The 107,605-nt window shown below is 38.1% G+C and overlaps 8 protein-coding genes across 23 annotated transcripts; 2 read left to right on the forward strand and 6 right to left on the reverse strand.

Moving 5' to 3' along the window:
* Positions 1-8,029: 8,029 nt before the first annotated feature.
* On the forward strand, positions 8,030-12,991 carry LOC103708044 (protein TIC 20-I, chloroplastic-like). Of its 3 annotated transcripts, none has more exons than XM_008792796.4 (3): positions 8,030-8,171; positions 8,304-8,492; positions 12,129-12,991. In XM_008792796.4, the coding sequence occupies exons 2-3, from the start codon at positions 8,318-8,320 to the stop codon at positions 12,779-12,781; spliced, it is 828 nt and encodes a 275-aa protein (XP_008791018.3). In that variant the 5' UTR covers positions 8,030-8,171; positions 8,304-8,317; the 3' UTR covers positions 12,782-12,991. The 3 variants fall into 3 exon arrangements, with proteins under 3 accessions (XP_008791018.3, XP_008791019.3, XP_026660808.3); XM_008792797.4 differs by having other exon boundaries at positions 8,036-8,171; positions 8,286-8,492; XM_026805007.3 differs by having other exon boundaries at positions 8,042-8,171; positions 8,266-8,492.
* A 2,197-nt stretch (positions 12,992-15,188) lies between these two features.
* On the reverse strand, positions 15,189-31,042 carry LOC103708045 (protein MEI2-like 4). Of its 7 annotated transcripts, none has more exons than XM_008792798.5 (16): positions 30,413-31,042; positions 29,830-29,895; positions 29,617-29,716; positions 29,307-29,352; positions 28,175-28,528; positions 27,542-27,975; positions 27,226-27,384; positions 24,835-24,951; positions 24,598-24,749; positions 18,756-18,847; positions 18,199-18,642; positions 17,262-17,922; positions 17,035-17,119; positions 16,855-16,923; positions 16,338-16,517; positions 15,189-15,877 (listed from the first exon to the last, which is right to left on the reverse strand). In XM_008792798.5, exons 2-16 carry the CDS (start codon positions 29,850-29,852, stop codon positions 15,719-15,721), a joined length of 3,075 nt encoding a protein of 1,024 aa, XP_008791020.1. In that variant the 5' UTR covers positions 29,853-29,895; positions 30,413-31,042; the 3' UTR covers positions 15,189-15,718. The 7 variants fall into 7 exon arrangements, with proteins under 7 accessions (XP_008791020.1, XP_008791022.1, XP_038989368.1 ...); XM_008792800.5 differs by having other exon boundaries at positions 24,601-24,749; positions 30,413-31,040; XM_039133440.2 differs by having other exon boundaries at positions 29,830-29,865; positions 30,413-30,885.
* Positions 31,043-53,838: 22,796 nt separating this feature from the next.
* On the reverse strand, positions 53,839-57,129 carry LOC103708046 (Histone superfamily protein). 3 transcript variants are annotated; one of them, XM_008792802.6, is made up of 4 exons: positions 56,912-57,129; positions 56,755-56,826; positions 54,505-54,588; positions 53,839-54,209 (listed from the first exon to the last, which is right to left on the reverse strand). In XM_008792802.6, exons 1-4 carry the CDS (start codon positions 57,042-57,044, stop codon positions 54,082-54,084), a joined length of 417 nt encoding a protein of 138 aa, XP_008791024.4. In that variant the 5' UTR covers positions 57,045-57,129; the 3' UTR covers positions 53,839-54,081. The 3 variants fall into 3 exon arrangements, with proteins under 3 accessions (XP_008791024.4, XP_008791023.4, XP_008791025.4); XM_008792801.6 differs by having other exon boundaries at positions 54,505-54,585; positions 56,749-56,826; XM_008792803.6 differs by having other exon boundaries at positions 54,505-54,585; positions 56,912-57,118.
* Positions 57,130-63,891: 6,762 nt separating this feature from the next.
* LOC103708047 (trihelix transcription factor ASR3) lies at positions 63,892-70,269 on the forward strand. The gene is made up of 3 exons (XM_008792804.5): positions 63,892-65,132; positions 65,657-65,698; positions 67,579-70,269. Exons 1-3 carry the CDS (start codon positions 64,406-64,408, stop codon positions 67,863-67,865), a joined length of 1,056 nt encoding a protein of 351 aa, XP_008791026.1. The 5' UTR covers positions 63,892-64,405; the 3' UTR covers positions 67,866-70,269.
* On the reverse strand, positions 69,105-75,609 carry LOC103708049 (uncharacterized). The gene is made up of 2 exons (XM_008792806.6): positions 75,111-75,609; positions 69,105-70,173 (listed from the first exon to the last, which is right to left on the reverse strand). Exons 1-2 carry the CDS (start codon positions 75,498-75,500, stop codon positions 69,253-69,255), a joined length of 1,311 nt encoding a protein of 436 aa, XP_008791028.4. The 5' UTR covers positions 75,501-75,609; the 3' UTR covers positions 69,105-69,252.
* A 141-nt stretch (positions 75,610-75,750) lies between these two features.
* Positions 75,751-84,121, reverse strand: LOC103708050 (endoglucanase 12-like). Of its 2 annotated transcripts, XM_008792807.5 has the most exons (6): positions 82,494-84,121; positions 81,681-82,084; positions 80,644-80,951; positions 78,826-79,423; positions 78,153-78,325; positions 75,751-77,994 (listed from the first exon to the last, which is right to left on the reverse strand). In XM_008792807.5, the coding sequence occupies exons 2-6, from the start codon at positions 82,051-82,053 to the stop codon at positions 77,596-77,598; spliced, it is 1,851 nt and encodes a 616-aa protein (XP_008791029.4). In that variant the 5' UTR covers positions 82,054-82,084; positions 82,494-84,121; the 3' UTR covers positions 75,751-77,595. The 2 variants fall into 2 exon arrangements, with proteins under 2 accessions (XP_008791029.4, XP_089786120.1); XM_089929994.1 differs by lacking the exon at positions 82,494-84,121 and having other exon boundaries at positions 81,681-82,467.
* Positions 84,122-84,270: 149 nt separating this feature from the next.
* On the reverse strand, positions 84,271-91,699 carry LOC103708051 (vacuolar protein sorting-associated protein 60.1-like). Of its 2 annotated transcripts, XM_008792811.5 has the most exons (8): positions 91,532-91,674; positions 91,176-91,437; positions 90,112-90,263; positions 89,017-89,110; positions 88,857-88,928; positions 88,618-88,729; positions 88,306-88,463; positions 84,271-84,821 (listed from the first exon to the last, which is right to left on the reverse strand). In XM_008792811.5, exons 2-8 carry the CDS (start codon positions 91,242-91,244, stop codon positions 84,768-84,770), a joined length of 711 nt encoding a protein of 236 aa, XP_008791033.2. In that variant the 5' UTR covers positions 91,245-91,437; positions 91,532-91,674; the 3' UTR covers positions 84,271-84,767. The 2 variants fall into 2 exon arrangements, with proteins under 2 accessions (XP_008791033.2, XP_038989367.2); XM_039133439.3 differs by having other exon boundaries at positions 91,176-91,699.
* Positions 91,700-94,396: 2,697 nt separating this feature from the next.
* Positions 94,397-105,599, reverse strand: LOC103708052 (RING/U-box superfamily protein). 4 transcript variants are annotated; one of them, XR_005514759.2, is made up of 10 exons: positions 105,319-105,598; positions 104,725-104,771; positions 100,915-102,240; positions 100,630-100,718; positions 99,222-99,324; positions 99,042-99,146; positions 96,116-96,230; positions 95,646-95,825; positions 94,684-94,943; positions 94,397-94,595 (listed from the first exon to the last, which is right to left on the reverse strand). XR_005514759.2 is itself a non-coding variant. In XM_088719471.1 (10 exons), exons 1-10 carry the CDS (start codon positions 105,530-105,532, stop codon positions 94,789-94,791), a joined length of 2,241 nt encoding a protein of 746 aa, XP_088575597.1. In that variant the 5' UTR covers positions 105,533-105,598; the 3' UTR covers positions 94,397-94,788. The 4 variants fall into 4 exon arrangements, 2 of the variants coding, with proteins under 2 accessions (XP_088575597.1, XP_008791034.2); XM_088719471.1 differs by having other exon boundaries at positions 94,397-94,943; positions 100,915-102,065; positions 102,159-102,240; XR_015976949.1 differs by having other exon boundaries at positions 94,397-94,943; positions 99,042-99,108; positions 105,319-105,599.
* Between the last annotated feature and the right edge of the window lie 2,006 nt (positions 105,600-107,605).

Consider the following 107,605-nt stretch of genomic DNA (forward strand, 5'->3'; position numbering starts at 1 on the left):
AATATAGTTATATTTGTAATATTGGAGTTGGACATTGTATCCTAGGTGATCGTACTTTGAGCATGAGTGTTGTCATAACCCAGGATCTCACCTAAGAAGATTAGCCTAAAGGTATTATTTGGATATCTTGATTCTATATAAATATCCAAGATCTACCAGTGAATAACTAATGTGAGACTAAACATATGCTCATACGGATCCTCACGTACTCCCACCACGTACGATTAGCCCGTAGTCAGCCTCAACGAGCCCATGTTGTAGTGTCTCCTAGTCCCCATGGGTCATGGGCTGGATCCGTACTTTATGTGTTACAACCTAGGCTCTCACCCAAAAAGGTTAGTAGGAAGATTTTATTTTGGTTCATTGATTCTATATAGGTACCCAATATCTACCTAGCGAATAACTAACGTGGGACTAAACATATGCCCACACGGGTCTTCACAAGTTTGAAGTCTAGACTTTTCCTAACAATTTCAAAAGATTGCCTTGTAAGAGAAGAAGTAAAGAGAGAACCAAAAGGATGAGATTGGCTGATTACAATAAATATACGTGAACACAAATGCATATTCATGGGACCAGAACAAATGCCACTACTTTAGTGATCACTTTTAACATGCAGTTTTTAGTTCTAAAATAGTGTCCTGGAGGACTGAAGCAAACATTCAACCCCGTAGAGATCGTTTTTAAATGGCATGGCCCTCAAGCTGCATTTGGCTGAGAAATAAATTTTGAAGGATAAAAAAACTTATGTGGGTGTTGTTGGAGGGATAGGATTTATTCAATAGGACATGAGCTTTTTGGCATATGGTTAGAGGGATAAATACATGGAATGAGTAAAGAGAATAAAGTATGATAAATGTGTATCAAATTTCATGATAATTTGGATCTAGCACAAGGACAAAATTATCTTCCTACTTTTTTTGTATATTTGAAGAGTGGATAGGGGCAAAAAACTACTTGGATTGGTTCACTTCTTCCTCTTCCATGGCACAGGCCTATTTCACCAAAAAAAAAAGAGAACAAAAATATACCTTCGACCACCCATTTATCCCATACCATAATGTGAGCCTATTCCCCATGCCTCATTTGGGTGTTTGGCTGGATATCCTCCCACCTTGAGAAGATATCCCTGTTCATTCTCCATCCAAACATGCCCTTATGTATTTTGGATGATATTAATTGACCCATTTTGAGGCATACGCCAATATTATATCAATATATTTCATTGAATGAGATAGTTTATCCATAAACAACCAAGAATTTTCCATACTAATTTATCCACAAAAATAGCATATAATAATAGAAAGGATTTTTGCATGGATACCCTTCTAAATATCGAATTTTGCATGAATATCCTTTCAAAATTAATATTTACATATATACCCTCATAAAACTCTGTTATTGTATAAATGCCCCTGATATAACGGTTGTTCTAACGGTGTTAAGAAAAATCATATTTATATTAATTAAAAATAAAATAAAATTTGAAATTATGCTATTGTCTCTATCTTTTTTCCAATGATCGCGATCCCTTATAAATATTTCTGTTTGCCCGTCTACCCATTAAGGGTATTTTAGTTATTTTAATTTGGAACCGTTACTTTTTAACAGCGTTAGATAGCCTGAGTACATATGCAAAAACAAGAATAAAAAAAAGGTAGAATAGGAAAACAAGTATTTTAAGAGGGTATATATGCAAATATCAATTTTGAAAGGGTATTAATGCAAAATTTGATATTTAGAAGGGTATTTATGCAAAAAAATCCTAATAGAAAACATTCTTTTCTTTCTAATTATAAGGTAACGACTACAGGTTGCTCATGTTAGCTGAGAGAACAAAGTAAGAATCTCATAAAAAAACTGGCGATGGTCATGATATCCTTCCTCTGTTATGAGTAGCCTCACACAACATTGTATCTTGTGATGTTTCCAAGGATGTCCAAAGTTTTGCAACCAAACATGGAGGAGAGTTGAATGCACCTGGTAGCTAACAACCATTGGTGCCTTTTTGATCACTCCTTTTATTGCAAGTGCTAGGATATTGTTGGAAGTTGTAGGGAGAAAAAGGAAACTTTATTAATATTCGTTTGTCTAGTTTCAAATGTTGTGGATAGTTATGCAATTAAGATCTTGTTAGACTTGATATGGTCTAACTATAGTTCATGTTTTACAAAAACACCGGCTACAAGGCTCATTATAACCATCTAGAGATACAATTGGAGCCCTATGATGAGTAGGACCAATATTGAGAACTCCAAATGCTAGACTCAAGTGATCTCCCACTTCTCATAGCTGCAAAACCCTAAAGCTACTTCCTGTTGTATTTGTGGTTGGAGAGAAAAAAGTGGTTGGTTGTTGATTATCGAAGAATTCGGCATGAATTGGTATACTCTAACCTCAAGTTATGATCCTATACATTTCTATGATTTATCCTAGCAATACAGTTAGACTTATAGATCTAACGAAAGCCTAACAAAAATACGAGTTTTGTGCAAGCATCCTTATTGAAAGAATTTAGTTTGAGCACAAGAAAAGAAGAAATTCAAATATTTTTTTTCTTAGCTGTTAATGATGTATGCATCATGAATTGCAAATACAAGTAACAAATATTTAAAAAAATAGATAGAGTAAATGGCTGCTCAACATTTAATTGTGTTCCACTTAAATGGATTTAGATTGCATGGTTCCTTAAGTAGCCATTTGAGCATTTGAAAATTGAATCCTAGGGGCCTTGCAAGGAATATTAGATAAATCCATACAAACTGGTACATCTTATTATATAGTATATTAGGAAGTGAAAATAAATTAAAATCACTAGTTTTACCAAACTTATTGCTAGATCATAAATAAAGAGTCCAATAAATCAAAAAAACAAGGTGTCTTAATGGTTCTGGTAACCGACGCCAACTATCCTCCCACTGCTCATGTTCATCAGAATAGCTAGACCTTGTAACCACCTATCAGACCGATAATTATGCTCGATTGGCCTCAACCCATCTCTACCCTTCATTTGGCTTGTTCTATAATAGTTTGCTTTAGACATTTTCCTCTAATCGGCCTATGGCATGGTCATTTGCGATTCGAGATGTATTTGGACCGGTTCGGTCAGCTCCCCTTATGCCTCACTTGTCCATTTCGGTCTATCAAATCTCTCTTTTACCAACTATCCGTGTAACTAAATCAGCTTTAGATCTTAGCTCAAGGTTTAAGGTTCTTGTTTGGTCCTACTTAGAGCCGTCATGTATGCGATGACCCCATGAATATCATGATGTGGTGCAGACAATTACTGCCCATATCTACTTTATAAACACCAAAAAAACTGAGAGGGTAATTTGATCTTTATGATAAAATCTAAGCTCTCATAAAGTTCGATTCATATTAAATGTACATTATTTTCTTTACTTATTCTCTGTATTGATCTATTACTTCAACTAAATGCTAAAATATCCTTATTCTATGAAAGCAGTCCCATCCATTCAACATCAACAATCCAAGGGATATAACCCTTTCAAAATCAAATCCGCAACCAAACACCTGCTAAAGGAATATACTGTTTAATTTGTTAAATTGATGAGGTTCTTGAAACATATTGAAGCTCCTCACTGTTAGCATCCCACAAATGCCATGAAAATTCGAAATAATTTTCAGATTGCAGCGGAAAAACTATACGGGATCCGTTCATCGCATGAACATATTTTAAAACCATTCATTTATAGATAGATTAGAATTAAATTATTTTAAACTATTTTAAAATCATTAAGAAGATCAGATCTTCACCTTGTGCGGGTAGATGGTCTCCGCAAATCTGATTTACGTGGTATTTGATCAAGGCTCAGTGGAAGCCGCACACGCGTCCGGCCTCTACAGGTATCCACACGAAGTACTGACTCGATCGAAGCCTTTGGATCTCACCAGAATGCTAGCTCCCTTGCAGAGATGGCTATGGATGGCTGAAGTCCTCTCCTTTGAATCAACCTTTGATTGGCTTGAGAGGAAGAAGAAGAAGGATGGATTTAGGAAGAAGAAAACAAGACCCGCAGCCTTTCTCTTTTTCTTCCTTTTTGGAACCAAGATGAAGAAGGAAGAGGGCGTCCCAAGCTTTTCTTTTTCTTCTCTTGATTGTGGCTCAAAGGAGGAAGATGGAGGAGGGCGCTCACGGCTGGAATGAGGAGAAAAACCTTTCTTTTTTTTTTTTTGGCCGAAATTCCATGCTCCCTTTTAATTAGTTAAGAGATAAGGATGAGTTCCTATTTTTTAGGAACTCATCTTTATCTCTTCTTTTGGCTAACAAGGAGGGGCGTGCGCCCCTCCTCTTTCTCCCACGCACACCCCAAGGGGAGGGGCGTGGGCCCCTCCCTCAAGTTCATTTAAATCTGCTATTTAAATAAATTAAAGGGGGTTTTAATTTGGGTCCATTGCATGAGTCCAATCCTAGTCAAAATAGGATTTTTATGAACCCATTTCAATTTCCTCCAATTCCTAATCCAATTAGAATTTAATTGAGCCATGACTCTATTGAACTCTTCAATCCTAATCCAATTAGGAGTCATGAAATTAATTAGATTAAATTTAAAATTAATTAGGACTTAAGAAAATCCTAATCTAATCAGGACTTGTTCAATTTTCAGCCCTAAGACAATTTGGACTTTAGAAATCCTATTCCAAATAGGATCCTAATTTAATTTGAAATCCTAATCCAATTAGGACTCCAAAGATCCTACTCCAAGTAGGACTCATGATCAAGTCCAATTAATTAAATTCAATTAATTAAATTAAATTACAATCCGATTGCAATTATTCCTTCTTCTAGCCACTAACTCTTAGCGGGTTTTCATTTATCAATCTAATTGATTATTTGTGATTCCTAATCACATTCAACCATTGGATCGGTCAATACCTCTAATGTGTGTGACCCCATAGGTTCCATTCTGACTGGTAGTGAGATATATTATGATCTCTATCACAATATCATTGAAAACTCCTTTCAATGGGTTGAAACAATTCCAACTCAACTCACCAGGGATTATCGACCATCGAGATGATCCCTGTGAGTCTCACCATCCACCAGTGACACCTAGCAGTATGTAGTGGCCACCCAGCAGAATAGAATGATGAACCTCTAGGTGCAGCAATCGTATGATACGGTCCTTCTATCACGGATCCCTACAGACCAGAGGTCATGGATAACTCGTCAAACCCCGTCGTCTGTCATATGTCTAGATTTATTTGACTTAAGTTCGATAGTGAAAAACTCTTTCTCCACTTTATATTTCTGCCCTGGCCAAGGTCTTAGAACTCAGTCTAACAAATCACATAGGATCACTCCTCTTCTATCAAGGTCGATAGATTCCATGTAAGTGCATACCCTACTCCTACAGTGAACTTACTGCAGCCAATCTACACTACAAGGACCCATATAGCTAGAGACCATGTATACGTGTAGTCAAACTACAATAACCTCACTGTGAGTAGCCGAAGCACCGCAGGTCAAAGGACCAGTCATACTACTGCAACATCAAGCAAGTCACTGACGAGTGGATAGACATCCAAGTGACTTCTTGTCTTGGTCACGCTCAGTACCCTTGTTCTCTAACAAGCACCTGCACTATCACTTCAGTGTCCCTACACTGTGGACTCGAGTCTCGTCCATCCAGAAGAAAAGTGATCTGTGCACTGATCGGATCGATCACCATCCTCGTGATGATCCATTGATCAGGAGCATTTAGAAATTAATCACCAATGATACATGGCTCAAATTCTCAACTCTTGAGAATATGTATTATCATCTTATTAATTCCTTAGACGATTCATAGACACATAAACAATATGAATGAAAAAGATGCCCATTTATTATTCAATAATAATAAAGTCAAGTACAAATTTATGTCCTAGAATAAATAATGTGTCCGCCAGATTGGCTTCTAGGGCATACATCTAACAATCACATGGCTTCCATTTGTATGAGGTTGCTATAGAACTTATTTGCCTTTTTCTTTGGGAGTTTTTTAGTTGATCAGAAGATTTTGCACGGTTGATCCATTTCTTAAAGATGATGTGGTATCTTTCAAGTTCCATTGTATGTGCTCACAGATGCCTCAACTCAATAATTATTTTCAAAACCTGGTTTTTCCTGGTATTGCTGCAAGAAGATTAGTTTTGTGGTGATCTATGCCTTCTAACTACTTTCGAATATGATATGGACATTCATATGAATCCAGGTATTAAATTTTGGCAGGGGTGTGCAATTTCTTCCTCATACCAAGAAAATGATTTGCCTACTCTTTTTTTTTGAGTATTTCTTTGTTACCGCCCGATTGTTTGTGTTGGATGAAACTGCGTTTGTCTTAGGTCATAAAATTCAGAAAGAGAATACCAAGAATTTTTTTAGGATTGGTTAAGTATGACAGTTGTGACATAGATTTGGTAATTTGACTACCTAGTTTGCTTCTGCATGCAATTTATCTATTTCCACAATAGGCCATTCCACTAGATCCCTATAGTATGATCAGATAATCTAAAATAGATTAGCAAATGTGTTCCTTTTCTTCGTATTTTCTTCCTTTCTTCTGCATATATACTTGGGTTTATCTCTACAAATTGCAACTAACAACCTCTTCATGAAGGTCATTGTCTTCTTCTCATCATATCATAGATGTTTTCTAGAAGTTTTATGGTAACCTTTTAGTGTTAAGCTTATCATGCATGTGTGAGGGTTTAAACAAATGCCTTCGCTGCTGCTGCTTCTACTATTATTGTGGTTCAAATCTGGTCCGAGGGTGACCACGCTAGAGGAGTCAGAGGAGCTGCCGGAGTATGAAAGGAGAGGACAGGGGCCACCTCCTGCGCGGCGATATACCTGCACAAAACCTCACCGGTGGAGTTCCGGTGAGGCCCCTCCGACGCTCAAGTTAGAGTGGGATATATTTGGTCCAGCCCCTAAAGTCCTTTTGGCGTTACCTATTGAGATTTTTTATAGTCCCAGTAGGAGCGCTTAGGTGGCGGAGGTATGGCCCGTTCCCATCATGAGTGGGAGTGGCGCGCAGCCAGAGCTTGCTTGTGGCGCACGGTGTAGTCCGTTCTTGGTGACGGTAAGGCGTTGACAGATGTGGCAGGGCATGGTTGGGACAGCAGGACATGGTCCCTGATTGATATGTCGTGGCGTGGTCAGCAAACAAAACAGTGTGCGATGAGGCTGCTGCAGGGCATGACTACAGCATGTGGACGACGAGGTTGGCCTTCTGAGGTCGACTCGGCCTTCTGAGACTGGCCTCCTTAGCTCGGCCTTCTGAGGTTAGCTCGGCCTTCTGAGGTTGGCCTCCTTAGCTCAACCTTCTGAAGTTGGCCTTCTGAGCTCGACCTCCTGGAGTTGGCCTTCTGAACTCGGCCTTCTAGGGTTGGCCTCTTGAGCTCGGTTTGGCCAAAATTGGGTGACTTATGCCGAAAAATAGGATGATCCATTTTGCCCCCCATCAACTACTATAATATCTTTAAATATTAAAATACATGATCGGTCTTCAATATGAGAACAAATATTAAAATAAAGTGGATCTAAAACTTGAATAGGATCGTAACGAAAGAATTCTCATATATATTTGGTTGGTAAAAATTGGGCTCCAAAATAGAAATGGGTGGCTTTCACTTCAGCTATTCGGTTGGAAAAGGTGCTATTTCGGTGAAAAAGTAGAAATGCCTAGATTTTTTAAAATTTAATTCTAACTCTCTCCAGTAATCAAATCTTATTTCATCTATAAATTAGATGCATTGGGGCGCGGTACGGCTCTTTCGATTTTTATTCTAGACCTAATTTTGGTTCAATTATGAACTGCCGTTATCCAGTGGCATGTTCGAACCGCTCCAGGTTCGACCGAAACGGCCGGTTTTTTAGAAACATATAAAACGGTCCGATTTGGGGAAAGCAACTAGGGCTCGATTTCTTCATCGTTTGAAAGCCTTGGGGCTCTGGACGTCCCGTTGCCTCCTCGCCTGCCTCGAAGAAGTCTTCTCCGACGCCGGCGGCGGCGTGATCGGAGGGCGGCCGGCGGGCATCGATTAGCCACCGGCCATCCCTCTCTCTTCTGCTTTTCTCTCTTTCTCTCTTCCCGTCCCTCGATTCTTCGCAGGCACCGAAGGCTCCCCTGCCTCTCTCTTCAGTGCTAGCGAGGCTCTGAGAGGTCTCAGCTTCTAACCCTGCAGAAAATTATATATTCATTATTTATGTATGCTGGACCCAAATTTTTATCTTGATTGCAAGTTTTTTTTATTCAGAATCTCTAAAAGTTTCACAGGAATATTTTCTTTTCTAGAGTGTTGGGACAACATGCTTCTCAGTAATTGTGTGGCTTCTGGAAGCCCAGCCATGAAACCAGGGCCCTGCAATATTAAGCGTAATCCTTCTTGGGTATATGCCTCTCCTGTTCGTGCTTCTGCAGCATGTCCAAAATTCAGAAGTCTATCTACAGCTTATCGAGAAAGAAAGCCTTTATCCTTAGGAGGTATGTCCAAGTCCCCGTCTCACATCAAATTTTTGTTGCCTGTAGTTGGTGTATAATCTTTATTAAGAGCAATGTCCGCAAAATTAACCTCTAAAATGGTTCCCTTGGGATGCATATTGTAACCATGACCATACAAATCTGAACAGAAAGAATAAGAAGAAGAAGGAAGAAAGAAAGATCATAACATTCACACCTTGTCCCAGTTATGAGGGATTGGTTTTACAAATCCTCTCTCTTCATACTTAGGCTATGACTCATGTTATTCCAAGCTTTTTCATGTTGTTTTTCTGACTCTTGCCATTGCTTGCTTAGGTGTTCCCTCATTACTAAGGCCCTGTTTGGTAACGCTTTTGAAGAGCCAGGAAGTGCTCTTTGGCGCTCCAAATTTGAGCTATTTGGTGGTGTTTAGTAAAATAAATTTAAAGTGCTTTCTAGCTCCTTAAAAAGCTGAAAAATGTCTATTTAGGAGAAGCTCCAATTTGGAGCTTCTTCCTAAAAGCACTACTTGACTGATGTCAGGAAGCTGTTTTTCATTTAATAAAATTTTCGTAGCAACTAAAATACCCATGCTGACATATTATTATATTATATTATATTGTATTGTATTGTATTTATTATTATATTATACTATATTATATAATATTTTATCATATCCTATCATATTATTATACTATACTATATAATATTATATTACCTTATGTTACTCTATTATTTACATTGTAATAATATTATATTGTAAATTATATTACATTATTATAATAATATTATATTATAACAAATTATACTACATAATAATATTTAATATGTAATAATATATAATATAATATTATATATACAACTATGCAATATCTTTTATTGTTATTTTATCATACTAAAATCACTTTCTCATATTGGTTGTCAAACAAATGTATAAGCTCCATAGCATTTTAGAAATGTAGTTACCAAATAGTAAGTATCTTTTTTTAAAAGCTCTACTTTCAAAAACTCTACTATCAATAGCAATCCCAAACAAAGCTTAAATCCTCAGGTGAAAATTAGATTGTCTCTCCTTCTTGGTCCCTCCTCAAATCTTAACTATGCAAGCCCAAATCATTCCAATTGTTTCCCCATTGCTTGTTATTTCGCGCAACTCCTACAGCTCTATTCATATAGAGTACCCCAATATGACATCATTGTTACCTAAATATTTTGGTTTCTAGGATATTTGGAGTCTTAGCACCTTTAGGCACTTTGGTACGGCACAATATTGCATCTCTCCTTGGCATCTTGAAATGGTGTCATACTTGCGTTACTCAGAGATAGAGGTTTTAACATTTTTTTTTGAGAATCATATCACTTGAAGTCTTTTGTATAACTATGGCACTTCAAGTCTCACTATTACATGTTAATGCACCACCTACTTACTACATAGGTGTGCTACTTTTTTCTTTGTTTTTATTTATGTAATAGGTGCTACTTTTTGAATATAACCACCATCTAGTAGTTAGTGATATATGTACGCACATATCTAAATGCATATGCATGTAGGAGTCACTGAACCGGTACAGTGACCTATATAGGTCAGCTAATAGTACGGTATGGTACGAGTCCATACCGTGCCAGAGTTACCGAATTGGGGAGAGGAAGGAGAGTGGGGAAGAGAAAGGGATGTAGAGGGAGAGAGGGGAGAGGAAGGAGTGTGATGGGGGGGGGGGGAGGGAGAGGTGGAGTGTGTGTGAGAGAGAGAGAGACAAAGAGGAAAGGCAGAGGCATAGCCATCATAGCACCGCTGCCGCTAACAGAGGCAAAGGGGGTGTAGTGCTGAGGGCAACAATCAATGAGAAGGCTAGGCGGATGATCTTGATGCCGGATTATCGACGGGTTATCATGGCAATGGCCGCTGGGACCAAGAACTAGAATGTCGCCGTGACAGCATCATCCTTAACTCCAATGAGCAGGCAAAGACAAAACAAGAGAGGAGGGGAGGGCTTACCTTGAGCGACGTTCGACAAAGAGGCCCTCACGAGGTGGAGAGAGCGGCCGAGAGAGCAAACAAGTCTCTCAAAGCTTTGTTCAAATGGATGGACCGATAGAGTGATTTTATAGCCTGAATCGACCTGCATGACCGAACTATCCCGGGTCGGTGTCGGTTGATACGGGCCGAACTGCGTGGTTCGTTCAATTCAACATTCTTTGTATGCATTTACCTATTATACATCCACAAGCACACCTGTTGTATGTCATGTAAGCAAGTATCTCTATCTTAGTATTTTTAGAGGTTGAAGTGGCATACATTTTGGGACAACAAGCACTAGAATACTAGTCACAGTTCTTTGTGTCTTGGAAACACAAGAATTTTAAGTTTTCACAATAGGATGCACCACCATCAGATAAAATAAATAAAAAATAAAGGATATTGAAAATGAGTTGTTATAGTCAATCCCTTTTAGTACAGCCTTTTGATCATATACATCAAGTATTTTAAGTGGTAAAAAAGAGGATCTCCTTGTCTAGCCCTGATTGATTTAGAACCTTTTAAGGAATGTATTAACAAGTATAAGGGGAAAGGCTGAAGATATGCAAATTCTAAGTCATCTTTTAATAATTTATGCTAGAAATCCATCTCATTCATGATAAAAAAACAAGATTTGTTCTTATTAAACACTGCCTCAAGAAACTAAGATTTTTCACCCTTGGCTTGGCTTTTGATAAATTGATGGCCAATGGAAACCAACCAATATAAAGCACCTATTGATAAAAGCACTTTTGTTTAAGTTGATCGAATACTTCCTCATTCAAGGGCAAGTGCGCTATTAATTCCTTTGTCAAATCCAAAAGCATGCTTGAAGTCTTAAAGTCAGTTAGTCGTATGCTTCATTGCTCCGTCTTAGCGTTGAGTGGCAAAAATTCTCTTTATTCACTTCAATAACATGTTGGTTATATGGAATACTTGAGGTCACTTGTACTCACGTTAGAACTATATGAATTGCCGTTTTCACCAACAAAAAAAAAAAAAAAAAAAAAAAAAAACTTGAGGTCACTTTTGTGATCATCCTAAAAGTTTGCTAAGAATATGCAAGAGAGCGTCCAAGCTAGGGGCTTTATTTAGTAGCATCCTAAAAACAATCTCCCTATGGGCCTATTCGGGAAAATCCTGCTGGATCTAGTGGGATCTGGCATGATGGTCTAGAGAGAGAGAGAGCACATGTGCAAGGAGGGGGCCATGGAGGGTAAGGGAGGTATGTGGTCGTGGGACACACCTGGCAGGCTTTTTTCACAAAAAAAAAAAAAAGTCCTTGATCTATCAGGTTCTGTCCCTCTCCCTTCTCCTGCTCCCTCACTTCCTTGCCCCTGCACTATCCCTCTCCACCTATCCTGCCAGGTCTCGCAGGATTTCGCGAAACATGACCTATATGTTTTGTTGTGGGTAGATGAGGTTATATTTGATTAGAAAATACATGCATTTCCTAACCCAATACTAACATCCAATGTGGAAAAAATTCACATGTAAAAGTTGAGCTATCATCACAAGATAACAAGCTGCAAGTTTGCTTGAAGTCTTATCTGATAGTTGATATGATGTGGGTGAACTGGTAAGATGAGTTTCGCACTGATGGTGATTTTCTGGTCTTTTGTTGGTTTAATTTCACGTGACAGGAGGCTCCACTCTACACCTTTCTGGGGCATCAACTTCCTTTCTGAGAGGAGACCATGGTTGCATTGCACAGATAATGCCTTTGTTGGACAGGCACAGGAAGGTGTTGCCTAGAAGCTTAGTGGTCTCTAAAGCATCCAAGAGTTTCTTTAGCTATCCGCAAATGATCACTAAGCCCAAATGGTGGTGGAGGACCTTAGCTTGTATTCCATATCTCCTGCCTCTCCACTATGTATGGTTTTATGCTGATACGACATACCAACTACACAACTTCCTTGAAGACTTTGACTTCCTAACAAACCCCTTCCTTGATACCATAGCACTATTGCCCAACTGGTTCATGATGGTGGTTCTGTATATAGCTTATCTTGGTGTGGTGAAGAGGAAGGAGTGGCCACATTTCATGCGGTTTCACATTACAATGGCAATGCTCCTTGACACCGCCCTTCAGGCCTTGGCTATTGCATGTAGTTGGATGCCAAATGCTATATTCCGTGGTAAGCTTGCAATCTATTTCTGGGTTGCGGTTGCATTTGTGCAGATGTACGTGGTGCTTGAATGTATGAGATGCGCACTTGCAGGCCAGTATGCGGATGTCCCATTTATGTCTGATGCAGCATATTTTCATACAGACTTGCTTTTGTTTGGATTATAGGCAGTTTCTTCCTTCTGTTTTCTTTCTTGTCTCCAGACAGTAATAGTGGAATGATGTTATCAGGAAAAAAAAAAAGGGTAATGATACAGTGAGACTTGAGTATCAGGAGAAATTAGGATTGAATGAGCTCTATAAGGGGTGTTTCCAACTTGTAAGCCTGATTGGGTCCAAAGAATTGATAGGAATATTTTGTTGATGTGCTTATTTGTTTATTTCGTATATTGAGGAACTTGAATAATTGAATGAATGTATTTGCTGCATTAAATTCTTGCCCTAGCTGCATTAAAAGAATAACATGTTATCGTCAGGTTTATTATTGTCGACATGCCTCAGTTACCACTGAAGAAAACGTTAGAGCAACTCCATGGCTTGTTCTTGATTCCTTTACAGGCCTCTTTCGTTAATAATACAGAATTTTAATCAATCAGCCTGTGTCTTAAAATGAGAACGCTCAGAGGTTCAGTTGAAACTTAGCATTCATTTCTTTCAGATAGTATTGGAATGACCTATCATATGCACCGGGTTAAGACATCATTTTTTTTAATGGGTAAGAGGAACGCATCTTGAAATCTGCTTATTAGTATTGATTAAATATTTGAAGTTTATTATGTTTGGTGGCTAATGTTTTAAGGGGCAAAGGTAGAAATCGAATGTGTTATGTTCAAGTATAAACTAGTACGATTGCTTATGGTTGAAGGTAAATTAGTCATGGCAGCATCATATCTTTTTTTTTGTCTTATCCGAAGTCATGGGGGGACTGGTTCTCCACAGAACATGAACTAGTCTCGGCAGAGAGCATGCCGGTACTGCTTGGGTGCAGAACTTGAACTAATCTCGGCAGATGACTTGCCGGGACTGCTTTAATGCAGCATATGAACTAATCTCAGTGCAGCCATGTCTGGACTAGTTGAAAGTTGAAACTCATATAAGAATTAAATTCACATAAAAAAGTTTTTGACAATTATAAACTTGTCTCCGCAGCATGCCGGGCACTGGTTGAGAATTAGATTATTTCTTAAAATATGTACTAGTGAGGACCAGTTGAAATTTGCCCTAACTACTTGTCAAAAAAAAGGTCCCAGTTCGAAGTAGAGGAAGAAAGGGAGAAAGAAGGGGGCACAATTACTGTAAGTTTCTTAAATTTTTTTTATACATCTTTATTTTCTGGCTCAGTAGTTTTCGTTTTTTACCACACTTCTTTGAGAATTTCGGTTATATTCGTGGGTGGTGTTAGGGTTTTGAAAGGAATGAATATTTTGTTCTTATTTGTTGATGTCATCTAGCACTTGTCAAAAATAGAGATAAATAAATAAGACCTTATGCATATTTTGTTATTATTTATGTATGTCATGTCTCCTCATCTCGTTCAACATCCGGGTGCATGTTCATTGCTCATTCAATTTCTCAGTTTACAACTAAGTTCTGTTTTATATACCTACACCACCCGTTTCCAAATTCTTTATATGATTCTGTGAACCAGGCAGCTTATAGATGACATCCTCAGGATACAATTCAGAATCTGATAGCACTGCTAAATTTTGAATGATATATCACAATTCTAGGCACTTAGCTTTTTTGAGACTTATTGTTCCAAACATGCATCTTGAAGGCCATAATAAGGCCATAAAACAGAAACTAACATCATTTGAAGTAGTTATAAGATCTGTTAGTTTTGGAATTGCCATTCCCTTGGGATAGCGGATAGATGTCTTTCTGTGATTGTCAATCTAGGGATTGCTTTATCTAAATTGAAATCCATCATCTTCAAAAATAAGATCTTTGGTAGGTTCATACTTGGTATGCCATCTGGAATTCAATATATCATCAACCTTGATGCCACATAAGCCACATATTTGAATCTGTAGACAGCCATATTTTTTTAGGTCAGGGCCCTTGCACCTGCAGACAACCAGTGACCGTTGGTTGATTCCATTTCTCCATTTTTGAGGGATCTAACTCGGCAAATTCGTGCCCCGCAAAAAGCAGAGGCAAACGACTTCACTGACCAAGAACTACGAGATCGCCCCTTTTATTCTGGGGTGACGGAGGGATCGTACCATTCGAACCTTTTTTTTTTTCATGCTTTTCTTGAAAGTTCATAGAAAGCAGCAATCATTAGGATTTCCCTAATGCTTCCTTCCTTCCCGAAAGGAAGAACGTGAAATTCTGTCAACATACTTGATGCGAGTTGAGATTCTAGGCACCTACCTGCTTCCACAATCATGATATCCATCAATTCATTTAGTTTTCTCCTCTCCCAAACTTTCCAGCTGCTGCATGCGAGCTGTTTTTACCCCATTTATAGAAGAGTAAATTTCTCATATTCACAGCTAAAAAGTTAAAATATCAAAGCAGTAATGTAAAACATTGATGATGAAAAGCGCATCCAGCAAAAAATCTCCAGCACTTCAAAAATTCGTGCTTTATAGATGTATATGTGAGAAAACAAACATACAGGCCTCAAATGACATGCCAGGTGGCCTCCACAGACACTCAACCCAGCTCCAAAAAACACAGAACCCTACACATGGCGGGGTTCTCAGACCCAAAAATGCAAGCAAAATCAAAATAAGAAAGGAAAGAAAATGCAGAGAAGGCCCTCTCAAACCGCTATTGCTGAGAAAATTCTGTTGTCCTCGCTTTCTTGAAACTCCTGTACACTGTTTATTCGTGTTACGGCCATCCAAAATCTTAAACTCTCCCTGCACTTCGCCTTTCTGTCTTCAGTTACTGAATATATAATCCAAGGAAAATTGGGAGTCCCTCTCTCAGTGATGCAGGAATCCACAGCACCCAAGGGTGAACAACCATGTTACAGAAGTTACCACTACAAATACTGGACACGACAAAGCGAACAAAAATAAAGGAAAATTGGAGATGAGATCATGTTTACAGGTTTGGTTCTTAAGGTTAGTGGCCCCTGGATAGTGGCTTGGGTCACTCCAAGTCCTTGGTCGAACCTGGAGAGCCCGCTCCGTTGCAAGAAGCTTCTCCGTTTGCGGAGGTTGATGGGCTTCCCTGATGGTTCTCTTCATTACCAGCAGCCCTTGATCTGCCAGACCTGGACCGGATGTTGACCCCCATAGGGAAGGGCTCCTGCAAAAGGAAAGCCTTCAGGACTCAAAGCTTCATACACAACAAAAATCCCGGTATCAAGAGAAGATCAGGAAAGCAGAAGTAGTTTTAAGCAATTACGATCCCCCAGTGAGGTGGGGTTAGTTCATGATGGCTTGCTGATTGAACATTATTAAGCACCCAAAGGGCAATGGAATGCTACAGAACTATCAAAATAAAATATGAAATCGAAGATACATCAGGCAGATGACCCAAGAGGTTATCATTGGTAGGAGGCACTAGAATTTAAAATCCAACTAATATTTGTCCCCAATAAATAATTAAAACACAATAATTTATGGACCACCAATTTGATGAATTTGTTCACAAAATGCAACTTATTGAGAGGGCTACAGATGGGCGTAATGGATGTATTACGGAAAAACTATAGAATGAAAATCTAAAAACTGAATCTAGTAAAATATGGAATGATGACTAGTACCTGATCCCCTGCATTAGGACCATCTGAATGGAAGAGAATAGGACGGCAGCGTTTGTCCTCATTCATAAGACTTGAGTTCTGGAAATGAGCAATAAGAGCTGCTTTCCCTTGGATTCTGGCATATGCAAGTGATGCCACCTTTTCGCTGTTGAACTTCTCCCATTTCTTACCATTAAATGTCTGCAGAGAATTCACCAATTTGCTTAACGTTTTTTTCTGGGGTATACATGTGAATGATGTGCTAGTGCTACACCGAAGCTAGCATGCTTATGTCAAAAAATATAGAATCATGTACACAAAAGGAGTATTAGTATCATGCTAAAAGCTAAGCAGACAATTCAATGCCAAAAGAATACAAAAACATGTCCACAGCAACCTAAAACAAAAATCATATGAAACAAGAGTAATATTTAAACATGCTTAAAAATATGATCCCAGCATTAGTGGGTATATGACCAGAAACATAGGATTCAATCTTATTGTTTTCTTCAATATGACGAGTTGCAGTTAACCAAACCTGATAAAATGGAATTATATGCTGAGGATCAATCATGTTGATAAAAGCATAGCCCACATTGCACTTGTTCTGGAAAGGAAAAGGAGATGAAAATACAATTAAATGCATGAATAATGGAAAGTGAATATCCACATAGCAAGTAATGACAAGGATTCTGTTTACTAAAAATGTTTTAGTTACCTTAAAGTCAATTGGCAAATAGATAAAATCATAAGTTCCTCGATGATGTTCATCAATAGCAGCCAAAAGCATCTTAGATGTGTACCTGTTAACCAGGTTCAAAACAGTTCCAGAATTCAAGGAATAGAAAATTAACAGAAGATATTCACAATTATATTGCTGAAAGAATGTTAGAAAAGAGTGCTAGAGACAAGATTAAAGGAAGACAACAGGCCTGGTCCACATACTTGTTAGGAATGTTTTTAATCATAAGTGTTGTTCGAGAGTCTTCTCCACGCACAATGCGTTCGATATCAAGTTCATATTGCTTTTTGTTATCCCCCTGATTGGCACTTGCTTCACTTCTTCGACTCCTGATACGATCATTAGGAGCATCAAATGAAGCAGGCACAGGGATCATGGCATTCCTTCCATGAAACATGTGACACCTTTGCTGGGGAGAAGGAATGCCAACATGTGCAGGAGAAAGAGAAGGATCCATGCAGTTTCCACTAGCATGAGGAAAGATGTTTCGAGAAGCAAGTTCCAGCGTGTGCAACTGAGGGCTGCCAGAAAACCCCATACTTCCAAGAGATCCTGGATGAAAAGCAGGTACATCTGTGGAATCCCCTACATAGCCATGTCGCCTATCCCATAGAGATGGATTGATGGCAGGTGCTGAACCAACATGATGGTGGTGTAAAGGTAGAACAGTGTTCAGCATATGAGATGGTGCTCTTTGAAGTCCGTGCATTTGAGTTGGGGGATGAGCAGGTATGTTGTTCACGAATGATGGTGAATTGGACCATAGCATGGGACCAGGCGGATGATGGTGGAATGCATTTGAATTATTCCAAACATACTGATGTCCATGAAGAGGGCAGCTTCCATTTCCAGAAACTCCATATGCTGCAAACCAATGGAAGTATTATTAATAAACCAGCCAGAAATAAAAAGAAAGAGATACCAAAAAATGTAAAATTACAAAAAAAGCAATGACAGGCAAGAAGTTCAAGAAATTAGAAAGCTTTCTCTTTTTATCATCTCAAACCATCACATATCTTTTGTCTGACCAGAAAATAGATTAGTCAGACTGACATTATGCTCTAGTAGGTAAAAATCATTCCTTCACAAATAAAGCTCAGAATTTTACTAGTCTGAAGAAATAAATGCTTTTTCACTTACCACTTTCATTACGACCAAAGGAATGGCTGCTAAAACTTCCAGAGCCTACTTGGTGAATATGTCTGTTATCAATTCCATCAGCAGGCCCAGAGTTGACATTGACCCCCATGGATGACATGGTATTTGAGGAGCTGTATGGGATTCCATTGGTTAATCCATTGTGATACTCTGGAAGTGAATGAGGATGGAAACCTGGCAAATTTTGAAATCCGAAGCTCATCTGACCCAATGGTTGGCTGAGCTCACCATGGATGGATTGATTGCTGCGATTACCTACTGAAGCTATTCTAACAGGGGAGGATAGACTCTGAGGTACACTAGAGGATATCCCATGAAATGTAGATTCCACAAATGGACTAATTGGTGCCCGGATTGCAGAATGTAGGCCCTGGCTGCCTCCATTTTCAAGGCCATTTGATGTAATTGCACCAAGCGCGATGGATCCTGAAGAAACAGACAGGTAAGCTGGGCTTTGCAAATTATAACCTAAATCAGAAAAGAAAATGGCAGGAGGGCATGCCATTAGCGAACAGGTAAACAGGTGCCAAATTCCATACCAAAGCATCCTGAAGGAGAGTTATTAGGGCTGCCCTGCCTGCCTCCACTCAGCTCTTCCTGCTCCAACTCCGGAGATAACTGCTGCATTAAGCTGCTTAAACAAAGAAAAAATAATGAATATCCCCAAAGAAATACAAATTTAAACTTCAAACAAATGAATTAACAAACAAAACAATAACAGAGGAATAAATGTTACTTGAGAGCTATAAAAGCCCAAAAGACAAACAGAAGTCACCAACTGCAGTTGTTATAGAAAAAGGAAAATCAAGCCCCCAACAACATACTGCAGCATAACGCTCCAAGAGGAGCAAATGATGACAGAAGTAGTACTGGGGGTACAATCGAGCCAAGCTGAGTCGAGTAGCAAGAGGCTTGAGGTCAACTCAATTCAAAATACTCGGGCGCGAAACTCAACTCGAGATCGATCAAGCCTTAATATCTAAGCTCAAACTCGTCTCGATAAAAAAAAAGCAATACTTAAGATTGACTCAACTCGAATACCAACCAAGCCATACTCGAGCTCAAATTCGAGCTTTGGTCATAATTAAAGAATATGCTTAAAACAAAATATAACATAATATGATACCATAAATATTAAATAAATAATAGATATTATAAATAAAATATAATATTATTAAATATATATTACTTGATTAGGCTTGCGAGTTTTCAAGTCGAGTATTTTGCTACTTGAGCTTAACTTCAAAAATTGTTCGAGCTACTCAAGCTTGATAATACTCAAGTCGAGTCGAGCATATACCTGAGTCAAGCTCATGAGCTACTCGGCTCATTAAATTATCCAGTAATGGTCGAGATGTTGTAGATGCAAGCAATACAAGATAGATTTTGTCCTCAATACAAAAGCGGACCGGTTATTAAAAATATTCCATATTCAGAGTATATCAAAGAAAACTTATATTATGTAATGTTCATACCACAGCTTCATCATAATAGCATTAGCATGGATATAAAAAACCATTGGAAGAGGAATGTAAAATTGATATCATATCATTCCAATGCAAAATCGACACTAGTATGCATGACGAGAATGCTAAAACTCTATATATCGATACGTACCAGCCATACCAACCTGTACCAATGTGTGCCAAGGATACTATGATAACCATACTAGTGCATACTGACGGTTTTTTGTTCTTTTTTATGTCAGTTTAGGTACGTACCACTGATCCCCGATACCAAGTTGTCCCGTTAAAAAAAATGGTACAAGGTTTGATACCGGCATTTAGAACCTTGATGGTTGATGCTTTGATACATCAATGCTAAACAAGAAAAGAACTTGGCAAGGAATTGGTTTGGGATGCTAAAAAATAATCAATTTAAACCATCAATTTATAATTGAAAATTGCTTCAATACTCCACAGGTTTCCTAATCTAAATCAAGCCAAGCCCCCATGGAGTAATCTCATCCTGCATAGTATTTTTGTCATGAAACCAACTTGCAATACTAAAAACTTTCTTGAACAGAAACTTCCATTTTTTAAATATGCAAATCTTCCATCATTCCAAAATATCATGCTTTTCAAGGCATAAATTCTTACTATTCTATATTTAGCTCATTGCACCAGTTTTTTACATGTACTTTATTATTGTTCATCAAACCATTTTATTCTTTTAATAAATCTTAATCTTCAAAGCAATGATTCACATCCCAAGGAAACTGGCATGTCCTGCTACTAACATACCACTGCAATGAGAGAATGGTATAAGACTGATGTTTGAGAGAAGTTCCGTTCCCCGTTGCTTAGCAACTCATTTATACGCTATTTCGACTCATCATGAACATCTTTCTATTCGACTTATGCGTAGCCGGAACTGAAAGAGTGAGCTTTTATGTATAGTTCAAAGAGAAGCTGCGATAGGCATGGGACACTAGTTCTCTCTCGAGACATAGACACTTGAACAATTGCATATCAACATCTAGGATAGCATGGAACACCGAGACAATCTTTATTTTTATTTTCATTCTTGTTGTCAATGACCATCTTGGTCCATCCCGACCTATCTCAATATCATACTAACCCGTGACTAGACTGCAGCCTTGATACCAAGATTTTCCAGATTTTATGTTTGATTGCATGTAACAAAGCAAACAAAGGATGGTTGTACAAAGCCCATAAGTTGCACTTTACAAGAAGTTTACACCCTCGTATTAGGCCAAACTAATGGAAAGCATGACAATCATTTGAGAATATACATGCCTGCCCAAGGGTCTTGCGTTACTCATGTTTTTATTTGAAAACCTTGATACCAAGATTTTCCAGGTTTTATGTTTGGTTGCTTGTAACAAAGCAAACAGAGGACGGTTGTACAAAACCCATAAGTTGCACTTTACAAGAAGTTTACATCCTTGTATTAGCCAAAACTCAAGGAAAGCATGACAATCATTGAGAATATACGTCTGCCCAAGGGTCTTGCATTACCCATGTTTTCATTGATGGAACTTTATTCTCCTACCATATTCTTGTATTAGTAAGGAAAAATACATTATGCCATGTCATGGCCGATGCTTTAGAAGCATAGGTGTTGAAACCAAGAGGTCCAAGACTCAGATCAGGTCTGCATTAAGGTCAGAATTAAATTATTAAAGATGTCCACTTCAGGTTGGATAATTTCTCTATCAGCAGTTACAAACTTCCTACATCAATAGATGATGCAGAATAATGTATATGATCAGGCTCATAAAAAATTTAGAACCATATCTGTGATCAAATCAAGGTATACATTGATGAAACTCCACAGTGGACTTGATCAGAATTTTCTTGCTGTAATTAAGCTAACAATCTTCTAAGTAGAGGTGCAAACAAGCCACAAGATAAGTTGAGTACAAAACCATTTACACTTGGCAAGCTTGACAGGAGCTTGAGAACAGCTGTTCAAGCTTCGCTAACTCATTAACTGAAAGAGCTCATTATTAAGCCGAGCCCCAAGCTTCTATATATTATTTAAAAAAACCAAAATGTTTAGGCTTGATTCAGTTATAAATGATGACCGAGCATGGCTAGTTTCCTAATCAAGCAAACTCAATCAGGCCAAGCCCAAGATCTTCATGAACAGCTTGATTTATTTTCAGCCTAACCTTGAGGATGATACCTCATCCCAAACAGTCAAAAATTCAGCAAGAAAAAGAAGAATTGAGCGAGAAAGGTATGGATTAACAGTAATAACGTGCCCTTCTTGCCCTACTATCCTGTTCTACAGGCACAGATCAGCCTAGAGAAACAACAGTGACAGCATCATGTCCCCAATTTCTTGGCAGGAGAACATGCATTGAATTATTTCTCCCCATCTTATCACAACCGTTCATTTTTCAACTAAAGTTGGCATGCTCTCATAAAGTGCGCAGCCACTTATGTACTTTGCAGTTAGTAATCTTCAAAGCTTAGATTTGAAGCATCAATACTTAAATTATGGATAATACCAAGTCTACCATGATACCTAGGATGAAAAAAATGCTCATTGTTCATTTAACAATGCTTAAGAAAAGCCAACAACTTAATAGCTAGTTGATTAGCGCCCTATGTCACATGGAAGTGATCTCTTTTTTGAGAATCACATGAAAGCGATATCATATTTGATATACTGCATTGCCAACTATGGAGGATTTGCACATGCAAGAACTACTTTTCATCCCTTAGAACCACTTTTCATCTCTTGGGCCAGTACACATAATATTAGTTGGCCAGTATAGGTCAGCTTTTTGATCTTGATGCATAAGCCCTTACAACCAGCAAAAACCAAAAAGAGCCCTTAAAAGTTGCAAACCTGAAGTACAGAACTATTAAATCTAGAAGGCCAAAAGTCTAACAAAACGCCAGTCTCAATTTAGTGTACTTAGAGGCAAATAAGTATGCCTTGCACGAATCATCAAAAACCAAGCACAAAGAAGTGAGTCCAAGCTTGGGACTAGGACTGAGCAGCAGCAGTGTAAACTTCAGTTCTTCTAGTGTATGTCTAGCTTCAATAATCAATATTGATTGAGTTCATTACAAGCATATAAATGGCAGGCCTTAAATAGGAGGGAATTAATGCACTTTAGAAGGTTTTCAATCTAGATACTCTTTGAATGCATAAATAATTAGTTCAAATAATCTTTAATGATATTAAGTCATGGTATTTCTCTATAAAAAGGAAAACAATAATGGAGGTTAAGTATGCCTCATATCATATTGTCTACGACAAGCTGATCTTGATGGTAAAAAATTGCAGAAGTGTAAAGCCCATATCTAAAACAGTCAGGCGCTGCAACAGACTACCTGCTGGTCCGATTAGCATCGGACCTAAACCGCTCTCTTTACAGCAGGCCTTAGCTTGGTATATCATACAATCTTGGAGCCCCTATAAATCAATGGGTCATAATTGGTTTTAATAAATCTACCTAAAAAATTGATTGGCCATTCAAGATGTTTAAGTCAACAAGGTGTATGAAGTATGCTATCATACAATTTGCAATGGATTTCATTTCCTTTTACAAACCGTATGTCCATAAATCTCTTTAGTACAATATCTCTAAATCACTCTAGAAAATTGGCCACCTTGTAAATCACTCAAGAGCAAAATCCTAGTCCTCTGACGCACAGACAGACCCACAAGCATGGGTTCAAGATACTCTGCCACTGCATATGGAGAGATAATTGTGGTCATCAGATCTCAATCTGATCAGTGCAGTGCTTTCTAAACATGGGATACATTTTGGCTCGTAACTGAAATCATTGCTATGCAACATCTACTGTCGTGATTTATTAAAAAAAAATGGAAGTTATTAAATGTCTCATATATATCTTATCAAGCTTAACTGAGCCAAACACCGGGTACCAATCCTCTGCTCAAGCTCTGCTTGACTATAAAATGACCAATCCTTACTAAGACTAGCACTAGCTATTAGCAATCAACTTCTTCACTTGATAATCAGACTAGGATCTAGTACTTCAAATAAGTGCAAACTAAAATTTAACAGGAAGAATTACTTGAGCATATGAATATATGATCTAAAGGGCTCCCAAGATTTTGGAATGGTTCCATAAGCCTTACCCACGTTGCTCAAACTCAAGCAAATCCTAAATACTATGGTCAAGTGCATAAATAGATTTTCATTTATACTGGTATAAGTTTAACCAATGAAGAATCCAAAACTTAAATCTACATATAGCAAGTTCAGGAAGTTATAGAATAAAACAGCAGAGGACGAATTTCTGGTGCACAATTGTTGCAACCATATGAATTGGTATTGAGCTGCTGGATATATATTCTAAAGTTCAGAATCAATTAACAACCAAAACTCAGAACACCACTGGATTTCAGTGAAACAGTAGATTTGATTGATGGATAGTCTAAGAGATTAATAAGCGAGTATTCGAACAGGGAATATCTGCCCCATAACCATAACCATCGAGTCTATTCCCAACCACTTGGAAGGGTAATGATAGTTTATTTGATTACATTCAAAGATACCTTGTTAAAGGATAGCAAAGGCAAAACTGTCACAAATAAAATACCAAGAATTGTTCATGCAAAAATAGCTTCTAACATTCAAAACCTCGTCCTGAAAGCTAACATTCGATAACTGTAATTAACACCACATTTAAACATACACTAACAGCCTTACGAAACCATATAACCAATTATGATTTAAGCAGTTTGTCATAGTAGTATCAAAAACCATCTTTTGATTATCATCTTTCAAAAATAAAAAGACAGTAAGAGGAACAACAAAGTACATTATAGACTTCGTTTAATATATAATATGCATTTTTTGAGTGTAATATCGAAACAGGAGCATCTCTAGAAGGATGGGAAAAACAAGTGAGTTTGCTCGGATAATACCACCGTCTTGCACCTCCAGGGCGGCTAGGCTCAAGCTTAATTTTCTTTCCCGCAATATCACTCCTGTTTAGAGCACGAAGAGCAGCTTCAGCAGCTCTAACATCATAGAACTCTATGAATTTATGATGGCGCTTGTGTGGAGTTTCACGGATCTGCAAACAAAGCTAAGTATTAATTTAAATCTCATCTAAATAACACATCAAGGAAGATTCGCATCAGGTCTGAAATCAATGTAACCTCTTTGATTTCACCATAAACACCAAATATCTGACGAAGATCATCATTTGAAACAGAGGAATCAAGGTTGAATACCACGAGTGTTCCCTGGTTAATATCTTTCTCTGAAGGGTTGTCCTAATAAAAAAGTAGTGCAACATCAGGACATGAACACAGAAAATTCCCAGGCATGCATGAATAGGTGAGGGGAAAAGAATCAAAAATGGAGAGGTATCTCATCTTACAAAATGAAATGTTGCAGAACAATAAAGAGTTAATGCACGATTGTACATGTTTAACTAGCATGTGCGAACAAGATCATCAATATCAAGGTGTATAAAAACATCTTTGTTGCTTAGTGCAGTTCCATATATGTTTTGTTTGCATGCTAAGTACAGTTTCTATATTTCTTTTGTTGGACACTTACCATCATAATTAAGGTACAGAAAGCTATACGACAGGAACAACATACCAACCATGACAGACGAAGGATATAAGACCTGCCTAATTACAGAATTGATATTACTTTGACACAGCCTCCACTTGTGCAAGGATTTAAAACCAGTCCAGTCCTTTACTGCACTATGGCATCATAAGTTATCATAAGTTAGGGTTGCCGAGGCATGAGAGTGGGTAATATGCCAGCTAGAAAGTCATTCTGCACTCAAGCATGGAGAAAGGAAATCACCTCAAGACTTTACAGAGAGATGTTTAGCAAAGACCACTACATCCCAATCATGAGAGAGATTTATTATATGGAAACTCTTTCTCAGTAGATTTCTGTTTAATGGTGCCATCTGGACATCATTAAATAATCCTCTAGCACTCATAAATAATATTAGTCTTCTAAATACATCTTCAAATCATGTATGTCAAAGCCCAGTCGATACAACTGGTCGAATGGCCAAATTTATATTCTGAAATATGATGGTTCAGGAAAGTACCTGCATGATGCTGGATACGCCCAAAATTTTCAAATATAGGCATCAGTAAACATAAAATAGAAAAGGGTCGCTGCCACCATGATCAGGTTTTCCAGGGTGTGCATTCATAACACAGAAACTCGTATATAAGATTGTCATTAGTCAAAGGTTTTCATTCAGGGTACAAGGAAGGGTTGGGCCCTTACTTTTCACACGTCTGAATTTTTCTTCAGGCAACATGGAATACCTTTTACGAGGAACATAGAGAGAGCTTAACCAAAAATAGGCCAGCTCATTTCCATATGCAAGCAGGAAAGAGTAAAGGAAACAGCAACGGAAACAAGGAGGTCAAGTGTCACGTTATTTGATAAAACTTGGAGACAATGTGGATGGTCACAGTGTCATGCAAAATATTGCAGTACATGATATGAATAGGGAGACAAGTGATATAGCCATGTTACCTGGACAATCCAATTGTGAATTTCCTGAAATGTCTACTTTTGGCATTTCATATATCAAGACTACAATAACATTTCCCATGTATTTTATTAGTTTAACAAATGCAGGACCAAAGATCAAATGCTCAGAATACTTGGATACTCCTTGACAATCCATACTTTATGATAGCATCATCATCTTTACATCCCTAGTAAGGACTTGTAGCAAAACATGTAAAGTTTAGACACTACTACTAATTTTCATAAGATGTGTCAATGCTGGTCCAAGGGATTAGTTATTTTACCACAGTTTTTTAATCATCACCAGATTACTCTGCGCTTAACTACCGAAAGCACAGCTCAGTCAAAAATCATAAAAATGTTGTTGTCAAGCCACCACCAGCCTTTACTTGATCTAAAGTTCCTAAGTCCAATGGCGGGAGTAGCACTAAAAGTAGGAGCGCAGTCCATGTGCGCATAGTAATCAGCTACAGTTTACAGTGTTGAAATGGCACCTAGTGCAGCCCAGGAAAAAGAGACTGGAAAAGCTTGGCTATCTCATTTGCCATAGCAAGCAGACAAGGTGATATCACAGGCTCCTATCAGCAACAAAACACGCCCCTTGAGGCATGTTGTGTGAGCCAGGAGTTATGTAAATGAAGCAGTGCCATAAGAATGATGGCAAGAGGAGGAAGTTTGCAGAAAATGAGGAAATGGATACAAACTGCAAACTTTCTTTGTATTTTAATATTCAATTACAACTCGCATAAATTTGGACAATTTGACTTAGTTATTTTGGTACCATGTTTAAGGTTGGACACCTCAAGGATCGTTACCTTTCCTGTATGTCCCCATAAATAGCTAGTTAGATCAACACTGATATTTCATATACAGGCACTTAACACGTATCTAGGAAAAGTTCAATTTGTATTCAATGTATATATCACAAACAAAAGACTAATTTTTAAGAAAATACATAGAATGATACTGCTTCCTCAAAATCATATAATGCAAAACTTCCAGTGAATTGCTATGCATACAGGACCACTTACCTTTGGAATAGAGAAGTGTATGTCAAGCTTCCGGCGTCTCAATGGCTTGTTTTGAAGAGCTCTCATAGCATTTCTTGCTGACCTTATATCATAGTAGGATATCATTACAAAACCACGATGTTTGCAGGCCGTATAAAGTGTACGTATGTCCCCATATTGCTGAGTAAATACCAAGCAGACTGATGAGGATACAAGAAAGCTAGGAAAAGATGTTCCCCGATATATGGAAGCCACTTAATTAACAGAACCCTGACAGAGGGGGGAGAGGAGGGGGGAGGGGGGGGAGGTGGGGGGAGAGAGAGAGAGAGAGAGGCACCTCAAAAAGAGCCCTTAACTCGGCATCTTCAACGTTGCTATTGATGTTTCTAACAAAAAGAGTTCTTGAGGGATGTTCACCATAAGGGTGTTCACCAGCAAATGGGCCATTTAGTCCCCCTTGCTGACCATTCAGGGCTCCCCCACCAAAAAGTTCAGAAGTTTTGTTGCCATTAATATTGTCATCGGCTTCAAGTTCCATACCCCCGCCACTGCAAAATATATCATCATCCATGTCATCACCATTGCTGGGTCGACCAATATAACCAAGATCATCAATAACACCAGCCAGCAGATCATCATCATCAGGAAGTAGGTTTCCAATAGTTTGGGCTTCAATTTCTTCCATTGATTCAAAAGGTTCATCATCCCCAAAGTTGGAATTTGCCGTATCAACAGACTGGCCTATAGGAATGTTGTTTGACGACAACCTCACTGCACAACCATAATGCAAAGAAAAATTAACGTCACGATAACATAATCACCTGAAATTAATTCTACAGCCCAGTAAATATAGGTCTCTCAGAACGTAGGTCTCTGAGAACATGTGGCAATCTTAATTCAGGAGGACATAGGTCTCTGAGATGGCAGCAGCTTGTAGATGTAATTTTAAAAGAGGGAGGGAAAGACGCACATTTTTTGTCAAGCATGTCTGACAAAGAACTTGAGAAAAGCCCATTCTCATAGTGGGTCCCATTTAAACTAACTCTGCTCCCTTGCGCAATTAACGATGAAGATTGGACCAAGAGATCAGATCGGGGTCCAGAATCATGGCTTGCAGTCCTCCAAGGAGTCATTGTTATGTTAACTGACCTGTCTGGTCCCATCTGATGATGCTCAAGACCAAACTTAGCTTTCTGATCTTCAAAAAGATCAGGATGTGGAAGTTCTAAGTGTTCCACAGAGTTTGCCGTCGCTGCATGAAGCTTCTCGATTGGAGAAGAGGAAGCTGACTTACTTCCAGGCATAAATCGCATTCCCTCTGTTCCTGCAGAAAATTAAGCAAACCACTTTTACATTAGTTTTAAACCCTTGGGCTAAAATGGAAAATGTATAAAAGCAAAACGGCATTCAAACACAACGTATCAAGATACAGAAAACACGCCCCCACATGTAATCAATCTCCAACTTATTCCTGCCAAATTGCATCCAGAAACACTCTCCAGCAATGTGTTATCAAATTGAATTCCAGACCCAATTTGGTTGACAAGTTAGTCTATGGTGTAGCTAAATTGGAAATGGATACATCCATCCAAGACACAATATCCAACGCAACTCCCCCTTACTTTTTTCTCTCCAAAAGCCCCAAGTCCAGCTTTCTTTTGATAGTTCACATGCTAATTGATGGCAAGGGAGAGAAAAATTAAATTCCAATAAGAATTAAATGATCGCTTGAAAGCCACAACAGTGAACAGAATGGTCCCTAGAGAATGAGCTGTAAAGAGATGGGAAAAAAAAAACTAAAAGATCGAATAGCCAAAAAGTTCTCCAGGTACGTGAGAAGCTAAAACAGGAATCTTAGGACTTACTAGAACTACCAGACCAGTTCCGGGAGATAATTCACGAAAAATGGTAAAAGGAAGTTTGGAGTACTCAGGAATTAAAACTAAAATGATTCACCAATAGGTCCAATACACATAAGAGTGCAGTCGGTAGGATCACAGGTAATGGCCCAGAATCGCCCGAACGAAGGCATAGCTGGACCGAGGATGGCTCACCTAGAAAAGAACAATTAAACCATTCTAGAATGAAGTATTCGTACTCACCAAGATGATCAGGCAGAGACTCAGGTTTCCAAAATCCAACTTGTCGCTGCGTACATGAAAAAGATTGGTAAAAGGACAAACATAAATTATAAACTAAAAAACAATCACCTGGAGGACTGTTTGCCACTTTTTTAAAAAAAATAAATAACCAATGAGTTTATCCAAAATGTACAGAACAAAAATGAAGTGCCCAATTAAAGAGCAAGTAAGATAAAAAAAATAATAATAATAATAACAATTTTGCAGTAATTCCTGTAATGCACCTAGCCACCTAGGAATCGGAAGAGGGAGATATTGTAGCAATTCACACCTCAGTAGGAAAGCGGAGTTCGTCGGAAAAGAAGGAAGATGAATCTGGAGGCAGGCAAAATGGGGACAGGCGCCTCTGATCCATGACGCTAGATGGCATCCTGCAGCTCCCAAACCATAGACCCGCACAAAATTCAAACTTTCGAACGCTACCCTTCCTTTTTATCCAAAAAAACCCTAACCTTCCTCAAATGATGCACCTGTCTTTCCCTACCTGCCCCCAGCAGATGCACCCATTTGGAGCTCAGCTCTGCGGTAAAATTCGAATCAGATCGAGCAACTGCAATGCAAGGAAACAGCACTAAATTCTCTGTTATATCATTTATTAATATGAAACAAACAGTAAAAGAGGACAAAAAGAAAAGATCAGTGAAAATTTTGGTGGCTCCTCTCTACTCGTTTCAAAATTTTGAGGGGGAACTGAACATTGTAACCAGAAAAAGGTTTTGATTGTTTTTTTTTTTTTTGGCGCTGACGAGATCTCAAACCACAACGCCCAAAAAATTATTTTTTTTAAAAAAAAATATCGAATTCAGTTCTGATCGCAAGAAAAACTTAAATGTAAGAAACTAGCTAAAAAATTCAGAGAAAAAGGAGGAGGATCCGAGGAAGGCTAAGATATCTACAGTGAATTCAACTTCCCAAAAACCAGAATTCAAACTCGAATCGCAACTCCAACCTCAAAATCCAGTCTTTCGCCCACGGATCGGAAAAAAGATCTCGCCGTACCCCCAATAATTCTAGCTAAAAAACCCAGAAAACGACCCAAAAACCTTGTTAAAAAGGGGAATCCTCACCAGATCGCTCTCCTGTCCTCCTTCGCTCGCCCAAAAACCTCTAAAACCAGCACGTAACAAGCCCAAGGAGGCGGAATTTAAAAGAATCCATCGGCCACGGAATGAATTACGCCATACGGCAAGGAGGCGTCGGAGGAGAAGAAGGGGATTCCGCGAAGGGATCGCCTCGGCATCCGTGCCGTGCGCGAGCGTCCACCCCTCTTTTCCCCTCCAATGCAAGCAAGAAGAACTCCCACCCCACCCCCCTCGCCCGGCCCCCGCCGCAATAGAATATTATATTCCCCTGTCTTTTTTCTTTCTCTACATATCCGGAGACACTGCTCCTCCGCCGCGAGGCCCGCAGATTCCAAGCGTGTCCGTGACGCCGCCAGAATCTATGGCGGCCTCCGGCGCCAACCACCGAGCTCCGATCTCTCGCCGGCGACGAGAGAAAAGAAAGAGAGGATGGGTGGAGGGTTAGTCTATTTCACGTTGGAGAAAGAGAGAGAGGGAGAGAGAAAGAGGGGGGGGGGGGGGGGGGGGGGGGGGGGTGTTGGGATGGAGGGGGTGAGTAGCGGTGAGAGGGGGGGCGGAGGAGCGGATCGCGGTCTTATGAACTCCAGGCGTGGAGTAGCTTCCGATGCCAAACGGAAAGGGGGAGGGGTGGCGAACGTAAAAGAAAGCGCGGGTACATAACGGCGACGGACGCCGTCATCTACCTAACGGCGCTGCCGTCGGGGTCGGAAGCGCGTCGGATCGACACGTCCCAGCCGGTGATTTAGCCCCTCATCCCAAGATGACGATACTACCCTTACCAAAACCCATAATGACCAATTCCACCATAAGATTCCAATTTCCAACGGCGCGGTCTCCGCATCCGACTCCCCAGCTAATGTTCTTCGTCCAATATTCAAGGGTATTTTCGTCAAATCGGAGGGACCAAGGGGGAGACCCGAAAGACGCGGCCCCCACGAGAAACAGCTCGGAGTGCCACGTGGCTGGATGTCATCTGCCGAGAGACTGTTCTCTGTAACGGATCTAACATATATTTTGTTGGTAACGCGGCGAACCACGGTGCGATCAACATGTGCCTTGATCATACGGTCCAGATAAATTGCTAATTTTTTATATAATAAATCTCGGATTAGGTCACGGGTAGATATCGGAGACTCGGAGGAATCAAATAATTTCGATCCGGGAGATCGACGTATTCCAAATAAATACTAAATAAATGGGGCAAATACACAAGCCGCATTCTGTGGGCCCCGCTTTTTTAGCGTAGTTAACGTGACTTTTAAATGGTGCTTGCTGTTCGGTGACATACAGAGGATCCGTCTTGGTGGCGTGTGCGTACGATACACGGAGCCACGTGTATGGCGGTAGGGGATGAGGTGAGGATAGGGCTATCATTAAGTAAGGGGCCAAAATGGGGAAGGTGCAGTGATCTTTCCTGATGGCCGTCTGATGGGAATCTGACAGCTGGTGATTGCCCTCATGTTATCTCCGGTACCGTCATTGGTGGACGGTGTACGATAGTTGTTGAGAGGGATTGATTCACAATGGAACTGGTGGAGCATCGAAGGGGACCAGCCCATCTTCGGCTGGCCAAAGCCTTATCTCTCCACCTTTAGGGATCAAAACTAAAAGAATGATTTTTTTTTTCCTGAAATGGACGGACACATCTAAAAAAAATAATAAATAATAAATTTTAAAGTGCTCCTGGCATCTCACTTTCTCCCACCTATAGGACACCTCCGAAGTGGTTGGCCACGTACGAGGCTACCCAATCCGTAGCTTCGTTAACTTCTTTATAAACATGCTTGGTCTGAAAAGCCACATCGCCGCTAACCATGACATGGATATATCAAAGTAAGGAGTGACACACACCTATACTGTCCGTGCCTTCCTAGATCTAACCGATAATCGTGGTCGAATCATCTTCAAGTAAGACTGCTCTAGCCCGCAACATGTGTCGAGCATGGTCCAAAGGTTTTTTGCTTCGATGCATGGAAGAATGCATTGGATTTGGATGTTAGACGGCTTTTAATTAATTGTTTATAGTGGGGAGTTTCCATCTGGCTAGCTAAAACTACCCTAAATTATATTCCATCAAATTGCGCTGAATGGAGTTTGGTTGAGTTGTTTGGTGCCATGGGTTGATAGGCTCATGGTTTTTGCGTGCCGTTCCTTAAATTATAGTGGGATTAGATGGCAATGGCTATGGACATTCATCGATTCTTTCTTATCATTTTCGGCAAAAAAAGCCCGGTAAGCTTTCTTTGGCTATTTTGATTTTGTAATGCAACGATGCTTGCAAAGTGCATTATAAATTAATAATTTTACAGTTATTCTGCATATAGTTGGCATTCGATGTGTTCAATTGTTAAAGATGTTGTATATATGCGTACATGCATGCATATATTGAAAGTAGTTGTTGCCTGCTTGACATTTGCCATTTGTCACTAATATAGTTTATATCGTGAGAATGTAATAAGGTTGCGATCTCATCGAACATCATTGATTCTATTGCTACCTTCAAGCTATAATTAGAGTGGCAAATCAAAGCTACATTAGGGAAAGCGTTATATCTATAATGAAGAGTTTATCTTTCTAAAAATTGGTACATACCTATAATAACTAGTTTATGTTTTAATAATTGGTACATGATGTGTGATCAAATACTTGCAGAGCTATAACTATAAGTATCGTAAATATGCGCTGGTAAAGTCTATTTGCCAAGGTGACATCAAGAATAAAATGCCAACAAACATGAGAATACTACCAAAGTATTTTTGATTGGAAGTATATCAATAGTGGGAATCAATGGACAAGGTGTGCATCAACTCGTAGCCTCCATAGCGTTCGCTTTTAGTAGTTTTCATGAACATTTTTCTGTTTGCATCGTCGTATGTATCGGACCGATCAAAAAATATTATGATGAATGGCTAGCCAAATTGATTGATGCAAGATTAATTTTTATGATTTGATTCATGGTCCGTTCTATAGCACAGGAGGTGAATAACTCACAAATTATAGCTACAGGTGGGCGATGCACTTATGGTTTGACAGCCTTAGAGACGGAGCTCAGAGCAGCATGGAAGGGCATATCCTATACTAAGAAGAAATTGGAGACAGAGCGCATCATCCTTAAGGGAGATTCGGCCATGGTGATCGATTGGATACGGGAGGAGGAGAGTAGGACGGACGCCCTCTTATTGATGACATTTGACGGATGGTGCGAGATTGCAGGAAGTTTCAAGCAGTACAGGTGTATAGGAAGACGAATAGAGTTGCTGACTGGATCGCCTCTTATGATAGCGCAGGACATCGGAAGGTCCTCTGGATGCATCAGGGGACCTCTCCTCCATAGTTATGCCATCTTGTAGCTCTTGATTTTGCTGGTTGCATCTACACCAGATTAGGATGAGCAGACGTTGTATCAAAAAAAAAAAAAAAAATCTACAAAGTTAGTCTAGCATATGGCTCACACTTTTCTGGAAGTACTGAGGTTAAATTGCTTGATCAAACACAATCTAAAATGAATTACATCAAGATAAATTATAGTGGCATAATCTCATTATGCTTGCAGAAAAAATAGGTGATCCGCTTGTACTGCATGGTGCTTGTCATTTTCTCCCTTTACGTGTAAAGATGTACAAGTTGTCATAGCTAAAAAAGGTGTACAGAAGCTGCATTTTAAAAAAGATAGTCAAATTTTATGGAAATGACATGATGACTTTTTGGGTATCTCTCTAGTTGAAATCAATGAGCCTTAAGAGCTACCCATAGATATCATCTAGTCTTCATCAATGTTCATATAGTAAATCTGAACAAGTTATATACATCTCAATATTACCATAATCAAAAACAAAAAAGATCAAATTAATAGCCATTGCTAATTTCAAATTGCTACAATAGTCATTATTGGTACACATGACAAGTACCATGACAAGTACTAGATTATATAACTAGGAGCAATTCGGCAAAATTGTTATATGATAATTGTTAAAAAAAATTGCCTAAAAACTATTATATTTTTATTTTATAGAAGTATTATCAAAAAATTATTTACTAGAATAAAATTAAAAGATTGAAAAGAGCTTGCTAGGATTGAGCCGTGTGATATACACAGCTCTAAGAACGTAATTCACCTTCTACGTGCATGTCTGCAACGATCTCATCCCAAAGGTACAACAATCCGGCTCAACTCAATACTCCTCTAACGAGCGCGATCGCTGTGGAAGCTTGACCTGATTGACTCCTTCAGATATCCAGAAAATGAAAAAAAAAGATAAAAAGTAGAAAGTTGGAGAGTGAAAGAACCCTCTATGTGTAAAAAAACTCTCGAAAGACAAAGTACCAGTGAAAGAGAGATAGATTGGATTAAGCGATCTCGTCCTCAAGGTACAACAACCCGGCTCAACCCCGATGCTCCTCTAACGAGCACGATCGCTGTGGAAGTTTGTCCGACCGACTCCTTCAGATGCTCAGAAAATAAAAGAAATAGAAGAAGAGCTCTCTGTGTGTGGAAAAAATTCTCGAAAATAAGAGTACCAGTGAAAAAGAGAGGGATTGGATTAATTATGATTAATCCCAGCAGAGTCTATTTAAGAACTCTATCCAGAAGAGACGTGATGGTTCCGAATATACATAATATTTTGGAAACAATCTCTTTTTCAGAAGCCAACGTTCTCTTTCTGAAAGAGACGTATCATAAAAAGATATTTTAAAACATTTATAACAACTAAAGTTTAGGAGATAAAAAATTAATTTTTTTATTAAAATTTTAATAATGTTGTAATAGCTATTGTTAAATTTTTTTTTCATTATATGGTGAATCTAGAAAATCACAATACTCGATACATCGATTCTCATGAGTCGATTTAGGTTACGTTATTGAGATCATATATACATGTCCATGAGCGAAACAATTCTAACTCACTTATATCTTGCCTACCATCCATCCCTTCTTAATACAATTGCATTACAAACTAAAATATTTTGAATAAATATATTTTTTAAAATTCAAAACATCATGGATTTCACCCTACATGCTTTTCTTTCCCAATTTTTTTTTTTTCTCTTTCTCAAAAAAGACTGTGGTCCTAAAACAAGGTTAAAGAAGCAAGGTGGCCCCGTTTGTTTCACAGCTGATAAAAGCGTCACTTCTTCCTCCGAGCCTTTTTTCCACTGAACCCGCCAATCCCTTCAAATCTCTCTCTCTCAGGTGGCGTCAGCTTTGCCACTTGAATTTTTTAAACCTGTACCCACTCTTTCTTCCCATGCTTATGTTTCCGTGGTCGGTTTTAGACAAAGCTGTCACCCTAGCAACTAACAACCACGCGAATCTCAGCCGTCCAATCGGCGATCCGTAGCTTCTCTTTCCAAATCGTCCTTCTGATCCATACGCGCCGAATGGGTCTCCCTGGAGGTGAACGGTTGCTTATTCTCACGGGGCAGTGGACAGGATACACACTGGCGCTCCGTACCGTAGCGCCAGACACGTGACCGAAAGTCCAACGGCTTGATTCCGCTGGGCCCCACAGGACGGACAGAGTGGATAGAGTGACCTTATTTGCGGGCCCTACCAAGGAGAACTCGAAAGTAACGGCGGCTTCACGGAGTTAGTGCCCACAATTTCTGCTTCTGCTTAATAAAACTCGCCAACTCTATTTAAAATATTAGAGAAATTTTATTCATTTTTTTAAAAAAACTTTAGCTCTCACGGATTTATTTCTCTATTCCTGTTGATTTGATATTCCCAACCAAATAGAATTTCAGATTTTTTTTAAATATCATAAAGTAGAAAAAAAAATATAAAACTCTGTAGTATATCCTTTAATATTTTGTCGGTCAAAACCTAATTCAAGAGGCAACTTAGAATTGCCCGAATTTTATGGCGCAAATCTATAAGAATGATCAAGTATAGTTTATCAACATACCGGTCAGTAAATACTTTATTTGGTTCTCAAATAACTCCAAACAAATTTGAATAAAATTTTATCAAAATAGCTTCATTAAAATAGTTTAGTTAAATTGCTTTTTGAGCACATCACTAAAGCTTCAATAGCAAGTGTTACTTTTGGGACACAAAAAAAAAAAAAACTTAAAAACATACCAAAATTAATAGTATCATAAAATATTTGTAGTCAAATATCATTGCAACAAGTACAAACAGATGTTAAATCCAAGAGCAAAGTCAAAATACGCAACAGGAAGAAGCAAGCAAATAAATCAAACCAAAAATGTTTTTTGTGAAACAGCATCATCAGCTTGTAATTGCGCAATTATTCTTTCCCCATGTATTTTTCTCTGGAAATTTGCGGTCACCAAACTCGCTGATTGATTGACAGCAACACAAGATGCTTCCAATGGAGCACCACTCGATTTCAAAACTGTCAACTCTGTTGAGTACAAAACCCCTCCTAAATAAAGAAAAAATAACACTCACATCCAATCTTTTTTAAAAAAATCTACCTTTACCCTTTTAAATTTATTTTTATTTAATACTTCAATCTATAACCTAACATAATATTAGTCAAATCTTTAATTTTAAATATAATCTAAATACCATATAAAAATAATTAAAAAAAATTTAGATGATATAATAACCATCTAAAAATATAAAAAATATATGCAATCTTCTTTCACCTATAGCGTCATGTTAGTGTAGATTTTACAAGATTTTGGATCTAAATATAATAACACTTACATCCAATAATTCAAAAAAATCTATATTTATCCTTTTAAATTTTTTTATTCAAAACTTTAATCTATAACTTAACATAATATTAGTCAAATCTTTAATTTTAAATAAGATCCAAATACCATATATAAAATAGTTAAAATAATTTAAAAAATATATAACAACCATCTAAAAATATAAGAAATGTATGCATCCTTCTTTCTATCCAGAAATAATTTTAATTTTTTATATAAAATAAATAGTTTCACGGATATCGTCATGTTAGCATTGATTTTACAAGCTTTTGAATCTAAATATAATAATATAAATTTAGAAAAAAAATTCTAATTTATTATTAAAATTAAGTATTTTCCACCATGGCCTAGACTCCAAAAGAGATTAAGATGTAGTAAAATACTTATTTATATGTCGTGGGGTGGGGTATTAAATAAAAATCTATGCAGTCCCACACTACGCTCGTGTCCCTCATGAATAGAATTAAAGGCCAGTTTGGCTTTTTCACTTTTCCAGAACCCTGCTCAGGTCTTCAGTTCCCGCTCGGTGATTGGGAATCCGTAGATTTTTTTATTTTAAGGCTTGTCACGTCCGTCCAATCACGTAGATGGACGTGTACCATCGGCTTTTTCCATTGGTGGGTCCCAAAGGCCCGGAAGTCTAGACCCATGTAGAGAGTGACCGCGCTCAGCTACCATTCGATTTCGCCAAAAGGATTTTTTTTTATTTTTATTATTTTATTTTTTTTGCTAATACGAAAAGGGGAAGGGGAGGAAGGAACAAGCCCACCCAAACGTAGCAGTCCCTACTGGGCCCCACTCCGCCAGGAGAATGTTCGATGCGGGCAGAAATGACCGTGTGTTGGGCACTCCGGCCAGTTTTACTCATACCCTCCCCACCCATGGGCTCGGCTCGATTACCCCTATAGGCTCCGACATGAATATCACGTGTGAGTACGTCACACCTGGTACCACCGAGGCTACTAGCAGAGCGATACGCCCTTCCAGACTCCGTGTCTAAGTAGGGAGCATTCGGTCTCCACAATTTAATCGCCAAACGGATTTTTTTATTTTTATTTTATTTTATTTTTCACCGGGCAATAAATCTGAATACGGCCAACAAAATTTTAAAAAAAAATTTATATATATATATATATAAAGCAAACACTTGGCCATTCTAGAAAAAACATTCAAAGTGATAAGCTGCTTAGAAGGCAATCTAGTCAGCAATATTGTTCACCTTTCGATAGATATGAGTGATCCAGAAGAAGTTATATTTTCTCAAAAGCCTGCACATGTCATGGAAACGCTTTCTCTTTGAAAAGATCTTAGAGCCGTTTCTTTCTAGCTTTCTCTTTGAAAAGTCTTTGAGCCGCTTCTTCCTAGCTTTCTACGTGAAAAGTAACAAAAGTTGCTTAGAAAAATTGCCCTTATGTTGGATTTGGATTAACTGGAATAAGATGTTATTTGCTGCAAAGGCTATTCTTATCCATTACGTCAAAAAAAATAATGGACGATGATGAAAGAGACTTTTAGGTCTGATATTAAGTTTTGTTTCTCAATATACTATTAATTTATAAAATGAGCAATAAATTGTAAGTGGTCGTTATTTTTGATACTGTTCTTTTTTTTAGAGTATCATTGTTTTTGTTATACAGTAATAACATAACTTAAACACTTACCATTGCTTATAATTCTATTAATTATCTACTATCGGATGTGAGCTCTCCAGTAATGTACAAGGCTCACTTCTAATGATCCACTTAGTGTGCAGTGTATGTGGTAAAAAAGAGATTATCAAATAATTTGCAAAGCACTGTTTGAAGGTTCTGTCCTGCATATACTAAATTTTATTTTTTTATAATTATACATGTACATATTAAATTCTAATTTTTGAATTATATAATATATATAAATTTTTTAGGACTCGTTTGGTTTACAGAAGGAAGAGAGAGAAAACTATTGTCAATAAAAAAATGCTCCATATTTGATTGTAGTTTTCAAATAAGAAAAATAGAAAATTAGCTTTTTCATAAAAATAAGATTGCCATATTTTATATTAAAAAAATATAGAATGTCGAAAAAAACACTTTCCCTTGGGTAAAGTCTTTTCTTTATTAAGTTTCATAATATGTATTTTATACAACTCTGTAAAAAAAAAAGAAGATAATCAAATATAAACTATTATTGTATATACCATTTTTTTTATTGTCAACCAAACATGCAAAAACTACTTTTTCTAGCATCAATTTTTGAGAAAAAAATATTTCAATGAGAAAAATTCATCCCGCAAATAAAAAAGATTTTTTGCTCCCAAAATTGATATTTACATATACATATGTAAATATATATATATCCTAATAAAAATTAATAGTTTCAAATTAAAATGACTAAAATATCCTTAATGGGGTAGATGGGCAAAAAGCCAAAAAGAAATATTTACAAAGCAATCGCGATGAAGGACAAAAAAGAAATTGCAAATTTTTATTTTATTTTTAATTAAAATAAATATGGTTTTGATTAATAGTGTTGGAAAAACCGTTATATTAGGGGTATTTGTATTAAAAATAGTATTTTATGAGAGTACAGAAATAAATATAAATTTTAAGAGAATAGTCACTTAAATTTGAATTTTTACAACGATATTTGTGCAAAAAAAAACTCTAATAAGATAGTTCTTTCGTAAAAAATGCGAAGCTATCTCTTAAATTTATATTATTAATTGAGAATAGGTTGTATCTTCCATGCAGATGCTGAATTCTCCTTCTTTCAGGTGATTCGACCGTTGGATCATCCACTACTTGCTCCCAGATGTATGCAAGCGGATGAACATGGGTGCGTGATCCAACGGTGGATTTGCACGAATGAAGGGGAGTGCGTGAAAGATACAACCATCACAAGACGCAATTCCGACCGTCGGATCACTAAGAGCTCGGAAGAAACGAGTTTCCCACCTCAGGTTAGTAACGCAACGAGAGCATGATACGTTGACCTCAAAAGCCGTGCTATGTCACAAATAAGAATCATTTCGGTCTATTTGCTCCGGAGATTAAACGGTGAATAGGTACGGCAACTTTGGGACCACACATTAAATTTTTCTTTGCGTGGTCCCCGCAACATTGGCGGGTGCAGATTCGAGTAAAAGCAGGCGCTTACATATAATAAACGGTAGTTTTGCGTGTCTTTTGAGGGTATCTTTGAAAACTTACTACCCATGCACATACCATTACTTATTTTATTGGCATTTTTTGGCGAATAAAATTTGTAACTTTATCAATCAATCAATGCATTACATATTTATACAGTATTACTACCAATAATTTACGAGATTAACATTCAGCTTATGTACATGAATTGTTGGACTTCCACATTGACTTGTTGGATTGAGTAGGAATACCATGGGTAATCTCTAACTTTTTCCAAAGTTATGGAATGTATTATAATTGTCTATCATAAAAAAAATCACATATATATATATATGTATATTGCAAAAATGCAGGCATGTTATTTTTGACGGACACAGATCTTCACATACTCTTCTCGTTTAAGTCTGGACGTCCTTGTCAAATTAAGGATTCAAATCCATTCAAATCTAATCACAAGCACCACGATCGGTCTGTAATCAGCCCTAATGAATCCGTGCTGCAGTGTCCTCTAGTATACATAGGTTATGGGCTAAGTTCACTCCGATATCATTTTATAACAATCGAGGACCTTATCCAAAAAGACTAGTTGAAAGGTATTATTTGGATTTTTTTGATCTTGTATAAGTATTTAAGATATATCTAGCGAATAACCGATATGAGACTAAACATATCTCTGCAAGAGATCCTCACATTTAGTGTCCATGATAAAAATGCATTAAATCTCTTTTTGATAAATGCCATTATTCCCTCTCAAGCTTGGGTTTCTCTTAACTTGAGTAGGAGAAAAGGAAAAGAAAAAGCTCATCATCTCTTTTCCTTTTTTATTTTTTTTGTTAAATCATAGGAAGATATCTTTCCAATGTCCAGAATGGCAAACTATCAAAAGGAAGAGCAGTAAACCTTTAATTGTCGTTGCAAAATTCCACACGTGCGAGGGCAGCACACGTTTCCGTCAGAAGAAACGGCCGGATTGGATGGTAACAAACGGGGCTGTGGTTAAGCAGGACACGTGTTGATTTGCGGGCCGCGCTTTACATTTCGGTTGCTGTTCGATGGCGTGTTCCGGTGGAAACAAAAGAGTGGCCTCGTGCGGCGACACGCGGAGCGGAAAAAGGACGAGAAGATAAGGCTAAGGTTGCGACCGTCTGATCGAGCTGGCCTCCAGCGCTGGAACAGTGAACGTACACCGTATCTTCCGGATGTCTCTGGTGGCAGAAAATTTCAGTTAAGCTAGAAATCAAGTCCAAGGTATTCTACAGAAAATCAAGTCCTAAATACTGTGCAATGACTGCAATAAATCTAACATGATGGAGAGCTTTGGAAGGGTCGGATGAGAAGCAAAAAGTAATATTCTAATAATTAATTGGTTAGGATTTTTTTTTTTTCTCTTTTCGATTCAATTGAGGGGGTGAGGCAAAGCCTCAAAACAAAATCAAAATATGAAGAAAGCACAACCAATGGTTTCAACTTAAAGATTATAAGCAAAGAAATTACCGAGTTTTCTTTGAAATCTTGATTTCCATGCAGTTCTTCATTTGCCGAGCAATTTGCAGAATAGTTTCCTACTCTAAGCATATGAGTAGCTTTGGAGGCTTGCAAAAAACAGTTTCTAGCCATTAGATATCTTCGAGAACAGAATTGTTGTTGAAATAAAAAATTATGTGGAGCAAAATTGTTTAGGTATAATATGAAAATTGTTTTAGAGCTCGTCGTTTGTTGTTAATAAAAAATACTAGTCAATAACAGAAAAAAAATATTGCTTTTATTTGTTGGAAAACTATTTAGGATATTGATTAAGTACAGAGAGAGAGTTTTCGTATCTTCGCAGCTCAATATCTAACCACCAAGAGAATCATATCAATTTTCACAAGATACACTAATATACTTGGTATGAAAGCTTTTCCTATGCATAAAATCAGGGAGCATTGCTCTTATTTTCTTTGATCATTATCGATGAATCATTTTCCCTACCTTCAAAAAAATAAAATTTACTATTTTCTGGAACTGCGAGTAGTAAATGGTAAATAACCATAGCATTTCCATCATATAATGACCATTATAATGAAATAATTTTTAGACGGCAGTCGCTAGTTAAATTACACTACCATTATGTCCAACGTAGCAAACTCCTTGGAAATTATCCACATTTAGACAATGACACGAAAATCCACTATCAATTTTCTAAATTGTTTCTTTCAAAGAAAGAACACATTTATGTCGTACCAAACCAAACTATTGACCAAAATTTAATATATGGGAAGAAATTCAGCGAGCAACTACACATGCAGCTTTCTTTTCACACAATTTTGTTCTTAATAATCTCCTCCTTATAATCTAGGATAGATTAAATATACAAGCTCCATTAATATATTCTTATGGATACTATAGCACACAGATTTCTAGGTAAAATCAAATGAATTCTCAATGAATTTAACTAAGTCATACTTCATATAAATCATTTTAATAACTTTTTGTACTTTTTAATCATATATTTCATTTTTGCCTTGCTTGCAATTTTCTTTATATTTTATGTACATTCTGATAGATTTCCCTTCATTGTCCCAATCATATAACAACATATCATTTATTTTAAATGCATAATAGCAGCCAACAACCAAATTAGTATTTAAATACAGACATCTACACCTGTACTGCACCTAAATAATTGTTAAATATACCATATGAAAGGTACCTGATTGTTCTATTATTGTTGTACTAGGGGCATTATGAGAAAATAATTATAAATTACAGAGGCAGCTAACCAAAGATGCTTTACAACCCAATCAATGGGTGCATGTAGCTTGAAATGGGCCAGCAACATGATTCACAAGCTCCATAGAAAGTTCATAATCCAACCAATCCATTTAGGTCAACAAAATTGCAACAAATGCAATGGGATTATCTGGGGAATTTAATTGATATATAATTCTGGAAGACAGTGATGGCCATGGGCCCTACTATGCAAATGGAACCTGTCCAAATTAAATACTGCAGTTTTGGATATGTGTCACTGTGTTGGTGGGACACCAAGTCCTTATCCAAAATTTAGCACCACCTAGTGAGTGGGGCCATTTCGAGAACAGAAGTCGTACAACATTGGCCACCAGGGCATGAATCCATAGCTTGTTGATCCCACAAGGGCCATTTTGTGCAAAACCACCAAGAACTCGGTGCAGCCTGATATTCTCTAAACAAAGATGCAATCATTGCCCCAAATTCTATAATTTAGTTGCAAATTTACAATGCAACAGGTTATTTTTTTTATGACAGTAGGCATCTTCACTAGATCATAAGCAAACATAGCATTTTAAGATGCTCGAAATCGTTCGTAATTTTTATAATGAAATGCACAACCTTGACATCATCTCGGAAGAGAAAAAGAAAAAAAAGATGAGAACTATATAACTGATAATCAACACGAAATCATGGAAACACTTTGAATTGGATTTCGATGTCCTTTTTTTCGAAAGTTGACAGGGTAGACTGGTGCTATTGAAATTGAAAATAATGTAGCATCTAATTAGTTGTCAAAAAATGAATGTGGCATTGGTTTGCATCTTGCTTTCAATCATATATATCCATATGGCTCATCAATCATCTTAAGGTGGAGAAAGAGAGAGAGAGAGAGTGGGGCAATGGAGTTGGTGGTGGGTTATTGAAAGGGATGGATAATGTGACCTGGAAAGCGAATGTTGGCCGATTGTGGGTCCCATGAAGGGAATGGGACAATAACAAAACCTAACACTGCACAAATTTAGAGATGGCCTAAGTTGAAACCAATCAACTCTCTTGAGGTTGCCACTTGGCACCATCCCGTCTCTCAGTTTGGGCACCTAACAGGCCTCATTTTGGACGGGGCACACCACTGAAATATGTATTCACTTGGAAAAAACCATTCCACCCAGTGGAGATATTTGGTATGCATGGGAATATATTGCATGACATCTCAAACTACACATATGGTTTGCTCTCTCCATCTCTCTCTATCTCTCTCTCTGGGTGACAACAAATAGTTAGATGTGAAGTGGGACATCTAAATTAAATCTAGGTTTTTGACTAAAGAATGCTTTGTAATATTATATTTCAACACATTGCATGAGTGATAAAATGATTTTGAAGGAAAAAAAGAAAAATGATTAGGTAGGTAGCACAAGAATCTGGCATGAAGAGTTACATAACAAGTGTGTAGTTTATTTACTGCTCTTCATTCTACTAACCTCAACATTAGGAGAGAAGGGAGCATTCGGAGTGCAACACATATCTGCTAGGACAACAATGTTCTTGAGGTCATAATCTTTTCATGCTGCTTCATGATCCATAATATTGCAATACCATATCGTCATACTCCTTCCGGTGAAGCCTTCGTCATAGAAACAGTTAGAATAGCAATTTTATAGGAGAAGAGGCTATTAAGAACTTGACAAACAACCTTATTTTTAAGAGAACGATGTATAAAATACAGGTGTTGACAATTTAGTTTTCCATGCAATCTCAATGTTGGAACGACGATTGTCAATAATTTTTTGGTTAATGTGGTATATACACTATGAGAAAACATAACCATTGTAATATATCATAAAGAGGTTTGCTAAATAAAGTACAAAATGTAAAATATATCTCATTTTCATTAGTATTTTGAAATATTACGTAAAATTTTAGTTATAGAGTTGCTATGAATGATCCTTGGCATACCTTCACATGTGGAGGTTCTGTGTCCTCCTCATGGTGGCATTCCTTTTGGACATATTACAAATTTTGATTGGCCATATAAAGATGGCAGGATTCCATTTTCATGTGAAAACAACCACCCTAGCTGAATTTGGTGAGGAGAGTATTTGTGCAGTTAATATGAGAGTATTGCACAAGCTGATTGTAAGAATTTCTTCCAATTGAGTCTTTTAGATGATCCACATTCAAGAAATGAAGAAGCGAAGATAAGGGAGGATGCAGATCATATCAAAAAAAATGCATCATGATTATGTTAAATCTATCTTCTGAAAGATAGATTATGTCAAATCTAAGTACTACACGATCTTAAGATAATGAATTCTTGTAACACTGTTTTAAGCTCTGCATTTTAATAAAAAATGATTTTAGTGTTGGATAGAAAGGAAATGATTTAAGAATACATACTGCCTTTCGACAAAGCCTGTGGGTCTCATAGCATGTAAGTGTAATTGGAGATCTAAAACATCGATTAATGAAGCTACATCTTCTGCTTTTCACACACTTTGCCTAGATTTAAATTGCACATTGGCAACATTAAATCATATAAAAAAGGTAAGAAACAAAAACTTGGAAGCAAAACACATCCATAATGTATACACAACGTGACCAGAGCTCCCTCACTTTCCTCTCTAATCTCATTTCCAAGACACAACAGAGAGAGAAAAATGACTTGGTATATATCTAAACTTTTTTCCTCATCAAAAGAGCTACGTATATAGACGAGTGAAAGGTAGATCACCAAATTCAAAAGCTCTGCTCCTTCTTCCTCTTCTCTTTATAGGAGTCAGTGACCTACCACCTTTTATCCCTTTTGAGGACTACATTTGTATACGTGCCTATATAACAAATAAATGATAAAAGATTTTGCAAGAGAAACAAAGTCACAGAAGGAGAGTGAGGACCAGTCTAGAATCCTATTCTTTGCTTTTAATGATGGAGATAATGGCTACTCCTTTTATTCCTTCACCCAACCCAATCAATCCCCTTTAGTTTTTTTAAAGGCCAACCTACCTACCAACTGACCAAGCCTTCAGCGTTACACAAGTTTATGGGATGATTAAATTAACCATGATCTCACCTCCCTCCCTGTTTTAATACTGACTGACTGCGTAAAGCATCATTTGTGCATTTTTAAATCTTCCATCAATCATTAGTTTAGGCTTGAGTCTTGTGATGGCAATTGATTATATATTAGACATTATTTTTTTATCTACTTGATAGCTATAATATTACGACAGCCATCTCATTGGTTATACGAGTCTCTGCTTGTGATGGCTTTAGTCTTGTGATGGCAATTGATGATATACTTGAGATTAATTTTTTATCTACTTGATAGCTATACATTTAGTTATACGTTACTCCGTTGCTAGTGCTGAGCATGTGCAGAAAAATCATGGATGTTTGTAATCCTATCAAACAAATGCATAGTTGTTTTTAATCGATCCACGCTTACATATAAAGTAATCTAAATATAATTTAATAAAAGATATATATATATAATCATGACATCTATACAGATGGAAGGTTAGTATTACAGAGAAGTGAAGAATAGCTGGCACTGTAACAATAGAGATGTTGATATGCTGATATTTTATAAATATACAAAACACTAATTCAAAGTAATATTATTTTTGAATTATGATCTTGTCAAATGTGAAACATCAACTTCTTATTAGTTTCATTTCCTTTTCTATTATAATAATAGTTAGCGTGATAATCACTATTTTATTCCAATTAACTCAAAGTTCTGATCAAGCAAATAATAGTTGTTATATTCGTTATGTTTGGGTGTGCGATTTTTCTCTCTTTTCTTTTCTTTTGTTTTTTTTCGCTTTAGTTGGACAGCATGCACTTTAAATTTCCTGTTTATGAATAAGTAGGATTCCACTGTGCCTGCCGTCTCCTTATCATAGTCTTCTGAAAAGAAAAAAAATCAAGAAAGATAAATCCAAATGGTTGTTACTTCCAAATAACAGTGTTATAGAAAGTACATGCTTCCATCTTAAAATCATGTACTAATTCCATACTTCCACCTTAAAATCATGCCCTTGCCCTTTGGCTCCCTTCATGTTCCCTTCATAGAACAATCTAGGAATTACTAAAGTACTATCAACAAGCATGCACATGCAGCACGTGAGACGCTGTTGGCCAACGCAATCCTGTTCGAAAGTGACTCGGCTACAATGATCGACTAGATCCAAAGGTGTAATGGTGATATTGGTGGCCGTCACTTCTTGCTCTAGAATATTTGGGGCATGGCAAGCGGTGGCATTACCTTCCGGATCAAGCATGTCTATAGAAAGGCTAATAGAGCTGTAGATTGGTTGGCTTTTTTTGTGACTAATCACTCTGGGGTTCTCTAGACTTATGAGGGAGAGCTACCTAGAATGCTCCGTGACTTGTTATATTTTAACTTTTATTTATAATAGGCTTGTACGGGTTGTTTGGTGTGGCAAAAAAAAAAGAAGCACTGCCTGGTAAATTAAGAAGTCCCTGGTTGTATGTTCAGAGCATGAGAATATTTAAGAGACAACTTGCCCATTTAAATTAGAGGTGATTGTCCTTAATGTTATCTTACTAAGATAGATGGAACCAAGCTGAAATAGAGCTATGGAAACTACTAACTAGACTGAACATGTAAGTACTTAGATTTTGGAACCCATATTTATATATATTTTTGATTCATCCATGTAATTTAAATCGTCCAATCCGATGAACATTTAGTAATGAACTTGCTGCATGAGTTGTGTCATATTTTGCTAGCATATTTAGGGCTTAACTTTTTTAGGGATCCGGAGTGTGATGAAAAATCTCAAGGTTGCTAGATCGACATTTTTCTCGCATGCTTGATTTGAAGCATGCAATCAAAATATTTTCGTCTTTCCATGCTATACATATAATAATCCTTTTATTATCATGTCCGAGTACAAATTATGACATGCTATGATCCGGAGTATGAGAAGGCCATACGTAGAAAACAACAAGTCCACAATATTAGGTTCTTATATTATTTCAGTGGTTACAAGGCCAAGAATTCAACATCATACTGAATGCCTGGAGCCTTTCCAAATGGATAAATGAAGAGAGACCAAGAAATCAATAGAGTTCCACATAATTGTTAATAAGTGAACTTAACGCCTAGTTTTGCTGGCCAACAACAATTAGGTTTGAAATGTCCAACTAGCCCACATCATGCAATTATCCTTAATCAATTCCAGTCAGTAAATTTTTCAGGAATCAAGTCCGCCCGCTTGCCTACATAACTAGTATGGGGAAGTGTCCGCAATTAAATAGGAAACATGAGATGCTAAAAGATTTCAACCGAGGGTTAATTTGTACAATTGGGCATAGGATAGGACAAACAAACATCATCCACCCATTTCTTTCAAAAGAGTAGGAACCACAAGTGATTTTTCTCTCTTTTGTCCCATCATATTGACTCTTCTCTTCGTTCACGTCATCGCCCGCAAACGCTGATGGAGACAATGTCAATTATTTTATTTTTTAAATTCTAATATGCAGCCACGTCCAAAAGTCATTGTACAATAATTTTTTTTGGATAAGAATCTAATAATAACAAAGACTTTGAGACGGTCATAAATTCTAATTACAGATTAAAAGGACAACCTCGACCAATGTGGTTACTTATTAAAACTCTAGAACTCTTATTTTTTCTTTTGTCTTTCCCTTTTCTTTCAAAAACCGTGTTTCCAATGTAAGAGCTACCATATGAAGTTTGGTTTTCCCTCTTGAAAAAAAAAACAAGAGTGTCAATCAATTGTGCATGAATTATCCCTAAGATATTTTAGCATTGAGGAAAGAGTGTATGATGACTTTATTGATTGGTAAAATATTTGTATCTTTCCCTCTTCTAAAAGGAAGCTCCTACATAAGTAGTAAGCAAATCTAGACATAATTCCCAATAAATTGAACACAAACCTAGCGATTTCATATGTAGCATGGCGATCGGTTGAAATCACCCGGAATACTATAAAAATGAGAATATGGATATAAAATTGCTAGTTTAGTTTTTAAATTTTTTTTTCCAAAAAAATATAAATTTCCAAGTCATTTCTTAATTTGAATGTACAACTCTATCAATAACCAAAATCATCCATTTGGACATAAAATCAATTAGGTCATTAGTTTGGTACTCTTTTATTTCCATTTCCATTCAAGTTGAACGCCATTGAGTTAGACCTACCAAAAAGAAAAATGAGGGCCCACTTAATCTAACAAATATTATTCAGCATCCAAAAGAAGATAGCATGGAATGTGTCGTGAAGGGAAAAAACAATATAGTTTAACCCTTATGATCGAAGTTGTCACCTCCTTAAATTCCCGTGCTAAAGAATTTACATGAGCTGGTTTCCTCCAATGTTCTATTAATTTTAGATTCATATCCTAAAAATTAATTCAAAAAGTTTGGTTTTAATCTGCATGTAGCTACAAAATTCACTTAGAAAAATTTCTATCTTTTGTCAGACTACCACAAAACATGGTATATATTAGATTATCCTCATTTGCTTTAACATTAATTGAAAATGTTACAAAAACTTGTAAATTGAAATCATTTAAGAATCATGACTTGTCATGCTTATAATATTTTTTTTTACCAAATGTGTAATATTAAGTTGCAGGTATAAATATTGCTTGGCCATATTTTATGTGTCCTCATTTGCTGTAACATTAATTGAAAATGTTACAAAAACTTGTAAATTGAAATCACTTTACGAATCATGACTTGTCATGCTTATCATATTTTTTTTACCAAATGTGTAATATTAAGTTGCAGGTATAAATATTGTTTGGTCATATTTTATATATGTGAGAGAGGAAGCTCCCCTCCCTTTCCTATGAACATATGCTATCCTTCATTGGATGTGCGATTTTTTTTATTAAAAAAAACACGAGCTGTCATTTCTGGATTTGTTAAGTTTTCCTAAATTGAAGGAAATAATTAATTTGTTTAATAAAAATCATTTTACCTATATTAACTCCAAGGCTAACAATGGAAAAATTCAAAGTACTCTAAGAGTTCTATTTAATTTTAGAGATAAGCTCATAACCTCTCCTCCTTGCAATGCACCCCACCCTCCCCTAAAAAAAAAATTTAAAAAAATATCAGGCATAGGCAATCCTCCAGATCATCTCATAGCTAAGAAGCACAACCTTGCCTCCAAGAATGGGTTACATATATCCCAAGTAGCATAGTTAACTAGTGCTAACCTTGTGCAAATGTTATGTTAATCGGGCATGTATTAGCTTTGGTTTTTCAAGTGTATGCACTACAATTTAAAAATTACATGATAATTAACCTATAATTTAGGGGACATATCATTTACTGGCCAAAATATATAGTTCTATATTATATTAAAAATATTGGTATCAAAATTGTGTATGTTTTTTTTTAAATACCGAACAAAGCATTTCACTTGTTTTATGATATATATCTTAATGCCTCTCAATTTAGGGGTGCAAATGGGCTGGGTTGGACTGGGTTACGAATGACCCCGACCTGACTCGGTTCCTTGTTTGAGTTCTAATTTTGGATCTAAACCCAACTCAATAGAAAATCAAGTCAGGTCGAGTCAGATCCACGGCTACAATTTTTGACCCAACGGATCATTCAGGTCGAATCGGGTCCATATATAATCCGGTTCCAACCCAAAAAATTCAAGTCCGGTTCGGATCAGGGCCGAACCCCATTCAACTTTACAAAATAAATTCAGACCCGAATGTATTTGACACAGAGACGTAGTAACAAAGAATCAAGACCATAACAATCTTCAAGTGTTGCAAAGACTAAAAAATTCATCTTATTTTCTGGATAATTTTTTTAAAACCGCTATTATCACATTTCTCAGTATGTTTCGAGAAATTGCAGCCCCAATTGAAAAAGAAAGAAAAAAATAGGAAAAAGTAAAAAGAAAAAAAATCCAAACTTTCAACTGGAAAAGAAAAAAAGAATCGAAGGATCTCAAGAAAAGTTGCTGTACCTGATCACAAACAACTCCTTCAGCGCGTCCATGGTCTCCAGCGGCCCCTTGTACCTACTCTGCACCTCCATCTCCCCGGATTCCTCCCCATCTAATACTGATCTTGCCGCCGAGCAATCACTGTTTCACCCATCGACGAGCTGCATGACTCCTCCTCCTGCCCTTTTTCCGCCCCCTTTCCCACCATCTCCTCCTCTGGCAGATCGATCCGCCGCCGCTCTGGCGACTTGTAGATCGAGAAGCACCAGACCCCCTGCCAAACCCCGACCCTCCGATCCCATTCCGCCTCTCCAGCGCGATTGACATCCCTCCGATTGCCCAAACAATCCTTGCAACGAACTTAAACTTGATTAAACCCTCCACCAAGGTCCATCGAATAGTCCTCCGATCCTCCTAGCGCCAAATAACAATTCCTCTTGGCGAGAAAGAAGACTCCATTCAAATGGGTCCGGTCAGAATTTAGTAAATCCAGACTCAACCCAGAAAATGGCATGGGTCCGATTTTAGAACCTGACCCGACCCCAAGAGTCTTTTAAATCAGATCGGATTGGATCTAAGTAGGTCAGGCCGGGTTGGGTCACGAGTCAACCCAACCCATTTGCAGCCTTACCTCTCATTGATTTAGACTACTAAAAAAGAAAAGAAAAAATATTTTGAATTATTTTTGAAAACCAAACTTGATAAAAATATAGAAAGATTACTTCTGGATTAAATCATATTTATAGAGTATTACTTATTAAAATTGTATTAAAAATTGATTTGAAAGAATATGATCTATATAAGGAAAGATTTTGGATTGATGCTAAAAACTTAATCTGATAAAAATATGAAATTATTTCTTCAAATAAAATTCTATTTATTAAGAATTACTTTTAGATAAATAATATTTTTACTGAAGTAATTTCTTATAATATGAGTAAAATGGAACTTAAAGTTTCATTCCATTTGTTTCCCTCAAAAATATATTCCATGTGCTTGATTGCTAATAAATGTAATTCACAAGTTCTACCAGCTAGGTAGTATGTAAACCTCAATGCTCCTCCTCCCATACGCTCATCCATCTCTGCCATCCCTTCCACTTTTTTAAAAAAGACTTGTATTTTTTAATTTTAGTTAAAGTGCTTACTTGTTTACATCCTTAAAAGTTCCCTTACACATCACAATATTGATTCCTTATAGTTTCATTTAATTTTTCCTTTACTTATAATATTTCCATTTATAAACAATTTTTTTTTTTTTAATACCTTCACAAAACTAGCAAATTTGCATGCACTTTGTACATTTTAGAAAAATAATAAGCATAACATACCTGGAGACTAATGTTTTTTTATTAGTTTATTTAAAATCTATAAAAAAATATAATATTATGCAAATAAAATATAGTAATTGAATAAATAAATGTGAACATAAAACAAAAGTAGAAAAATTGTGATATTCAATAGCTTCTTAATATTCCTATTACACACATATACACGCGATTGCATCTTCTTTCCTCATATATTAGGATAGTTAATTATACTTTTGTTGGTATTTTTATATTTTAGGAAAAAAGGGATATATTTTAGAATCTTGGTAAGTATTTTTTTCATCCAATTAGTTGAAGATGGAATTTATAAAAGAGCACTTCCAAATTCAAAAATAGTCACCTTTAATATGGTGCAATTTATGATGATCTTTTCAGTCTAAATTTGCATCTACATCTGCCTATAAACTAGTATAAGAAATGTGAAACTTGGATCAAGAAAAGTATTAAATTGACTGCGCAAAGGGTGGTGGACAAGTGATATTTCTATAGAAACAACAAAACTGGCTCTAGCAATGTTACCAACTGCAATGTCAATCAACTACTTAAAATTTTCATGATAGTATACTACCAGTTGGGCATCAATATCCCCTGCAGCAAGTATACAACTTAGAATCGAGCTTGAGTACCTTGATGAACCAGTAGGTCAAGTTGCTGCAGCTCAAGCCTGAGAGTGATATGCCTGCGTCCTGAGCTGTCGCAGCCACATGAGATATGGGCTTCTCAACGACAAAACTGGAGCACACTGTTGGTTGACCTGCAAGTTAGTCGAGCTACATGCTTCCAATGGGTCCTATTTTATGAGTATAAGAAGAAAGAATAATCTCTGATTTTAGTAAAATGATGAAACCATTACATAGGGGAAGGGAGAAAATAAGGGAAAAGGAGCAAGAAAGATATGGATAGAGGAACCGAGATTAAAGAAGCTACATGAAAGAGGATAGGAGCCTGATCCTCACTTTTGATTAGCTGGTTCAAAGCTAAAGCCACTAGTGGACCTTGTTAATCAGGCTTTAGGCCAGGATCAGATTCAGAATCAGGCCAAAATTTTGAAAAAAATTTAGGCCTCGCTCTAGCCTGAAGTCCGAAATTTTTTCAGGCCGAGCCTGGACTGCATAGAAACCTGACCTGGCCTGGCTTGATTCCGATGTTACATCCCAATAAATGCTTGGTGTGGAGAGGAAGGTGTAGAAGTCCATGGGGGCATTCCTGAAGATGGAGTCATTGGGTATAAGTTGACTAGATGTATTTGGTGAGGTGGTAATTGAAGAAAAGGTGTTGAATGGTCTCCAAATGTGTATCGCAGAGAGGGCAGGATGGTGGTGTAGGCCATTAGAAACTATATATGTTAGGGGAGAATACATGAAAAAAAAGAAGGAAAACAAAGATGACCTTTTGAAAAGAAAAAAAATCACCACCATCAATGTAAATAGAACATTTACATTTAAACCCTAAATGAATCAGAGCCTCAAGGAAATATGGCATCTCTCCTATAATAATAAACTGCAATCTTTCTCTAGAATGAAAAGTAAATTAAATATCTAACAATAAAATGTTCTTTTTCCCCCAATGTAGTAAAAGCTTATGGGTTTTTTGATATCACATAGATCAACTTTCAACTGATATAACAAGTATTACACAAGTAGTGAATTCTTATGGTTATCTGAACCTGAATAACAGAATATAGGAACAAAACTACTGCCATTAACCACAAGGCAAGGAGCAAGTGCATATCTTTCTGCAGCTAAGCACTTTGACACTAGAATTACCAATTACCTCCCTCAGCTGCACAATAAATAGCAGAAGATTTTCCAATCAACTGGGAATTGCCTTATCTTCCTTTTTTGAAGATTTCTTTCTCTTCCTTTCAGTCTGAGGCCCTTTCCCTTTCAATTCTTGAGAAAATGACCTCAATAAGCCAGTCAAGTGTTTATTTCTATGTGCTGAAACCATATAAAACAAAAAGTTATGCACCTGAAAATTTAAACTTGAGTATATTTGTAATGAATAAAAAAAATACAACTATACTACAACACTGAACTTGATTTGGAGCAGCCGTTAATAATAATACAAATTTAGTAAATACTGCTTATCAGACAGTAGTATACAAAAATTTAACACTATGTAATTGCCACTGACACAGTGATCACAATAAGATCAATTATTTTAGTAAATGATTGAGAGCAATTACCAGTAGAGTGGTCACGGAAAGAGACTATCTTCATGTGATTAAATTACCTGATAATATAATATCTTCCATGTTTACAGATTTGCGACCAGCATGCTGTGCAAACAGCTCGACATCTCTTGCCAACTGCTCTGCTTTTTCAAGAGAAAAAGAAATAAAGATAGAATTTATTTTATATAGATTCATTCCTGAAATCAGTTAAGAATTCATCTTAAAAATAATTTGTTTAACTTAATCTTATAGTGTATGTTGTTTCCACAGAAAAACAGATTCTGACATAAAATGGTGAAAGGAAAAAAAGCAACTCTACACTAGTATGAAGGAAAACAAAAAGAACTGCTGTTTAACCTAAAATTTATACATACGGCCATGAGGCAAATAATTGTTGAGCCTCTACTAAAAGAGTTGAGAATCAGAAATCTGGGTTAACACAGGCCGACCTAACTGTATTTTGCTTTGTCAAGTTCTATGATTGATCAATACTTAGCATGAGTGAATGGACAGCCAAACACTAGCACATGAGCAGCAAAGTAGTTCCCAGAACTAATTGCAGTTTAGGCTGCAACATGGACTTCGACAGTATCTCTTGCAGTTATTGAATTTAAAAAGGAAGCGAAGCCATGATCAAGGCATCTCCAACACTCCAACAACTATCTATAACTTCTATACAGAGTTTCCATGTAGCAAACTTTTCCATGAATCTCTTTTATCTCGATTCTTCGATGTGATGACCATTCCACCCTGATTAATCCCCTATTTTTTACCTAGTTATCCTTGTAAAATCAATCTTGTTGGTTTGTTTTACTCACTCCAAGTTATTACTTCCCCTTTTGCTTCTTTTTTTTTGTATTATTTGCATCCTATTAGAAATCGTGCAGTCCTCAGGGAAGCCCGAGCTTGTCTTCTGATAGACCGAAACCGTTGATTGATCTGCTCAATCTAGCATACTAGAGACCAAACTGATTATCATTTTCGTTTCCTAGGAAAGAAATGCAAATTATTGTAAGTTTGTGAGGTTGACTGCACATAAAGTCAAAATCCAGGTTTTGAATGTTGAAGATGCCAGGCTGTTTCAATAATAAACTGCCATCCTTTTATTCTTCTCTCTTGGTACCCTTCTCTCTATTCTCTTCCTACTTCCCATTCTCCTCTTTCTTATTCAAATGTGTTGTTTAGTTTGGACAATATTTAAACCTAAACTGGAGTCCTCGACTCTCTTATTTTTCATTTTTTGTCACTTCAAACTTGAAATTGAGCTCTTTTAAGGTGTCATCAACTAACATTATGTCATTGCATATTAATGATCTCAAGGATTTTTTTGGATATGCATAACAGGATTGATAGTAAATGACAAGTATAACAATGCTAGATAGGTCATTATGTCATCAATTAGCATGAATACCCATGACAAATGAAAGTAGCACTCACCAATATCTTCGTCCTAAATACTTAAAATGGTAATTACTCCCTAGTTCTATCCAAAATTAACCAATTGAGATGCCTTTTTATGACTATCCATCAACAACCAATGACAACTCTTCATATCCTATAATACATTCATACTAACCTTTTAAATATATATGCAAACAAGGGACATTTTCATCAAGGCTAGCATATGATAATAGCCAGCTGCCACAAACTAATTTCAAAAGTCTAATTCTAAGAGTAGTCCTAATATAGCAAGATCCTTGTCGTCTAAAAAATACTCAGCCATTAGTTAAGTCCATTGTCTGAAATATATTCAACATTTGATGACCCAAACAGTGACCCGATAACTCTAAAAGCTTGGAAATTCTAGAAGAATAAGACTATCTACTAATCATGTTCATAAACATGTTCCCAATGTACAGAAGATCTCTAAATCTAGTCACATCAATATACAGAAAACATTCTTCTTAATCCTCCATAGGTCGGTCCAGAAAATAAAATGACATTCAGATACATATCCACTATGTTTTCTGCGATATATATCCCCCCATTTCAACTCAAAATTTGTAATATTAGCCATATGTCCAGCTAATCTAAGAAATGTCTACTAGAAAACTAGAAAATCTAGCAAAACCATTCAGTGATATATGAAATTAAAAGAAAAGTTTTTTTTTCTTTTACCAGGATTAATCCAAGGAAACAAGAAGGGGCCCAAACAGGGGTTAGGGTTTTACTTCTAATTTAACTAAAAATCTGCAGCAGTTCTCAAATCTACAGCTGATATGACACAAAAAATTAGAAACCCTAACAATGCAATCAATGTAAATTAAAAAAAAAGACACTCAAATTAGGGTTAGGATTCGGGCCTTCACCGGTGTACTTGAAAGCTAGATCGGCGACACACGCCACCACGGGCTCCGAGGCCTCCATGTCGAGTTTCTTCGCTGTTCAAAGGGGATTCAGATCAAGTGTAACAAATAATCCGAAGGAAACTGAGGAGGAGAGAAAAGGGGGGCGAACGATACGAACCCTCGGCGTTGGCGATGGAGATGACGGAGAGGCGGAAGCGATCTCGGAGGAGCTCCGTCCTCTCCTCCGCCTCCTCGTCCTTCTCGATGCCCCCGCCACCACCAACACCGCCGTCGACGTCGCCGCCGTCCATGGAGGCAGGACCTCACCGCTTTCCCTTCTCCTCGATGGTATTGGTTGGTTACTTGGCGCGAAAAGTATTTTGTGGGGAGATTGACGGCGGAGATCGTTTGAATTACCGCCTGATGGATGGGCCTTATTTTCCTTTGGGCTGCCTTTGGAAGGCGGGAAAGGGATTGTGGCTTTTCACTCCGGGACGTCATCTGGACTAGTCTAGCAACCATTCCCCAATTGTTGCACTGCTTACTTTCTCTTGACTTGGCAGGATATACTCAATTTTAATTTATTAAAAATAAAATACCGCTTTGACTAAAAAAAAAAAGGAATAGTGGCTTTTTTCGAATAGGTTTTGGTTAATTCGGATAGGTTATACTTTATTCGAATAACTTTGTGGTTAGTTGCGAAATAAAAAATTTCTGGAGTAGATGACAAGTTTATCTTTGCAAATGCTAGGGAAAAAAAATAGAAATAAGTTAGTAAAATGAACCATCAATCAAGCTTGGTGAAAGAGTGCACGATATTGCCATAATAAAAAAGTAAGAAGAAACTCCCCTTTTTATATAGAATTAGAGGAAAAGATCCCGTTTGCTTATTCTTTTTTTTCAGTAATTTTTATTTATTAATAGAGGCGACTTGATTTTTTTTTTCAAAAAAAGCTTCTAAGAAAAAAGATATTGCTTAAAATAAAAAAATGCTGCGATCTGATGAATTGACCCCCTACTAGTTGTGTCACCCCACGATAGCTTCGCACCTTCATTAGTGACTCTACGAAATTTATCTCTTGGGATAATACTACTTGGCAAGCGAATAGAGTTATCTTGTCTAATATGGTCGAATACATTTTATTCAGATAAAGTTATCTAACAAGCAGTTTTGGCTGTTTAGGTTATCCAACTCAAAATGGTGCAATGTGTCATCGGTGGGTGGACTATTATTTGAAGATTTACTCGAAGAATATTTTTGAATTGCTGGCTAAATTATGGAAGACCTTTTTTTTATTTTTCATTTTAACCTAAAAAATTCTAGCCAGTATTATGATGATTTAGTTGTTGCATCCACTTTCATTATTTTTTTATTAATTAGATAATGCTAACCTATTGAGTATGAGTTTTTCATATCCTTCATGAAGACAATCACAAGGCGCAAGTGTGATTTCAATTTGCTCAAGTATGAATTTATAAGAATATGTTGAGTTGCCAGAGATCTTGAGTCAAGGTGTTGGATGATGTATTTTGAAATATTTGGCTTCGATAATTATAGAGTTCTTGAATATTGAATGTCTATTTCTTTGTACCAACTATAAAGCCAAGGGTTTTTGTGTCATTGTTTGGTATATGCTCGCCATATTTGAAAATCCTTGCTTTAGCTATTATTAATAAGTACGCTTTTTTTGCTTGCATGTTTTTAGGACTTCAATTCAATTCTTTTACTTTACCTAACTATCTATGATAAAATTATGATAAGCTTCCTTTTCAACCAATCAAATACAAAACTCCATTATTGTTCTAGATAAGCTCATCACTCTATACGATGCCCCCTCTCCCCATTCTCTCTCTCTAAATATGAAAAAAAATTGTGGCGGCATGCTAATGCCAAGGTTCTACATATGAGCCTCATATAAGCAGGGAGGGATTGTAAGTGTGAGAACCCGTGCGGGCGTGTATTTAGTCTCACATCGGTTATTCGTTGGGTAAATCTTGGGTACTTATACAGGATCAAGGAACCCATATAATATCTTCTGGCTAGCCATTTTGGGTGAGGTCCTGAGTTGTTTCAAATGGTATCAGAGCGAACTCGGCCCGTGACCTATGTGGACTGGGGGACACTGCAGCACGGATCCATTGGGGCTGACCACGGGCCAATAGTGGTGTTTGTGATTAGATTTGAATAGATATGAACCCTTAGCCTGACGAGGATGTCAGGGCTTGAACGGAGAAAGTATGTGAGAACCTGTGCGGGCGTGTGTTTAGTCCCACATCGGTTATTAGCTAGGTAGATCTTGGGTATTTATATAGGATCAAGGAACCCAAATAATATCTTCCGGCTAGCTATTTTTGGTGAGGTCCTGGGTTGTTTCAGTAAGCAACAAATCTAATTAGCTGTTTGGTGTACATAGCCATGCATTGGATTAGCCGCACACCAGAGATGTGTCCCATGGTAACCCTTCTCTACTATATTGTTTTGTAAAGATCATTTTTGTGTATTTATTTACTATCCTCATCATATTATTATTTTGCAACTATGATTCTGTATTGTGTAAAACATATACTATTGGAATTTTAATTTTCTTTTGAAAGGGTTGAAATTTTTAAATAGAAAAGTTCTCTTTTTGAAAAGGTTCAAATTCTTAAAATCCATTCTTAAGAAATCCACATCGGATATTTAAGTGCATATATATTTGAATTTATTCATGTCCAATAGTTCCATATTCAGTTCGGTTTTGGAGATGATGGTCTAGCAATCATACAAACACGCGCTTGCTTCCTCGATGGCTCAACTCGACCGGTCTTGTTGTGCGTATGCATTGTGGCATACATGATGCATATGCACGCACATCGTTGGTGTGTTTTGCCGCACGTCCCAATCAGATTTAATACATATTTAACTTTATATTCATATCGTAAACACTATGGATTTCAAAATACTGATTTTAATTTTGAATTTGAATGGCCTAACTCTCGATTGATTCGTACATTATAATGTATATTTTATGGATCTTATCATGCGCACGATGTCGAGCCTTTATGAGGCACCAGCTCAAGTGGGTCATTAATATCTTTGTTAAGAGATCAATTGAGTTCTAAATCTTGGGTCTCAAATATAACAAAATCTGAAATAGATCAACCTTTGTGCTATGACCTCCAGAGCTAAGCCTCCACTAGCCTTTCGCACTTTCACATTTCTCATTCAATTTCTTTCTCTTCCCAAAATTTTCATTTATTTTTTTCTTATTCCTTTTTTGCTTTTCTTACTGAGGCAACTTAAAAAATCCATTGGGTTAGAACTTCACATGATTATGCTTGTGATAGGATGCCTCAAGCTAAGCCCAATTCATTGTAACATAGAGACAATCTTACCATATACTTGCATGGGAAGATTGAAATTCATAGAGCAGTATCTTCACATTCCTTATTCCTAGGCCCTAGCATGCCTTCCAAATCTCTTTTATTATTTAATTTTAACATTACCTATAAATCTCTTTGCAATTATATATAAATTTATTTGTGTTTCTAGGATTAGCATCGCACATCTCTTGACTATCACAAATAGTAGAAACTTCTCTCTTTCTATCTCTCCACCCCCCCCCCCCCCCCCCCCCCCCCCACACTCTTTGGACCCCTAGTGAAAGGAGTAGCCCTAAATAGTTGAGAGAGAGAGAAAGAGAGTGGTGGAAAGGAGTAGCCCTAAATAGTTGAGAGAGAGAGAGAGAGAGAGAGAGAGATAGAGAGTGGTGGAAAGGAGTAGCCCTAAATTTTACTAGCATAAACTTTTACTTAAGGTGGCAGCTTCATGATAGCTCTAAAGTTTCCACTAGTGAATGTCCCTAAACTTTTTTTCCTTCAACCATTTGACATCAACTATTCCTACCAATAATCAAATTTATGAATAAACAACTGCGAACATATCCAACAAAGAAAAGGAGATAACGTTCTCACTCTAGTGCAGAAAAAAGTTTGACCAAGGTTAACAGATAACGTTCTTCACATGTATAATATATTGCATTTCATAACAGCTTGGGTTCTACTCTTGTCACTCTTTACCTTGTCCAATATGTTCATGCAAATCCCTACAAGTACAAAACTAGAGCAGATCCTCCTCCACCAAGAGAGTGGTGCCTTCACCACTGAACCAAAGGGTCATTGGCAATGCCAACTTTTGATTTGAATATTTAAAGTAGGAGGATATGGTTCCTTCAATGCCATTCTTTAACCAATGTAATTGGGTAAACTGGCATCCATCTTTCCAAATCCTCTGTTAACCATACCCAGCTCCATGGAATTGGGTGGCTCTAATCCTCCCATTAAAAGCTATCAACTGTAGCCACCAAGATAGCAGATGGGTTTTGTCACGCCCCCGCCTCTGCGAGGCACGTGAGGCACCCAGTGCCCACGTGGGGGCCACATGAGGGGGGAACACGGGGCTCCCCTGCCAGATATTGTCCGGTTCTGGGGCTTCACGCAAGCGTCCTTCACCCCTCCCCGGTTTTGTTTTCCACCCAAAACGCGTCTGCAGGATTTGGAGACACCCGCCTCATATGCCCAGGCTCTGGAACGAGTCTTTCCGATGTGGGACTATTGGGCCTCACACCCTTCCCACCATCGGACAAGAGTCGTCCTCGGCTCTGATACCAAATGTCACGCCCCCGCCTCTGCGAGGCACGTGAGGCACCTAGTGCCCACGTGGGGGCCACATGAGGGGGGAACACGGGGCTCCCCTGCCAGATATTGTCCGGTTCTGGGGCTTCACGCAAGCGTCCTTCACCCCTCCCCGATTTTGTTTTCCACCCAAAACGCGTCTGCAGGATTTGGAGACACCCGCCTCATATGCCCAGGCTCTGGAACGAGTCTTTCCGATGCAGGATTTGGAGTCCCACATCGGAAAGACTCGTTCTAGAGCCTGGGCATATGAGGCGGGTGTCTCCTAATCCTGCAGACGCGTTTTGGGTGGAAAATAAAACCGGGGAGAGGTGAAGGACGCTTGCGTGAAGCCCCGGAACCGGACAATATCTGGCAGGGGAGCCCCGCAGTCCCCCCCTCATGTGGCCCCCACGTGGGCACTGGGTGCCTCACGTGCTCCGCAGAAGCGGGGGCGTGACATTTGGTATCAGAGCCGAGGACGGCTCTTGTCCGATGGTGGGAAGGGTGTGAGGCCCAATAGTCCCACATCGGAAAGACTCGTTCCAGAGCCTGGGCATATGAGGCGGGTGTCTCCAAATCCTGCAGACGCGTTTTAGGTGGAAAACAAAACCGGGGAGGGGTGAAGGACGCTTGCGTGAAGCCCCAGAACCGGACAATATCTGGCAGGGGAGCCCCGTGTTCCCCCCTCATGTGGCCCCCACGTGGGCACTAGGTGCCTCACGTGCCTCGCAGAGGCGGGGGCGTGACAGGTTTTAACTTGACCCACGGCTATCATTCCAAATCAAACATATATGATCCCCTCACACTACATTTATAGGGTACCTCAGCACCCATGGAAGAACCCCACACACCTTGCTATGTTATTATATTTGGTGCAGGAGGGAATCACATCTTACATCCAAACTCCCTTAAAACAGTGCGTGCCATTATTGGAGGATAAGGATTCTTGTGTCCCATATACGCACAAGGAAAAGACTCGAATGATTAGTCCATAAAGGTCGCCATCTTAAATTCTCCAATTACAAGCAAATCTTAGGGCACCCACTAAACCCGACCCCATAATTTTGTATATATCTTCTTTCATATTATGTCGAAATATATCGATGACCGACATGTTACATTGGATGACATCGACTCCCCATGGCTTTAGATTCTATGCAAATCTACTTGTAAGATTTCCTACAACTAGAAGCATGTGTTATTCATTGCCATGTGTCCGGTTCATCAATCACATATACTATGCAAGGTTGATAGTTATAGGTCATATTAGACCGCAATTCAACACCTACCAATTTTCGTTGATATAACCACATTGCAGAACATTAGCGAGCTAGTATGCCTGGATTTGGCTCCAACCTCGACTTAATTTGATTCAACCAGGATCTAGTTACGAACGCAGGATTAGTTCCATTCATCAAATGATCGGTTTATATATCCAATTTAAATTATGCTGGACTCAACAAGATATTCAATTGAATCCAAATTTATAGATAGTGCCAAATGGGTTTGGACCTTACTTCATCCATTTGCACCCTTGTTGTTGTAGTTTCTAAAATAAGGGTTGTAGGAGATCATAGAAGCAACCTCCCTCAAAAAGAATATCAGACCATTGTAGCTAGAGATGCTAATTAATGAGGAAGGTCCCCCTCCCATCATCCAATAATCAAACCCTTGTATAGATCATCAAACCTCATGTCATTTGACATCAATTTGAGGCACCATGGTACCTTCTGTGGGCCGAAAGGGCAAGCTCATTGGCCCGGGAAAGGCAAAGGGTCCCCCAAGGATATGGACATGAAAGAAACGTAGAGAGTGATAAGAAATCGGACCCAACGCCCCGGCGGCCGGTGCGGTCTTGGGCGCGTCAGCCCGGGCCCGAGCCGTCCCCGGCCCCGCCCCACCCACTCTTTGGACCTCTCCCTTCACAAGGAGACTGTGACCACCCTAGTGATTCCAATCACCCCAGGGGTCAAGTGTTCCCTGACAAGCCTAGTTAGCCCTCCCTCTTGCCCAAGAGGCATGAGGAATTTGTCTGTTCATGTGGAGTTGAATCATGTTTATGGTCACCACTAGTGAAGTGAGCCAAGCCCATCTTTGAACATATCATAGTTAGATTCTTAGTCTAGTCATGTAGAGAGTTGAATTAGCACTCAACTATGATCCAAGTTTATGTACCTTGGATACATTGTTATGGTCTAAGACAATTTGTTTACAAATTTCGAATGGATCGAACATTTGTTTGGCCCAATATGGCCTGGTTTTAATTTCTTAGACTACAATTATCTTTTGTTTTTAGGTGCTCATGGACTATTTATATAGAAATCACCAAGTAACTTATGTTATTTATTGTTATCACTATTTACCGTCGATGCTTATACCGACTTTTTTTATTAGAAACACCAGTACTTTAACTTCAATTTAACAATAAATCTTGACTTATTCAAGGTTAAACCAATGACATTCAACATGAAAGAAAGAGAGGTAAGCTAACCAGGGGCACAAAGACACAAGCCATTGGACACAGATAGAATTATTGGTGGGGAAGATCAATATATGGATAGTATAAATGCAAAGCAAAAGCTCCCTATAAATCAAGGCTGGGGTAAGAGGCAGGAGAGAATGAGGAGGTTGGTGGTGCCTTATCATCCCAAAGAAGGAAAGGGATGTGCCTTTAGCTTTCCCATATTAAATAACCAAAGCACTTATAGACTCCTCCCACAAGAAGATCTCACCCCCACCAATTTTTTTATATCAAGATATCTTACTATGGTGTAGAATTATACAATGATATGATATTTTAGTTAATTAGATATATATGGATAGATAGGGATTTAAGACTAGGTTAATTAGGACCTAATCAAGGCCCTCCTCCGTAAGAATCCCTTTCCTTATTTTCTCCCTCGCTCCCTCCCCCCTCTTTTAAGGGCCAATAGAGGAGAGAGGAGGCGCCCCCAGGCTCCGTTACGTCGTTAAGTTTTCTGTTAGAATTTAGAGCGCTACGGCCTACGGTTCTCTAATGGCTAACGCCGTCGAGGCCGCGGGTTCGAACGGTTGCGAGGGGGGCGGCAGCGCCGGCGCTGGTGGCGGAGGAAGGCCGCCGCGGCTGCCGCGGTGGACGCGGCAGGAGATACTGGTGCTGATAGAGGGGAAGAGGGTGGTGGAGAGCCGGGGGAGGGGGCGGGCGGCGACGGGGCGGCCGGCGGCGGCGTTGGTGGGGGCGGGGAGCCCGGTGGAGCCGAAGTGGGCCGCGGTGTCGGCGTACTGCCGCCGGCATGGGGTGAACCGGGGTCCGGTGCAGTGCCGAAAGAGGTGGAGCAACCTCGCCGGCGACTTCAAGAAGATAAAGGAGTGGGAGAGCGGAAGGGCGGCGGCGGAGAAGAAGGGAGGGTGGGAGTCGTTCTGGGCGATGAGGAATGATCTACGGCGGGAGCGGAGGCTACCGGGGTTCTTCGACCGGGAGGTGTACGACATCCTCGACGGGGCGGCGGCGGCGGCGGAGCCGCCGGAGGAGGCGGAGGAGGAGGAGGAGGAGGGGAAGGGTGGTGCCGGAAAGAGAGGGGTGGCCGACGAGGAGGCGGTGTTCGACAGTGGGCGGGCGGCAGCGGAGGACGGGCTGTTCTCAGATTTTGAGGAGGAGAAGGAGGTGGAAGAAGATGAGGAGCCAGCAGAGGAGGAGGAGAGGCCGGCGGCGCCGCCCCCGCCCCCACCGCCAGCCCCGGTGGCGGCCGTGGTGCCGATCTCAGGTAGCCGGATTACTTGATTAGACTTAATGAAATGGTTAGATAGTATAATAGTACATACAGTTACTTTAAGCTATATAGTTGGTATTTTTCCAATCAAAATGACATCCTTGAATCCAAATTTGAGCTTCTTCTTGATGAAATGGTTAGGTAGTATAATAGTATATGCTGATACTTTAAGCTACATAGTTGGTATTTTTCCAATCAAAATGACATCCTTGAATCCAAAATTGAACTTCTTCTTGATGAAATGGTTAGATAGTATAATAGTATATGCCGATACTTTAAGCTATATGGTTGGTATTTTTCCAATCAAAATGACATCCTTGAATCCAAAATTGAACTTCTTGATGAAATGGTTAGATAGTATAATAGTTTATGCCGATACTTTAAGCTATATGGTTGGTATTTTTCCAATCAAAAGACATCCTTGAATCCAAAATTGAACTTCTTCTTCAGGGGTTAATGGGAGAGAGTATTTCAGTCTACCTATTGATGCTTCTTTGATTTTTTGGTTTTGGGTGCAGAGAAGAAGTATGAACCATCTCGTGCGGAAAGTTCTGATCAAGGTAATGGTGTCCCTAAGCTAATTTAATATTTATTTTTATTCTACTTTTTCCCATGCTTTCATGAACACAAACACATAACCAACCACTTGGATATACAGTTCAGATCTCTTTCTGGAGAAGCTTGATTTCAAGCTTGGTTCAAGCTCGGTAATCCGAATTAACATTTAATGAATTTGAATGTTAAAACATGCCAATTAAAGACTTAATTATAAAACCAAAGTTTATAAAAAATACTAAAGATGCTATTGATTATATTGCTCTATACAAAACTGAGCCTTATATATCTGAACTTGAACAGGCTGGTTTTTTTTGGCTTCGCTCGAAATTATTTTCGAGCCTGAGTTGCTTGTTCAAGCTCGGTTCATTTAGTTTGAAACCAAGCCTGTTCCATGCCGAGATTGAGCCTAGCTCAAGCTGTTCGTTTATTTTTCCACCCCTACCTGCATTAGACATTAAAATATAAAAAGACTTTGGCAATTTTCACTGGTATTGCAAGAAGGCGCTGAAAGATAGATTGTCTGAGGAAGTAGAGGTATTTACTCTGAGATGTTGAAGTTAGAAAATTTGAGGATGTGGAGCTAATGATTCTGGCATCTGAAGAGCCACAAAATTTAAAAGGAACAAGTAGTTCCATACCTTAAATGATGCAGCAGGGAAGGTTGGACTTCTGGTACCTAGGTTTCAGCTTAACACACTTCTAATCCTATCTTGCTGAAATGGCTGCTTGTTTTGTTGGGGGATGACTCTAACAATTCACGTCAGGAGAAGCACACTGGATGCTAGAGGGGAAAAGCTAGATAACCAGACACCTTAAGAGCATCATTTGCTCTCTTACAAGAACCAATGTTTTGGACCAGAAAGACATGCTGAGAGTAGATTTCAATAAATGTTTGATTTTTCTCCTTACATCTGATTTTTAGCAAGGGAATAAATTTATCTATTAATAGAAGGAAAACCATTTATAGTAGTTTTTGTGGTAAGTTACGAATCATTTATCATCAGATTGATTCTTAGCCAATTTTTGCATGCTATAGATTTTTATTTATTGATTTATTTATTTTGGGTTTATTGTGTAACTCACTTTTAGGCTGTCATTGCATGTATACAGAATAGCCAGTAGGTTTGCATCATTACAAAATTACAGGTTCACAATTTCATATTATCAAGGCTTGGACATAATTTTGTTTGATGTAGTGATAGGATTTGTTTTATTTCCAAGACCATCGAGATCATGTTTTATAGTCTTGGTTCATATGTAATCCGTCTGTTTTCTTTTTGCACTTGATGAACTTCAGAACAAGGGTCATTTCGATAAGACCTAGAAAATGGAGCTTTTCTGGTGACCTAATAATAACTTATGCGCAGTCTATGAAGTCATCGCTTCTTTTGTTAATCAAACACTTTAGTTGTTTCCCACACACATATATCAAAGTTCTGAGGGCATGTCTCATTTCACACTCATCTCATGTCGATTTTCTAATGCGGCGGATAAAATCAACAAAGAAATTATTGTAGTAGAGAACTGGCAAGAATTTTAGACAGAGGTGAAAACAGTATGGTAAACTTGCGACCTTATTAGTAGTAGAAACCTTGGAAATGACATTCTTGAACAGAGGCACCTAGCTGACTATCCTTGTCTAAATATAGTTTGAGTTATATTTGCAGAGTATTTCATTAGCTTTATGGAGCTTGAAGCATAATCAGTTGTATACAATGTAGTAGCGACGATCAATTCATGCTTGGCTGTAAGGTCGTGATGCTTTTGGTTCAGCTTTAAGATGTCCGTTTAATGGGCAATATCTTTTAGCTTGTACAGGGCACCAACAGTCTTAAAATGGTTCATATTCTTTTAGTGTCGCTAACCAGTGTTAATCATGCAGGTATAGCGAAAGATAAGCAACCAGCTGATAACCTTGAGAATGAGTCCCCGTCTCAAGAAGGACAAAAGCGGAGGCGAACATCACAGGACAGAGCTGGAGACATCAATCTACAGAGTCAGTTGATTGAAGTCCTGGAGAGAAACAGTAGAATGCTGACAGCCCAACTTGAAGCTCAGAATGTAAACTGCCAATTGGACAGAGACCAGAGGAAGGACCAAACCAATAGCTTGCTAAGTGTTCTTGGCAAACTTGCAGATGCACTTGGAAGAATTGCTGACAAGTTGTAGGGAGTGCTGGAGATTAAGGATGCGATCAGGCCGCTGGAAGACTGTACAGTTAGATAAGCTTGTAGCTCGATAGATTTCAGAGAAGGTAGATAAATAATGCATCTGTTGGAGAATATTGGCTTTATTTGATGTAAAGTTTTTCTTTTTACCTCTAGAGAGTGGTAGAGTTGATAGCTGATAGCAATTTATAGGGAGAGATGAAAGTTACAGCTCTTTTCACTGTCTATTTATTTGACATCGCAATCTTGACTGTATCAAAGATTGTACCTTTGTTGATTTTTAAGTTATTGGAGTAAATTGAAAATGGTGAGATTCATAGCACATACTGTCATCATTTTGGGTGGTGATAGAAGCACATACCATTTTTCGTATAGATTCTACCATTGCGTCTGCTGATCAGCTGTTTACTTTTCCCTTCTGGTTCTTTGAAGAGAGTTGGCGACCCACAGTTTTGTTTGAAACTTGGTTTTAGACTATGGGTAGGTTGAACAACATGATGAATTCTTTAGCTTGTACACCGGATTATTGCGTGCACGCCAAATCACAATTTTTTGGTCTACTTAATTTATTCCATAGGGATGGTAGCACGCAATCACATTTTATGTAATCCTAGTGCTTGCCAACGTCATTAGAAGGGATTTCAGGGATTTCATGAGAAGAGAGAATGACCTCTGGCAATTGTTTTCCTGAACAACTACTGCAGTGTCTATTTCATGAAAGGGAAGGGACTTTCTCTTTTACCCCCTTCCCCAGTTAAAAAAAAAGGACTTTCTTAGCACCCACGTAGGTCAAGTAGACATATTATATTTATTCAAGAGTGGATTATTGCTATTATTTTCTTAATTCTAAGAGGCAGTATTTGGTGGGTTGAAACTACGTTCAGATTTGTTATTTTAAGTAACAGCTATCGAAGAACAGCTTATAAAACATATCAATAATGCCCCTTGTTCTCCTGAATCATTCTTAATCTCTCCCATATTTGTTTCTAGCCTTACCATTCATGAAGTAATAAAGATAAAAACAATTATAACACTATTCCAAGTTATGTGAGATGCAGATACTTATCTTCAAATAAAATAGGTTTAGCATTTCAAGTTTGAAATGTGCGAGATGTTATATATGCTGAGGAAATTGAATCTGCAATAGTCTACCGGCATAATAAAAGAAACATAAATACAGATGAGATAACAAATTGACTTGGAATCCAGCAAAAACAAAAATAAATCAGAGAGAGCTGCATGATGAAATCCTCTCCATCCCCCTTCCATAGAAAACAGCTAAAATATCTTTACATACATAATGGCAACTTAGAATTGTGAAATAACATTATGATGATGGCATTCTGATTGCATGTATTAGCCAACGACAGTTCAATACAACAGAACAATCAGGTATAATCATCTGAGGGCGACTTTGACCGATACATGCGATCCACTTTCCTTGAGCTGGTACTAGCTACTACCGTAGAAGCTTCCACATCATCTTCCTCGATATCACATACATCACTTTCTTGGTCCCTTGCTGCAATGCCCGTCAAACAAGCTGATATCTGACCAAACTCCCTTGAAGAGTGCTGAGTATCTCCCGAGCTACCATCCATTGATATAGCATCACCTGACTTCTTTCGAGGGATGAATTTCACAGACCTTGGAAGCTCCACCAGAAACTCAGTTTGCATCTGATCAGGGTTTGACCTCTTCACCAAATTACGGAATTCTGCAAAAGCCTGCCAGTTAGTTGTGTCATCAACCACATCTGGTGAGTCAAAAGTATAGCGGGTATACTTAGAGGGATTTCTTATGTAATCAGGAACTCCAGGGGATTCTTCAGGCAATGATACTTCCATGGCTGCAGCGGTTTCCATAGACTGTGGAAGCATGTAAAGATCTTCATGTTCTTCATTCATCTCAGCACGGACATCTTTACATTCAGGATCAAACCTAACACGTTTTTTTGGCTTGGAATCATTCTGCTCCTCTTTTCTTTTCAGAATGGGCTTTAAATTGGTATCATTCTCGGCTATCTTAACTACTGAATCTACAGCAGGCTTTCTACTATCATGATTTTGAAGGAGATGACAATTCTCTGCAGCTTTCTTGTATTCTTCGAGCCTTGCATCTGCAGCAAAGTGATCTGCACGTGGATCCCTATGGAAATCATGCATTTCCTCAAATGAATCCTCAGGTAAATCGGGAACGAGGGTGTGGAAGTTTATGCGAGGGCCATGATCTGTGACATTCCTCATATACAAACGATCCCCAGCATTCTCCATGCCAATTGCTGTTCTATCATATTCATCCTCCTCATCCTGCAAGAAAATTGTTTAGTCAGATATAACCAACCAATTGTTGATGCAATTACGGAATTCAAACTCAATGCTGCTCATCTCACACAATCCCCCCCCCCCCCCCCCCCCCCCCCCCCCCAAAAGAAGAGAGAGAGAGAGAGAAATTATCAATGCTGTCAGAGATAGCCAATTAGAGAGTGCAACCTTACATCACCGAATATTGGCCAGGTCTCAGGCTAACTTGTGACACTGACCAGCAAAGCCTCGCAGAGCGTAGAAGAAAGTTTCAACCACCAACAGAAGTTCAAGGTTTTAAATTAGATAAACCAAATTCAGAATTTATAGAGCTTCTAGAACAAAGATTAAAGCAATTAAATATTAGAGTAGTCGATGAAAATCCTAATGAATCCTCAGAAATAGAAAATCTTGAAGAATTAACAAATATTCTAAGTGAAAAATCTGACCCAAAAATAAATATTAAAGAAGACTAGTCAAACTTAGAAAAGCTTGAAAATGAGTTAGCCAATTTCGATCGGCTATCAGAAACAGATAGCATATCGGATATGAAGCTTAAAAATAAATTAAGTATAAACCCGGTTAGGCATGAACCTAGACCACTAGAAAAATACTATTATAAAAGACCCTCTCTGCAAGATCTTTTTTTTGAAGAGAAAGAACCTTTCCAGAATTCGTATTCAGGAAAACACATCTATGAATGGAATATAGATGGACTGAATGATAAACAGAGTTTAGATACAATACATCAAATGATGATGTATTCTACCATTTGTAAACAAAATGGTAATCAGGATCATGATATAGACTTATTTATTGCAACTGGCTTTGTAGGCCAATTAGAGGCTGGTGGGATATGTATCTCACTCGAGACCAAAAAATTGAAATCCTTCAGCATAGAAAGGTAATAAAACCTGAACCCGATCAACCTAGCAGCAGTACTGAACCAATAACCAACTCAGATGCAGTGTATACTCTGTGCTTGGCAATAATTCAAAATTTTATAGGATATCCCATGCCTGTAGGAGAAAAGGTAAGAACTCTCCTAAATAATCTAAGGTGTCCAACATTAACCCACTTTAGATGGTATAAAGAATAACAATCGTAATTATAAAAGTAATAATAAACCACTGAGCATGTGATTCTAAATCTGGAGTCAAATGATGCAAACAATTCACTCAGTCATGTTTTTTTGATTTTCTTAAATAATATCATATGAAGGGTATTAATAAGGCCATCTATTTATTTCTCGTACACGAACTATAACTTATATTAGGGAAAAGTCGTAAATTGTTGTGTTTAAATTCTTTGGAAAGACACATCACTGATTCCTTCAGTTTCCACTGATTTAGAAGCTGCTTGCACTACATTATACTCTAAAGAGTCAAGGCAAGAGTCAATTACCTTGCGCAAGCAGTCAACTTACACTAAGGAGCGAATAATTGACATAGATAGCCAGGACTTGATCTTATCCAAATCTCCATCTTCCCTTAATGCCCAACCTCTCACATGCTTCGATATCACAAAATATACCCTTCTTTTGGCTCTTCTTTTTGAGAGTTAATAAACTTGATAATAACATTTAATCCAGAATACCTAGGACATTAATGAAAGAATGAGGCAGGAATATGATAAAGAATATTGCATCAAAACTCTTTTAGTTGCTTAGCAAAAACATTAGTCACCGCTCCACGGATAGCTTTAAAGAGTAATCAATCTAATGATTTTCCTGGTCCACTTCTTTCTTCTTAGATTTTTCTTTTTTATATATCGAAGGCATATTTTACAATGTTTTTCATCATCAAAGCTCAAATACAGTCAAAATACTAGGAAAGCTTTAACCCATTCCCTGATACAACTGAGTCAAGAATCTTGGAAGAAGCAAAAGTTGAACAACTAGGTCATGCCTAGTCCAATATCAGAGAAGCATGTACAATTTTCTCAATCTCAAACTATTCCATTTAAAAGAGTTCTGCCTTTTACAATAAAAACTTTTTGATTGAACTCTACCAGATCTATTTTTAGCATCTCATAGAAGGGAAAACACACAAGGAAAGGTGTCATCATGATACATTTATCTTAAAAAAAAAAAATTAAGACTCCTATGTATTGCCTCTCGTGATTTTATATTTAACCAAGGTTTCATGGTTGTACCCTTCTTCCTTCAATGGTTACTTACCTCTTCTAAAACACCAAGAAGACCAAATTCAAGTAATACATTTAATGATACCATCTGCAAAAGGCCTTTTTCTTTAATTCTCAAACTCCAAACATTCCATGTAGATCACAACTTAATTTTAAATTAAATCCTTTGTATTATTGTCCACCACCTAGCCACAACACCCAGAGTACTAGAAATGAGATATTGGTTGTCCTGGTTCAAGGACCACATAAATCCAACTTGAATGATATTAATCCTTTCCTTACTTTCAGTCGCTTTCAAATGAAAAGCATATAGCATGAAATAAGTCTTGAAGGAGTGGGAAAAATTACATTAAGTGGTGAAGCCATCTTTATTATACAAGAATCATAATATCCAACGTCCAAGAAGTTTGGTGTTAATGGGTGAATAAGCCATAAGACATCTCCATGATGGAGAAACAAAAGTTCAATATCATTGATAGTGCTTGCTAACTATCATTCTTGACTGTATAAGTATTCACTCAATTCTTTAAGACCAAAATTCCTAATATTGTATTATGAAAGGTCCCAAAACAATTTCTTATCCTAGTTGTCCAATAAATGTTCACAGAAACAATATTTTATTGAGGCCATTTGCATCGTCTATTAACCCTTTCAACATTATTCTGCATAAGCTTAATATAGCACACTATTACTAAGAAACTCAGCTTTTGAGATGCCCCAGGTGTATGATTCTTCAAAGATTAAAAAAGAAAAAAATGACAGTGAAACTTGCGCAAAATATAGAGGATTGCATGTGTATATGTTGAATTGCATACTACGAATGACTATTTAATGATAATCCAAAATTCCCTGCCAAGCATCAACACCCCAAATACTCCAAAACAAAAAAGAAAAGCAAGATAATCTATTTTCACTGTGTCTAGTCAATAGAGTCAAACATTATAAGTTACAAAAGAAACTGGCGCGTCCCCTTTCTGTCACTGCTTGTTCATCCATTTAATCATTTAGAACTCATGGCTAGGGGTGCAAATGGGTCGGGTCGGGTCCTAAGTGACCCCGACCCGACCCCATTTTTTGTTCGGGTCCTAATTTTGGAACCAGACTTGACCCGATTGAAGATCGGGTCGGGTCGGGTCCATGCCTACAATTTTTGACCCAACGGGTCATTCGGGTCGGGTCGGATCCGGATCGGGTCCGAGTGGGGTCTGGGTCAGATGTTACCACTTTCTTTGTGCTTTTGAAAAATATAATCTTTCATATTGACGGTAGATGTGGTTATGTTACTTAGCTGTAGGTAGAACCAATAAAGCCATAATAATCCTGAATCTAGGAAGATTTTTGTTTTATCTCAACCCAAAATTTATATCAAGATAAGATCCCAAGCAAAAGGCACATCCCACAAGTTAAGAAGAAACCACCATCAGAAATGCCCAGGCATATCTCGGCGAAAAAAAACTTGGTCACCTGTTTAGCCAACTACAACATTCGGATTATATAAGAACAATATTCTAGTGTTGTAGTGTGTGCAGATAGCTCATGCATTTGTTGGCAGAAGCTAAAGAGAAGACAACTTGAATTTTGAAATGATAAACTAAATTCATACTAAACCAAGAAACCATCAAAAAAATATTGGTTCAATATCTACCAACATCAAAAATTTATTCTCTGCAAAGATAGAACAAAGTGTTTCAGCCAAAGACAACCCAAATCCAGCAAATAAACCACCAAAGATAGAATCAAGTGAGAGATTATGCATTTGCTTAATCTTCCTTTCCATAATTCCATGCAGCAAAACAAAACAAAACAAAAGCAATTTTCTTGCTATTCATAAAGAATCAAACCTGAGATTCAAAGGATCACAGCATTGCAATCCAAACAAAATTCAAAGCAAAATTCTACCCCACATGACAATCCAAACAAACGATTATAGTATTAGCATCACAGCAAAATTTTACCCCATATGACAATCCAAAAGGATGCATCACAGCATCAACATTTCGGGTTTGGGTTGGCTCTTCGAATCGGTTCGGGTCAGGATCGTGTCCAAATTCAGTAAACCCAGATCCGACCCAGAAAATGGTTCGGGTCCAATTTTAGGACCCGACCCGGACCCGCGGGTCCTAAAATTCGGGTCGGATCTACGCGGGTCGGGTCAGGTCACGGGTCGACCCGTCCTAAGATATCATTCCCTAGACGTGTCATCTTTGGTTATCAAAGGCAGCGTAAAGCTGTTCAGCTTGCAATACTCAAATTTACCTAAACCCTTACTTTTGGAGCCCAAAAAGGTTCCATCATAAAGAGTTTGATCAAGAAGATGTTATCATGTCATCATTTCCTGTAGAACACCCTTTAGTAGCTAAATGGTCTGCATATTTGATCAAATTTAATATAAAAAATGTTGAATTCCCTAAACATTTCTTTATTCATCTTTTTTATTTTACATTTTTTGCCTCCCTAACAAAGACAAGTAATTGGAGAAATCTATAATTTCATATGTGTGACCATTTACAATAAACCACCTCGCCCAAAAGATGCTAATACAAGCGGAATTGGGCTATTGGTGTTGACTGCATTTCTAGATACTCTGAAATCAGGAATTTCGAGCATTTGTTACAAAGTTCATTTCCCATTCATGGAAAGCAGTTCCAGTATGCATACAAATGACAGAAGACAACAAAAATTAAGAGACCATGACAGAAGTTTCAAACAACCTACTCTCCAATTAGAAGCATTCATTGCAACGCCAGGTCAAGGGATTTCTCTGAAAGGGACAACATCAAAAGTACAGAGAAGCGAACCTCGTTATCCAGGGTTGGATCCATCCCGATGGAAGACCTGATCTCCCTCTCCTCTATATCCCCATCATCCCTGATATCCTCCCCTCCTCCGCCGACGCCGTCGCCATCCTCGCAGTCATCCGGCTCGTCGAGATCGTCTTCAAACCGATCCTTCTTGGTATCCCTCGCGCCCTTGCGCTTCTTCGCGAAGAAGCCGCCCTCGACGAAGGCGGAGGAGCAGGGGTTGTCGTCGCGGTCGGAGCCGGCGCCGCGCTCGCGGTTCCACTCGCGGCGCTCAACCTCACCGTCAGCGACGGACCAGGAAGACCCCGGGAAGGAGCTCCCTGGGACGGACTCGAAGAGCCGGGAACCGAAGAGCCGCTTCACTCGCACGTCGAAGCTCTCATCCATGGCGTCTCCCTCTCCCTCTCTCTCGGAGTCTCCTTTTCCACAAACCTAACAACGAGCGGACCGCCGTTGCCTTTCATCGCTTTCTAATCTCCAACATCGAACTGCTTAACAGGAAAGGAATAGATCGGCCCGTTCGATGAGGATATGCAATTGTCCTGGCCGTTGGTTCATTAGTACATGCCTTTGATGAGATATACTAAGTCGGCAAACTATGCCGACTTAAGCTTTCTACTATCTTTTCTGCCGACTTCCTATCAAGTTGGTTACTTAGGTGCGTAAATCAAAGGCCATGCATCTCAAAGGAAGATAGATAGATGGATGGTTGTGATCTGATCTAATTAGGAAGTTGTTTAACATTTATATGCACTAGGGTAAGCTATGGTAGCGATAGGCACCGAAAGGGATTAGGACATGATAGCAAGGTCTGCCAAATTGATCGTAAGCTTAATTAAGCTCGCATGAATAAATATCAATCTATGATAGTCATTGAGATTCATGCGCGGTTTTATAGTCTTCTTTCACATTGAATGAGAAGTTAGCAGTAGTATTGAAAATAGCCCTATCTAAAAAAAGATTTTTAGTACTCTAGCTTCAACTCTATATTGGTCGGTCTGAAAAGAAAGAAATACAAGGATCTTCTCTAGCAAAAAGAGGACATAGGTGGAACTTTTGATAGTACGAGCGGACTAGATGTTCTTCCGACAAGTTCAAAAGGATGTTGAATCCTTTTTTTTTGGCCTTTCAAAAGGATGCAAAGTTTATTCTTTTATTGTTTGTAATTAGTTTTACAGTCTAAGCTGTTAGTTCTTCTCTCTTGATTTTCTCTAATTCTTTCCTTGTTGTTCTTCCATTAATTTGCTTAATAAAAATGATTAGGCCACACCCTAATCCTCATTAAACAAAAGAAAAAATTGAATGCGAAGAAATGTATCAAAGCCTGCCTTGTATGGTTGTGGGAACTGCAGCAGTCCTCAGCTGCAACCCATCAAAAATGGTTGCATATGAAAACCCAGCAGCCTCATCATGTTCATCAACACCTTGTTTATTAGTTTATATTTTAAAGCAGATGTTGAGCTGATTGTGCTTAACAAAAAATGATCATCTTTAGGAGCACAACTCTTTCAGTTGTAGGCTTTCAAGTATGCTTGAGGGGTCTTATGGAAGTGTTTCCTCTATTACCATTTATCTTTCTTTATGATCCAAAACTCCATGTGATCTAATTAGCTCTTCAGAGAAACCTCTGCAGGTGTTGTCTTTTATCTTCAAAGCACAGACATCTGATGAGAATAATGCATTCATTGAGAATATTTAGATTATTAATTGTTCTGACTTCTGAGACCTTGTCATTGCCTTCTCATGCCTTGAAATAGGTTAAGAGGAGTTATCAGTTCCATAGCAAGTCCATCTGGTTCTTCCTCAAATCCGTGATGATAAGAAAGCGAACACAGGCAAACATGTTAGGATAAACAATCAGAAGAATTGTCAAGATAAGAGGTGATTCATTATGAAAACATTAAAATATTTGGGAGGACTAAAAGTTTCTGAAGTTCAGAAAATGTCGACAGGGATCTGTTCATCAAACATCCCTTTGGAGGTAAGCATGTTAAAAGACAGCCAACTATAAAGAGAAATTAAATCTTAAAAACAAAAGGAGAAAGAATATGTATAACATTACCAGTCAATTAAAAGTTCAAACGAAAGCTCGACAAATATTAGAATTATACAATCAAATTTTATAGGCAGCTAACTAGACAAGTATATGTGTCTACTATACAGAGCATAGGAATACTTGTTTGCACACTGAAGCTGTATTTTTTTTCACTTTTGGGAGGAGAGAGGGGCTTGTATACATGGCATGATTTAATTTAAATTTCACAAGCATTAATAACTATTTTACACTAGAAATGGTCATTTGCAATCTATATAGTGCTTCTTGTTTGTTTGGAACATCACACTATAAGTTCTTTTGGTATTGTAGTTAAATTTGATCTCTGAACTTTGACCAATTGTTATCACTAATCAGTTCTAACACTACAATTGCCAAGTCTCAAGTCCAACTCTATGAAACAATCATCAACTACTGATCGGTAAGAATTCATGGCTTCCACACCGGCAGAGGGGGTGGATATGAGTCAAGACGCTGCACAGAAGAGAAGATGGTGTTCTTGTCAATATGATCGCCACCACTGCTTGTAAGGGACACAAGGGCCGCAACTAGCCCAGCATTCCCAGCCAAAGTTGGCTCAGTGTAGATTTTATTGTTCCGCACATCGGAGAAGCCATCGAATCTGTCTGGTCCACCAACCATGGCACCAGTGATGACATTAGGATTTGATGACTTCTTATCTCGCCATTTCCAGCCAGCAGTACATGTGTAAGCAGCGCCATCGTGGGGGATAGATGCACCACGGTGGTGCACTTGCGTTGGATAGTTCTCTCCATAACCCACCATATAACTTATTTTTTTGGGATTGTTTCCTAGGATGTAGTCCACCTGCAAGATTTCACAATATTTAAAGCAGTTGAAGTCATGCCATTATCATTCAACCCTGATGCATTAGGTTGTAATATATATGATTTTGGCATCTTCTCGAAAGAAATTTTTTTATATTCTGCATGTTACCATGATGGGTAAAAAGTTTAAGCAAGAACCTGAGAGGCTGCAAAGCCATAGAGGGTGCTTGAGTTCATAAAGTAGGGGCCGCAGTACCATCCAGGGATGTTGCTAGTGTTCAAGTAGTCTGCATAAAGAGATGCAAGGTATGCAGCATTCGCTGCATATTGCAATGGCTGTGGCTGCCCATGGTTCAGTTGAATCAGTCCCCCTATACACAAGACAAAAGATAAGTGCGATACGATTCAATAGCATTTGGTCTTTGTCGAACATGAGGATGGCTGGGATGCCATCACATGAGATGCATGTGGTACTTCAATTTATGGTGAACCATCAAGAATTGATTCACCAAAATGGTTGGCTTCTGATATGATTCAGTTAGACATGCAATTTGTTGATAATTTTTTAAACCATGAAAAGAGATGGAGTAAAACTAGAAGAGTAAAATGAAAGCATAATCCTTATAGCAGAGTTAGAGTTGGGGAGATACAAATACACATTTTCAGATTTTTTTTTTTTCTATCTTACATATAATGATGCTCATGTGTCTGCCCACTTATCAACCTGATCAAATATGCATTTCGTAATTTTTGTCTCCTTTTTTTGAGGAAAAACGTTTCTCAATTTCTCTTGGAAAAAGAAAAAATCAATGTAAGCCAATGTAAATTTATATCAACCATTTTAATGGAAGAGGAAGATAAAGTCTATTACCTTTAGTCCAGTTGAAGACATGGAAGTCATGAAGAAAGGAACACATGCTTCGCTCTGTGGTATTATGGTAAGCCCTGAGCATCTCCTCATAAGGAAACCCCAAGTCTAAGTAGATTCTAATCCTTGATAGGAGTAGCTCAGCCCCTAGAAGCTTGTTGTCCCAACTAAAAACACTTGAATCTGGTTTTTGTATGGTGCTTCCAGCATTTTTGGCTAGACTAGAATCTGTTGCAAAGGAGAGATAACTGTAGTTCCCTGTGGCATAGTACATCCAAGCAGCACCCCACATGAACTCATCCCAATAACCTGTGGAGTTGTAGAATGGTTCTATAAACTGATTTCCCTGGGAATAAGGTGTTTGTTGCCCTGACTCTCTAGCAAATTTGTAAACTGTTCTTGCTGCATTCATGAGCCTTTTTGAATAAGCAGTATTATCATTAAATACAATTGAAGCAGCAGCTAGTGCTGATGCCACCTCACTCCCCAAATCAGGTGCAGAGGTAGATGTTTGCACGGGTCGGGCGTAGTTCATGTCTTCCGGCCTCTGCCAGCAGTATTCATCATCTGAACTAGTCGACCCTTTTTGCGCAGCTCCTACCTGAATAAAACTAGATGTCAAAAGCTTGCTTAAATCTGCTTCCACTAAAATTCTAGCCATAACAGTAATGGAATGCAGTATGGTTACGCAATGCAGAATGGTAAATGAGTTTGGAATGTACACCGACGAAAATATGTAATTCCATCTACACTACACATTGACAACTCTCCTAACAAAGAGCAAGTAATAAATCCATGAACAGAATTTCTGAGATGATATTTTGATCCTGGTTATAATATTTCATGAACAAACTGATAATCACATCATGAAATCAACTATCCACCTTGTTATCAGAAGTAACAGCAGGGTTTTAAATTTTCATCAGTTGCAAGAAATGCATTTCTGCATTATCCAGAGCATTACACATATGCCGCCTCACTGATAGATCTGTATACAGGCCTATAGATCTGTTTGCTCTGAATATTATCAAACTCCCATTTGACACATGCATGATCAGCCTAAAAATTCACTTGATTTCTCCAACATGGGTGAACAAATGAAATCCGACCCTTTGAACCAATTGTTAATTTTTTGAGTGTTTTTAACCGAAAAAAGGAAAGAAAGAAAGTCCTGAGTGCCTGCAAAACTTTGAACCACCTGCAAAACAAATATAAATCCATTTTGCATCCTCAGTTGAAATCAATCCTTCAATGGCTATGACTAGCAGAGGCAATGGACTCAATATGGCCAGCACTGAAAACCAAAAAATTAGAGCAGAAGATTGTTCTAGATTGGAGAAAGAAGGGATTTCAGCAGTGTACTAATTCAGAATAACTGCACAAAAAGTTTCATAGCGAAGTCTTTAAAGCATCCTTACAGAAGAACTCCTTAGAGCATAAAGCATATCCAGAAGATAAGTCATTTATTGCAGCAGCCTGGTAATTTTAATTAGTGTTTGAAAAACTTGAATGATAGTCGATACAAATTGTAAATGTCTAAATTAATGTATGTTTTGTGGATCTCAATTTCAGAGACCAACTATGGAGAGTGTTGCTCCACATTTGAAGTTCCAATGCCATGAAATGATTCAATATCAATCTCCTCATAAATGGATGTCATTAAACTAAACCAAAACATATTTCCAACAATAAAGGTACATGTACACAAAAAAAAAAAAAAAAATCGTTCTTCTAATAGGAATATATAGACATGTTTTACAGCAAGAGATAATACCCTGCTACATTAGACTGCAAGAAAACATTGGGATTTCTTTTCTTTACCTGGCTGTAAATTTTGTTGATGGTGGTAGCAGAAGAATTGAAAGTCAAGAGTAAGTAGTCGGTTCCCCATTTGATGATATCTCTGATGTGATCGTATTCTCCAATGGCTTTGTATTTATGACTGTATTCTATCACTGACCAGCTTAGGAGTGTCATGGAAAAAGCCATAGGAAAGTGGAACTTTATGTTGTTCCCGCTATCGTAGTATCCTCCAACTAACCCACCCTTCAACTCTGTAAACCCAATACCATCTTCCAGGCCAGAATTTCCTCGCCACAGCACATCATTGTTCTTCGGTAAGCGGCCAGCTGATTAGCCAAATATTTGAAGCATAAATCATACTTACAGAACAGACTTACATTCTACAGAGTAATTGGGTAGTTGCACAAATTCGTTGAGCAGAAATCAGAAATATTTGAAAACAAATGAATAAAGAGGTTTATGCATACTTTGTGACGGTTTATGGAGTTTTCAGAACTTCTAAGCAAAAAAAGGCACCTTAATGTGGCAACAAGGGAGAAGAAAATCCAACTAAGATGACCTTCTAGGAATTTAACACCCTAATCTTGGCCCTAACCATTTTATCTCTAGATATTCTAAAGTAAACAAGATGAAGCCCTCATGAGATCAATATGCATGTGGAACAGAACTCCATTTGTTAATTCTGACCAGTCCAAATCTAACAGAGGTGAAAATGCATTCAGAACCTTTCTATGCATGCAATAAAAAAAAAAAAGATTGCCACATTTCTTATAGTAACAGTAAGAGACAAGCATGAAGTAGCCACCTTTTTTTTTTGCAAACCAAGCTAGACCAATTCATGAACACCCTACGGAGATTAGCTAGTGGTTAAACAAAAATATGATAAGATCTAGCTGCAACTTAAACTGAGAAGAATTTATATCCTACCCGAGTTGTTTAACTGAGCAATATACAGAAGTTTGATATGTCTCATTTCCATCATCAAGGTTGCACAAGTTTGCAGCCAGTTTTGCTGAAAAGAAAGAAGTTTGCAGCTAGATTTTCAAAGGACTTACATTTTTGTGCATCGAAGAACTTAAGAGCCATGTGGAGAGCAACGGTATAATTGTCTGGTGGCGAGATTGGCTCCCTGTGCTTCGGCAGCGTCTTCGAAACGATGACCGGAATCCCGACGACGACGAACCCAATCAAAGCAGACCATATCACCCACCTAAGCGTCTCCCACTTGCAAAGGATGCACCCCAGGTCGACATACTTGCTCTTCTTCTCTGCGTCCCGCGGCCTGAGAAGCCAACCCTGCTCGGTCGTATCCAACTCCTGCCTCTGAAGCACCGCTCGGTCCAAGTCCACGTACCGGCTCTGCTCATCCTCTGTCGACGAATCGACCTGGATCTCGAACGGGCCTCCCCAGTGGTTCGCTGAGTACATCTTGGAGCCCTTCCTAACTCCAACTCGCTGCCTATAATTAGACAAACAAGAGATGGATCGAGCAAGGAAAAAACAAAAGAAAATTCAGTGAGTCTCATGAAGTTGTTGGCTTCAGGATCATGCACCAATAACTCGAAGACGCTCACGCACGACATCGAAGTATAAGATGAAGAAAACAAAGAAAATCCAGTTGGTATGTCTTTGAAAGCAATTCCAAAGCACATCAAATCGGATTATAAGATGAATGGAAGAAAGAAAAGCCAGGTAATATATATAACTGTGAAACCAATCTCTAACACACAGCCAAAAGATTGTTATGGGAACTTGAATATAACTATGAGGATTCGATGAGTTTTGATTAAAAAAAAAACAGAACGAAACGAAAAATGACTGCAAGATGAGTGATAAAAGTGGAGGAGGAGAAAGGAGTGGACTTCTACCAGGATACTTCTATGTCAATATGAGAGACGATGCTTGTTTTGGACACCACGTTGAAGCCTTTTGAATACTTTGGATCCAAACGAGGAGAAAATCTCAAACTGGAGAAGAAATGGTGGCGATCACAGGAGGGAGAGAAGAAGGGGTGTTCGCTCTGGTAATCCCTCGATCTTGGAAGCGTGGATTTGCTTTCCGTTTCCGGAGAAGCGCCGCGCGCGTGCGGAGGGGCAACCGTCCAGCCGCGCGCGTTTCTCGCGTCGAGAGAGCCAAAATTACGCGAGAATTCGGATGGGTCCCGCCGAATGAATGCTACGTGTACGGTTGACGCTTCGTGTAATTGTGCTTTTCGTCCGCTGAACCTTGCACGCAGGCGATCATGCGGGCTAGCTGGATTAGGAATTGCAAGCGGCGAAAGGATGCTTTCCTTTTTGGGCTCTCACGCTTCAGAGCTGGACTTTGTGAGTCGTGCATGAATGCTGTTTGCACGAATCACAAACCGGTATTCACGCATGATAACATTCAGCGCTGGACTTTGGATATCTTTCAATAGCATTTTCTAAACCGGTATTTTCTGACGGAATTTATACATGATATCTCCGGCAAAAAAAAAAAAAAACTTATATTATTGACAATCCCTGGGATTCTATAAATAAAGCAGAATTCTGCGTTGTCATATTAGTTACTTTAGAAATATCTAAAGCAAAAAGTTGTGAGTTTTTTGGTAAGAGATTTGTGAAACTTTCTATTTACATGTTCTAATTGTAACCGGAAGATGTATTGCATTAACGTCTTAAAATTAGAATTGTATCCAGAGCTCATTAGCAAACTCGAATGTAGAGCGAGATCTTAAAAAAATTGTTAGAAGCAAAATAGTGGATGAAGTGGAAAATAAAATAAAAACAAACATTGAAAGTCCGCATATCTTTGTTTTAAAAAATAAATATCCTTCATAATTCAAGTATTTAATTAGTTAAAAAATTTTAATATAGCAATTATTATAAGTTTAATATATCTTATGTATTGTACTGGACCAAATATAGCTTTTACAGTGTATAAATTAAGTAGATATACTAGTAATCCCAAAGATGATTCATGGAAGGTTATTGGTAGTCTTTGTATGCCTTGAAAGGATTGTTGAAATTGAGTTATTTTCTAATGAGTGTTATATTAAAAGGGGTACACCAAAAGCTAGTTGGGTTACAAGATAATAGTTTCATCATTGGATCGATTTTTATCCTAAGAGGTAGAGGAATTTCTTGGTCATCTAAGAAACAATGCTCCATATGGCACTATATGAATATGACTAGGCCAAAGCGTCTCATATTCTCTATATGTATGTGTATATCAACTTTACAATTTCTTATCCTTGGAAGAAAAAAAATTATGCACATATACCCGTTGTGCGTGTGCCAGCTACTTTTCGTCTCTTTTTATTGTTTCTTTCTTCATTTTCTTCTCTTCCATTTCTACTTTCATGTTATTTCTTTCTTTTCTTTAGGTGATTCTTCCACACTGCTAAAGTACAGCTCCATGCATGAGGCTCCAACCATTATAAAGTTTGGAGAGAGTCGGATGTATACAACTTTATCTTAGTGTAAGAAGCTCCATATTCTCCTACCTGCTTCCCACCACAAGATTATATTGATTCAGACAAAGATCTTCGAGCATCTAAACATGACCTTACGCTCTTCCTACCTGCAACCTCAGTAAGCAAGCCGGTCAGCTTCCATGGATCGCTTAAAATACCAGACGACAAATAACTCTTAAGAGCTTATCTGATGCTGAAGGCCGCATTGCCTCCTCCCAAACAACCAATATGTATTGCAAAACACAAACATGCAGAAACATCAAGTTCGCTAATACATTTGAGTATTTTTAGAACTGCATGGAAGATTTCCACTTCAAAAATGGACACCTCCCATTGCTGCGAGGGCTGGGGAGGATCAGATATATGCATCTTACCCCTGCATGCATGCAGACTCGGTTCACAAAAGAGCGACCTCCATCGTTCGCTCTCATCTGATCTTCTGCTTTGCTCAAACAAAATAGTCATGGATTTCCACAAGAAATGGTTGTTCAAGTACACTAGATGCACTGAAGTCTTCACCATGGATGAGAGTATTTAGATCATAAACTCAAGTCCAAACATGCCCTACAATAATATCTTAGCTGCATGTATGTCGCATAAACAAATGCAAAGTATTCAGACAATCTCTCAAATCCAAAAAGTAATATTGTCCTTGATATCATGCGTCAAATTTTAAGCAGCTCGCTCCCTAGTCCCTTAAAGATGCTCGAGGCACAGCTGGTAAGCCTAATTCATCCTCCACCTGTATCACAACACAAGAACAAGTTCAGCATGTATTCATGTATTTTCATTTTAAAATAAAAAGTTTAAGCATTTTCCAAGTGACCCAACGAATGAAAACAAAGAAGCTAAGATACTGTAATTGAGGGACTTTTGATGTGGAACCTTAATTGCCTTTTGCGGCAAAAGGTAGAATTATTTCCATAAAAAATGATAGGCACAGATACTTTCAAATAAAAAAAATCTGCAAGGCTCTTGGAAACGCCCACTCATCTTTTTAAACAAAAGGCAGTATTTCCCTAGCCATGAAGGGTGAAACATGCCTGTCTGTCAATTAAATCATTATTTCTCAGCACAGGCAATGCAAGTTGGAAAAATGTTGCTGCGGTCCCGTCGTCTGATGAGAGAGAGAGAGAGAGAGAGAGAGAGAGAGAGAGAGAGAGGGTTTTAAAAATACAAGTTTCTAAAAGATTTGGGAATCATCTATTTTTTTTTTAACGGAATCTGACTTCCTCGCAGAATCTTGAACCCCCCCCCCCCCCCCCTCCTCTCCCTTTTCTTTTTCGTTCTACCATTTGGTTTCCCTATAATGCAGTAAGTACATCAGATGCATTGAATTTCTGACGACAGACATATCCCCAAGGAGTTTGTTTAGAGTTCTTGAATTTCACCTTCCAAACAGTGCTTCAATTTTATCTTTCTTAATCTTCAACTCTCAATGCTTCCCACTCCTTAACCTTCCACTAGTTGGGAAACGAGCACTAGATTCACTACCAGCTCAAAGATCAACAGGGTCGAAGTCCTATAACAACAGCAATTCTGTATCCACAAGGCCAAACAGTTATGATATAGAGACACCCCTGATGATAAGGATGCCATAAAGGCTTTCACATACAGAACTAAATTGTATCAAGTGTTTATATCCTGCTACAAAAGTCTAGGCTGTGTATGTGAACAATGAAACTTTCTTTCGAAATTTCAAAATGACGCAGATGTACTGTTAAGTCATTTTTGAGAAATCTCCATCCTCCACATCTGACAAATTTGCATTTCTGCATCTGACTGAATCTCAGTAGGTCTTCAATGCTTGTGCACTATATGAAGGAACAGTTTCTCTATCCTCTGGCTTATTAGGCAGAAAAGAAACAAATAAAATTTCAAAATACAATCTTAACTTTTACATCTGGGGATATGAAAATTCAAGAATTTTGACAACTTCCTATCTTTCCTACCGATCCTAATATAATGACGATAATAACAATATGCACAATAACATCTGATCAAGGTTGTCAAACTGCCTAGGAGAAGCCAGGCGGTGGACACCCTTTATGGCCTAGGTGAATGCCTAGGTGGCCACCCAGGGAGGAATGTATCGCAGCCTTAATTATGAATATTTTTAATGACATATGCACTATTTCTACACAATATATGGCATTATAAAACCTTCCCAAAGATCCTAACCTACAAGGAGGAGAAGAAGAAGGAGGGCACTAGTACTACTATTGTCATTTCAACAAGCAGCAAACTATAGGGCCATAGCCAAGTAGCCAACACCCAGCAAGGAGTACACAAAGAAGGAAAAGGATAATGGTAGGTAAGCAACAACAAACAGGGCCATAGCAAACACCCATCAAAGAGAAGAAGAAAAGGAGGAGGCAGCAAGCAAAATAGAGTCTAGCAAAGAAGATGAAGCTCAAGGACATGAATACTGGGGAAGCTTGGCCAAATAAAGAAGCAACAGTAGAAGAAAAGGATGAAGGGAAGTCGGACAAGGATGAGATGAGAAGGTGCTCAAGATTGGTCTAAAGAAGAAAAAAGAATGGAACTAAGAAAGGAAGAAAATAGAAAAAAATATACACATGCTTGGCATCAGTGCTAAGTGATGACCATCATTGCCATGACCCATAAACATCAGCTGATCCAACAATAGCCATTGACCAGCCTAAAACCCAGCTGGCAGGGTGGTGATAGCCTCCATTACCCTCCCAAAGGTCCTATATGGGGTTCAAATAGGGAAAGAGAAGGGAAAAGGAAATCTTTAATGAAGTAAAGCTTTAGGTGAGCTTGGCCAAGGCAAACTTGCTCAAATTGGCACCTCAGCAGCCACCTAGGTGCCTAGGCAACTTGCCTTTAACAGCACTGCACCCAATAACAACATCTCATGATCAAAATATTTCTTGATCTTTTTTAGGACTCCCAGGAGATCATAAAATTTTCAGGCTGCTTCTCAGTTTGTTACAGATGACGTAATAATACCCTGAGGCACAAACCATCAAACTGATCCATGAGCTAATCTGGTCCATTCGCATCCCTATGCTATAAAAAGGCCAAAACCTCTAGAATGGTATCTTCAAATCATGTCTCACTTTCATCCATGTGTCTTTCTCCACACACTCCATTCCAACTCTTCAACCAGTTTGTCGATCTATTCCTCATTGAGACCACCTTTGGCTATCAATACCCATCTTCATATCATCTCAAGAGAGTGCATACAATGATACTCCATAGCAATAAAATGAAGTTTATTGAAGAGGAAAATTTAGTGTACCACCCATAGAGGAGTAAGCAGAAGGGAATGGCTGATGGTTTTTCCATGTGCAATGTCGCCCATAGATGAGAAATAGGATGTTTCTACAGCATGACTGAAAAATAAGAAAAAGGAAGGGAGGACAAAATATTTGAAAGAAAGTAGTCTGGGAAAAGATATTTGAAAGAAAATATATAGGGTAAAAAGCTGTTACTATTTGTTCTGTTTTGAAGATTTAGCCTTTGATAGGAGCTAACTGTCAACCCAGATTGCTGACCCCAAAAAAGTGCACAGTGGCTTTCTTCTGTCACACTCATCTGCACTACAGGAGAACTTTTCCCACTAAGACTCAAGACCTGCGGGTTCCCTCAATCAGTGGTACGTACAAGAAGGCGGAGATCTAGTTGGTTCAGGCTTGGGATATCCATGGATGATACATGGTCCATTTAACACTTCAAAAAACAAAAACACTCAAAATCATTGCAATCATTCCAGTCTAGAAAATTTTGGCTATATTAAACCAATTTTAAATTAGCAATATTTTTAATACTTGCATGTGGTCCATGCTAATCTTCAGCACAATAACCAATACACTTTTGGGTTGATGAAATGAGCATGAAAAGTGATTCTTCACATCGTGACCAGGGATTGTGCTACAATATGATGCTATGGGAACACATGGGCTCCAAAATCTTAAGAAACATTCAGCAATGCTTGTCTAGAACTAGTAATGACATAACTGAGAAACCAAAATTACATCTCTTAACCCAGATTCAGAAACCACGGACTAGAAGCATCTCCCTAAGGATGATATCCTAATCATGCTATATAATTCCAGACAATTCATCAATTTTTGCCATATCCATAAAGGTCTATCTACATTTTAAGGTCATCCAGCTTCCCATAATCAATAGGAGAGAATGCATATTCACATCTTATGTAATTTGACTCAAAGTTATGATAGTGTAAATGGACAAACCTGGGGGTTCTGTCTGTTGGGTGGCACTGCATGGCTAGTTGGTGCTGCAGGCAGATTGAATTCTGCATCCAGATCAGGTTCCTTATCTGGTTGAAGATAAGAAGGGACTGCATCAGATTCGGTCTCTGCTCCCATATCAGCTTCCAAGGCATCTAGCTCTACATCAATAATTAAACAAAAATTTAAAAAAATGATGGGTCAAAGAAACAGGATATATATAGCTATATGTTTGGGCAGTTAGTAAAAATTACAGTAACACAGAAATATTTTTGGAAACAATGCCAAGATCACAGATGTGGATTTTTATCTTACCGCCCAAAAGTTCATCCTCATCAATGTCATCAGGGACGTTGTAGCTTCTACCAAGAGATTCTTGTATTTCTGTACTCATATCCATTAGATCCATCATCTCATCTTGCATACTCTGTGTTCCAGGAATGAAGATTTCACATAAAATGACCAAAATAAATACGCTGGTAATCTTAGCCAAAGTAAACCATATGCAACTTTTAGAGTTTAACTACAAGCAAGACGAAAGATAACAAACATACATCTATGTCTTGAATCTTTACAGTTTTCATCATTCCTTTCAACTCCTTATTTGCAGACTTCAGTGCTGACATCTGCATATCATCAAAACCATGAATAAAATAATTATATCTGATAACACAAATCCTCCAGATAACCTTCACAGAAGCTTGCAAGACATACAGTTTGCTGAGCATCTTTAAGTCCGTCCGCAGCAAAAGAAACTTGGTCAAGGTTAAATGTCTGGTTATATAACATGTCGCGCTGTCCTTCGTACCTTAGCAAAACATAGATGAAATCAGAATGATCTGTGAATAAATGTCACATTTAGTTATGCATATGGGAAAGTGAAGGGGAGTAACACAAACAAGTTTCTAATCATGCTGCAAATTCCATAAGCTTTCTGAATGGTCAATATAGTAATATTTACAAGTCAACTAAACAGTTATAATCAAGTCAAAATTTTTTCTATCATGTACTATAATTATCCAGGTCCAAATACTTGGAGATATATCATCCAAGACTCGAATCTAGAACCTTTGTTACTAACTAGAGGAGTAACTAGAGGGGTGTGACCTCTGGGATAAATCCCAATTCACTCTTTTCTCCATTTTCTCAAATAGTATACAATATGTAGTGATATGCTTCCAACTCTGCATCTACTTAGTGTGCATCACTTCCAAGGTTCGCCGTACCGGTCGATACTGTACCGGATATACCATATTGTACTGGTATCAAACCAGTACGCAGTCTCGCACCATACCGACACTCGATACACCTCGCTATCTCGTACTGTACCATGTACCGATATTGTAATAGAAAGGTACCAGTATAGGGTTCAGTACCGAGATGATGAACCTTGATCACTTCATTAATAAACTAAAAAACATTCTTCAACACATAGAATCAAAGAAAATATTATGCATTCTACAAAATTCAAATCTTCACAATCCAAGAGATGGTACAGATCAAGGGTTGTGCAATCTTGATTAAGAGTAGAAACTTCATAGTCTAAGGGTTTTTTTGTATGCATATATAAATGTTGCATGGGCTTTCAGGCTGTAGTTCTCCTCTTTAAAATTCCTTTTTAAAGTGAAGACATCCCTCTTGACACTCATAATTTATGTTTTAAAAATTAAAGAAAGAAAGAAAGAAAGAAAAGACCATCTACCAAAGGTGGAAGTGCAATTAGCATATCCAAAAAAAAATAATCTAATTCATAGTAATAAAAAGGGGCCCATAAGAGGTGAAAAATGAGAACAGGTAAAGATAACCTACATCCTCTTTTGCTTTAGAACCCTCATGGCACAAGCTTTAACAGCTTCCTGAGCAGGACCAGGTCGAGTCTTCTTAATCTGTTCTTTGTATCTAGCCAGTTCAGCATCAAGCTTTTTGATTTTTTCATCAACTGTGTCCCCTCTTTTATTTATCTGTAAATCAGTTCTTCATTAGTGAAGAATAAAAAGCAGTACAGGAGAAAACCCATGCTCCCAAGCCAGAAAAATGTTAAATTAGAAGTGAAGCAGGAGCATTATTTAATAAAGAAAATGGCAAAGAGCACATTCAAGAATATTTGAAATTTCAGAAAATCAAAATTAGCATGAATATGTGGAAGAGCAACTGCCCCATATCCAAAAAATTACTGTTGGAAGAAAGAGACAATGCTTTGTACACAAATGCAGCGTCTAACATATGCATGGGTGACTTCAGCCTTGTAAATGAACTGAGCTGTTCATGAGAAGCCTGGGATTGGATCAATAACTAGCTTTTTCGAGCTCATTTGAACACGATATGGTGCAGCCTCAAACCACATGGTAAGGTTGGCTTAAAAACAAGCCAAGCCAGAAGAGCCCCTGAATTGCCAAAAAATAGCTATAGCACATTTTCAAATCAAGAATCAGCTCATCCGAGGGGCTCATGAGTTAAGCTTGTTTCTTCTTACATGAACTTTTCTCCAGACCTTGAATTGCTAAAAAAAAAAAAAAGCAAATCATCTGGAGTATGGAATATTTCAAAATTAAACCAATGCCTCCGCAACGAGTGAAGAAGCTCAGGGTTTCATAAGAAAGAGTTAGTCTCTCTTAATCTCGATTCTCAACGAAGAGATCGATCCAGCCTAAACTCCTCGCCTTCCATTTTAAGAAACCCTAATTCCCATTATACCAATCATTAATGCAGAATAAGTCCGAAGCAACAGATAAAAACGATCAAAATTTGCGGTTTCATCGTTAAATCCTACGTAAAATTAAAAACAACCGCCTAAAATATCAACAAAATCCAAAAAATGATCTCTTTGATCCCAAAAAATAAAAAATAAAAAAAGGAATTCTTAGAAGTAATACCTTATCAGTTGCATCCTGGATCGACGGAGGGGGATCCTTCTTCTTCGACGCACCGAAAACCCTCCTCATCTCCTCCTCCCGATGCCCCGATCTCCGACCGATTCCAATCTTATTCCAACCCTATCCCACGCGATCCGACCTCCCCCCAAACCCTAATCCTCCAAGGACAGATCTCCGGCCGTCAGATCCTCGCCGGGCTCGGAATTCCAGCGGCAATGGAATAAATCCGGAACCGAGAGAACCGAGGGGCGAATGGAATAATCTGGAATTTGAGAGACGAAGATTCGAAGCGTTTGGATATCGTCGAGATCGGAGACGAAGTCAAAGAAACCGCGTTTCGGCCTACGGAAACTCACCTCGACATTCCACGAAAGTCTCCCTCCCACTCCGCCCCTTTTGTTTTTAATTTTTGTTCTTCTCCTAATCCCGACCGAAGGCACATCAAAATCTATCGGAGAAATAGAATGGAATAGAATAGAATAGAATAACGGAGTCAAAGAATTAGAATTATAAAAATAGAATACGAATTAGGAGAAGGGGAGAAGGAAAGGGATTTGGTTTTGAGTTTAAACTAATTACGGGTTGAGGTTGTATCTTTAAAACGAAAGAACGATTGGTCTTCTTTTGCAATGTTCACCGTTGGATCGTCCATGCACAGCTCTCAAAGCACTCCGTACCCCTCCTCCAAGCAACCATTGCGCAATCAAACGGTGGATTCGCGCGAAGTAAGGTGAATCCTTCTTTCGCGCGAAAGATACAACCCCTGTCCACTAATAACAAGCTAAGGCTTTCCCCGGGAAACAGCTTTTGTTGGCGCGGCTAAGCAACCGCGACCATGATGCGGAAGGGGAGTTCAAGGCTTGGAGTCTCAAAAAGCCAAGCTATCAGCACATTGTTTATCCAAGTCTTACACCAAAAAAAAAATTTGCAGTCTTTAAAACAACTACAGATGTGGTGCTGAAAAATTGAAGGCTTGCACCATGATGTTGTCATTCGTCTGGGTTCAATAAGTGGTTCTCCTTTTATTTTAATTGTTATAAAATTGGCGAACTGGGTCTGAAATTGCAATGTGGTCCTAGGTTTGAATTTTATTTGTGGTCTTTTAGATATTTGATCATTTTTTATCATTTGGAGGGTGCCATTTGTCTCGACACAACGATATTTAAATTTGATCCTATTTGTATTTTTCAGTGTTGGCTAGTCATTGGACCTTTTTCAAAACATCCTTTTGTACATTTGTGCATAAAATTACATTGCAAGATCAGAATTTATATAGTTTATTCCAAATAAATAAAACAAGGCATGACTGATGCTGAGCTGAGAGCAGTCCGGGCGGAACTTGTGTTTGCTATGGACATTTTTCTTGCTTATTATTAAATCTGACTAAAGGGGGAATGGGTAACTATAGTGTCACGGATAAATGCATGTGACTTTGCATGTCACCAATGGCTTCTTGATTTCAGGGCTCACATTATCAATTTGAGAAATTTCATTGTTTTGGTGAAACACACATTTTGAAGGAAGGGAACTATATAGCAGACATGATGACTAATATTGCATGCTTGGTCCAACAACCTTCCTACTAGACTTGTAATTCTCCAAGGAAAGTAGTTCTGGATGCTAAGGCGCTGCGCTTTCTAAGTTTATAATAGGGATTTCTCGCCCCAAAAAGAGACGACAAGGATGAATAGTTATGGCTATGATCATAGTATTCTAGCATATATTACTTTAGAGGCCAAGTTTTGTTTTTGTTTGTTATTTTGGACAAGAACCAAATATTGTGCATAGAGATTGTATGATAATCATTGAATGGTTCCAATTTCACTAGACTTGGGCACTGGGCCGGGCCGCCCATGGCCCGGCACGAAGCGGGCCGGGCCTGGCACGGCCCATTCAAGGGGGCCGTGCTGGGTCACGGTTTTCTGGCCCGCGGGCCGAGCCCGGCACGGCCGATTAGGGCCTGGGCTGGCACGGCCCGCGGGCCAGCCCGGCACGGCCCATAAGGGCCTGGGCCGGGCACGGCCCGCGAGCCAGGCCCTTATGGGCCTGAACCGGGCCCGGGCCGTGCCAGGCACGGCCCGTCTCCATTAAAATGCCCAAAATACCCCTCAATTTAGCCCAAAATACCCCTCAATTTAGCCGTTTTTGGATTGTTGGGAGGGGCATTTTTGAAAAAATCCCAAAATAGCCGTTGGAAACGGCTATTTTCTCCCCCCTCTCCAGACGGGCCGTGCCAGGCACGGCCCGTTTGCGCCCGAGACGGGCCGTGCCAGGCACGGCCCGTCTCGTGCCGTGCCGGGCCCGGCCCGCCAATCGACGGGCCTGGGGCCGGCTCGGGCTTCGGTTTTCTGCTGAGCGGGACGTGCCTGGCACGGCCCGTTTAGACCCCTGGCCCGGTGGGCCTGGGCCGGGCCGGCCCGGCCCGATGCCCAAGTCTGAATTTCACTATAAAAGATAAGGGGAAACTTACCAAAAGACTGCCCGAAATTTTAAATGTAGTTTGAAACATAATTAAAGTACTTCCCTGGGAATTGTTGTTAATTTTTTTTTTTGACGCCTCGATGGTACATCAGACGTGAAAAATAAACAATACAGTTATTTATAAATCCCTAATCAAAGTATAAATTAGTTTTAGATGAGTAATTTTAAGTAGGCAAAATGATGGTTTTTATCTTACTAAAATTTGTCATATGCAGGACCCATAGTCCAACCATAGAGTGAAATTCTTTGAGATCCATTTTCAAAAGAAAAAAATAGAAAAAGCAGTTGATAATCGAAATTTGAACAAGAAGTATACATTATCATTTTTTTTCGAGAATAATACTAAAATACTATCTTTTCAGGAGAAACATCAAGAAAATTTTGAACCCAAGATGCAACCTAGGATTGTAGGCCAATTTACCAAGCATCAGACATTGAGAGTCATGTATCAATTATAATTCCTAGCTAACAATCTTCTCATTTATCCATTCAAAACTCATCAATAGTCAGATGTGTGCCATCTCTCCTATACATCAAACAAGAAAATCCAATACCAAAATGGCATATCTTAATCTGTAATAATAATACAAAGCTAAAGAGAAAATATATATTTACTACGACCAATGTCTTGTAAAAGAGCAAAGAAGCTTCTGTACAATTTGCAGAATTTATAAGTTTTAAGCGGCAAAAATAGTTGTTGGAGGATTGTTCCAAAAATCATCAAAGCAGTAACAGGCCTGTTGAGTATCTGAGAAATTTTTATTAATCATTGAGTAAAGTACCATTATAAAATGCATGTTTAGCACACGAACAGTTGAGATCCATATCCTAGTTGAAACAGACCATCTCCGCTGTATCATGACATTTATAGCAGCACACCCAAGCACCATAAGCTTTAGAAGTCGCCAACTCATCCATTCCTGCCCGGTGAACTAGAACCTGCCCATAACAAGAGGGGTAACAACCAACTTCAGGGATGCAGATCAGACCCCCCAACTAGTAATTTTAGAAAACAACATCACAATACATTTCTTATCATGAACCGCAATCTTCAGTGGGTAACTTTACATGTACCGCACAACCACCTCAATATTTAGAAATATACAACACGAGCTTTGCATCTACTAACTAATCAGTAACGGCGGCCACCAGCATTAGACAATAGTACTTTGGTTGGTTTCTTCCCTTTCTTTCCAAATCCATTCGTCTTCTGAGCCTCAGGGCTCTCGATGACTCTGGCAGAGGATATGATGTTGGCAAATGACAATGTCGCAGCAGTCCGAGGACCTGTGTTGATAAGGACATAAGAAAAAACTGCTGGTGATAAATTGGAGGAGTCTCTTATGAATATACTACTAAAACAGCTTTAAATTTTGCTTTTTACAGAATATGAAATTTAGCTTTATTAGCAGCATAAGAATCTTTTAGTGATCAGATGTTGATTTCCAACATAAACAGATGACTACATGCTACAGCCAATCATCAAACACTTTAACAGAGCCCTCGGGTGAGAAATGCTAAATCACTTCCTGAATGTATGCATCTCTGCACCGAAAATGCTGACCTACAAATTTTCAGAAGAACCATTGGATAGAAGTTTTGAGTTGAACATCCTCCGGTGTTCCCAACCAACCTAACTAATTGCCTGAAATGTCTTCGAACATGTAGATGTAGATTATGGCTATGACCACCCGAAAGGATGCAGTTAGCAGGTAATTTTGAAATGCCATGGGTTTTGATACGGATGCCAGACAAGGCTGGTCAAAGCTAGTTCTAACAGGTAATTGCAGACCCTGACCCAGCGCATTTGTACCCCTCTTGAATCATAATTTCCCATTTGACTGGACACATTGCTGGATAGTTCACACCAGAAATCTCAGATTACACTGACAAGCCACCTCGAAGAACGAGGGATTAACAAATTGAAGACTAAAAGCACTAGTATCTCCTGATATCATTCTACAAAATTTCTGTAGTAACCAAGCATACCTTGAATACTGGAAGATTCATGCATCCTTTCCATCTTTCCTGACGAATCAGTCCGTTCTTCAGTTCTCAAAGAAGGTGAATCATGTGCAGCAGCAAAACCAAGGCGTGCCACATCTGAGAAGAGTTTCCTTTCACCGGTGACCGGAGGACTACTGGATTGTACACTGCAGCTTCCTAATGCTAAAGATATAATGTATGTTAATTAGAAACAGATCTCAAAATCAGAGACCAAGCCCTTCTGAGGAATTAATGGATGCAAATGCTGTTTTCTCATTTGCTTCCAGAACAATATTACAGCAAGAAGTAATTTTATATCCGAAACATGTTAAACTTCAGAAGTATGGCAGAAACTTGCATTCAGAAATATATGTGCTGATACCTCATAAACATGCATTAGAAAGTAACTTATCTATAACAAATGAGATTGCGAATTGATTCGAAAGGCTATGTAAAAGTAAAAAGTATTTTACCTTCAAAGTCATCTGAGGAGAATGTGACATCCTTCGGAGAATACTGTCCCTGATCATGTGTTATCAGACTTGCATGCTGGGCAGCAGCTTCAGCCCTCACTCTATCTTCTTGCTCCTAGAAGATAAGAATAAAAAGAAACATGTGAAATACAATAAATAAAACTAAAGAGACTCTTAGAAATGTGCTTCAGATTTGAGCAAGGAATGCCAATTTCACTTGAGACAAAAGATTGGCCCAAGAGCCCCTGGTTGCATTGTTTCTGCCATAAAAGTTCATTGAACTAGAACATAAAGTAGTTGGACTGATCCTCATTAACATCCTAAACAATTTTTTACATAGTCAAAGCTGATAATAAAATATTCATGGCTAAGTGCAGGCAATTTGGCGAAAGAAATTTGAAGATCAAGTCTTCATTTTTTTTCTGACTTTCAGTTAGTAAGAGTCTTGTCTTTGAATCTTTAGGAATAAAAGTCTGAATTTTCTATTTTCCAAGGATTTTTATACCAAATTTTGGGCTTATTTTGTAATGAGTTTTTAAGTCCTATGTCGAGTAGGAATGTCATCTAAATGTCAAAGCTGATAATAAAATATTCATGGCTAAGTGCAGGCAATTTGGCGAAAGAAATTTGAAGATCAAGTCTTCATTTTTTTTCTGACTTTCAGTTAGTAAGAGTCTTGTCTTTGAATCTTTAGGAATAAAAGTCTGAATTTTCTATTTTCCAAGGATTTTTATACCAAATTTTGGGCTTATTTTGTAATGAGTTTTTAAGTCCTATGTCGAGTAGGAATGTCATCTAAATGTCTTATCTTCGGTTGACTTACTAGGATTGTGATGTGAAAAGATTTGCATGGTCTTTTAAGTAGGGTCTTGTAAAGCAACGAATTTTAGTATCTTAGGAAAGCTTTTTTGAATTCTTTTTGCTAGAAAAGTGTAGGGAAGAGTCCTTGTTCCTCTAAGATATCTACTTTGGGAATACCACGGCAGATTATAATTATAAAAGAGGGGAATTTGCTGTAACTAAGTTCAGTTTGGCAGTGATTAAATAAAATTTCCAGAATTTCCTTTCTTCTTCAGCTTAATTTGTTTCTTTTCAGTTCTTTTGGCAATTTGTTGGCCCCAGGCTTGCTTCTTGCCTCTGATGCATCTTCACATTCCTGACATGCAGATTGTCTGCACATTATCATGTATGTTTTCAGATCTGATCAGAAAATTCAGACCTTACATGTATCATAGATTGGCCATTAGAGGACTGGTTTAAACTCTAGATCAATAACCCAGACTCTTGAATCATGTAATGATGGATGAACTTTTACCCTAGAATGTGCCTTGACAATGCAAAGATAAATGAGCAGCATGCAAAGACCTTTCATGTTCATGATGAAGAACATAAATGTTTTGTTTGATGAATATTAATACAGCACCACTATCAAATTGGAACTTATCAGTGATATAGCTCCAACATGTGAGTTCCATAGATCACATAACAACCATCAAAGTAACAAGCTGTTTTATATGATCGATCATACGAAACTGAAATAACCTCCAATTTTTTCATTTTATAAGAAATCTTGTATTATGTGTTCAGTTTAAGCAGTCAAATGGCGTAAGCATTGATGCTAAATCATAACGGGTATATTTAACAGAATAATCATTACCAGATGTTTTGATACTATCTGTCTTACAAAAATGCATAACCAATATGGAAGTAGGCAACCTTTGAGACCTAAAATGAAACTACAATTATTGTTAACAGATGATAATCTTTAAGAATACAAATGTTGCACAGAACGAGCAAAAAAGTTTAGTTGCCATGTAAAACTCCTATGCCCGCTCTAGAAATGAATTTATCAGCATATTATTTCATCAAAATTTTCCCTATGAATGGAATATACTTCATAAGGACTAATATGAGCAAAGGAGAAGGAAAAAAAACTTTGAAGAACCTTAATAATTGTATTTTCTAATGGGAGTGCCTCATCCACTTCAAAATACCACTTCTAGCTGGCATTCATGTTTCTTGATGCTCATTGATGCATAGTGGAAATCCATTATTGCCTCCTCCAGATTTAAATTTTTTGGCACAGACACCCAAATTTAAAACTTTAACCTCAACATTTTATAATTATATAACTTATGTATTAAGTGCTTTTCTAAAAGCAAATTTAGAAATGAGCTCTAAAAGAAAACATGGCCAAAAGGACTACTATTCTTTCATAGAAAAAGTTATCTCGTACAAGCCGTGGTAGATGACTAGGTGCTTCAACTTCTGGAACTCCAGAGCACCACTTTCTCATTTCGTCGCCGATGATTGAGATGGGATCAGGTTGGGCCACCTGACCTAACACAGCATACCCTCCATGGAGCCCGGTCAGACTGACCCAATTCAGGCTCATTGAAGGTTGACAAAGTTTAGATCAGAATTTTTAAATTTTGAAACCAGGTCCAACTCAACCTAGTAAATTATGTCTCTCAATGTTTGCACACTTGTGCCCGTGGAATGGAAGGATCAAGAGAGAGCGCAACTTAAGCCACTATAGATTGAAATCATGAGATAGGATTTGGAAAGCCAGCAAGTATCATAAAGTGGGGTTGTTTTCCAATACTTATACCAAAACCTCAAATCTCTTGTGTTAGTAAAATAAAGTGACGCATCCATAATATTTCCCTCAATGCTATGAACATGACAAAACTGTAGGAATTACATTAAGAAGGAAGGTAAAAGTTGGAGATTTAATATTTCAAGCTTCAAATAGTTCATCCTGAGCTTGAATTCCCATTAGATTATTAACTAGAAGAAAGTCATCAAATAGAAAAGAAGGAAAATGCATTGTGTTGCATCATTATGTAGGAAAAATGAGTCCAATCAAGATGAACTGTTGTTTCCAAATCACAACCAATATTTTCAAAGTAGCAGATACTTCTACCTTCCTAGCAAGTCGCTTCCTCTGTTTTTCACGCTTCTTTAATTCATCCATGAATGGTGCTAAAGATCTGGGAGGCAGGATGTCACTCAGATCAATTTCACAGAGCTGTATTTAGCAAGGATTTGTAAGACAAGTATCACAAAATTTAATTTGCAATTTCTTACTGATAGACTGAAGTACCTGGAATGTTGTTGTTAAAGAGAAGTGACTCAAGTAACGGTAGCGCCTTCTCATGGCTTCCGTCTGTGTAACTGTCTCCAGCTCTAAAATTTTTCCACTGATTCTGCACTTGTATTTATATTCCTTAGATTAGTGAAGATAAACAATGATAGCTGCTGTATGAAGACTTAATAACTCAATGACAAAAAACCACAATAGCAACCACAAGAGCTATTGGTTCTCACAAAACATTTTTTAAATTTGAACACATCTGTGCCATTTCTTTTTGTTCCTCTAATCATAAAAGCATTACTGCTATCACAACACCAACTCCTAGAACTGACATCTCCATTCCCAAATCACTACAATTTTTAAAATTTGTGGTGCATTATATTCAAATTATTCACAATAAAAGCTAAAATGCTTCGAAAAACTCGTGAATAATTTGCACCAAAGTGATAGAATAGCTGCCGAATCTAGCATATATTTCTTCCTTAGCATGGTGTCAAGAATTAATAACGATGAGAATCTCCAATAGGATGACAAGAAGACTGGACAACAAAAGATGCAAAGTGAAATTGTTGAAACTCAAAAAGAAGGTGAAACAAGAAAAACATTCATATTTAACTGCTGATTTAAATATAGATAAATTAATAAAACTCATCTTCATCGAACTGAAAGAAAAAGGGGCACTGCAATAATGTCATGGTTTAAGTGATTTAGCTTTTCAACTCAGTCGAGATGTATTCCAGATGTACACAATCCATCTACATCTATGACCAGAAGTCCTGCACATTTATCTAATAATAGTGCATAAGAAAAGCAGCTTGCAGAATACCTGTATGTTTAAATAATAGCAAGACATTACTAACTTTAGTTCGACAAAGAGAAATGACATATGATATAGAATGATTAGTCTAAAATAATTACAGAATAAAACCAATCTTAATTAAGATTGTGGTGCAAAATTAGAATAAGGGGCATCAACAAAGTCATACCTCCACTAAATCATTCATAAATTTGCAATCATATCCTACTTCAATAAAACAAGGGGTATGAACATCTACATCTATCTATCTTGTTGTTGTTAAGTTCAACTTTATGTAAGATGCCATATGAACTGAGCTGGCTTGGCCAGCTAGCGAGTTCAGGTATCATCAGTTGAGCTTCATAATAATTTTTACACTTGCAGGCCAAATCACAAAAAATTGCATTCCTTTAGGTAAGCAAAACAATATCTGGTGTAACTAGTTCCTCTCAACAGAGTTTGGGCACAGAAATTATAGATCTTTCTCTTGATCTATCAACTATATAGAAGCACGCCTTAAGATTCAATTATATGACAACAACAGAAAAAGAGCTCAACAACATCCTGAAAAGATAAGTTTCTATAGTAGCCAGAATTTAGAAAGAACACGAGTCAATGTACCTTGGCGGAAGCATATTGTAGTTTCCATAGTGGTGCAAAAGACACTTCATGTTTAATGGATGCAAAATTAGGTGTTGACCATCAATTGCCTGTGCCAACATGGATATCAAATTCAAACTCAAACTCATAATGTACCTATGCACATGGAAATCACAACAGGATACGATGGTGCAGCCATAGTACTAATTTATCTGGCGGTTCCGAAATATCATCACTTCACGTCGAAGACGACTTAAAAAATGATATAATCCTATAGAAGTAACTGTCAAGTCGAATCTTAATCACCTGATAGAAAGTGTACGACTCCTTTTGCTTTGCATCCTTGCAGCTACTCGAAGTTTGATGTAAAACTTTCCCTTCAGTATATGATAGCATCACTTTCTCAGAATTTTCAAATGCTTCAGGTACAGCAGCAAGTAGGGCTGGAGAACTATCAGCACCTAATTTTCCAGATGAGTCGGTTATCTCATGTTTTAGAGTGGTACTTCTATCTGCTGATTCCCATGCATCTGACTTGGCAATATCAGAACTTGTAGTTGTATTAAATGCTTGAGGCTGTGTCTTATTATGTCTAATCTTCAGATTATTGGCAGGAGAGGCAGAGTTCCTTAGTGAAGGACTGACGCTATAAGTTATACGCTCCATCCAATTTTTCATTCTGTCCTCTAGTTGTTCCAAAGCTGCACAGACATAAGGGAGGATTTCCAAGTCATCAACAAGACCACAATCTGCTTTATGTAGCCAATTATTGAGATCTGATTTTGCTTCCCGCACAGACAACTCCACATCCGAAGTCAAAACAAACTTAGAAAACGAGTCACAGATGCCATTGCTGCTGCATGGCATAGGACCTTCTACTTGCTGATTTTTCAGTGTGGGAACTAGTGAATCTTTTGGCCGAGTTAAAAGTGTAAAACTAGCATGATCACCAACTTGAAACTGTTTCACATTTTCAACAAGGATTGTATACAAATCTTTTGTGGATATCATCATAAAGCATAAGGGACATTTTTTCCAGCATTCACCTTTGTGATCCTCCTCTCCCATCAGCAAATAGCGCAGAATGCAGGGAAAACAATATATATGGCCACATGATGTTATTTGTGGGCAAAGGGGACTTTCCAAGCAAATCGGGCATTGTACTGGTATGGGGGTGGAGAATCTTACACAAATGACATCTTCCCAACGAAGCATTTTATCTGGGTCCATCAATTCAACTTCACAACATCCTATATCTAACACAACAAATTTGTAATTTGCTTGAAGAAACAAGTCTTTGTTGTAAGGTTTTATCTTTTGTTGCCTTCTTGGAGGAGGAAGTCGAGGCTGCGGGCGGGAAATTGGATCATAGTAGAAATTTAGCAAATGATTAGCATTCACCACCTGGTTTCTTCTTGCAGCTGAATGGGCAGAACTACCTTGCATACCAACAATACCTGCAACCAGATGATCAGAACCAGATGACTTCCCACTGATTGGAGCAGGTCCAAATTGATCAGACCTAAATTGAGAAGTTGCCCCTTCTCTACCAGCTGGCGGGCATTCCAAAATGGTGCCACCATTTTGACCACATGAACCTTCTTTCGTATCCAGCACTCTAAATCCAATCACCTGAAACAACATTCCAAAATTCAGTAGCTTGTACAGAAAGCAAGAAACAAGCGACGCACTATTCCAAAATTCAACTCTCAGGACCAAACAAAGCATGAAAACTGATAGTAGCTGCTGCTAATAATCTGGCTTTTTCACTTCATCCATAACAAAGTCTTCAAATTTATCCTTAACTATTCAGTAGGGTTAAGGGGAATTAGAATTATTCCATCCTTAATTCAAGCAACAAAGGATATACCATAACTACGGATTCTTGAAAGAAGCATAAAGAAAGAAAGAAATGGCCCGAAAGAAAGGAGGGTAATATTGTAATGAGATTACCATCAAACAATTTACATAAGTTGTTTGTTTATAACAAATATAAGATGTCAAGAGTTTGAGTCGACAGATATCCCAATTGTCTTTTTCATGATCAATAGGTATAACATCGAATTGCAAATTTAAAAAAAAAAGAAAATCCTTTTCCACATGGCATTGGGAAGAAAAAAAGAGATTAATAGTAAGCTTGTTAGAATTGTCTGAAATGGGAGAACTAGATTTGATAAAAAGCAGGTGCTAGTGCAATGGAGAAAAGTTGAAACATCAATGGGTGTTGCATGCTGGTTACTTCAACAATGTAGTTGTCACTTTAGGTAACGCAATTATTGTGAAAAAGTAAACAATCCTCAATAAGGTAGCAAAGGATGACATTTGGAAGGATCAGAGCAGGAAGTTCATTTGAAAAGGCTATGTAGAACTAGATTACTCTACAGGACAGGAAACTGGTTGGCGTTTTGCTTGGTGGCATTTTCAGATGGCCAAAGATAGGGCTGCACACAAACCAAGCTGCTCATGAGCAGCTCACGCATGGCTCTATATCTACTCATTCAAGCTCAGCTCAGTTAAAAATAAGCCGGCTCGGCTTCACAAACGAATCAAGCCTGAAAACACCATTCAAAAACAGTGGGAAAGATTAGCTTGGTTCGACTAAAGCTCGAGTCAAAGCTACCTGAGCTTGAGCACTTTATCTGAAGCTCGCTTGAGCTCAAGCTAGACTCCAGCAGCTCTTTAAATATACCAAGCCGAACTGAGCAGCTTGGTACTTGGTGGGCTTGGCTGATTTGCACCTCTAGATGAGGATGTGATGAAAATCATTTAAGCTCAAAATATGCATGTAATTACACTCCAAAACATAATGTGGATGGATTGTAAAACACATAGTATTTGATAACCAGCATAGCAAAACTTGTATGTGATTCTTGTTAGAGGTCACAACTTGAAAGGCATTATCCAGACTGTGGTGGGTAGGGAGTTAAATCCCCTAAGTCTAGATCCCAGAGAGTTTTGATCATTATAGAAGGAAGCTCTGGATTCTATGTAGTCACCTAAGTCTAAATCCAATAAAGTCTTTATGGTGATAAGGAGAGGCCCTATGTTCCAAGACCACAACCATTATATTAAAAATAGGGTTGCTCGACCTGTCTTCGACATCCTATTAACTTTATCCTGCAGTAGTTTCTGCACAACTATTGACCCTTTAGTCCCATATCCTTTGAAAACAATGCCCTCTTAGTCTCCACATTTGAAATAATCATATCTTTCAACTTCATCTCTAGAATGTTCATACATCTGATCATTTATTTTTAAGACAACTCCAGCTGCTTTTCATCCACCGTAAACCCCAGCAATCCAATAACTCAACCATCCTTCTTCTTCATTCACCTTAATCACAAGTTTAACAATCCTCAGTACTCTCCGAATGGCCCCAACTCTTAATTTTTATTTTCTAATCCCCAATTCCCTTTCCAGAAAAAAGAGCTATAACTATAGACTTCCTTTTCACTCTAATCTCCTTTTTTCCAACTTCCCTAAGAAAACATATTATAGAGAAACAAAAGAACTGACATATGTATATCCAGGTAGCAATCACAACAATGATGTCATATAGATTTTCATATTATAAGAAGAATTCTATTTTCATCAAGTTCATGTAGTTAATAGCATATCGCACACTTACGCTTGCAAACTTACATGCATATGCACACACAGAGAAACAAGCATGCTTGCTTATTCACAGACATTTATGTATCAATATATATGTATGAAGTAGATTTCCTTTTGATTGTTCAGGTTATTTTGCATCTTAGGAATTTTTCTGTTATTAAATTCAGTGCACCATATCTGCGTGCATAGGTCAAACATGGAGCAAAAAATGTGCCTTCGCTTCATTCCTCCCAAAATCATATTTTTAAATCCATAAACATGCATAGGTGTCTCTAATGAGATATATAGTTTATCAAAATAGAACAACAGAAAACAATTAATGGTGAACAATGATCTCAGTTTAATTAGTTAATAGGGTAACGAATGAAGTACTTATGACAATAAGTCATCTTATATGATAGACATAACACCTGCATTTCTTTCACTGCCTATACTGTAGACAACTTAAGCAATGAAGTGAAACAGAAGTTGAATATAAATTCCAAGGTAAATTCTTCTTACCTTATTGGATGTATCACAGGAATCTCCAAATGCTGAAACCGCTGATTCTGCAAAATATGAATCGCAAGATAATATTCAATCTGTAGATATGGAAGAAGGGAGATTTTGAAAATGAAAATAAATTCAGACCGATTATGACACAGAACTTATACTCACAAGAGAGAGCATAATATATATATATATATATATATATATATATATATATATATATATATAATTTGAAAAAAAAAAAAGAAATGCAGCAAACATGAATTAAAATGTAACGAAACGCCTCAACAGGCATAAATCACAGAAAAGCCATATTACTAACAAAAAAAAGGGCGCCCCGTGGAATTATTATCTTCGTTCTAATTCTCAACAAGCTTTCTTGTTGCCATAACATCTATCCCAAATTACTCAACAAGTCGCATAAGGAACAGAAACGCCTTCCACGGACACCCCAAACCAAGAGGGGGAAAAAAAGCAACTCCCCAGCAAACGAGCATGATTTCCAATCAAACCCTAGGGTCTAAAGTCACGAGAAATCAAAGACAGAACGAAAACCCTAGACCAAAAATTCATAACCAAAAAAATCGAGATCGGGCGAGAACCCACCGGAGCTCTCGACAGGAGCGCCGTTGGACGCGTCCGGGGCGGAGATCCGGGCCGACCCCCCGCGATTATCGGCGGAGAAGCCCTCCGTTTCGATCCGGGGAGGGCGGCGGCGAGGGTCGGGAGGGAAGCCATTGTCGGAGGAGGTAGGGTTTTCGGGGGGCACGCGCGACGGAGAAGCAGATCGATGGGCGTCGTCGGTGGGGGAGATGGACATGAACGTGTGCAAAGAGACGGGGTAAAGACTTCGAGCGGTCGCAGCCGGAACCAAATTTGGGGAGAAATTTAGGACTTTATAGGCAGCGGCGGGCATCTAGAATATCCGGCCGTGTGGACGATAAAGCCCTCCGTCATCAACAAAAATTGCTAATTCTGCCATTTTGTTGTAATTTATGAAATTATTGTTGCTATTGATTAAATTGAGTCGTCACCAGTTAATTGAAGAAGGAAACGAGGAGCGATCTTATGAGCAGATCCTTTTGATTCTAGTATAAACCGGCGATTCACCCATTCCTATTATTCTCTCTGTCAATTGCATTAGCCTATTCTATAGAGTATCGAATTGGCAAGTATCTTCAACATTTCAATTGATGTTAAAAAGTTGATGTCTATATGATTCAACATTTCATCAGACTATTATTTTACTTTCTAGCATTATATTCTATGAATTTAAATACCAAGATATGCACTCCAATAAATGCATCTAAAATATTTCTTAGATGATGTTTTATTTGCAAATTAATAAATTTTGAATAAAAAATTTATTCGGTTAAGCATGAAAACTTTGTCCATCTTTAACTAATATAATTTTATTATGATACATTATAACCAATCTTCTCAGCTTAGAGAAGGGAAATAAAATTATCTATATTTGGCAAACTTTAATTTATCTCCTCGCATTGCCCAGCCCTCTCTTGTGCTAGCAAGCATCTGTTTTTTTCAACTTATCTAATCAAAAATCATTTGTAATATTTTTTTCTAAATTATTCAAAGTTTTTTCTACCATTAGAAATTCAAATTTATTCACACAAAAACAAAATCAACTAGAATAAGAAATAAAAATAAAAAATGTAATATATGCAAGTTTTTTTCTTATCTGTGAATCAAATATTATCTTGATGTTCCAATCGTAACTAAAATATTAAATTTATTTGCCAGCAAAAGTGGGACTGCTTAAATGGTGAAACAAGCATGAGATGATCCCCAAAATGTAAAGTTTCTTATTTTGATGAGACCCATTAGAGAGCCTTTTTTTTGTAGTTAAGAAAGCTAAACATTTTCCGTTTTCCATTAACTAATTTGACTTGATGATTTGAAAATTAAAGTTTATATTATATGGTGATAGAATTGTAATTATATATAAACCATAACCATATTTCTAGAGTGATCCATCAGTGGGTATGACACCGCAACCATGTTGGTCACAAATGTCAATCTGTTAGCTAATCATATTATAAACCCTAGTATATCAAAAAAGAGTACAATATTTTTAGAATGAAATATTTCACAGTGGCCCCTGAGCTCTTACTATTGTAGATGGCTGATGAAGATGTTCCCCTCGTGATGAACGTGCATAGGTTCAATCTCTAATTCAAGGGTAAAAAGAATCAGATCTCACGTTAGCCAAATACTACTTGCAAAATAGAAATGGACTTAAAATAAACTATACCTGGTCAAACACTTCTTATACCCTTTTTTTTTAGATATGGAGTATTGCATGACCATCTTGAAATAGTCTTACATACAATTGTAATGCCCATTTCACCCCTTTACATTATATCACTAAATTTAACTTTATATTATCAATCATATTATATCGACACCAAACATGAGAGATCCTAGTGTAAAGCACCAATCTCCTTATGACACATGGCCTTGAAATCTCTTCTTGGTACCAGGTTTTGCCTTGGCCCAAAGCATTTCTTGTCAGATAATCAAGCTTCAGAAAAGCTAAATTTCACAAGCTGATGACCCTGGCAATGCAATTTGCACAACAGCAAATGGGCACCAAAATATAAATATTCATTTTGCAAAATTTTTAGGATCTGGGAGAATGCTATAATGAAGACTGTTATGATTTATTGGAACAAAAAAAAATAAAAATCCATCAGATGAGTTCCCTCCCTCAACTCTCAATATCAATATCTTAGAAACTACCTTTTCATCAAAAAAAAAAAAAAAAAAAGATATCTTATAAACTACCTTATAACAATTATCTGGTTTTACTAATAAACCGGAATGCCTTTGAGCCTTGGCTGTAAGACAAATACCATTACACAAACATTTTGGG

This window comes from Phoenix dactylifera, chromosome 4, assembly GCF_051530095.1.
Source record: "Phoenix dactylifera cultivar Ajwa chromosome 4, Ajwa_hap1_PhDact_Kaust_v1.1, whole genome shotgun sequence".
Taxonomy (NCBI): Eukaryota; Viridiplantae; Streptophyta; class Magnoliopsida; order Arecales; family Arecaceae; genus Phoenix; species Phoenix dactylifera.

Excerpts from the sequence above, each read along its gene's own strand:
- LOC103708044 (XM_008792796.4), top strand. The coding sequence starts at position 8,318 with ATGCTTCTCAGTAATTGTGTGGCTTCTGGAAGCCCAGCCATGAAACCA. Across the intron at positions 8,493-12,128 it reads AAAGCCTTTATCCTTAGGAG|GAGGCTCCACTCTACACCTT; the intron begins GTATGTCCAAGT and ends TTCACGTGACAG.
- LOC103708045 (XM_088719467.2), bottom strand. The coding sequence starts at position 29,852 with ATGGGTGCATCTGCTGGGGGCAG. Across the intron at positions 24,750-24,834 it reads TTTATGGTGAAATCAAAGAG|ATCCGTGAAACTCCACACAA; the intron begins GTTACATTGATT and ends CTTTGTTTGCAG. Across the intron at positions 17,120-17,261 it reads ATTAAAAACATTCCTAACAA|GTACACATCTAAGATGCTTT; the intron begins GTATGTGGACCA and ends CCTGGTTAACAG.
- LOC103708046 (XM_008792801.6), bottom strand. The coding sequence starts at position 57,044 with ATGGACGGCGGCGACGTCGACGGCGGTGTTGGTGGTGGCGGGGGCATC. Across the intron at positions 54,586-56,748 it reads TTTCAAGTACACCGGTGAAG|AGCAGTTGGCAAGAGATGTC; the intron begins GCCCGAATCCTA and ends TTGAAAAAGCAG. Across the intron at positions 54,210-54,504 it reads GGAAGATATTATATTATCAG|CACATAGAAATAAACACTTG; the intron begins GTAATTTAATCA and ends ATATGGTTTCAG.
- LOC103708047 (XM_008792804.5), top strand. The coding sequence starts at position 64,406 with ATGGCTAACGCCGTCGAGGCCGCGGGTTCGAACGGTTGCGAGGGGGGC. Across the intron at positions 65,133-65,656 it reads GGCCGTGGTGCCGATCTCAG|AGAAGAAGTATGAACCATCT; the intron begins GTAGCCGGATTA and ends TTTTGGGTGCAG. Across the intron at positions 65,699-67,578 it reads TGCGGAAAGTTCTGATCAAG|GTATAGCGAAAGATAAGCAA; the intron begins GTAATGGTGTCC and ends TTAATCATGCAG.
- LOC103708049 (XM_008792806.6), bottom strand. The coding sequence starts at position 75,500 with ATGGATGAGAGCTTCGACGTGCGAGTGAAGCGGCTCTTCGGTTCCCGG. Across the intron at positions 70,174-75,110 it reads ATCCAACCCTGGATAACGAG|GATGAGGAGGATGAATATGA; the intron begins GTTCGCTTCTCT and ends ATTTTCTTGCAG.
- LOC103708050 (XM_008792807.5), bottom strand. The coding sequence starts at position 82,053 with ATGTACTCAGCGAACCACTGGGGAGGCCCGTTCGAGATCCAGGTCGAT. Across the intron at positions 80,952-81,680 it reads GTTCTTCGATGCACAAAAAT|CTGGCCGCTTACCGAAGAAC; the intron begins GTAAGTCCTTTG and ends TTGGCTAATCAG. Across the intron at positions 78,326-78,825 it reads TGTCTTCAACTGGACTAAAG|GGGGACTGATTCAACTGAAC; the intron begins GTAATAGACTTT and ends TCTTGTGTATAG.
- LOC103708051 (XM_039133439.3), bottom strand. The coding sequence starts at position 91,244 with ATGAGGAGGGTTTTCGGTGCGTCGAAGAAGAAGGATCCCCCTCCGTCG. Across the intron at positions 88,730-88,856 it reads TAAAGATTCAAGACATAGAT|AGTATGCAAGATGAGATGAT; the intron begins GTATGTTTGTTA and ends CCTGGAACACAG. Across the intron at positions 84,822-88,305 it reads CCAACAGACAGAACCCCCAG|GTGGAGGATGAATTAGGCTT; the intron begins GTTTGTCCATTT and ends GTTGTGATACAG.
- LOC103708052 (XM_008792812.4), bottom strand. The coding sequence starts at position 105,532 with ATGTCCATCTCCCCCACCGACGACGCCCATCGATCTGCTTCTCCGTCG. Across the intron at positions 102,241-104,724 it reads CCTGTGATACATCCAATAAG|GTGATTGGATTTAGAGTGCT; the intron begins GTAAGAAGAATT and ends ATGTTGTTTCAG. Across the intron at positions 95,826-96,115 it reads CTCCTCAGATGACTTTGAAG|CATTAGGAAGCTGCAGTGTA; the intron begins GTAAAATACTTT and ends TTATATCTTTAG.